The following is a 144,179-nucleotide window of genomic DNA, read 5'->3' on the forward strand; positions in this document are numbered from 1 at the left end:
TGGCATTTCTTTTTCTCGGTTTCAGATTTGTTACATGTAAACTTCTACCAAAGTACAACCAGTGAAATTTCTTCTCTTGTTGGTAACTTGTTATGTTTACTGCTGCGTACAATGCCTGTCTGTGCTCTATGTGCTACCATAGAGTTAGCGAGCTTTGGGCAAGGGTCTGGAGGTTGAAACACACAAAGACTCACACAGAGACAGAGAGGCAGGGATACGGACCTCTAGTCACTTGTAGGAAGCCCTTTATTAAATAGCACCATGGAGGCTTATATACGCAACACAGTCAGGTGGGCCAACAGGTGAAAACCTTATCCTCTGATCCTCAAGGCAAGGCAACACGTGCTCGCTCATGAAGCAGAGCTGGTAAACAACTTTGACACAGCTTTCAGTAACTCAAATCAGAAGGAAAGTAAAAATCTCTAACAGGGAAGAACAGTTGGAGGCCAGGGCTCCAAATGGTCCCAACAGTTTACTTTGTGCAAAATTTTTAACCTTATTTTTTCAAAAAAAAAATTCTACTCTTGGGAGTAATAGTCTTCCCCAGGGAAGAGAGTACCAATTGGTTAACCAGTGCCAAATGATTAGCCTTAAATCCATACACACAAGTAGCATACAGGCTGAGCAGGGTGTCTGTCTGTCTTGGTGAGTGGGTATGCAGATAACAACAATTAATGAGAATAGATGACATGAATTTGAAAGACAGCAAGGAGGGGCATATGGGAAGTTTTGGAGAAAGAAAGAGGAAGGGGCAAATGACATAATTGCATTGCATTCTCAACACTAAAATAAAATAAAATAAAATAAATGTAGTAAAAATAATCCCACTCTGTGTTGACTCATCTGAGTAACTGCATTGTATAACAATGTAAAACCTTAATAATGCTAACGATATCAATGTGATCAATCAGAAACACAGCCTTCCAAATGACCCTATGCTTTCCTCCCACGTTAAAATAAAATCCTAATCCTAGAAGATCTGTTTTAAAAGAGTTATTGTGGCAGGCACAGGATTAGTTTATGTTTCTTGCTTTTTCCAGGAGAAAATATGTCACAAGCATGAATACGGACCAACAGAAAGACTACATTATTAAAAACACAACGATGCATGTGTCAAGGGCACATTACACATGGAAGACAAGAGAATTGATTTATAAGTTCTCTTCTCTGAGCATCACAAGGGAGAGATGTGTAAACACATGGGGCCGACTGTAGATCCCACACATACTTCATGGTGTGAAAATAAGTCCCAGCATTTACAGAAGAACAGATCTGTTTTACATGGGAACGTGAGCCAAGAGTTGTCTCTTAAGTCTTGACTCACAGCACTCCCACCACTAAGCCCATAGTCTGCACACAGAGAGGGCGAGGAGAGGCTGCAAAGACAATCACCAAGCTCGTGGTATCTGTGCTCCTGCATTGTCTCTGAATGCTCTTCCCTTCTGTTCTCATGTCGTGTTGCTGTGTTGTGTGAAGAGAGAGGATCACTTTCCTGAAAAGAGAAGCAATGGGGAGGGGTGTGGTGATCCTGAAAGTTACTGTGTGGCCCAGTGGGAGGATGCTCAGTTTGCTTCCTACTCCAGAAGCTCATTCTGAGGGAGATTGTTGCATGGAGCAGACACAGAAGGTTTAGGACCAACCGGAGGGTCCCTAGCCTCATTTCTGCTCTCTTTCTCTCCAGATTTCTGCAAAGTGAATAAAAGGTGATATGAAGCCAGGAAGACTAGAAGATGATTGGAAAATAGGTGGTCAGAGGGTGACTGGATAAGGGGCTTACAAACTCTTACAGCAGGGCTATAACTCCGAAGTTACTGTAGCAGACATTTAAAATCCATGCTCCCATTGTGTCCAGATAGCAAATTCTCCAAAAGTGTGAATGATCTAGATGTTCCAGAACTTAGAACATGATCTTATTCAGAAATGGATTTTGCAGACGTCATAAAGTTGAGAATAAGTCTTTATGGAAACTCCACTGAGTAGTGACTACAACCATACAGTCACACATGAAGACAAAACCAGAGACCAGAATGTTACAAGCCACCAGCAGTGTGAAGGCAAATGAGGCTCTTGTCCTGATTCCCGCTGAGGAAGTTCAACTTGATTGATGCCTTATCTGGACTTCTACATTGCAGAAATAGAAGAAAATAGATTTCTGCATTTTGAAATCCCCATGTTTGTGTGATGGTGTTACAAGGACGTGCATGCTCACATGGTATCAGGTGATTGGGAACAGCAAGTTTGTGCAGATTCAAATGTAAGGATAGGTGGGGATAGGAGTCTCCCAGGGTAGCTGTGTCCCAGGCTTGGTGGTGCACAGCCATGATCCCAGCAACTGGAGGCTGAGACATAAGCAACTCAAATTAGAGAACAGCCTCAGCCACTCAGCAAGACCCTCTCCCAAAATGAAAAAAGAAAAAGCAGGACAATCACAGAGGTCCCCTGGTACACTCTCCTTTCAGTCATACTCCTTAAAGTCCTTGGTGCAAGCTAGTAAGGAATACTGAAGGAGAGTGGAATAGACTTCTCCACGGATGAAGCCCCAGACTGACAAATGGCTGACTTGCACCTGAAACCATCATCTGCAAGTAACCTTATATGGACAAAGCAGGCTGTATTTATATATTTAGATAAGTATGTAAATATATATATACATACACATATATGTATATATAATTATAATTATATATGAAATTAAAAAAAATAATGGCCATGGATTTGAAAGAGAGCCAGGGGACACATGGAAAGAATTGAAGTAAGGAAAGAGAAAGAGAAACTGATGTGATTGTATTTTAATTGCAAAAAAAAAAAAAGAGGGAAATAAAAAAAGAAGGAAAAAGCCCATAGCGTGGTCAGAGCTCTCTGAAAGCTCTATAAGAAGAATAACTTTAGAGGGAACGGGACCACTAATTATAAAATGGGAAGGCTTGACTAATTCAGGTTTTTTAATTAATTGATAAAAACATTGAACAAATCAGTCTGTTTCCTTGAAACCTGCCTGGGCCTTGGACTTTCTCAGATAGGACTCCTCCACACCTTTGATTTCCTCAGCCAGGCTCAAATCTCGTATACGTCTTCCGTACGCCTATCTGCATGCCCACCAACACCATGGACTAAAAGTATGCAAAAAGCATTCCTACAGGATAAGTCATTTTCTCAAATGTTTGGCTTTGTCTGATGTAGAATAACTCGCAGACAAATCAGTTGCTTGCACCTGGCAATGTGGACAGTTTCCACAGACTGCAGTATGGCAGCCCCAGGAACACTGCGAGTCTTTGAACACACCACCTCGGTCCCTATTGAAACTCCCCTAGTAAATGCTCCCTGGGAACCCGCTTCCCGTTTCCTTGGCTACGTTGTCATCTGTGCTCTCAGCCTTGAGACTCTTTGGGGACCTGAGCAGACATTGTGGTTGAGAGGATAGCTGGCTGTTCTCACATTGTTCTCTACGCTGGGATGCAGAGCCCTTTCCCAAGCAGAGCGCAATGTAATGCCAAGTATTTTCAACCCCTGCAGCTCCCAACAATGGGGACCGGTCCGGGGCTCGCTCGCAGAAGTGGAGGGGCTCTTCCCGGTTACCTCCTGACAGTACATCCAAGAGGACGGCTTTCGGATAATAAATGAACGCTTAGCACTCTCAGTGAAATTGAGGGAAACAGGCCTGGCACTGAATGACTTTGGCCCATCCCACTGGCACCCCATTGGGCAAGACGTGAATGTCTGGATGCCCAGAAGACAGCTGTAGGGACGGAGCAATGCCAGCCACTCTCCCTCCTGGGAACCCCAAGCGGGATGTCAAACAGGAGGCCCTGTGTCTTGTAGAACTCTTGTCTCAGTACACAGAAAGAAAGACTTTCAAATTACAGAATAAGAGAATCAGATTCTCATTCTCCCTCTCCCTGTCAGGATGCAACATTGAACTCATGAACCCAAATGTGTTAAGACAATACACTTGACTTGGCGCTGAGGCAAAACACTCTCGCATAGACCGAAAGAACTGTTTTCAGATGAGGGATATTCTAAGCCAGAGCCATCAGACGCAGTGCTGCCAAGTTCTTACCTGGTGGAGTTCATCTTCGAGTCCAGGGTGCAGCCAGGGTGTGAGTGAGCTGCTTCCCATTGGTATTCAGAGGAGGGCAGGCTTCTGTGCTGTGACAGACTGTTATCCTCAAACACAGAGTACCTGGGAAGCACCTATGCAATGAACTGTCACACAGAGATGGGCTGCAGGAAAACTTAGGATGGCTATAGACCTGTCGGCAGTTGCAGCAGGATCTACCCTCCATCAGACCACAGGAGGAGATGCAGAGGAGGAGAGATATGAGGATATCACCTGCACCACAAATACTCTGTTGCAATGAAGCTACTCACTTAATATTCCTGACACTGGTCAGGTTTATTCACATGCAAAGTTCCCACTTGATAACACTGGTGGGATAATATTTTCTTTCTAAAACATTCAGATTCCTTAGGAATTCTCCCAAGCCTTCAGTGCATGTGTGAATGCATGCTCTTGTGTCCTTTTTTGTCTCTGTGTGATTGCATGAGTGCATGTCTCTCTCAGCGGCTTGTGCCTGTGTGTGCCCGTGTCTGTGCCTGTGTTCTTATGTTCTGTATGTCTCTGTGAGTGTGTCTATGTGTGTGCATGTCTGTGTGTCGCTGCACTGTATGTGTCTGTTTCTCTTCCTCAGTGGAATGTGAAGTGAGACCTTAGGCAAGGCACTCTGCAGTCTGTGGACTTAGCAGCACCAATTTGGGGTGACATTATCAAGATTCCCCCTAGAAGAGCCAAGTGTCACATGGCATATTCCTGCAGGAAGGGGAACTGGTGTTTCTTGTTCAGCTGATTTTGTAGAAAGCATGAGAATCTAACCTGGTTGGAGATCCATGCTAAGAAGCCTCCATTTGCTGTCCTGCTCTTCCAAGAGGCAGAAACTCAGCACAGTGAACCTCGAAGAATTAAGAGCAGGAAAACCCTCACAACGTCAATAATGATTGTCTCAGGGAGTGTCTTCTCTTTCTTAACAGTTACTAAATTCTTTTACATGTATTAGTATTTGTTCTGCATACATACGGCCAGAAGAGTGTCTTTAAGGTACAGACATCTGTTAGATGTCATATGTTAGATGGTACTGGGAGCCAAAGCCATGTCCTTTGCAAGTTAAAAGAGTGTTCTTAACCGCTAAGCCATCTCTGCAGTAATATGTTTTGATTCCATTCTCTAGAGTGAAGATGGAATCTGAGACTCAAGGAAAAGGCCCTGGATTGGATTTGTTTCAGCAGAGTTCCTTCCTGAGAGCCCAGCTGTCACTTTATTCTCTGCACGGGACATGAGACAGGTTTTATGTTCCTTCATTCCCGAGTGGAGCCACATCCCACAACTTCAGTGGGGAAGCCTCCTAGCCACTGTTGCCTAGAGACAGGAATGACCACCTGGACACCAACAGGTGTCATATAAACCCACCTGCCAGGTGTGCACTTCCTATTGACCTCTACATCTTCTCCAGGAAGCCCCCCATGGTAGACTTGGATGTGTACTCTTGCTAAATGGAAACGTAAAACTGCCTCTTTAACTTCTAAGCAACACTTCAGGACTACTGTGGTGATAAGAACAGAATAAAACGGTAGTGATATTCAGAGCTGATTTGAGATAAAATCACCTCTTGATCATATAGCAATAAGATGTTTTAAAACACAATTCTACGGTGTTCACTGAACAACTTACAACAACAACAAAAACATCTGAATAGAGAGTGTGGCAATCCTAAGTGCACTGACTGGGAGTACACACCAGTTAATTATTGTAAATTTACTTGTGTGTAATAACTATCCATAACCTGTTTCCAAGCCTGATACCACATATAAAATTGCTACCAGCTACTGTCTTAATCAATATGACCTGTCACTTTTTAATGTGCTCCCTGAATACCCAAAGGAGTATTCTTTATGTTAAGTACCAACATTGTTCAAATGAAAACTTATTTTCATCTGGTTTGAAGACTATCTAAGACATTAAATTTGAGAAGGGAAAGAAAATGATTATAATACAAATTAAACAGAATTTTCTTAACTTTTTAAAAAAATGGCTTAATGGCATTATGTACAATTCATGTCACCAGAAAGCAAATAATTTTCTGTTTTATCCAGTCGTTTCATGCATTTATAGTTTACATATTATATAACTCTAATAATTTCCAAGTTCCTTCTAATTATAATACATAATGGGAACAATCTGCTACTTCAGTTACTTATTGTTGGCATTCTAAGGATTCTATCTCAGTAAATTGAAAAAGAAGGTTGAATACCATACTCTATATCAGTTTCACACCCACTTCCTTTGAAATACTAAAACACAACATTTATTTTAAGATGCGCAAGTATTTCTTTATCTCCTCCGCCCTCCTAATTATGTGTGTGTGTGTTGTCTGCATGTGTGTCTGGGCACCATGTGTGTGCAGTGTCCACTGACACCAGAAGAGGGAGTCTGATCCCCTGCATGGGAGTCACAGAAGGTTGGGAGCTGTTGTCATCACGTCTCTTATCTATTTATTCATTGAATACGTTCATACCTGTAGACAGGCATATAGATGAGCACACATATTTATACCCCTTACTTACTTATGAGAGTTCAAGAATTAAAAACACATTCTCCCAATAGTTGACTCATTGGCAAACCATCCCATGTTTGAGGAGGAATCACTGGCCCCTTTCAGTGATGGCTCTTGCTTACTCTGTCTTTGCAGACTCTGGTTACTTTTCTATATTTTAAGTGTCGAGTACTACCTGAGGTTGTGTGAGTCTTTGAGGACGTTCACTGAGAAGATACATGTGTATCTATACTGACACCAGCAAATTGTGCATGTGTGTGTAGTGTGTGTGTATGTATCATTGCGTGTATCTGGCCTAGAGGACATGGGAGAATAAAGGCTGGGATTTTGGCACACTCAGGAAGCTCAGCTAAGCTATCATCCATGGGTTGAGATAACACTGAAAAGTTTTTTATTTTCATTTATCCATTTGTTTTCAGGAACATACCACCAGAATAGACTCAGCAGGTCCCAGGACAATTGCAGAGTCCTTACAATAGCAATTTATGCTAATAATGAGTGAAAAAAATCTGATCTAATTCTAACGTTCAGAATCTTTTTTTTTTTTTTTCAAGACACGGAAGCAATCTAAAGATCTAGTACAATGTCAAGAGCTTTGTGGCTTTAATAAATGACAAAGATAACTCTAGACTTCAGTGTCTGTAGTGCCCCAATTTTAGATCACTTGTCTCATCAGGTAAAACACTAAACCACAGAACAAAACATTTTCATGTAGTGACAGAAAGAAACTAATAATGGTAATATTATTATAATATAACAATAATAATGGTAATAACCATAGCTGATGTTTCTTGACCATGGGCTCTGTTTCAATCATATTGTAGAGGACATGCAAGGTGTCTCAGCCCTGACATCTAATTCACCAACTCTTGTTGGGACCAATTGAGTCCTGGCCTTCAGCTGCTCTTCCCTGCTAGAGCCTTCTAATTGAAGTTACTAGAAGCTGTGCCTAGCCTAGAGGATCAGAGGATGGGGTTCTCACCTGTTGGCCATTGACTGCAGGGTATTTAAGCCTCCATGGTGCTATTAAAGAAGGGCTGTTGTACCAGCGATTAGAGATCCGTGTGTTGGTCTGTTTCTGCGTGTGTTTCCTCAACCTCCGGCCCTGAAGCTCGTGAACTGGATTCTAGCGCATAGAGCACAGCCGGGGGGGGGGGGGGGGGGGGGGCGGCGACGACTCAGTGTGCGGCAAACTCTTACTAGGAACCAGTAGCAACACTGCAAAAACTGTCAGAAGTTTAACTGGTGAGACATGATGCTGAACTATGAGGCTGGATTGGCACTGGGACAGAAGGCCAACTTGGCTGTATTCTTGCCCTCTCTGTGTCAAAGCCAGGTAACTCCCACAGGAGATTCTCACTTGGGTTCTTCCAAGATGAGTGTCTGTGGGGATACAAATAATTGCTGTTGGACTCTCATTATTTAAACTAATAAGCATTAAAGTCTGTGGGTCCAATGTGTTTGTGGGGATCCTGCAGGCCCCCAAGAATACTGCTGGCATGTTTCCTTAAGCTTTCCTTATGCTCTTCCATGAGCCAGGACTGGATGATGTTCAGCACACTCCTTAGGTCTCTCATACACACACTAAAGTTTGATGGCCACTGACTTAAATAAAGCCAAGGAAATTGCAAGGAACATACAGTTTGAAACGCAAAGTAAAGCCTTTATATGAAACCATAACACGTTTTATGGACTATGTCACTACCCAGTTAAAAAAAAATCAAATAAGCTTAATGTTGCTTATACTCTGAAACATAAATATCCAAACTATTCAACATCCATAAATGTGGGTTCAGGGAGAATGCTCAAACATGGCTGGGAGAGAATAATTTCCTAACACTTAAGATGTTATGAACTTTTAAATGCCATGCTCAGAAGGAGAATGCGGTGTGTGGGCAGAATCACATGTATGATGATGATAAGATACAAGGAGACTTTCCCATGGTGTTAGCCATGCTGCTTAGCACGCTGATGGACTAATTTATACCGAGGCCCCCTTGCCTCTCTGTCATGCCTACCGAATAAAGCCTCACATAGGTCCACATTCATACATGGATGTGGATTGTTGGACATTTCTTCTTTCCCCAAGCCCAAAACTCACAGTGATTTGTTGTTTGACATATACGGCACAGACAGCCTGCCACAGCTTCTTGCTGGACTCCTAGCTTATATGGTCACTATGGTGGTTAGTTTGTACTGCTCGCCTTGCAGAATTTATGAATACTCAGGTGGGGGTTGGGCATACTTCTGGACACATCTGTGAGGGTGTTTCCGGAGAGAGCCAAAGGTTGAGGGGAGATTCTCCTTGAAGTTGGTGGTGATGTCACCTGTTCTGTGGTCCTAGACTGAATAAAAGGGAAAAACAGGATAAAAAATAAAAATGAGCAACTGCACTCTTCTCTTCTCTTCTCTTCTCTTCTCTTCTCTTCTCTTCTCTTCTCTTCTCTTCTCTTCTCTTCTCTTCCCTTCCCTTCCCTTCCCTTCCCTTCCCTTCCCTTCCCTTCTCTCCTCTTCTCTTTTCTCTTCTCCCCTTCCTGTCCTCTCCTCCCTCCTCTCCCCTCTTTTCTCCTCTCCTCCCCTCTCCTCTTCTTGACTGCAGAGGCAACATGGCTGGCTGCCTCAATGTATTGCTGACGATGCCTTCAACAAAATAAACCCTTCCTTCTTTAACTTTTTTCAATTAAGTATTCTATCACAGAAGTAAGAAGATCAATGAACACAATTCCCTTCTTGTGTGTGGGTTACTAGTTCCTAACACATTTGCACAGATGCTGCTGCAATCCAAGCGTGGACCTACAACTAACAACAGCTCTATGTGTGTCAGTGCTAAGGTCCAGCTGCTCCACACATCACCCTCCTGTGTAACAGCAACTGATGCTTCCCTCCCCTCCCCCAGGCAGGTGGGCCTGATCCTGACCCTCCAGACCTTACTGGGACTCAGGTAAAAATCAGAGTTGTCTCCACCTTGGTCAACGCCACCAGGATCCTGTTCTAGAAGGATTCCCCCGGTTTGCACTGACCCAGATGGTTATGCGATGCAATCTATTGAAGGAGAGCGGCAGATACACTTGGAGGAGTCCCCTGGCTGTGTAATTCTGTGATATACAAATGAAGTGGATATAATTAGGTAACAGATATAATCCAACAGTATCATCACGCATGTGATATGAAACTCCTGTGAGTCCTACTCATCGCTCTCTGGGTGATCTCGATTCCACCTCTCTTTTTATTCTGTTTTGCTTCTCTGACTTATTTCCCCAAACTCAACTTCTCAGAGGATGCCTTTCATTAACATCTTTAATGTCAGTGTCCATCTGTTCCTAACTTTACTTCCCAGCCAAATCAGGACTGGAAAAAAGACAGAACCCACCAACCCGTGAGCCCTGTAGGTTCTGGAATTGATTGCTATAAATCTCTGTCACTTGACAGCTGTAAAAGTCAGGAGAGGGAAATGCTTCTCAAATAAGAATAAGCAGCCTTTGACCCCTCTTCTCTAAGCCACTTAGTAATGAGATTTTCCTCTCTCCAAAGTTACACTGAGCCCCATGAGGCTCTTCAGCAAGTTGAGGACCCTTTGCTCAACAGTATCGTCATTTACTTAACTGTCTTCAGTTTCTGAGCATTCAGCTTCCACACTGTACTGGCTGATGCTGATTCCAGTTAAAGTCTCTTGTGCTCTCTACCTGTGCCTTAAGATTTGTTTTATCCACAATCTGAGTTGCTCCTTCGTCTACAGACTTGAGACCCATGAATTGCTTCCCAACAGCTGAGAGCTCTTGGTTCCTGGAATCTTCATTCTTCAAGGCAGGCGTTCTGTAGCCACTGTCATCTGGTGCTGGCTTAGCTGGGGCTGCAGACCAGACATCTGGGCTCCGGATCAGGGTTTGAAGTGTATCCAAAGCCTTCCCGTTTCATCAGATAAAGCTCTACCTGTACAACCTCAGCTCTTGCCGTCTTTGCAGGGATGGGACAGAGTGCTGTGTTTCTTTATGGTGGTTTCTGCTTATTAAATATTAAAACAAAACATTACCACTATAAAAAGACACTTAAAGACATGGGCATTTTCTCTGGAAAGTTGACTTCCTTCTGCAGGACACATGTGTGAGCTCACAGGAACTACCGATCTGGAAATATAAGCAATATGGAGCCGCCAGGAAGCGCCCTAACTGTGCAATATTGGAAAAGAAGAGAGTGTTTGAGAAACTTAACTTGAACGTGCATATTTTACAGTAAATGTCTGCATTCACACGTGAGGGCAATGCCACTGTTCTGTGGCAAACACCACTGTGAGTGTGCCAGATTGGGTTAGATACAATTTTATTTAAATCTTCTCATTGTAAACATGACTGTAGGAATTCCTCAGCCCTACCTCTGGTCATTAAACTTTGTGGCTCAGGATAGCCACCATCCATTTCCACAGGGACCTCTTAGGAATGGGGTCCTCCCTCCCTTAAGTAACATGTCTTCATTGTAACAAATTACCGAACAATAAGGTTTATGGACCTCTGTCATGATTAAAAGTAATTGACAGAATGAACCCTTCACATCCATGAACTGGATGCATGAGCCACTCGATTCTCCACAGAATCCAAGAACTTCAGTGGGCACTGGGTCACTGCAAGAATTTCATGGTCCCATAAAAGTCTCTGAAGAACATGTTGAATTTTAATGGGATCAATTATTAAAGGGCAGCCAGCCACCAGTGTAATCTAACTCTGACCTGGACTCAGTCAAGGGCGAGGTACACATCTGTGGCGGCCGTGGGAAAGCTCAGTCATGCTAAACACTCTTCCTTATGAATATGAACAGGATGGGGGTGAAGGGAGGACAGCCTGGAGCAGGCCGGTGGAGGGAGTGAGAAGCATGGGGGAACACACACAGATTGTCCTTACAGCAAGCTTCTACCTGGCTGGGTTCTGAGGAACAGCCCTGGCCCTAAGTCAACAAACAGGTGGGAAGAAGAGATGCCAGCGTGCAGGAGGCTGGGAGCAGCAATGAATGACCTCATCAGTGCCCTGAGGAGACCCAGAACATACCACACTTAGAGTTTCCATGTTAGGGGGTTTAGGGAGCGCTTGCTGTTAACCCCTGACTGCTGCTATGACAAATCTGCTTCAGAATTCAGACCATGAAGCCATACCCATAATGCAAAGCCAACCACTTTCTCAGAAGTCGTGCTTGGATCTATAGAATATGGATGTGGGGGGCTATTTGTCCAAAACTACCCTGATTGGGTTTTTTCAAACGATTTTTTTAATGTTTTGAGATAATTAAATCATTTCCCCTCTTCCCTTACCTTCCTTCAACCCCTCCTATGCACCCCTCCTTACTCTCTATCAAATTTATGACTTATTTTTCCTTAATTGTAGTTGTGGTTGTGGTGGTGGTGGCAGCGCTGTGTGTGTATTTGTGTGTGTGTGTGTGTGTGTATGTGTATATTCCTAAATACATAAATACTAGCTTCTCAGTCTATATAATGGAAGTCATATGTATGTTTTCAGGGTTGACCATATGGTATTGGGTAGCCAGTTGGTGTGCTCTTCCCTGAGGAAGGTTATTTCTCCTGCTGGCTGCACTCCTTGAGTTGCCTGTATCCTTTGTCTATGGTTGAGAGCTTCGAAGTTTTCCCCACCTCCATCGCACCTCTGTTAGTATGAGCACTGGTGTCTGTTTACTCCTTAAAGGACATTGGGACCTGGGAGACTGGAACTGATTATGCAACAGCCGACTGTATCCAGAACCTCAGACAGTTTATACTTTGAAGGTTAAGAGAGTCACCTGAGTAAAATGCACTATCACAAGGACAAGCTGAACATGATAGGCAAGCCGCACACGGCCGACAAACTGAGCAAGGCAGACACATGTTTTCCCACATAGGCATATAAACAAACAGCAGAGAGCCGTAATGAGCAACCGAAGTAAACTCACGCCTATCTGCTACCCCTGGGGAGGGGGCACTAAAGCATGATCCAGGAACAATCCTGTGGTTTTTGTTTGTTTTTTAAGAGGTCACAAGGCTTATGTCTTGTTTTCTTGGCGTTTTCACCCAAGTGCTCAGAATCCTCCATTCTGGCCCCTATTCTCACAGGCATCGTCTCTGTTCGCCTTGTGTCTGGACAGTGATGTTGGTGAGACTTTATGGGTGTAGCTTCCGACATCGCAAAGAGCAAGTGCCCGGTCCTCTGGCTCTTGAACACTTCCTGCCCCGCCCTTTTACATTTTTTGAGATTATAGTATAATTGCAACATTTCTCTCTTGCCTTTCCTCCTTCCAGGCCTCCCTATATGCCCTTCCTTTCCGGAATAGTAACCCCCAGAGTTGTTTTTTGTTCCGAATTGTTTTAGCTCTACAAGGTTTCTTGTGGTTCCTTATACATTTCACAATATCAATTCTACCAACCCATAAGTATAGGATTTCTTCTATCTTTTCTGCTTTCTGTCCTTCTTCAAGGTTTTCAAATTTTCATTGTAGTTATCCTTCCTCTCCTTAGTTAGATTTATTTCTCTTTTATTTTCTTTGGGGTTATTGTGATTGGGAGTGTGTGTGTTTGTTTGGGACTTGTGTATATAACAATTTTACAAATTGGTTTTGTATCCTGACACATTCTAAATGTGTTTATCATCTCTACAAGTTTTCCGGCAGAGTTTTTGGATCTCCTGTGTAAAGGCATGTTATCTACAAATATGGGCAGTTTGACTCCTTCTTTGACTATTTATATTTCTATAATTTCACTTTATAGCTTTGTTGTTCTAGCTAGGGCTTCAAACACAATATTGAAAAGGAGTAGGGGCCGTGGACAGCTGTGTTCATTCCTGACTTCAGAGGTATTGCTTCAAGTTGGTCTCCATTTAGGATGGCACTTGCTGTCAGTTTCTCACATATAGTTTTTCTTGTGTTGAGATACATTCCCTCTAGTCCTGCTCTGTGGGATTTTTTATTATCAAGGTAAGTTTCCAAATTACCACACAGATGCTTATAGTAACTGAAAATGTTTGGCCAATAGCTCAGGCTTGCTACTAGCTAATTCTTACATTTAAATTAACCCATTTCTAACAATTTATGTATTGCTGCAAGGCTCATGACTTTACCTGCCCTCTAGCTTCTCTTACTTCCTTGGCCAAATGGCTACTGTTTCCCCAGACTTTGCTCTTCTTCCCTGTTGTTAGTCTGTCTTTTTTTAAAGCCTAACTTAACCTGTCCAGCTATTGGCCAATCAGTTTCTTTATTAGACCAATCACAGCAACATATATTCACACAGGGTAAAGGAATATTCCACAGCAGAGGCTTTGGCTTGGCTTTGTGAGGCTAACGCACCTACAACTTGCTCAGTTGAAACATGGGCAGTTCTGTGTGGTCTCACAGTTCCTGTCAGAAATTTTAGTTCTTGATTTACCTTTAATGTACTCCATTCTTGAAATCAGTCACTCCCAAATGTAGGAGCTAGCAGAAGATAGTACAGATGAAGCCTGATTATGAAGAGGGTGTGTCAGGACCTGAATAACATGACAAAGAAATGTGAGTTAAATCGTTATCAACTGATGTAAAATCACAGTTCTACGTATCCTGATTGAGAACTAGCAGGTGACACATTTATGCTGACTGAAAATGAAGTCCTCAATACACAGCAGAGTCGATTATTTTTCCTCAAATCTTGAACTAGTTTTCACATTCCTCTATCAAATGCAAAGCAAGGCTTCCACTCTGCCTTTTTCTGGGCTGTTCTTAGCCAGTGTGTGAACACTGCTTTTTTCTGACTTTGCCATGGCTTCAGTTCTGTTTGGAATGCTGTTCTTATTGTAGGCAATCACACCGAGAAAACGAGTTTCACTTTGAAGATTCAAATTTAACTCATTTAAATGAGTGGCTCGAAATGCTAAATCTGTAAGCCAGTTTTCATTATGTTCTGGCACAAAGATTGGTTCTGACACCATATACGGACTGACAATATCGCAGATCAAAACCTTTTCAACATTTGGTCTAGACTTAGCCATCTTACTTCCAAAAAGCAAATGATGTCATCACAATGAACACCAGTGCTGTTGAAATCCGGGGACCCTTGGCCCTTATAAAATTCAATCTAGACAGCAATTTTCATAATGCTATCAATTTTCAACACTTTCATGCCTAAATTTCCTGGATATACTACCCAATGATGCTTTATTAAGCATGAGTATTGCAAAGCAATTGTACCGTTTATTAATGTTAGGAAACCCCAAGTGTTAACTATTTGGACTTGGATGACCTATCAGGGAGCATGCTCCTGAGAAGACACGGGATTCTCTCTCTCTCAGCAGCCATCAATATTTGCAGCTCTTCATCTAGGGCTAAGCCCTTGTGAACTTCCTCATCCTCGTAGGTATGTCCGTTGATGTTGACATTTTGCAGGTCTTGTTTAGGCACCCATATTTTTTGAGATATCATGGATACAGTTTTCATGTCATGTATGGAGGAAACTGTCTCCCATCAGAATCCCCGGGGCTTCTGTCTCTCACCGTCTTTCTTTCCCCTCTTCTTCCATGTTTCCTGAACCTTAGGTGGAAGGACTGTGTTGTAGGTGTATCAATTGTAGCTAGTCACCTGTGGCTTTCTGTAAGGGTCTTTCTGCAGTAAAAAGAAGTCTCCTCTATGAGTTTGTGAGAACTACTTTTATGTGTGGGTAGAAGGGTAGGTATTTATAAAGCAGTTAGAAATTACACTTGCTTAGGAAAAGGTTGGTGTTGTCAGGTTTGTGATATTAGATATGGATTCCCTCCTATTGAATGGGCCATAGGTCCATTTAGGCAAGTTTTGGTTGCCCTCAAGCTGCGCCTCAATTGTACCCTTGTGGATATCTTGTCGTGTTGGTCATTGATGTTCTCAGGCATCGCATCTGGGCAGGACTAACGACCGCGTTTCTCCTTCATTGTCAGATTGCCACCTTTCAGTATTGTGAGAGTCATCCTCAGGGAGGAGATTTTCAGGCCAGGTCTGGTTTGAACCCTCCAAGTCCTGTGTCTGAAGTATGTGCCATGTTTTTTTTTTCACCAATAGAATATTTCATTTCTGTTCTGTCTGAAGTTGATGGCAAACACAGATGTTGCAGAACTTAAAACGGAGCTGCTAATCCATAGTGTCATAATGAATTGAGAATAATGTAAACCAAAATTGCATTAAACACCCTCATAAATTCAGTTCTATAGCCCGCCAAGTAGTGGCTCACACCGCTGTCCACTCTGGAATGTGTCTGCTTCCCTGACACTTGAGGAATAACTCAAGGTTGTGGCTGTCTCCGCTACAGCCCAGCGTTGTGAGTCATGTCAGGGAAACGCTCAAATTCCAGAATTTTAACTTTGGTTCCGCTGAATATTCATATCCATTCTGCACCATCACTGTAAACTGGAACCATTGCAGACATCATCAGAATCTCACTTCTGCCTGGTGAGGTGGTCAACCACTGGAGGCTTGTCTTCTTGCGTGTAGATTCCTTCTTGCTGTGGCTTGTGGCCTAAGAAACCCCAAGCATCACCTTGCCTTGGACAGACATGGCCTTTGACTACTGATGTGGTCACCTCCTGCTAAACAAAGTCTGTCACACTCTCCATACAATAATTTGGAATAAATGGCCACACACATTAGTGGTCATTCTTGAAGAGCATGCCTTGACCTGTCAAAGCAGGTGTATGCAGAAAAGAGCAAACAGATAGGGAGTGTTTCCTGGATTTGATTGACGCCACATAACAGTGTGGTAACTCAGGTGCTCCTTTGGGGGACACACAGTAGGCTCTGATGTCATTGAGGTCAGCATGGATCACAGCTTCCATCACCACCAGCAGTCAGAGGATGTCTATAGCCTACAAATGGCCTCTTGTAAACACTTCAGTCTGTAGCAATTTCTAGAAATATATGCTTCACAGACCAGGAGCACAGCCTTGCTGTGCACCTCCATGGAAGAGCACCCCTGGTCTGCAGCCAAAGGTACAGTCTTAGCTGTTCCATCCCTCTCTTTCCATCTTTGTGACTTCTCAAGATTAGACTCGGCTGGAGAACAAAGAGTTGCTTAGTGTACAGATGCCTGCCAGCGGTTCTTAACAACTGCACTTGAGAAAAGGCAAACCTCTTCATTAACCTCCGAGGAATAGCAAATACTGTAAACTACTGAAAGATCATGATAGCTTTTCTGTGAGGGCTCGTTCCTTCTTAATCCTACCCAGCTGCTCCCACGCTATGCATCATCCACACATCCCTCTGTAATTGCCTTGATGGTGCATTCTAATTTTGAAATATTGTCTGAACTAAATGACTTGAATGCTGTGTGATTCAGGTGCCTCTGTCACTTCCCTGGCATGTGTGATTTTGACTGATATTTCTGCATTTCAAAAAATATGTCTGGAAATGTTTGGGATGCTAATTAGCCTAAAACTCGAGCCTAAAGAGCTCCATTTCAGAATGAGGCAAAAGGAAGTTAGAGCGTCTCTGCATTTTCAGTCCTGGGCCCAGCAATGAGCTTCCTACCATATGCTCCGAGCATTTCATAATTATAATGCATTATGCGATGCTGCACTTTTTTCATTAACTCACCTCCTAGTAGTAATACTGATTTATATCTTGCTTAGTAGTGGATAAAGTACATGAAAGTAATAAAACCGCATTTAAGTACATATTTCATAATTCTGGATTATCACGCCATTACTCCTGATTAGGATGTGTTCCGCACAGGCCCTCGGGAAGATGGATGCCGCTTTGCCTGCTGCAGCACAGAGGGAGGACCTGGATGCTCACCCAATATATGTGGGATGGAATTTCAAGACTAGCAGGTATCACTGTCAACGAGAGACTGAAGTCTTATTGGGAAGGTAGAGCGTTATTTCCAATGGGTTTCTGGGCCCTGTGTTTACTTGGTTTGAAGGCCTGGTCTGCTGGTGACTCTGTTTGGGCAGCTGGGAGGTGGAGCCTGGCTGGGGTGAAGCATAAGGCTGTGTCCAGGCCACACTCTGCCCCCTGCCTGCACATGCCAGGTGAGCAGCAGCTCCTGCCCCTTCTACCGTGTCTTCCTTCACTGACACCATGTCTCTCCTGCCATAATCACTGACTTTTTTTACCTTGTGGGCCAAGTGACTTTGGCTTGCACAGATTTCGTGAATGTCGTTGCCGTTGCTTTTAGTTTATATGTACAAGTGTTGTGACTGGAAAACATATTTCCTTGAAGTCATGCATCAACTCTGGCTCCTCTTAAAATCTTTCTGCCTCTTGTAGGATGACCGCTGGACCCTAAGGGCAATAGTGTGTTGCAGAGTTTTCTTTAGTGCTGAACGTCCCAAAGACTCTGACTCTCTGCTCATTGACCACGTAAGGGTCTTGGTTAATCTCCTTCTGTGGTACAAATTGCTTCTGTGATGAGGTTTGACAGATGCACTAATTTGTGAGCATATGATAAGCCATTGAAATTTGGTTTATTCCTAGGTCCATTTAGCAGATGAGCTGTCAAGTCCTAGTGACTTTGACAGATCTGGGTACAGGTTTCTAAGCTGGATAGTGGTTTCAGGTACAAGGCCTTACACTCAAATAGAAAATGTTTGGTTAGGGGGCTGGAGAGATGGCCCAGCGGTTAAGAGCATTGCCTGCTCTTCCAAAGGTCCTGAGTTCAATTCCCAGTAACCACATGGTGGCTTACAACCATCTGTAATGAGGTCTGGTGCCCTCTTCTGGCCTGCAGGCATACATGTAGACAGAATATTGTATACATAATAAATAAATATTTAAGAGAAAAAAAAGGAAAATGTTTGGTTACTCCCATGACTTTTACACCACTATGACTCCTGTGGGCACACCCTGCAAAGATGGTTTGTTATCACAGCTCACGGGTTTGTTGCTAGGAAAGACTAGTGAATGTTCTTCCCCTCTGGTGGCATGCACAGATAACATCTTCTGGTACTATGGAAGACAGCCAGTAGGAAGGAAGCTATCAAGTCAGTATAAGCTTGGTTTCTCAGCATTCTGTGATTTAAGTGTGTGATGTTTTTAGCCATATGAGCTTGCTGTCAAGTTCTGGAGGGAAACCCGAACAATAGCCAGTCCTGTTCGTGGGTCTATCATATCCCAGCGAATAAATCCTAAATTGGTGAAAGTAAATATGCAGTGAAATCCTAATTAGTCTTATTAATAAAAACTGGGAGTCGGGTATCGAGGGTGAAAGATCAGAGAAGCAGAGCAACAGCCACAAAAGACTTCTTACCTCCACCATCTTTAAACCGAATGGCACAAAATCCTGTCTCTGCAAATCCTCAGACTGAACGCACCAAGATCCTGGCTCCACCTACCTTATATTCCCTTCTCCACCTCCCTAGTACTGAGATTAAAAGGGTGAATCTCAACCACCCGGTTCTATTTCTCTTTTACACTGATTCAAGCCCAGGTTGGCCTTGAACTCCTGATCTTTCTGCTTGGTCCTCCCAAGTGCTGGGATTAAGTTGTGTGCCACCCCTGCCTGACCTCAATGGTTGACTAGTGGCTAGCTCCACCCTCTGATCTCCAGGCAAGCTTCACTTGTAAGAAACAAACAAACATCACCACACAAATGGGGTCAAGTATGTGATTATGTGTGGAGGTATTTATGTTCAAAGCTAGTTTGCAATCATCGCCACGCTTTTTGTACATTTATGTCTGTGAAAACCTCTCTTGACTAGTCACACTATATGCAAATAAGTGTTACTGGAAAGGGACCCTTGGTCACCGGAGAAGACAAACAGAAAGCTATTCAAATATCAGGTCCACAGGGGCCCTGTCCTGATAAGAAACACAGAGAGGCTGATTGACTCAGCCAGGGCTCTACTTACTCCTTTAAATTATTTTCTTTTGTGTGTGTTTAAATGTTTATACTGCCCCCCTTAGTATTTTCCCACTCTCTCCATCACCCTTAAGTTTCATTGCTTACTCCTTAGTGGTGTCTCTGATGCTAGAATTAGTTAGCACTGTCTAAATTTCTGCCAGGTGGAAACAGTTATTTATCCCTCAGGATTGTGGGTAATACTGTATGCATGTACCATTACTTTGAAAGTCTATCTAGATGTTAAACACGCAGTCCTCCAAACATCTTCGTGAGCATTTGTAATATACATTTAACCAAAATGAAACAACTCAGGTGATAAATGGGGACCCAAGTAATCAAGGAAGATACTCAGTGCGTGTGATCTCTTGCCTGCATAAAGACCAAGTGCTGACTTTTGCTGCAGCGTGGAGGGACCTGGGGCCATCATACTAAGTGAAAGAGGACAGCCATAGAAGAACTCTGCTACAGATATCCATAAAAGCATATATATATATATATATAGAGAGAGAGAGAGAAAGAGAGAGAGAGAGAGACAGAGAGAGAGACAGAGAGACAGAGAGAGACAAAGAGAGAGACAGAGACAGAGAGAGACAGAGAGACAGAGACAGCGAGAGACACAGAGAGACACAGAGAGAGACAGAGAGACAGACAGAGAGACAGACAGAAAGAAAGAGGAAAGGAAGAAGGGAGGGAGGGAGGGAGGGAGGGAGGGAGGGAGGGAGGGAGGAGGCTGGAGACTGGGGATGTGACCGTGAAAAGACCATGGTGAGGCAGTGAGAGGTGGCAGAGCTTCTCTGTGGTGTGGCAGAGTTCTCCGCTCAGAAGACCAGCACTGTCAGCACTCAGAAGCCACTGTGTCATCCCCTTCGACCTGCAAAACAGTGATGTTTGTGGTTGCTATTCAAACCTCAGTTAATTGTTACCCCAACAATAGGAGAAACCTCTCCATGGGAGTGGCAGCTCCGAGCTTGGGGAGCAGTGATACTGTTCTCCCCAGTCTAAGATTGTTGCTCTGCAAGCTTACTTTCTTGCTCTTGCAGATTCTGGGGAGTCAGTAGGTTATTTGTTGTTTTGTAGAGTCTCCAGTGCTTGGAGACACACATGAAGGCATGGTGACTATGTAGGCAGAGTGGTTAAGATTGCATGCCAAGGATGAGTAGGAGCTTTGCAGGATACTAGCTGAGAGGACAGGAGAGAGCTAAGGATGGGCTCTGGGGTGCACCTTCAGGACAGCTAAGGTAGAGTTGAGGAAGCATTTGGTTGGAATCCCCAGGTTCCTTCTCCCAAGAGATCCTTCTATCTGGTTATAGCTGCAACCCAGCAGGTTTCCAGAGCCCAAAGAAGAAAGTAAGGCAGCTGGTAAATGTTGGGAGACTATCTGAAGGACTGTGAAATCCTATTCTGATCATTTTCAGAGGGGATATTTTGTCATCAGAAATAATTGTATAGCTGTCCCAATTCTGCCATGAGAGGCTCAGCAAAGGAAGACACCCTTCCTACAAAGTATATCACCCACCTTGGGAAAGCCATGCTCAGGCGTTGCCTGGTTCTCTAGCCCCTGTCTCGTGGTACATATTCCAGAGAGGTGCTGGAACACACACGTGTGGTAGGTTTTTGTTTGTTTGTTTGTTTGTTTTGTTTTTTAAAATTCTGACTTGTAGCACTAGAGAATGGAACTCTCATGCTGATTGGTGCAAATTCTTAGTGAGAACCATCAAACCAGATGAAAAGGCCCAAGATGGAAGCCCCACTAGTGAGGTAACTGGCCTCCCCTCTTGGCGAGATGGAGCCCACTCCTCCTAGCCCACAGCATAGACATACTGAACAATAACCGGAGTTTTACCTTTGATTGTAACTGCTACACTGAGAACAGGAACAACAAGGAAGGAAGGAAGGAAGGAAGGAAGGAAGGAAGGAAGGAAGGAAGGAAGGAAGGAAGGAAGGAAGGAAGGAAGGAAGGGAGGAAGGAAGGACAAAAGAAAGAAAAGGAGGAAGGTAAGGAGGGACAGAGGGAGAGAAGGGGGAAAAGAGAAGCCTAAGCAGTATAGCCTCCTTATTTCTGCCCACACAGTCCTTATAAAGACACTCAAATGCTTGACTCTGGATCCAGCTTCTGTGTAATTCCAGGAATGTTGAAGACAGCAGTGGGCACGCTCCTGACAGAGGTCAAGGTCCCAGGAACCGCAGCGGCAAGCAGGAGGTAGAGCCTTCTGCCGTTGTTCTGTATGACGAGTCACATTTAAATTTAAGAAGCCATTATAAATAAAAAGATGGGGACGGAGATAGAAGGGCAGGCAGAGATGAGAGGGCTTAGCGAGGGATGCCACTCTGTCATCTTCCCAAGAGTCAACCAACAGCCACCTCCTGGTATGCCAAGCGGGAGGCCTGGCCACGTCGCTCCGTTTCCCCCTTGCTTTTGGCAGAATCTCGGTCGGCTGTAGATTGAAGAAAATAGAAATAAGCATCTTGCGACCACAAACAGATGTGCTTGATAAAGAAAATGTCAGCAAAAATACTAAAGCCATGTGTCACAGCGGCTTCCTGACAGATAGCGGGAAAAGGTAAGGGATGTTCTATCATGTCCGACAAGGTGTTCTTTTTGAGATTTAAAGATCACTGTGCAACTTGAAACGTGTTTGTCACTTTGCCTCTGACTGCAGCTATCTGGGGCTTCGCACGAACTTTATCAGTGAGGCATAGGGGGAAAGAAAGCAGCCGGCTCCCATTTATCTCAGCTCGGTTCCCTTCAAAGCCAACAAATAAATTACAGTGTACATTTGATACAAATTGATTTCTTAACTCAAATAACAATGTTGTCCTCGCGGCCGGGCCATGTGTCACTCACTCGTGAGGCTGAGTGAAAGGCCCAATCCGTCTGGGTGACAGAAATAGGCCCAGCGCTCCTCACCAAGGAATGCTAATCACCGGGGCTGGCCCGGCCTTTGTGGGCCAGCAGCGATAAGGGGAATCAGGCTGCCCTGTCACCATGCGACCGGCCGTCATTGCGACCCAGCAGCTGTACTGGCCTGCAGCTGCCATCCTGTTTCATGTGGGAAAATAAGATCCAGCCACTGCGGCTAAGATGCCGGTGCCTGGGACAGGATGTGAGCTGCAGAGAAAGGAGACTGTTGAATGTCCTCAGCTGATGTTATCTGTCGCGCGAGAAATGAGATATTGGCAGGGGCTTTTCGGTGGCTCGCGGCTGAGCACGTTAATAAGGTGTGGAGCAGGGCCACAGGCTAATTGGATTTGCCCAGCCTTCATAAACAGTGCAAGCCCACTGCCAGGAAAGCACACCGGGGCTGGCTCTTTGTTTAGACGGGACCCAGGAGAGGTAAGAGGCACTGCTCTTGGGGAGTACAGGGGTCCTCCGCAGGTACCATGGCCCATCTCCTGGCTCCCTCAGAGAAGCTGGCTGCTCTGATTTTAGTTGGAGTGGAACACACAGCTCCATAGTGTCTGGTGCATAACTCAGCACTGGGCCTCAGAGCACTAAGTCTTGGTGGAGAAGGAGCATAGGGACGCCGGAAAGGGGGCGTTCACCCTGGTGGAGAAGGACTCATAGGGATGTCGGATCGGGGCGTCCACAGCAGCTCCTGACTGATTTGCGCATGCTGGGTCTTCATGACAAAGCTGGCAGCTTCCTTTCTCCTCTCAACCACAGTGTGCCCCACGGCTCCAGATGGCAGGAGATACAGAGAACACTCATGAGGTTGTAGGCGTTCATGGTGTCTCCTATCTCTGGAGCTGTGGAGAAGTGAGGCACTTGGATGTTTGTTGTGAAGGAACTATATGACCTTGTGCTTGAAAAGAGGAGGTTGTAGGATGTAACCACAATGTGTCTTACAGACAGGAGAAATTCTATTCAGGGTATATTGTTTTATTTGTTTTAATATACTGGAATTGAGAGGTGAATTTTAGTTGTGGATATAGTAGATAGTGATATGTCTATTGGTATTTATATATGGAAGTTGATACACTATATTTAAGTTCCATAACCTTTACAAAGTTTAAAAGAAAACATTTTCACTATTTCTAGAATCAGCAATATTATCCATTAAAAGTTAGGGCAGATGTGATCTGGTCCCTGATTCCTAACACAGCTACTTTCAAAGGGCCATGTGGCAAATGTTTCCTGTGACAATTAGCTTTGTTAGTCAACATTTCTCAATGTACGGAATCATCTGAAATGAGTAAACAAAGTATAGAGGGTTGTATTCTAACCCAAGGCTTCAGAGGTTTAAATGTTGAAATAACTGGCTTCATTGCTAGTGGGCATATTGTGAAGGAAAACATCAGAGTGGCTGAGAGAGAGAGAAAGAGAATGGGAGAGAGAGAGAGAGAGAGAGAGAGAGAGAGAGAGAGAGAGAGAACAATATGCCAAGGATAATAGATATTCTTCTTTGCTGGCATACTTTACTGATCCACTTCCTCAAAACAGCCCCCTCTTCACTTTCTAGTATTTATTAATGAAGACATAGAATGACCACACCCATGGTTAACTTATTAATAAGGTCAGAAACTTCACCATTGAACCCCACGTCTGAACATTTTACTGTGGCATGCCTTGAACACAGGGGCCTTTGGAAAGACTTGCTATCTAAACCAAAATATTGTTTTAATAACCAGATGATGCTTCGGAACCTCACTGTGCCTTCATGCCAGAAGAAGGAGCCAATCAACATTCGCTATAACTTAACAGTGGATAACACTGTAGGTTGAGGGATCACTGGAACAGAACAAGAAAAGTTGAGGTTCTGGAAGGAACATCGCCTTAGAGGGGGGTGTGATCCAGAGTTCTTACTGAAAGCCTGTCATTCACTCAAGGAGCCTGTGTAGGCATCTAGGACACCAACAGCCCAGACAACTGAGAGCAGGGGGTTGTGAATAGAGGACACAGTCATCGTGGCTAAGAACATAGACTTGAGAAGGCAAGAAAGAAAGGCCTGCCAGGGTTCATTCCTCAGGTGCACTGCCTCCGGAGGGCCAGGCAGTACCACGGCTAGGTAAACAGGACTTTTCTTCAATAACATAGTAACTAGCTGACAGGAGCTCTTCAGAAGGTCGAAGTCATCTTCCCCTTCTTCAATGTTCTTGAGTTGTTCAGTTGAAGATTGACTCATGAATATGAAGGCAGAGACTATTAGAGGCTATTAGAGGTTCCTTAGTAAGCCACCTGTAAGGACCACAAGAATGTCCCTCCTCAGCAGAGGAAGGCAGACAAGTAGCTTCCCTGAAGAACAGGGTATGGGCCCAGGGATCAGCAAATCAGCAGCCCGAAGATCAGGAAAGCGTGGTAGAGTTCTTGCAGATTGAGAGGGGGTGGAGGGAAAGCAGGTTTAGTCGGAGCCCAGTGACCTCAGAACTCCTGCTCCAGAGGGGATGGAGGGAAAACAGGTTTAGTCGGAGCCCAGTGTCCTCAGAACTCCAGCTCCAGGTGTGTGAGGTGGGTGCTCTGCCATTACCTAGTGGTTCTGCCAATTAAATGCAGGCTAATTAGACTCACATAGCTGGCAATGACAGCACCTGAACAGAGAAGGTGGTCATCAACGCTGATGAAGTCACTAGGGGAGAGTGCATATGGAAGAGGAAGCCAGGAGAAGGGTAGCTCTAATGTGAAGGAAGAGAGACCCACTGAAGCAGTCTGAGCCAGGAGTCGTCCAATGAGGGAGCGAGGCAGGAGTCATAAGGAGGGATACTTCTTGTGGGCCAAAGAAGAGGAGGATGAAGAAGTAGCTGATGAGCCTGATTCAGTGGCGATTTCCTGGAGCCTGGTCTCCAGAGGACAGAGGACAGAGACTATACTTCATACGTGAGCTTCTACTGAGGATAAGGAGAGATGCACACACAGCTGCCTGGCAAAGGGCCAGGAGAAGAGACTCTTGTTTCTTTGTTTTCAGGTAGACAGGATGCCAGGCAGTGCTGTAAAAAGTAAACCAACAAAAGCTGGAATTTATTGAGCACGGGGGTACCCCTGAGACTCAGCCATTTGTTCTGCTTGCCAAATCAAGTCACTCAGGTGAGTTCAATTGTTTCAGCCTTCGGAGGAGAGGCTAGAGCTCAGCGGCTTGCCCCCATGGCCCCATATTCCTTAAGCAGCAATTGCTGGTGTATGACTAGGGTCCCCTCAGCAGATGTGGAGACAGATGTTGATAGTTAGAGCCTGGGGCTCATTCGGGTGTCTTTGCTACATTCTGACCAGGAAACAGATGCCAGGCTGCTCCCTGACATTTCGGGAAGACGGGAAAGACAGGCACCCGAGTGTCTTAGGTGTGTAACAGAAGAGAATGCAGTGTGCAAAGTCTCTCCCTGATGGAAATCGAAGATGGGAAACTGAGTTCTACCCACATGCATTTCTTTCTCTATAATGAAGCTTGTTGTTTATGTTTAAAACTCATCTATTTGTGACTTTTAAGGATTTTGGCAGTCTCATTGTTTTTGCATGAATAACATTCTGGGAGGTGGCTGGGACTCATGTGCATCTTGGCTAAGATCATGGAATGGCAGGTGTGGGAGCTGAGGATATGGCCAGTGTAGACCCTCTCACACTACCCTTGCTGAACCCTGCACTCTCCCAGAACTGAACAACTCTGTTCTAGACTATCCAAGCTCAGGTTGCAAGATTTTTACTTATAATGACCAGGAGGAACTTTCCTGAACTACCATGAGTATCATATAAATGTATGTACCAGTTTAAATACCAGAGTAAAGTGGTGTGGGAATTATATGCCATCAGTCCAGCTGGATAACAGGCAGGCCTATTGTGAAAACATCTCATCATAGCTCAGCGCATTCACACCACCTGGTCTTTAAATATGAACTGAACCTGCTGAAAAGTCAAGATGTGAGAGGAACCAGGTCAGAAAGGTTCAGACAATCATCAAGAACCCACCCCTCACTCTAACTCCTATGTGTACAATCAGGATACCAAACTAAGACAGAACTGAGGTAATTACTAAGACTATAGTAGGATACCCATGATGCTCTACTCAGAGCAGGTTCCACCTGTAAATTCATTTGAGCCTCTTGATACCCTAAAAGCAGGGTCTGGACCTAATTTTTTACACGTAGAGAAAGAATCTCAGAGTTAACGACTCAAGGTCATACAGGGAGGCATGTAGAAACATTCTCAAGATGGCAAGAGCCACACTACCACGCCTGAGGTCTCTCCTGAAGAAACAGGCAGACAGTGTCTCCCAAGGTCCTGTGTGCTTCTGCTTTGTGTGTGTACGTGTGGAAGGGGGCTCTTGTCTGCGTTACTCTGCTGTGTTTGTGCCCTGGGATGGAGCTAATGCCAGGACATGGCTTTGAGGTGAGCTGGTTTTTATATATCTGAGCTAATGAAAACAAATCTTGTGTAGAACCTTTCTTTAAGGACATTTGCCTAATTACCTACTAGGGACATTTTGTCCCCAAAGCAATCACAGTACCAAATGTTCTTCCTATTCCGGATGTCTGCAGCAAAAATGGAAAATATTAAATCAAGCTTTGCTCTCTTGAAAGAAGGCGGTCTAGCGAATAAAACGCAATATTACAGCAAAGAACTCTACTATGGCAGAAAGGACCACAGTCGGTCGGTTTAGATAAAGAAAAGAAAACAATTTAAACCAAACTTTGCTTCAAATTAAAATGCACGTTTATTTTTGAAGGAAGAAAAATCAGACCTCACCATAAATGTGTGTCTGGAACAAAACTGTCTGATACAAAATTGGCTCTGCTTTAAAATGCGTTATGTATAGTGATTTCTTCCTTTAACGGTTGAGGGTTTTATTGTGTTTAGATACACATCAGTGCATTGTATATACAAAAGGTGCAACCCAGGGCTATGGGGAGGGGGGAGAACATTTCAGTTACCTAACAACGGCATCCAAATGAATCATCAGCTCTTCTGGAATTACCTTCAATGCACACAGGGACTTTTTAAGAACTAAGTAAGATCCATCTTAGTCAGCTGAGGCTGCCATAATGAAAATGCCGAAGACGGTGGGTTAAATAGCACACAATGCTGTTCTCTTCACAGTTCTGAAGGGGAAAATGTCCAAGGTCAAGATATGGTAAGGGCAGGGATATTGCAGAGGGCATCTTCCTGGATCTAGATGGCCACTTTCTAGTTGTATGCTCAGACGGTTAGGAGGAAAGCTCTGTGCTCTCTGATTATAATGAAGGATGCAGGTACCATTGAATTAGGGCCCCACCCCATGACCTCATTTAATCTTGATTATTTCAGAAACCTACTGATAGCATATTGCAGATAGGGGTTGAGAGTTTGATATTTGATAGACACAATACAGTCCTTTATGGTATCCTTTTAATTGCACGCAGCATTGGACACTTTTTTGTTAGCCTGTTGCTTCTGTTGAAATTACCTGAAAAGCATAATGCTCCCACATTCCACACTGATACCCAGGCTTTGGAGCAGCACTAGAGGTGCTGTTGGAGACTGGAACATTTCTGCTAAAGGAGACTTATGAAGGCAGAACCCCTGGACACCAAAGAGGAAGGCTGAGAAGCCTAAAGACCAGAGAGGCACTGCAGTCAGCCCACAGCAGGAGGCATGGGGAAGGCTGGCTGCAAGCAGAGTTGTATGGCAGACACTTTATGGGTTGCTTTGTTTTTGAGATAGAGTGCCAGGTATCCCAGAGAGGCCTTGGACTTGAAGTATAGCCATGGTAGACCTTCAATATATCCTTCTTCATTTCCTGCCTCCTACGACTGAGGAGACCAATGTGGGCCACTATACCCATTTTGTGCAGCGTTGGAGATTAACAAGGGCTTTGTGCATTAGATAAGCCATCTACTGGCAGATCACACCTCCAGTTCTTGTCTGAGACTTGACTCAAAGACCATTTCCCAATGTCCCAATATGATGCCTTGTGCTTTTTTATACATCGTGTGTTGTGCACTGTGTTGAGATCCACGGGGTGGGAAAGAGTGGTGTTTTAAATTAACTAGCACACTACAGATGCTCTTCCCAAATCTATGGTGTGTGTGTGTGTGTGTGTGTGTTGTGTGCTCATATTGGTAGAATCATAGAAAAGATAGCTAATCTGCCTTTTTTTCCATACTTGTTATTATTCTAGCAGTTAACAGTTGGCCCATAGTAGAAAGAGTGTAATGAATTACATTTGTCAGTATGTGGGCATGCTGATACATAATGCTTTATCTATAAACTCCAAAATAACAAATTTGCAAAAACATTTCTAGCCAGGCATGGAGGCACACACCTTTAATTCCAGCACAGGAGGCAGAGTCAGGTAGATCTCGTTGAATTCTGGGCCAGTCTGGTCTCCATAGTGAGTTCCAGGACAGCCAGGGCTACACAGTGAGAGAGATAGATAAAATCTAATTCTCTCCCATTGCTCACATGATAGTTGTTGTTAATTCTGTTCACCATCCAGCCTTCTGTAGTTACCGTGGGATTGTGGAAGCCTCATATACATCCTGATTGCCTCTGAGCTACCATCTCTCCAAATGTGAAACTCCAAGATAATCTCAGGGATGAATTATTGCATTCAGTTGAGGCTTTCTTTTCCAAATTTTTCAAGTAATAGAAAAAAAAAACTTGGCAAAGGAGTATGCTGATCCCATTTGCTTTGGTGAAACAGGATACATTTTCAATGGGTTACCTCGTCCACAATGAGGAACTGGCACTTGCTTAGTGCAACACCCTTAGCCAAGAGCAGCCTAGCAGATTCTTGCAAGAAATGAAATTAATTATCTCAATTTGCCACATACACAATATTCTAGGCATTAAATATACCATTAATATATACAAACACTCCATGTTGTTCAATGTTTTATTAAATTCACTTATCTTGCCCTCTAACTTCGTTATTAAATTACAGAATAACAAGCACTTCTAACATAGTTTATGTCAAATAATTGTACTTACTTTTTCTTCCCTTCTCAGAAATATGGTCCTCTCACATCATATCAAGAAAAGGTTCAGATTCAAATCCAACTAGAATTAATTGAATACCTTCCATGTACTAGATAACACATTTCTTCAAAAATGAGGGGATTTTTTTTATCCCACCCCAGTTCTATGCAAGAGCAGCAAGAAGGGACACCGTGTTCCTTAGACATTTCAAATATGAACTGTCACAATTCCAGATCTTAGAGGAGAGTTGTAGGTTTGGAAACGAACAGGAAAGTTATCATTTATGTCTCAACAGCTTAAAAACATAGATCCAATTTTAAAATAGCAAAGAACATAACAGTATCCAAAGAAGAAGAAGATACACGGGTGAGGCAGGACATGTAAAGAAATCCAGCATCTTTGGTCCTTACTGAGTTCCTGTCATACCATTAGATGCTCACTGCCAAATACATGTGACCAATGTTGGCAAGACATAGAGAGGTTGGAACTCCTGTGGGTTGCTGGTGGGGAATGTCAAACACTGCAGGCTGTCACTGGGGAAAATAGTATGGCAGCTCACTGGAGGTGAGATTTTGATGCTGGCACTTAAGCAGCCATTTGCATAGCCTCTGTTTATTGTGAAATTGTTCTTAATATCTATACAAGGGAAACAGACTGTGGTCTAAACTGTGAAGAAACATGCACATTAGAAACATACTGTATCAATCTTTATTGGTAGAGGCAGATGGAGATAGTTTATATGTAGCCCAGGCTAGCAAGGGTCAACCTCCTAAAGGTTGGAATTTTAAATGTCCACCACCTTATCTGCCTTATGTGATGCTAGGGAATGTTTCGTGTATTCTAGGCAACACTGTACCACTGAGTCAGACCTCACCTCCTTCCAGTCTTAATACAGGAAAAAAGCTGAGTCATGCCACAGGATGGATGTGTAACACTCTGAAGACGCCATGAGAAGTTAATCAAGCCCGACACAAAAGGAGACGTTCTAGATAGCTCCATGGCTATGGGGCAGGTAGGATGGTCCAATTCAGAGGGAAAACATAGTAGGATGTTATGGAATAGGAAGAGCTGGGATGAAGCGCCAGTTCTTCCGTGGGTACAGGGCCTCAGATGTGGAGGATGAAGCAGACACTGAGATAGATAGATGGTGATGGTGTGGGCAGCTGTCTCCAGGCCATTGCCCTAGACTCTCAAAATAGTTAAAATGAGGTGTCCATGTCATAGATCATTACCAGTGTTATTTATAAAAAAACCGTATTAGGTTCAGGGTTTAGGGAAAAACTAGATTAGAAAGATGATAATGTGAAATCATGGGGAGCATATTTCAAATTTACACAGCTCCTCGAAGCTAGCCTAGGAGAGTGTGACTCTGAATCATTTAGTTGTCTATTTAAATGACAGCTCAAGCGGCATGCGTAAGTACCAATGATGCGCTATATAAAGATTTTGACTGTGCCAACTGCTAACTGGCCCTCTGGGAGGGAATTAGTGCCACCGCAGTCATAACCATGTAATGGGCTCATGCTCCCTTGGGTCTCCTTCCGGTGTCTTCTCTTTCTGAGAGGTAAAGCTGTTTTATGACAGAATTCACTTCACCCCCACTTCTTCCTCCTTTGCAGCACCGAGCTGCTGGCCAGCCCCTCCTCTGTACTATGAGCCATACAGACTGAGGTGTCTGAGAATGTATGATGGCCAGGATGGTACAGCGCTATCTGCTGACCCTGGACCCCAGATCTGGGTCCCAGAGTTCGTGAGAGTGAACATGCTTGTCACCCTATGTTAGTCCTGGAGTAAAGGGTCTACACAAAGAACCCCAACAAGCACAGCATAAACCAAAATGTCCAGGTGTGTTACCCATACAACAATTCTTCCAAATAAAATTTTACTGAGGATAAATACATATGTAACTCAGGTTTACTTCTCTTTCAAAATGCCTAGTTGGTGGTGTGTCAACACAAAGATTGATGTTGATGTAGAAATAATGATTCACTTGCCATCAGCTTCAAGAGAGAGAGAGAGAGAAAAATAACTGTTAATGACATGAAGTAGAAAAGACATAGTCCAGAAGGTATATTTGAAATCTTAAGGAAAATTTCTGGCTAATGACAATAACATATAAGATTTATATGTGTGTGTATATATACATATATATATATATTATGAAAATAATATTAAGACAAGAGAAAAGCATCGGAATTAAAGAAAACAGGGCAAGGGGCCCTACGCTCTTTACTTTTCTCATTACTGTCTTCAAATACCTAACAAGAGACAACATAGGGAAAGATGAACACCAGGCTCATGGTGAAAGTGTATAGTCATGGGAGTCTTGTGTCTTCCAGGACCAGGAAAGAACTGGGGCTTGACTACTACCTATAGATGCTGCCTCTTCAGTGCTAAGGTCCTCTCTGTCAGCAGGTCTCAGTTGAAAAGTTCCACAACATCCCCCAAAATCTCTAACTGAGGATCAAATGTTGAAGAGGGAAGCCTTTGGGAGGATATTTTATATGTCAAACTGCAACAGGTGGCCAGATAAGAACCTCAGCAGGTCTTCCCCAGGGCTGGATTCCCACAAATGCCAAGTGTATGGAAATGTTGACAGCAGAAGAGCAAATGTGGGAGACTTGAATTTTCTACTTAATTTTGCCATCAATCTAAGACTATTGAAAAATTAGTAGAACAACCGAACTGATAACTTGCAAAAAAGTTACAACAATACCCACTAAGGCCATGACAAGATGGCCCAAAGTCTAGCAACTGACAGAGGCAGGTAGACTATATGGAGCTATAGGCACAAAGTGACAAGCACAGCATTTGAAACTGAGACAGAAACAACAATGTTGAGAGTCAGTGATGCCTGGGTCAGCCTTACTGACTCTAAGGGCTCATCCAAAAGGGTTTGGTGGGTTCCTGACCATAAAACAACAATGTGACCCAGTCATGTAGCCCTTGTGTATCCACCCAGGAACTGTAAAACATATGTTGACGCAAATACAAATGATACAGCATGATTCATAGCAGACAGCATCTGACATCTACCCAAGGGCTCATCAAAAGGTGACTGGGTAAGGATACTTGGGCACCCAGGACTCACACAACATGTGACCCTCACCAAGACTCCAGTCATCCACACTGACACACAACATGGGTGATCCCAAAGGCACAGTGTCAAATGAACTACAGCAGAGAGAGCAACCCTCAATAGAGTCTTGGAATAGCAAGCGTGTAATTTCACTGAGGACTTGTCAGGGACTTGACATTGGCACAGAGGGTGCAAGAATCACAACAGTGGTTGTCAGAAGCCGGCATGGAGGGCAGAGATGACAGAAGAGGCACGGGGGACCATTTCTATTGATGGAGGCAGTCTGTCTTGAATGTGGTGGTGAGAACTTCATTGCAAACACTCGTCAAAATTCAGAACAGCAAGATGGGAGGAATTGGCTTCATGTTGATTGTGCCTTAAGAGAAATGACCAAAGATGGAGTTCCACCAAAGGCAGAGGATGCTTCTTTTGGTAGAACAGATTTTATTTTTTTTTAACCTTCATTTCTTGGACTGTAGTACCAAGGTGCAGAGGAGAAAGGCTGAGTTTGGCAGGGGGTGGTGGCAGAAGACTCCGTCTAAAGACAGCCAGCTGGGGAGTTGGTGACATTTCACAGCTGCTATGGGATGGGGGATATGTGGAAAAGCAGCCTTGTTTTCCTGTCTTTCCACAGTTATTTCAGATGTCTTCCCTTAAAAATTTGTTTATTCCTGAAAATGTGTATTCCCTGATTCCGGAGTATTCAGAGTTTCATAGACCCAAAAGAATTAATGGATGCTCAGCTTTTTTTTTTTTAAATAGCTATTTTCGGAATAGTTGTTTTTTTCTTTTTGACTTAAAAATATTGCACTAGAAGGAAATATAGTAGCACGTATAATCTAATAATGAACCTCAGAAGTTGCATACATTATGTGGTTTGTCTTTAAAGATTTTAAACTTTGATAAATTTCAGAATTTTTTTTACCTGTGTGAGATGAACCATTCTGCTCTAGGGTGAAATAACAATCGAAAGTCATTCAATATGTCATTTCTTCTCTTTCCTTCTCATCTCAAGCCCATATCCCCACAACACTTGTGCTTGCACATAATCACATACACACACACACACACACACACAGAGGCACCACACACACACTCCATTGTTCTTGAACAGATACTGTTTTACAGATTGTATTTCTAGACCTGTATGGCTGTGGATCTGTGGATCACTCCGTAACAAATGAAGCCTATTTGGGAAAAAGTTACACTTTGATAATTTCATCAATTAATTCATGGATTTTGTCTTTCAGATAATTTCATAGCCCCATGACAGCAGAAGGGAGCCCCGCTTATGCAGTTCTGTGATGCCTAGAGCACAGATGGCCTCCCGCCACTATGCACGAAGCAGAAAGAGCATTTATGAGCCCAATGGCGTGAAGCTTGAGTAGGCAGATTCATGAAATTCGCTGAGATTTGGATTAAATTTAAACCACTCTATGCATCTCTCCCTTTGATTAAGGCTGTGTGCGCAGTGAAAACCTCACATTTGAATAGAACTTGGGTCTTTAAGAACTTTCAATGTGCACAAATCTAAATTGAGCCCCTCACTTGATCCTCAAGTGCACAGGAGGTCAATTTACATCCAGCATTAAGAGGGGACAAAAGAGACGGCATTCCTCTCCATCTTCTCAGAATTTTAGCTTTGGATCAAAGTTTATTAATATCAGGATCAACACAGAGGCAGCTCACTCCAGTGGCACTTATTAAATTATAAGATGTAGGGGTCTTTAGATAGAAGACAATTGGCACCAACACAGAAGGGGAAGCCCTCGTGTGTCTGCACCCTCATGTCCCCCCTCAATAAAAAAAAGAAGTGCTTACCAGGTGACATGGAGTGGCCTTTCAGAGGCTTAGGAAGAAATGTGTATCTTTTTATCCATAGTCTTCAGGGACACAGTTTATCACAGTACTTAAAGAAAAGCTATTTTTCACCGGACTATGCCAATGTGGTTCTTCGCTTTCTACACAGTTCATTTCCATCTGTCTCCAGTTTCCCCCTTTTTGTTGGATCCCCAGAAGATGTGTTGGGACCATCCTGAGGCTCAGAGCTTATTTTAATAACTGTAAAAGATTCTGATCTTACTATCTAAAAGTTAAGGGATGAAAGACGAGGGTAAAGGTCCACAGAGGAGCAGAGATGTTGCTGGACCAGCTGCTCTAAGCACGGATTTCACTGCTCTGACTTTAAGGAAAGTTGCATTTGCTTACTTATTGTGTATGTCTGTGCCTGTTTGAATGTATGTGTGTTTGCGTGCCTGTGTGCATTTGTGTGTATGTGTGTTTGTGTTTGTATGTGTGTATATGTGTTTGTGTGTATATGTATGGTTGTGTTTGTGTATGTATGTTTGTGTGTGTGTATGTGGAGGCGGGGTGGAGGTCAAAGAGCAACTTCCGTGAATCGATGAATTGGTTCTCTTCCTCCACCTTGCAAATCCTGGGCCTCACATCCAGGTAGTCAGGTTTGGCAGTAATCACCTTTACCTACCACGTTATCTCACCCCCAGCAGTTTTTATTTTTATTTACTTTTTAATTTTTATTTATGCATATGTGTATTTGTTTGTCTGTGGGTATTTGCATGTGAGTACAGGCACCTGCAGGGCCCATAAGTAGGTGTCAGGTCCTCTGAACTATGAAAAACCTGACCTAGTGCTAGGAACTCAGGTCCTCTGCAAGAGTGGCATGCCCTTCACAACCGAAACATGGTTACAGACCACTGTGCTGATTTCTGTGTTGATGCAAGAACTCCAGCACTCTGGTCACAGGTACATCTGTTCCAGAAGTTAAGACCAGACTGATTGATAGTTAAATGGCTTCTGAGGGTAGACAGGATATTTTGCTATCAGAAGTTGACAACATATTGAAAATGCTGACTGCTTCCTACCGCCACGTTTAACTCTTCTTGAGTAAGACTCTACCTAAGTGGCTCAGGCCTAGGACAGTCACGAGCACACCTGCTCCTTTTCAGTCTCCAAAAGCAAGGCCTTACTTCTCTGACCAACTCCCTGCTGGGGAGAAGGAAGGCAGTGAATACCCATGCAGTCGCAGTCAGTAGACACCCAGGTGAGGTCACAGAAATGGAGGAACTGAGAAAACAGGGGATAAGAGATGGCTTAGGGAGCTAAGGGGATGTGTCGTCAAGGCACACAAAATTCAACATCTGTAGAAGGAGCTATTCTGTAGCGGGCACAGCGGGCAGGCCTGCTTTTTGTCCCACCCGGCTCCCATATGGATAGCTTATGCCCTGAAATAACAACACACAAATTGTATTCATTTAAATACTGCCTGGCCCATTAGTTTCTAGCCTCTTCTTGGCTAACTCTCATATCTTGACTAACCCATTTCTAATAATCTGTGTAGCACCACAAAGTGATGGCTTACCGGGAAAGATTCAGCATGTCTGACCTGGCGGCTGGATCCATGGCGTCTGACCAACTATGCTTTCTTTCTCCCAGCATTCTGTTCTGTCTACTCCACCTATCTAAATCCTGCCCTATCAGAAAGCCAAGGCAGTTTCTTTATTAACCAATGAGAGTAACACATAGACAGATGACCCTCCCACATCAAACATCCATACCCCGAGTCATCAAAAGATGGCTTTGAAAGAATTATTCAAAAAAAGACTGATATTTCATCATTGTGAACAACTGGAGAATGACCCTGGCCTTTGTTTGTAAATAACTGTCAGATTCATTACCCACAACAAAACTCAGTATTAAAACAGAGACCCTGTGCCATAAAACAGACTCACAGTGCCTGGAAAGAAGAAATCTGTCTGTAGAGTTTATGATTAGGCTGCAACCATGGACCTGTTTGTCAGGGATGCAGTCATGACGAGGAATGATGTCTGGCCATCTCCTTTCCAGTCGTGGCCCACAGTTCTGAGGGACACCAAAATGCAATACCACCTGTTGTCTGCCTGTACACAAAGACTGGTAGTGGTTTGTTAACCACAGCAGCTGTTGCCCCTTCTCCAGCTGTGTTGCTGAAAATGCATGCCTAGGTGGTGAGTGCTCACCACGTTTCAGTTTTGCCTGCAGGTTAGATAGAAATGCTGACTGCGACCCACCGATTCATCCACTACTGGGATTCAGGTTCAGTTTGGGCTTTGGAATTCTGCAAACTCTCTGCTGCAGCATGGGTAAATTACTTAAATCTCCCCAGGGGAAACAACAATCCAGGAGTTAAAGGCATTTGTGAAAAATCACAAAAGCAGACAGGTTTGAAAGGTGATGCACTGGACAGGGCTTGCTGCCTGGGACTTGAATTCCAAACGATTCTTCAGGCACTTGTGTGAATTTGACTGCTACTTGGACTTGTCCGGTGTCATAATTGCTCAGACTACTCACACAAATTACACAGGTGGGGCGATTTGCAGAAACCAGGCATTCAGTTCTCATGAGATGGGAAGACCAAGCCATAGCATTATCAGTGTCTAATCAGGGTCTATCTTACAGAGTGTGTCTCCAAATGTCTCCCCACATACACACACATGACCTTCTAGAGATCCCACCTCTTCACATTGGCAATAACAAGCTTATCGTGAACAAACCATGGGATGCTGTAAGCCAAGTTCAGTGGGCCCTTCTGGTGACAGTGTAGGAGACCAGAATTTCAATTCAAATGCGATTGTAATTGTACTCATTTCCTGCCTATCTTTTGTTACTATTCCTCATCTCTTTCTTTCCTTTACCTTTATTTGTTTATGTTTGAATATCTATGGTAGCAAATAAAGCAAAGACAATATGGGAATGAAGCATTTCATGCTTCCTATAACATTTGATCTGAGGGTCCTTTTAGATTCTTTAAAGACACCATGCACATTAGAGATAAAACTGACACTCAGGAAACATACCAGCCCCTCACAAAAGAGCAGTTGGTCCTGGGCCTGGCTCCCTGAGCATATCTCTCTCTCTCTCTCTCTCTCTCTCTCTCTCTCTCTCTCTCTCTCTCTCTCTCTCTCTCTCTCTCTCTCTCTCTCTCTCTCTCTCTCTCTCTCTCTCTCTCTCTCTCTCTCTCTCTCTGTTGTGTGTGTATGTCTTTCTCTCCCCCTCCCTTCTCCTCTCCCTCTTCCTTGCCTCATACACTGAGGGCTACTCGTCTCTTTGGTTCCCTCCATATTTTCCTCTGTTCTTCCCCTGAGACCTGGTTCCCCTTGCTTCTTTCTTGTTTTTGCTGCCTCCATCCCTGTGGTTTCACAAGGCTTTAGTTGAGAGCCTTGCTAAGTGCTCTACAGTACACCCAGCTGAGTACTCTGGGTATGCAAGCTTCTCCAAACTTTAATTTCATATTTATTTAGCTCCTGTCTTTACACTTCTAATGCATGACCCACATGACCTATCATTACCCTGTCACTGACAAGATAGAAGATGACCCTGAGTCCTAGATAAAATGACCACCAGTTGACAGACCATCATTCAGACGCCTGCAGTCAGAGCACATGTCTGTTTGGGCCAAGTCCAGAGTGGAACAGCTTGCTAAATACAGGGAGAGTGCTGTCCTGTGAAGTGTCTTTCACCAGGCCCAGCACCTCCTCTGTTCCAGTCTGGGGTGCTCCTGGACAGGCAGAAGAATATAGATTCCATGGAAGGATGGCAAGTTTCTAGAAACATCTGGAACATAGTTCTTCCTACCAAGGGGAAGGTCTATGCTTTCCTGATCTCTGCCAATGTCTCTAGGTCTTCTGAAGATAGAACGAGTTGCATGGAAGACTAAGAAAATGGGTACAAAGCAATTCTTTTCTTCACACAGAGAGCAACGAAGTCAATGCTCAGCTGTCAACAGCTCAAAGCAGATGTGGGAAGAGCTCAAGAGATAACTCCTGGTTACAGAGAGTCAGGGAGTCTCTTTCCTCAGTGATGTAGTCGTTCGCAAGCTGCCCTTGCTCACACAGGTAATTGCCCATGTATGTGCATGCAGGCACAGGCAGCACTAATTAAATGCAGGGGTCACAGAATATGGACAGTAAATCTTGTTAGGAAAAATGAATTCAGAAGGTATGGAATAGAGAAAGCATACGAGAAGCTAATGCAAATATATATGTGTATATATATATGTGTATATATATACATATATATATAGTTTCAAAAGAATACACACAAATAATAGCATTTTGATTCAATACAAAACAAAAAATAAGAAATGACACAACTATATATGTTTACAAAGGGAAATGGGGAGGAAGCAATATCCCAACCTTCAGTGTTTCTGTGGGTCAGGGATGGCTGGTTCATGCTGTAATTATCTAGTGGTTGACAGAGTACACTATCAAAGGAAATGGACAAACGGGGAAAGGTTTGTGTCTATCCCTCAGGGTTCTCCATGATTGCTAGTGGTGACTGGTGTGTGGTAGCCTCTCCACACATCTGTTCCTTAGTTAGATCAACCTCTACAGTAGCTATGTACTGTACGTGCTCTAGATTTCTTACTAGAGTTCTTAATTTGGGTCAGAGCATTGCTTTGAAATTTCACCCCATGGAAAAGCATCGCCATGCCCCGTAGAACCTTGCTGTACAAACAGGAACTATTAGACAGCACTGTCCACGGATTGGAGAGAGCCAGGATCAGACATCTGGAAGGGACCATTGCATCACTGGATACTAACATCTGTTGCTCATGTGTGAACACATAGCAGCTGGAAATGTAATTAGATTGATAGATCTGCTTTAAGTAGATTAACTTTTGCAATATTTGCTCTTAACCCACTGCATTTAATATTATTATCTAGATGTGGGAATTGCCATATAAAATAACTCATGGTACTCAGTCCCGTGTGTTGTGTTGGCTGGCTTTCCCTGAGGGGACAATTGTGATTCCAATGTTAAGCATCCCCCATAGACTCGTGTGTTTGAATGCTTGGTCTCCAGCTGGTGGTGTTCTGTGGGAAGATTATGTGACTGCAGCCTCATAAGGAGTGGATCGCTAGGAACTGGCTTCGAAGATTTGTAGTCTGTCCTCGCTTCCTATTTCTGCTCGGATCTTTTTCTTGGCTGTGATGCAATTGGCAAGCTGACTTCTTCTCAGACTGACAAGCATTCCCCTCCCTCCATGATGGACTGACTGTGTGCCTCTAAACTGAGCCAGGAAGAACTGCTCTTACCTTAGGTTCCCTGTAGTCAGGCATTTGATAGAAGGTAACTAAGACAGCACCCAAGACTTGGTGACATTAAAATGTTTCCCAGAACAGACAGGTTGAGCTTAGAGTTCTTGCCTCCAACACTGACTGGTCTTGGGAATAAAGATCCTAGCAAGGCATCCTCAGCTGGCAAGCATCTACCACAGCAGAGTGTTGAATCCAGGGTTCTATTAAAGTATCTTTAAATTAAAACATAGGGAGATGGAACTTATACTGGAACTCCAGGGAAGGTGAAAGTCCCACGTACTGGCAATGCGCTCCTTAATATTCCCATGAGAAAATACTACAGACCAACTGGCTTAGCCAGTATAACACCATCCTCTCATTGCTTGGGCTTTGCAAGTGTGAGATCAAGGTGTAACAGCCTGGTTTTTCCAGATGTCTTTGATATTCAGAAGTTGTGTTTTCCCGGATTCTTCAAGGAGCCTTCCCTCATGACATGCCTGCCTCCAAATTTCTTCTCATATTAGATTAGTATCTACTGTACAAACTCAGTTTAAATTACTTATGTCTTTAAAGAATCTGCTACCAAACACAGCCACACTTAGATGGGGCTCAGGATATTGGTATATAAATCGTGGGCAGTGCCCTGGAGAGTGTCTTTCTAGGCCATTAAACAGAGGTACATGGGTAATTCCAACACTGCAGTCATAATTCTTTTCAAAATCCATTGCCAGACAGAATAATGAATCAAGTCACCATGTCAACTTGATATTCTAACATAAACTTGTGTAACAGTACTGGTCTCAGGATCCAACAGAATATAGTGTCAAAGTGAAACGTTCCGTCTCCTTTTCCAGTGCCTTCCACAGAAGATGTTATTTGCTCTAAGCACACTGTTATACTTGTGGTAGCAAAAATCTAGAACTTACAGTGTTTCCTTGTCAGTCAGGTACTATTTCTAGTGGAACTTGAGTTGCAGAGAACACTGGGAAGGGAAAGGGTTCATATAAACAAAGGACTCTACAGAAAGAAATCCATGTAACAGTGTGTTTTCTCAGATTTGGTAATTCATCAGGTAGATCTTTCTCTAAATAAAATCACCCAATCTGAAGACTGGAACAGCAGCTATGCTGTAAATCACAAGCTCAGAAGGTCTCCTTTCAGTGTGACTTCTCTGCTGAAGTCACAGTCTTGTCCTAAATTAAGTAGGGCTTCTCTTCGTATAACACGATTTTAACCCAGGCACTTAGTTTGCTGAGGCAGGAAGGCTGAGAGCAGCCTCATCCACACAGAAAGATCTTGTTTACAAACAAGCAGAATAGAATGAGTTCCAGAGACAGGTTCCACACTAATGAATACCACTTTAAATTTGAATGTGTGGATTCTCTGGCTTTTTGATCTGTAGAGGGCTCAGTCACAAATCATGGCATCTAGTCAAAACTGGTAGTTTTATGATAAAACAAGATCGAATCATTTGTCTTTACAGGTAGGTGAATGAGAGAGTCTGCTGTCATCTAGCCTGGCCATGGCTCTTCCAGCGATCTGCCATCTTGGTCCCTCCATGTTTGATCCCTCCTAACCCTAGGTAATATACCAGATTCCAGTGACCGTTCCCTGTGCCAAGCATAGAAACCATTGCCTGTTTTACTGAGACTTGACAAGTGCCTCTCCTTGTGTGCTCTGCCCGAGAACGGCAGACTTCCCTTCTTTGACTCTCCACCATCTTCTTGCTCAGGCAGAGGCTGCAGAGGAAAAGTAATGGCAGGTAGCAAAATGTTTGTGTGTGTGTGTGTGTGTGTGTATACATATATATATATGTATATATATATATATATATGAGCATATATATTCTCTTAAGAATGTTGTGCAAATAGAAGAACATAAAGGAGCAAACAGTCTGAAAATGCCTGCCAGTCTGGGGTCCTTATAGCTGGAGAGAAAGAGCTCCACGGCTCGTGAATGTGTGTGAATAACTTGATCAGCCAGGAAGAATGCAGGGATTGCGGTTAGTAATCAGCTGTAGGCACTTCTGAGGGGGAATCACATTTGAAGCTGCAAAGGTCCCCTAAATAGCTCTTGGGAAATGACCCTGCATCCCATTAAACACAAAAATTCATCGCAAAGAACCCGATGCCAGAGGTGAACCTCTTCGGTCTCAGCCCACTTCAAAATGCCAGGAGCCTGCATGTCTGCACTCCATTAACCTGGAAAGAGCAAACCAGACATTCTCCAGAGCAGGGGCATGTGTGCGTGCGTGTGTGTGTGTATTTGTGTGTGTGTGTGTGTGCACGTTACTTGAAGAAACTTTTCCTTTACACTTAAAAACACAAACCCCTTTTCTTTCCCTCTTTCTTTTCCTCATTATTTTCTGTCTTTAAAAAGAGTTTTTTTTTAATCTCTCTTTTATCTCTTTCTCATGCCTGTGGCAAATGCACATGGTTTCCCATTTTACGCATCTGCACCTTGCAGCTTTATCTGCACACAGCTTACTGCTTTCCTATTTAAATGGCTGATGTCGAATCAAAGTCAAATACGAAGGTCAGGGAGGTGGAGTTTGGTGCTCCGTGGAGCTGAAAGCAAACACTACAACAGAGGTGCCCAGTTAAGCCCAAGAGTTGCACGAAGCCCAGCTGGAAAGCAATTCACACCTGCCATTTGACAGCATAGGAGCAGAGGCATGCAGAGCCTCGATCCTGCTGTCTTTAATTAATAAAAACACCATTGCTGAGGAAATGGCTCAGTGGTAAAAATGGATACTGTATAGGCAGGAAGACCTGAGTTCCATCCCCAGGCAGAGTCTATAAACCCAGCTCTGGGTAGATGGAGAAGGGAGGAACCCTGTAGCTTGCTGACCAGCCAGAATAGCCCAGTTGGTAAACCCAAGGACAGTGAGTGACCTGTTCAAACACACGGACATAAACACAAAATAAATAATAAAGGGTGGAAAATGGGTCAGCAGGTAAAAGTATGTATTGGTCTTCCAGATGACCAGGATTCAGTTCCCAGCATGCACCTCTGGTGGCTGGGTGATGCTGGGTATGGGTATGCCTCCAGCTCCAGGACAACAGATGCCTCTGGTCTCTGCTTCATGTGACAGTCTCTCTCTCTCTCTCTCTCTCTCTCTCTCTCTCTCTCTCTCTCTCTCACACACACACACACACATGATTTTAAAAATAAAACATAAAAACTAACCACTTTAAATATTTTAAGACAGTATTAAAAATTTAAAAAGATAACCACTATAAATATTAAGATATATTTATATATTCATTAGAAATTTTTGTTGGTAATAATATTAGCAATGCAATTTTGTACCTCTTAAAATTAATACAAGGTAATCCTTCAGGTCATGTGGGTTTGAAACTTAGCTAGAGCTGATGAATATATCTTGTTTAGAAGTAATTAAGAAGTCTTTATAACTTGCATCTTGTAACAGCTGCTACATGCCATACTGCAGCCACAGAGGACGGATTCATGCCCGGTGATTAAATGCTTTGCCATGAAGATTGTTTTGCTCAGTTGTCTAGATTCTTCAGCCCAATGGAAACGTGCCATATGCAAAAACGGGAACCGTACCTTAGTTTGTTTTCTGAGGCTGTGAGAAATGTCATGACCAAGCGCAACTTAGTTGAAGAAAGAGTGTAATTCACCCCATGCTTCTAGACCTTTGTCCATTACTGAAGGAAGTTGGGACAAGAACTGAAGTAGAAACCACCTTTTCTAAGCTCACTCCCTGGCTTACTCAGCTTACATTCTGAGACAGCCTAGTCCCACAGCCTAAGGGATGTTGCCACGCACAATAGGTTGGAACCTTCCATATCAATCCTCAGTTAGGATAATCTCTCACAGACACGGCTACTGGCCAATCTGCTTCTTGAGCTTTGCTATTCTCAGATGACTCCAGGTTATTCCAAGTAGAAAATAAAAACTAAGCAGGACAAAATTTTATTTCTCATCAGTAGGAGAGTTCATTTCAGACCTGAGAAGGGTCAGACATATCTTTTATACTGGCATATTCTTGGTGCATCTGAATGAAGTCCTGGGGTCCTGTACAGCTTCTCACCGAGGAGCCCTTGTAGCCTCCATCAGGGTCAGATGAAGAAGGTCCTGTGGGGCTTCCAGCCACTTCCAGCTTCTGGGAACTGCACACAGGAGAGCTCTCCGGCAAGTCACTCAGATCTCCGTGTAGACAGCAAGCTCCCAGCTTTAGCCAGGTAAAGTTGCTCACCAGATCCAGGAGCTTGCTTCTCAGTTCCACTGAGGACTTCAGGTAGGGTGGGTAACTCTGCTAAGGACAGTGACGTGGTGACTGCATCCTGTGCTTCTCCTCAAGGACATTTGTTTTGCCAGACGCTCTCTGCCTACTAACAGCTCTTACCATTCTCTGACCAAGTTCCCTTCACTCACCTGAATGGGCATATTTATGTTCAGACAGAGGGAATGCACAGCTCCTAGGGGTGTGCAGCCATTGATGCCAGCTCTGCCAGTATACCAGAGCCAGCTGCTAGTAGGGTTCACTCTCATGCAGTCCCTGACATCAGGGACAGGGTGGAAGAGCTCACATGGTGATGAACTTTTGATTCCATGATTCTCTCTATTTGCCATCCAAGAGAACCCTATGCATTCAAGATGGAAAGAAGGTATTTGTTCTCTTGTTGCCCTGTGAGGATATCTCTGGAAACCCTCCACATATCTTCCCTGTCCCACTGTCCTTGAAAATCTCATGAGTGAGGCCTAAATTGCGACAGGGAAATGTGTACCCTGACTGGACTTTCTAGAGCTGATGGCTCTGTGGTCCAGCACCCAGTCATCCTGTGGACCCAGCCATGTTGGCCTCTGAACCCTCCTCTTCCTTTGTCTCCTCGCTCTGCATCTGTACAAGGGCTACACATCGTAAAATTATTTCTCTTCCATGCCTGTGAGTTAGACACAACAATGAAAACTGGCTTTTAAATACACCTGTCAGACTGCGTGCCTGTAATGGGGACCAGTTTGCATGTGGTGCCTATGGGTTTCAGTTAACATGAAAAGACAGACATGTTTGAGTGTGATTTATGTAGAAGTGTCTGCGCTACTCCTTTCTTTAGAGATTACATAGCTTATGAATCCATTACAGGGGCACTTAGGTTAACAACACACCATTCCACAGCTGATTAGCAGCAGAATTAATCGAGACAGCGAACTTTCCCTTGACATGAGGCTTTTCTGCCCCAGTGGGTACTTAAAAGGTACAATCTGCCTCTGTGAAACACCAGCATCAGTGCAGGGAGGCAGTGCATTCTCCATAGCCTCTCAATAATGGGACCACAATGTCACTTCTATCACGAGTAAAGAGCCACCTTCTCTCCCGAGAGTCCCCAGACCAGAGGGAAGCCATAGACTGATGACCAGGGATGAAGGCAGAGTTTCTGTTACTGTGATTGAGAACCTCTGGTCAAGGTCACTAGCAATTTTTATCTGCTCTTGTGATGGAAAAACTGTCAGTCAAGGTGACTAGCAACCCTAGTGGAAGCAAGATGTGCTTCCTGACCCTGAAGCTGGTTTTTCTGGAGCAGTGTCTCTGAGCTACAACTGTGTGTTCCATGTTTGCCATGTTGCCTTCCTGAAGGAGACAACACATTGCCCAGAACACCAGAGCTCTGCAAGTAGGATGCACTTCCCATGCTGGCACACGTGAAAACCCACATATGACTGCAGAGCTCTGTTTACATTCTCAGCTGCAGCCAGTCTAGAGCAGCAAGGCAAGAGCAGGAAACCCAGCCACAGCTCGGAATCAGCTGCAGAACGGAGCAAACACAGCCTACCTAATCTCACAAGGCACAGGTGCACGTTCTGTCTGCCCTGAGCACACAGCTTTCCCCGGAGTCACCTGGGCCTTTTCTTTCCTACATGGAGATTTCTAGTCTTCACCTGTCTCTAGGCCTCTGCCAAATGCAAAAGAGTGGCCTTGGGACCAATGGAGAATCCCCAAGGATCTATCTGCTTCTGTACCCCCAGTTGCTTGGATGACTGGTATGTAGCATCATCACTGACTTTTTCATAGGTGCTCAGGTCTTCAAGCTTGAAAGCTTTTTGACTAAGCTGTCTCCTCAGCCACTGGAAACCTGTCTGTTTTCATCACACTGAATATTCTTTACATATGATGTGAGAAAGTCAGGTATGGCAGCACACACAGAAATTCCACATATAAGGAGCCAGAGGCTCAGAATTTGAGGCCAGACTGGGACACAGAATGAGACCTTACCTTAAGTCCAACTTCACTCTAGTAAATTATAAAGATAAAGTGATAAAATTAAATGATACAGAAATTAAAACCAGAAACAGAAAGAGATGCAACTTTAACAGTAGTTGAAAGAAGCTGAAGCAACTGTGTTAATTTTATGCAGAAACTTCAGAGCATGGGAATTTAGAGAGGAGCAGGGATGTGTTCCTCAATGATGAGGTGGTTACTTCTCCAAGAAAGAACAGTGTCTATAATCTTCACACCCAAAGTCAGATTATTAAAGTATAGGAAGCAACGATTCCTAGACTGGAATGACAAACACAGACGTTGTGATAGAGACACCTAAAACCTCCACAGCTCTCTCTCAGAAAGCTATTAATGGGGGGGGGGAGCAGAATCTAAACTACCCTACTAATTCACTCACTCTAATTGACTTGTGAAGATTGCCCTGTCCATCAAGTCCACGGAACACTCTCTTCTCATGCTAAGAGGGACCACAGGAAACTACCTGCTATGCCATAAAGCTCAATCTATGTGACTTAAAGGAGACAAACCCTACAGAGATCATTATCACAACACAATGGAATCATTCGGAATGAAATGGCAGTAAAATGGATAGGTATTTCTATTTTTTCAGAAATTTAGAAACACATGCCAAGGAGTAGTCAGCCAGTGAAGTGAGTTACATGGTTTTTGTTGTTGTTGTTTTGTTTCCATGCACTTTTATTCTTTGTTTCTTTTCCTTTATTTATTTTTTAAGTTTTTTTAATTTTATTTTTTTTTCATTTATTTTACGTCCCAACCACAATTATCCTCCCTCCTCTCCTCACATTTTCTTCCCCAAGTCTCCTTTCCTCTGCTGTTTTTGTTCAGAAAGGAGAAGACCTCCCATGGGTGTCAACAAAGGATGCATATCAAGGTAAGGTAGAATTAATCTACTCTCTTTTTATTAAGACTGGGCGAGGCAACCCAATACGGGGAATAGGTTACTAAAAGCCATTTTAAGTGTTAGGGTAGGTCCTGACCTGACTTCTGGATTGGGTTGAGCAGGTTGGAGACAGGATGAACAGGGAGAGTAATGAAAGATATGCCTTGATGGGGGAGCATAGATAGATAGATAGATAGATAGATAGATAGATAAATAGATAGATGATGAATAGATAAATGATAAACAGATAGACAGACAGACAGGTAGATAGTAAAGTTTGGTAGGTAGCAATGTGGAAAGAACCTGGGAGTAGTTGATAAACAGAAAAGCTTGATCAAAATACATCGTTTGAAATACTTAATAAAAAATCAAAACATTAAGTAATTTCTGATTCATATAAAGTCTTAGGAAAATTTTATTTTAACTAAATCAATATAAAAATAAAAATAGCTAATATGTCACAGGAGAAGAACCGGTTTTAGAAGTTGGTGACCCAAATGGAGAAATATCCAAAGAAGCAACGCTTTATTTCACCTAAGCAACCAGATAAACAGAGATGTAAATCAAGAATGAAGAATGGTGGAAATCAAGCAGAAACCAATCAAACTGAAAACAAGAAAGACTGTCAAGAAAGCTAAGACTTTCCTGAGAAAATCAGTAACATGAATAATCGCAGCAGTTGGAGCCATGAGAAATAGAGAAGTATAAACCTACGACTACAGATATGTAAGTGAGGTCGGTCACCATAGGTCGTGACTCCTGAAGCAACAGGAGTAAAGAGCACAGATGAAGATGCTGGACCCAGTGGCACAGATTTGAACCCAGCTCCTCAGGAGCCTAAAGTGCAAGATACCAAATGTAAGATCTGCTTCGTGTACAGAGTGAGCTTAATACCAGGACGCGCAACTTAGAAAGAACTGCTTCAAAATAAAAAGCAAAACAGAACTGAAGATGAGCTCAGCAGCAGAGTCTTTGCGGACAATTCTCAACACCTTTTATTCCATCTTCAGCACTGTAGAAAATTAGTAAATAAATAAAACAATTGAGGAACAGGAACTCAGAAATTTGATAATGCGGACGAGGAGGCATAATTCCTGGAGAGCTGCAGGACCTGAATAACTGCTCCGTGCCCTATTAACAGAAATCGCAGATACAGTAGATACCTATTAATATCTAGTCAAATTGTTAATTAAAATATTTGAGAAAGGGAAAACACACTAGTGGAATGCTTGCTAAAAGATTCCACTAAACACAAACAAAAAATTTCCCCACTGTTTTCTATGACATCGAGACTGGAAGTGCTTTTCCTTTTAGTCTATGAGAGAAACTTCACCCAACTTCATAAAAAAGGCAAATTATGGACTCGTGTCTCTCATGAACAAAGCTGTGGGTGGAATTGCCAGTGAAGGTTAACAAACAAAACCCTTAACTGTATAATGAAGACAGTGTTGCTTAAATACGTAAGATTTATTCCAGGTTTGCTGGATTGACATAAGTAAAAATGATTACTATAATCTCTAAAACCAATAGTTTAAAAAACAAGTACATTGATGTGTGTGTGGGAAGACATGCGGTAAATCCATTACCCATTTAAAATATAACCTCTCAGCATACTACAATTAGAAGAAAGCCTTTGCTATTTGACCATACGCATGAACTTAAGTGCCTAGCTTCCTAGATATGCTGAGTAGATGATACTCTCCAGTGTAAGGATTAAGGGAAAGAGTTGCTGTGCACTGGTCAGTTTCCTCACACTGTAATAAAAGGCTTTACATGGGAGACCTGAAAAGTAAAGAAGGTTGATTTGAGCCATGATTTTGGAGATTCAAAGGCACAACTGGGAAACTTCTGGTAGTCACTGCAGTATGGTGGGGATATATGCCACTGCCAATAGTCAAGTCTGAGGAGGGAGGGGGAGAGAGACAGAGACAGAGAGAGACAGAGAGACATGGAGAGAGACAGAGAGAGACACACATAGAGACAGAGAGAGACAGAGAAAGAGAGAGAGACAGAGAGACACACACAGAGAAACAGAGAGAGACACACAGAGAGAGACAGAGAGACACACAGAGACAGAAAGACAGAGAAACAGAGAGACAGAAAAGAAGGCATGAGGTGTCCCAAACCTTTTCAAATCATAGCTCCAATAGCCCAAGGACTTCTCATCAGGCACTACCTCTGAAAGTCCCTTGTATCTATCTCACCCAAAATAATGTCAAGATCATGATTTACAACATTATAGTTCATTTTACCAAAGGCATGACCAGTGCATTTTTATATAATGTGCAGTTAGTGGGTCCACAGATGACAAAGGAAGAGGAAACTGTTGTGATTTGCAGTTTACATGGCTGTCGTCTATATGCTTCAAAAATCACACACACACACACATGCACACACACACCACACACACCAAACCTCATGTAATTAGAGCAAATTTGCAAAGTACATAAATTCAGTTGTTTTCTGTATGCCATCATTGAAAAACTAGAATTTAAATTGAAATTAAAAGCAAGGTATTGTGTAAATAAATACATATGCAAGTATAAAACTATAAGAATGGGTGTGTGAAAACCTGCAATACATAATGAGAGAAAACAAAGAATTCCTATGTTAATAGAGAGCAAACCTGTGGCTATACACAGGAACACTCAGTATTGCTAGGGTATCAATTCTGCCCAACTCAATTGATTCGCAGATTCATTTTCAATGCAATACCAATAAAGTCATGGTTAGCTGTTTTGAAAATATTGACAAACTCTACCCAAAGTTTGCATGTAATGCAATAAATCAAAAGAGCCAGTACGATACTGAAGGAACATGGAAAAGCTGGGTGGCTCAATCACCCCAACGTCTGATATCTAGTCTTATTTCAAAGCCTTGGTGTGAGACAGGCTTGCTTTGGGGGTAGGATAGAGACATAGACCAATGGGGCCCTGGAAGAGTTAAAAAGAACACCAAGACAGACATGGTAACATGATATTGAGAGGGCAGTACACTAGAGAAAGGAATGCATTTTCCACAATATGTTGGAGGGGTTGGATATTTTTATGCAAAGCATGAACTCAGACGGATTTCAGTGTCCAAGAAAACCCAAAATAGACCGCAGACTTACACATCTGTGTTACACAACACTTCCAGAGGGGAAAATGAGAACATCTAAGACTTTGGCCATAAATTCTTAGACACAAATGAGAAAAACTACCCATGAAAGAAAAAAAGTAAGTTAGATTCCATTAAAATTAGAAACTTCTACTCTGGTTAGCACTGGTAGCACAAGTCTTTAATCCCAGCTACCAGAAAGGCAGACCAGGGAGAATGCCAAGTTCAAAGCCAGCTTGGCATGTTGGACTCTCAGAACAAAAGGCAAAAATGAATGGCTATCTAGATCAGCGGCAGGATGCTTGCCAAACTTCTGAGAGACCATATGCAATCCCCAAGTACTACAATGAATTCATTAATTTAATTTTAACTTCTGCTCTGTGAAAGCATTTCTATAAATAGACTGGGCGGAAATGACTATAAGACACTGTTTGCTGAAGTATTTCTATCTATCAAGCAGATAGAATTTTTGAAGTTCTTGAAATTGAGCATTGTATAGGAACAAAATCTCCCCAGGGAAGGTATATAGATGAAAAGCAGAATATAAGCTTTAGCTGGTGAATTTCAATTTAAAGTGTAGAGTCAGGGCCATGAAATGACTCAGGTGGTAAAGCATTTGCTGTATAATTGTGAGGGCCTGAGTTTGACCCACCCTAAGAATGTAGGGACCGGACTTGAACCCCAGTGCTGCAGGAATGAAGACAGCGGGATCCTTGGAGTGTGTTAGCCAGCCACTCAGGACAGTGGGTGAGCTCCACGTTTATTGAGAGAGCCTGTCTCAAACAGAAGAAGTGGGAAGAACTACGAAAGAAATCCACAGTGACTTCCACACACACAGAGGAACCTGCATACAAATATACACATACTTAATCACACACCTACCAGAAAGAAGTTCCCCATGCAAATAAAGCACGGAAGCCTTGACAGCTTTCATTTGTGGCTTCTAGGGAGTTTGGTAGTATTAGTTACAGAAGGGCAAACATTGGAATTCCAATCCCAATGGCAAGGTCACCTGCACAGTCATGCATCTGATTTGGAGACTTGCGTTCACACAGATACTCACTCGAGGATGTATGCACACTAGACAATTTAAAAACTAACTATCCAAATCTGGAAGAAACAAAATTCGTGTCCTTCAGCACTTCATGAATGACCAATGGGCTTCTGGTCAATAAGAGCAATGGAATAACATGCATCAGTAAAAAGGTAAGCTTATGAGCCATGCCAAGGCCTGGGTGATCTTTCAATTAACATGGTCTAGTAAAAGAAAGAAATAGAACACATAATTAGTTATCCCAGTTTACAGGTATGCTTCGGGGGAGGAAAATTTGAATGCCATTCATATTCAGCATAGTGACTCAGTGGACAAATGTCACACCTGTCTCCTTATAGCTGGGAAGGTAAAGCCTGGCACAGGCAAATGACCACCTTGGAAGTGAAGAATCCCTAAGTGAGGGTACAAACTGGGTAGCAGAACTATTTCAGATATATGGAGTAGCTCCACTGAAATCATGCTGATGTGAGACTCTAAATGTCTGGACATCGTCAGATTATGGGCAGCAAAGCCTGGCATAAGCAATGGCTTCTGATTGGCCAGTGTCACCTGGGTGAAGGTGATACCCATAGTGGATGACCAACCACAAGGCCGAAGTGGCAGAAAAGGGTTAGACAGCCTGTGTGTTATTGAATTAGGGATGGAGAAGTCAGCGTGAATTCATGCTTAACTTGATACATATGGATCACATATGGAGAGAGCTTCAGCAGCATGTGTTCAAGGATTTGTACATGCTGTTCCGAATGAACTCATTCCTCTAGCTCTGGGAGCTGGGAAGCCATATATGTCCAGAAGCAATGACCACCCCTCACACTGGTTCCTGTTTTCTGGGTCCATGCAATGAAAGGGGTCAAGGCTTCTTGGAGAAATGGCCAACTTATTTTAGCATCATGGTAGGCAATATTCCAAATGAGCCCTGAGTTCTTTGTAGTGCAAGAAAATACAGAAGTGTGCAATGGACACACATGCTCCCCACCCAGACACACACAAGACAGGGGTAGGCACATCAAAGGGACTCAGAGCTAAGGGGAAAGCATCACAACAGCTGGAGTGGATTCACTTGAGCAACACACAAAAGAGTTTTGGATTGTATCTCAAAATATGAGAAGAATGTGTATGGTCTCGCAATGATGAACATAATTTATTGTATATATAAATCAATAGATCTAAGAAAACAGAGTTATCTCCTGTGTAGAAGGATCCCAAACAGTTCGTGCAGGCTTCACCACACAGAACAAGAGCTAAGTCTCATTTCTGAGGTCCTAGGTGTCCGTAACAACGTTATTAAAGTGACGCAGCATGAAAAGTAGGGGATATTGAGAGCAGCCTCACTGTGAGGAAACTAACCAAAGTCACTGAGGAGTGATACCAATGGCAGCCTGGGTGGGGCTTGTGGATAGGTGAGACTGGACAAAGGGAACAACACTGACTCTGTAACCACATCACAAGAGCTACCTCAGCTGAGTCAGGTAAAATACACGAGGAGCAATGGAAGTAAATGACCAGTGCTCCTCAGAGCCGAGAGAGCATCAAAGACAAGGGATTCTGAGAAACTCACAGTTAAGAGAACACTCACGAAGTGTCTCCACTAATTGTGTTGTGATGTTACAGGATGTGAAAAGAAGTCAGGGCACCCTTGGAAGGTGTCACACACTAGGATAAAATGTTAACTATAAATGACTTGTAGTGTGGGCATATGGGGACCATCTGTTTTATCATTTCACTTTTTCTGTATGCCTAAGTATAATGTAAATTAAAATATAAATTTGTTCATTTTTAATTGATTTTTATTGAGCTCTACATTTTTCTCTGCTACCCCTTTCTCTCCCCCTCTTCAACCCTCCCCCAAGGTCCCCATGCTCCCAATTTACTCAGGAGATCTTCTCTTTTTCTACCTCTCATGTAGATTAACTCTATGTACATCGCTCTTAGGGTCCTCATTGTTGTCTAAGTTCTCTGGGATTGTGGTTTGTAGGCTGGTTTTCTTTGCTTTATGTTTAAGAACCACTTATGAATGAATACATAAGATAATTGTCTTTCTGTGTCTGGGTTACCTCACTCAAAATAATGTTTTCTAATTCCACCCATTTTCCTGCAAAATTCAAGATGACATTGTTTTTTCTGCTGTGTAGTATTCCACTGTATAAATGAATCACATTTTTCTTATCCATTCTTTGGTCAAGGGGCATTTAGGTTGTTTTCATGTTCTGGCTATGACAAACAAAGCTGCTATGAACATAGTTGAGCACATGGTCCTTGTGGCACGATTGAGCATCCTTTGGATATATACCCAAAAGTGGTATTACTGGGTCTTGAGGAAAGTTGTTTCCTAATTTTCTGAGATATCACATTTTGGAGATCAGACCTCAGTATGATAAGGGGTTGGTGAAGATCAAATTTGTTCAATTTTATATAAAGCATAAGAATATCTTCTTACAAATGTACAGCAATGATGACCACAGCTAAGGATGGATGGTGCAGTGATGACCACAGCTAGGGATGGATACAGCAGTGATGACTCACAGCTAGGGATGGATGGAGTAGTGATGACCACAGCTAGGGGTGGATAGAACAGTGATGATCACAGCTAGGGTTGGATGGGAGCAGTGATGGCCACAGCTAGGGTTGGATTGGTGCAGTGATGACTCGGAGCTAGGGTTGGATTAAAAGACTCAGGTTGTTGTTATTGTCTGAGGTTGCATAGGGAAAACTCCCCAAAGACCCATGTTTTGAAAGAGCAATATTTAAGACTGTGCTCAGAATATTGGAATCTGGGAAATGACTGACTCCTATGGCTGTGACCTAGTTAATGAATCAGTCTATGAATGGGTTCATAATTTGATATTGAGGTGATACAAACTAAGGGGTTGTGCCTCCTTTGCAGATCATAGGTGTGTAGGTATTGTAAAGGTACCTTTTCTACGTGGACCTCAACCCTGCTCTCTGTCCCTGTCTCTGTCTCTATGTGTGTGTGTGTGTCTATTTCTCTTATTCTCTTTCTCTCTACCCTCCTCCCACTTTCTCTCTATCTAGTTGCAATGAGTCCAGTTGGGCATGAATCTGTGAGTCAGAATAAAATTCTCTCCACCTTTAAGTTACTGTAATCATGTGGTTTTCCTTTTTTCAGTGACATTAAAAGTTGTCTGCTGTAGAGAGTCTGTATCTGGACTGTGCCCTAAAGGTCCATTGTTGAAGCCTTTCTGACCAAGATGTTTTTCTCATTGGTTAACAATGTCCTTCAGGACAGTAACTTAAAAAAGGAATGGCTCAGCCTGACTCACACTTTGACAGCACCTACCATCATGATAGGATCGGTGGCATCAGGGGCTTGAAGCACCTGGTCACATGGCATCCACCGTTAGGAAGCAGAGCGGGAGGAAGGCTGCTTCTCAGCCCACTTGCTCTTTTTCATTCATTCCGAGCCCCCAGAGCAAGGATGATGCCATCCACATTCAGGGTTAAATCTTTCAATTAAATCTTCTTGTAAATACCTTCATAGACACATCCAGAAGGGTGTTGCCATGGTGGGTCTAAATCCTTTATTCAGCACAGCCTAGTTCCAGCCTATGGAAGATCAGAAACCCACGGATCCTCTAGAAAGAGGAAGTTGGTGCAAAGAAGACAGTATGGAGGGGGGCATGACTTTGATAGGATGGAAAAGAATTCTGTCACCCTGTCCCTTTCTTTGCATTCTGGTTGTCACAAGATGAAGAGGCCTCCTCTCCTACATCTCCCTTCCATAAAGCACTGTGCTAACAAAGGTTCTGAGTCAAAGGACAGGTGGATACAGATGGGAGCCTCAACAACCATGAGCCAGCACAAACCTTGACTCTGCTAGTTTTCCGGGTAACAGTGTGTGCTTACCCATCTTTCCGCATCTTGAACATGACCAGCATTCTTATTTGGCTCAGTGTAGGAGTTTTACCTGGCAGAAGTCAATTCCGCTACATTCTGATGTAATCCATCATTGTTGTAAGGTGAGTTATTGCTTCTTACAGCAATGTCTCTATACGGTTGCATCAAATACATATGTCAGGGCCTGGCCCTCAGATACCAGCCCCCAAGCGCCGCTCAGAGTAGAATTGCAGCAGAAATGATGACAGAGCAAGCTGCTGTGAGTCTGGAGGCTGCGGGAGTGTTTGCAGAGGTGTGCCCTCCCCAATTACAGGGATGACCTGTGGGAAAGAGCATCTGGCCAGCTGAACTTCTCACCTCCAAGTCACCAGCTTATTTAAACTTAATTATTTATAAGATCAGGGCCAGAGATTTCTGAAAGGCAGCCCCTCACCCACCTTGCTAAGACCTCTGCCAAAACGCAGTATGAGTTTTGTTTCCTTTCAAAACTCCTATTTCTGTATAATTGGATTAGCCTGCTTTGAGTATGGCCAGATGTAGGAGTTTTCTGTAGTGGGCAGATCCCTCTTATGACCTCGGGCTTCCCCCGTGTGCTTCTGGGGATGAAATGTAGCTGCTGGCTGGAAACACCTGCAGAGCACTTCCAACTTTATGACTGGCAGCGACGGTAGGGAGAGAGCAATTGCTCAATTAAAGCAGCAAATGTTCAAATGCCCGTGGTTAAAGATCAATAAATGACTACTCATTGCCAGCAGCAATGTGGTGTTTAATTTTGGAAAATATGTACAGAAGGAAGAAGTGTGATGTCAAGTAATTAGGAGCAGAGAAGTCCGCTCAGCTGAGTTCCTCTCCTTTCTGAAATGTTTTCTTGTTATGAATCCAGTCTGCTTATTTTTTTTTCTAGTAACTTCCATCTTTCTCTTCAAAGGATACAGACTCACAGGTTAGCAGGCACTTAGCACAGCCTAGTGGCTACTGCAAACAGGAGAACTGTGGAAACACAGCCAGCTTGGGACTCATCCTGAAACCTAACATGACATGGCTCACACAACAAGAAAAACAGCTAACAGTGGGAAGATATCACAGATGCTGCGGGGGTGGGGTTGTTCATCTGACAGAGCATTAATATCTGGGATCTATAAAGAAGTCCAAATTCTAAACATAAATAACGATTAAGCATCCAGTCAGTAAATAGGTTAATGAGCAAACTGTTCTCAAAAGACAAACTCAGTAGCTAGCAAATACTTGAGCAAAGTGTTCAGCATCCTCAGCCACCACAAAAATGCAAATAAAATGCCACTGAGAACCTGCCTCTCTCTGTCAAAACAGCCATCATGGGAGAGAACTGGTAAATGTTTGCTAGGATGGTAGAAGGAGAGCCTTATATGCTGCTGGTGAGAATATCAACTTGTGCAGCCATGGTAAATCAGCAAGAAGGTTCCTCAAAACTTAAAAAAAAATTAGATATACCACGCATTCTAGCTATATTGCTTCTGGGTACCTGGCTTAGGAATCCCAGTCAGTGAACTGCAGAGTTACTGACTTATTATCCCTGTTTGTTGCTGCACTATTCACTAATGCGAGCTCACGGAATCAGTCTGAAGGCCCATCAACAAGTGGGTGCATAAAGAATGTATACACAACGGAGCTTTATTCAGCCATAAAGTGGAATAAAATTATGTTATTTTTAAGAAAAATGAAATAGAATGGAACGGGAGATTGTCATAGTAAATGAAATATGTCAGACCCAGAAAGATAGATAGATAGATAGATAGATAGATAGATAGATAGAGATGATTGGTAGATAGATAAATAGGCAATAGATGATAAATGATAGGTATAGATAGGCGATATGAATAAGTGATAGATAGATGGCAGATAGCTAATAGATAAATCAGATAGATGATAGATGACAGAAGATAGATGATAGATGATGGTGATAGCTACCCGGATGACAGATGTGCATACACATATGAAAAAAGAAAAATAGACTGCCATCTGGCATGAGGACGGGGATAAGCAGGACTTGAGAAGGACAGAAAGAGATAATGGAGGGTGAAGATTGCCAAAGAAGAGATAGACTTAAAAACTGTCATTATGAAAACTCTTCGTACAATGAACAAAATGAAAAAGAAAGAAAAGCAAGAGTCTGGGCCAGACAATGTGCAGAGAGCAGGAACAGAGCTTTAGGGAAACTGAAAGAAATTATATGTAAAGCTGAAAAATGGGACTGGGAAATACCCATGGAAGGGACATCCACACTATCTAGACTTCCAAGCCTATACAAATTCTGCACATCTTGTAAGAACTTTTGGCCATGTGAAAACTACAAGTTAATATCAAAATAAATTATTTCAAAATCATTTGAGATGTAGAAAACTGAATCTGGAATGGTTGGCTACTTGAGACTGTCAAGTCTTTTGCAGGGCACAGGTATTTAAAACAGCCCTAGGTAGATGAGTCCACGCGTAGAGTTCAGGAGGGCGTCCTTTTAAGTAACTTTTACAACCACTGGTTTGTCCTCCCAAAGGAACTGCCAACCTTGGGGAGCCCAATAGACCAGTAGAGATGTAGAAGACACCATAGAGTACCTATCAATCATCTTAGGGACCATCCCCCTAACTTCCCAGGACCTGTCACATGACGCTACTCTTTATCAAACTGAAAGAGGAGGGTGCCTCCACTGTTCCTGTGTTGCTGTTGCTTGACTGGAGTTAGTCTGATGTGGGGACAGAAGCTGGAATCAAAAAGTCCAGACACAGTTCATCACTGCCATTCACAAATATTCCCTGAAAGACACACACCGCCTTTCCATGTGGACTGTCTCAGTCGCCTTACCTTCCTTGGGTTCCTGAGCCATCACGTGTCTTTTCCACCAATACTTTTGACATGTACCTACTATTTCTGTTCTCACAGGTTGGCTGCCCCAGCCATGTACAGAGGCACAGGCAGAAGACTATATGTTACCACATTGTATGTCATTTCATGCAGAACCAGGAGACACCAATGTTTATGACTCAGTGCAGTCCACAAGCTCATTTCTTCTTCTGCCCCTCAAGTGACCTGTGAAATTCTTTAACCCCTTGATAATGCAGCTAAGTCCCTCCCCCAAACAAGTTTGAGTCCTTGGTGTTATCTGTGGACATTGAAAAGCTTGTGATGTTAAACGGTTCATCTCTTTATTTATTATTAACATAGTTTTATGCTCTAGGTCACAGTCAAGGTCACATGCCTGCCAGGAAACTGCTCTGCCCCTGACCCCCACCGAGACTGATACACCTTAGGTGGTACCTGCGATGGTTAATCTCAGATGTCAACTTGACCGAACATGCAATCAACTAAACTGCAAGTTCCTGGAAACAAACCAAGGCCTTCTTGACAAGTTTATTTGAAGTGGAAGTACCCACCTGAAATGTGGACAGCATCTTGTTGTGACAGCCAGCTATGAGGAAGTCTGAGGAAAAGGCTTTCTATTTGCCTGCCTGTCTTCATGACCTGCTGGCAAGTCAATCTACTCTGTTACAGCAGCTACCCAGTTTGCAGATATTATTGCTGTTGTCTTGGATGACATTAGATCCCAGATTCCTCAGCCTTCCAACACAGGCTGAAGAAAAGTATCTCCCATGAGTCCCTCCAGACCTTCAGTAGCACACTAGGCCTACTGAGACACCCAGCCTTTTGGACTGAGCAGCTGACAGTTCTCAGCTTCTTCGGTATGAGACAGCCTAGATTCTCATGTAAGTGGATCTAACACATATATATTCACACCTGATATTTCTATTCCTCTAGAGAGCGCCAACTAATACAATAATAAAGTTGCAGGAAAAGAGGTGGTTATCTAGGAGATATCATTTAAAATATTTGCTTTATTTTCCAGGGGGAATGGGGATATCTTTAACAAAAACAAAGCTATGTCTGTAGAACCCTTTAATCTGAAATCTACTCAATAGGCTAAACATTGTGTGATTTCTTGAGGCAATTTAAAATAAGTTCCAATTTCTCCCAAAACAAAAAAAAATTCAAAAAGCTAGGAAACTTCTCAATTAGGAGAGGATTTGCCCAGCATCCTTGAGAGACCCAATCCCTAGCACAGCATAAGGCAAGCATGGTGGCTCCTTCCACTCCGGAAATCCTGTTGTGGGAGGCTGCTTGTTCATTTCCCGGCTGCCCAGACTCCAGAAATAACTGCACAGAAACCATATTATTTGCAACACTGTTTAGCCTACTAGCTCTAACTTCTTATTGGCTAGCTCTTACGTATTAATTTAACCCATCTCCATTGATCTGTGCATCGCCACAAAAAAAAAAAAAAGAAGAAGAAGAAGAAGAAGAAGAAAGAAAGAAAGAAAACCAGCCACTCAGGTTTAAACAGGAACAACTAGCAGACATCAGTGAGGCCAGAAGGAATAAGAGCATGGCTTAAGTAAAGGTTTCACAGGAAAAAAATCAGGGAAAGGAGGACACCGAGGAAGAGCTACAGGGACATTCACAAGTGGCAGGAAGACAAAGAGAGGAATTCAGCTGGCTAATGGGGATAGGAGAAGACCCTATAACCTGTTCCTAGGGCATCAGGAGCTGAGTTTACTTGGCTACCTGGCGTGAAGACAGGACAGAGACATTAGGTTACTTTCCCTTGCTGTGCTGGACATCACAAACAACTCTGGCATGAAGGGTTTCTTTCAGTTCACAGAGAAGCAAAAGTAGTAACTGAAGCAGGGACCATGGAGGAGGGCTGCTTCCTGACTTGCTCAGCTGCTTTGCTCATCCAGCCCCTCTGCCTAGAGATAACATCTCCACAGTGCACTGGACCCTCCCACATCAAATGTCAGCTGAGAAAATGCTCCAGAGACATACGCACAGACCAGTCTGGAGGAAGTAGTCCCCCAGGTGAGGTTTGAGTCAAGTTCTAGTGGGGCATGCAGGAGATAGCAGAGATCTCTACCTCAAGTCCCAGGAGGCTGGGTGATATCTCTATGGAAAGCCTGGAAGGCCACTAGTCATTCATCTGCTGAGTGTCTGGACATAGAGTGGTACACATACCTTGCGAGAGGTTAGGAGGAGGCCAGGAAATGTCACATTGAAGCTGGCACTGGAACAAATTTTACTCTACCTCTGTGGTACAACCCATTCAGCCCAAATGTGTCCACTCTAAAAACAGACCTGCACTTTTCTTCTGGGCCTAGAGTGCACTCAACTTCTACAGTCAGTGTCTCTCTTCAGTCCTTGTCTGAGATTTCTGCCTAAAACATAATTTCTCAACCAGGTCCTTTAAGAAAGAAATGACTCCTCAAGTTTGAGTTCTTCAGATTTAACCCTTCTCTCTCTGGGGTCTGCTCTGCTCTCCTTATAGTCAACCATTCTCTCTCTGGGGTCTACCCTGCTGTCCATGGGGTCTCCCTTGCTCTTGCTGAGGTCTATTCTGCTCTTCCTAGGATCTACTCTGCTCTCCCTTGGGTCAACCATTCTCTCTCTGGGTTCTACCCTGATCTCTTTGGGTTTACACTTCTCTCTCTGGGGTCTACCTTGCTCTCACTGAGATCTGTCCTGATATCTCTGGGGTCTACCCTTCTCTCCCTAAGGTACATTTTCTTGCTTAGAAAATTATTGAGTGCAGAGCAGATTTAAAGAAAAGTTTGAAAATCATAGGAGCTGGTAAAGAGTTTAAGGAAAAATGAAACTGCTGACAGACTTTTCCACCAGCTAGGATGACTGTTTTTTCTGTTTCTTAATTTGCAAAAAAAAAAGTTTTGAACATTCCATGACTGCATAACCTCAACATGTACATCAGTTTGTGGCTTTATTAATTTGACATTAAAATCTAAAATTTATGCCAACCCATAATTTTACAAAGCATAATGTTATTGAATCTAAGAGATCATAAAACTATTCAATAACATTCCTATCAATCAGAAAGCAACATTGCTGATCCTGCTTTTCCTCTTGCTGTAGACAAGACCACCACCATGTGGTTTATTACTGGGAATTGTCTTGGTGGGATTATTAACAAACATAAAATCAAGAAGTGAAAACCCTGATATTTCTCTCTTATAGATAGAATAGTTCTGCATTTGCAAGTGTGAAATGTTTCATTTTTACAGATAACGTAGCTTCCCCTAAATGCCAAGGAACTAAGTTTCCAGCTGTGACCAGGTAGCTGTCACATCCATCACGTGTGATTTTTAATATCCAGATTATTTCTGGTGTTGTGATCCACACACAATTCCGTCTACTTCATATCTAAAGTGGAGTACACGTAGGGCCAGGGGCTGGTGATGGGCTTGTCTTCCCTGCTGGGATTTTAGCCTTAGGGGGCAACGACTGTGGTTAAGGTGAAGGATGCTATGGAAGAGGCTGTGTAAACCAGAGGCTCACTGGAGACTTCTCCCATGGCTTCAGAGGATGAGCAGGGCTGGGCATGGACAGTTTGAAGAAAAATTCCACCTTGATTTAGAACAGCAGTTAGAAAGAAAGAACAGACTAGGAAATGTGAGGAGTCTTCTGCATCAATGCGACTGCTCTCTAATCTTTTAATGTCTTAATGTTTCAGCATGAAGTGGTGCAGTTGCATGTGTGTGTGCATGCATGTGTATATCTGCACAGATATGTATATATGTGTATTTCTGTATACACACATTTATGTGTATGCATAGATGACATAAAGATAGATACATAGATCATTAACAGATATATAGATAAATGATAGGTAAGGAATAGACAGGTGATAGATAGGTAGATGATGGACATAGAAATAAATTATATATAGATATAGGATATATTGTAGAAATATGATGGATGATACATATAGGTAGATGATTATAGATAGTGACAGTTATAGATAGGTGATATATAGAAGGTAGATGATGGGTGGATGTTGAATGATAGATAGATGATAGATAGATAGATAGATAGATAGATAGATAGATAGATAGATAGATGATAGAAGATAAAGAGATACGTGGTAGTGGTGGGCAAATAATACAAGTTATTGGTGCTAAATGATGTTTATACAGGAAGATAGATGTTGGATAAATAATGTATACATGGATGGACAGATGATGGACCAATAGATAGACAACATATTAACAGGTTAACAGATGGTGGACAAGTAGATATACCGATGTATACAGAGGGAGTTAGACGAAGGGCAGATCATTGATGGCAGATATAGCTTGCCTTTAAGTTTGCACCCTGTATTGTGGGACCTAACATTCTCATCTGTGGTGAGAAGATTGACTTGCGCTATGCAATTCATTCCTAAACTTAGCATTTCTGGGAGCCTGCAGTAAGAAATAAGAAGTTGGCCTGAAACAGTCCTGTAACTGCAAACACCTGTGGCATTACTGCATCCAGCCCAGGGCAAGGACGGGGGAGGGGATAGAGAGGAAATGACAAGGAGGCAGTAGGGAAGGAGAGAGAAATCACACCATTTCTGGGGAGGTTTTGCACGTTTATCCAGTCTCTATATTGTTTAAGCACTACCACGCCTGTGAGCCCATGGTGCTGAACACTGCCTGTTGGCACTCTGCTTGCCTGTTTGCTTGAAGTTCCTTCCTGTGCAGTGTCTGGTCCTCTCCAAGGGGCCCCAGCTGCAGGCAGTAGGGTGGGGTCCAGCTTCTCGGAGGTGCTGTGTGCCTGAAGCTGCCCTTGTTACAGCCAGATGAATCCTGCATGCTGTTCACGGGAGGACAGAGGAGTGTCTGTTCTCAAGCACAGTTTATAAATATTCTTTCAAAATTTTGCAACATGTTCAAAGGCATTTTTAATATTGCTTTAATTTAATTCTGGCAAGGACAAACGTGTCTGCAAAAATTTCCCCTAAATTCGCATTCGTAGCTTCTTACAAACAAGGGGTGGAGATGAAGAAGAATGCCAACAATGCCTTTCATATTCTAAGAAGAGACCAGATACAGATTTAGAAAGTCATACTGAGGACACATAAATGCACGGGTTCTACACAATGAGGTCAAAGGACTGTGACTGGATGAGCAACTCGATCGTCTGCCAAAAGACGTCAGTTTCTTTACTCTGTCCCTCCATCCCGGTCTCTACCTGTCCGCTGATGAAAACCAGAGTTGGCTTAGTGTTTCCAGGCTGTCCTGAGGTGAGGCTGTGGCTTCTATACACAAGGTCTCTTTCCACTTCTCAGGCCATTGGGAGCCTGACAAGCCCAAGAGACAATCTTGTAATGTTGGGTGGATTCTATACCAAGGACACAGAGGAGACTGGGGCCCTGGGACTATGCCCTGCCCTCTGTCCTTGTCACACCCTTGTTCACCAGTGCCTGCCCCCTCCTGCCCACACTGACACATCTCCTGTAGAATCTTGTGACCAGAGGTCCTCTAGCACAAAGGATGGCTGACATACCTTTCTCAAATCCCTGTGATGAATCCCCTAGGCTATGATGCTCCCACCGGGCCTCTTTTGTACAGCTTCTTCCCCAAACTTGAACTCTTCTAAAGAGCACACACCCTTCACAGACTGGGAATGAAAGCCTCAGTCTGTCCCCAGGTGGAGCTTATGGAGACAGAGCCAGAGTGTAAGCAAGGCCTAGGTTCTGACCTGAGCAGTGAGAACACAGAAGAGCATGTGTGAGATTTACTCATATGCAGCTATGTATGTACAAGTATGTGCATGTCGTATGTGTGTGTGTGAATGTCACTTGTGCATGAAGGGACATTTTCTGGCTGTAGTTGGGATTCAGAATCTCCCCAATCAGAGTGACTTATTTCTGTTTATGATGAACCAACAGTTCCCGAGAAATCATTTGCTACCCTCAGCTCTACCATGCTTCGTTAATGCCACAGAGTGCGGTCGAGGGGAAGCCTAAAACAACCTGAAGTTGTGTGAAGTGCCTGGTCATGCAGGGATCCAGAACCTTCTATAGCTTCCAGTGGCAAAGACGATGATGACAAAGGAGGTTGTGGTTAAACAGCTCCCAAGCAAACGACTTCACTGTCAGAGGCCCGGCTTTGGCGCTCTCATTCGTAATTAAGCAATAATCCCCCCAAACGTACTTATTACCAGCAGTTAATGACGACTTTGTTGGTTAACAGCTCGGCCTGGAGCTGAGGATTGTTAACACTCTATCAAGCTCCCTGTTATGAGGGCTAAGGTTTTATTCAAACACACTTGCACCGCAGCTGGAGAGCTGCATGGGCACGGGGCATCCCCAGTGGCCAATGACCAACCTTTTTCCACTGCTTGGAGCAGCGAGTGCATTCCATCGTGTTTATATAACAGCTGTTAACTGCTGCTGACTGGTGCCACTCAGATGGGGACATGGTTTGACACGGGTTCAACTGCTTCCTCCCTTGTATCAAAGACGTTATTTGTTGCTGTTTGCTTGTTAGTTGCATTTGAGCCCTGCCATATCTGACCTTTACTGAGAGGTGAAAGATGGAGGAACAGAGTCTGCTTACCCGTGTGCATCACCTTCTGCCTGCCCATCCGCAGCCAGAACACCCTACTGACTGCAATAGAAGCCCCAGGCATGTCCATATTTAGTTCCTGTCACATTTTGCTCAAAAAACATCAAAAAATTTTAAACAGCAAAGTCCTTGCACACAAGACCCCCCCATTTTTACTTCCTTGTTTCATGCTGAGTCTGCTCAGAGTTTTCACACAGTCTTACAAGGGGGACAGCCTTCCTAATCCAGGTCCTAGACATGCAAATTCCTACTGCAGAGCTGGTCCTTGTTGTGGAGGGGGCTGTCAGGACATGAAGCTCCATTTTCAATCCAATGCTGGGGCAGCTCCTCCACCTAGGACTCTTGACTTCCTTAGCTTTGAGAGTGGCAAGGAGCAGACACCAAGGGCCTGAGTCACTCAGAGAACTCTAGGTGGTCTGTACCCTTGTGCCACAAGGCCTGGGAGGCCACTGAGGGAAGGATTCTGCCCACCTCTTGCAGGTAAATACGGTTGCCCATTGTACACTCTGTCACTGTGTGCAAGGAACTCGAGGGCCACTGTTCTGGATACTGAGAGCAAGTCCTAGAAGCCTTGGGAAAACCTAACATTAGTCCTGGGCACTCCACCCTCAGCCCGCATAACCTTTTGCACCAATAAGGGTCCTTTGCAAAGTAATTAAAGAGCATGGTCTATCTACAGAACCACCTGCCCGGTTAGCCCCTCTCTCTGGAACATTACAACATGGCTGCTTTGACACACTCTTCTACAGTGAAGTCATTATCCCACTCTTGTCCATTGGAGGCAGGTAAGTAACTCACTGAAAAGGAGATTGAGAGGGCATGGGGCCAAACTGTAGGAGTTGTTTCTACAGAGCGACTGCCCCCACCCAAGATGAAGGGTTTTACTCAGCCACCCTTGCTGATATTTGCCGGACTTTGCACCAAGGACTCTGTTGCACCAGAACAGCAAAAATGCTTTCTGGTAGGGCCTGGTGCACTGCAGGACTGGAGCCAGGGACCTTGTTGGATGTCAGGAATTTGTGTCTTTCTTTGGAGAAAGGATGATAAATTGCTCTTCAGTGTTCTCCCACCCAAGCCCCTCACCCTGCTTCCCTCGTCCATCTGTATGTTTGTCATTCTTCTGAACCACATCCCAGAAACCTTCCATGCTAACATTCCTCTGCCCCCGACAAGGGTCACCTTCCAGAAAAGACTCTTAACGAAGAGCCTGTCTTCTCATTGAGGGAGCTTCCAGTTGCATAAACCTTGTACCTCAGTGACCAGTGTATACCCATGTACCAAGGATTTTTTTTCCTGTCTGGAATATGTGGTAGAGCAATGCTGTGCAGCTACAGCGTCCCAGAAGCAGAGAGAGACAGGAAAAGCCCATGGTCGCCCACTAGGCCCCACCTTTAAAGGATATCCTACATTATTATATCACCACAGGTTGATGGCCAACTTTTGGGGAGAGGACATGTAAGATCCAATCCATAGATTTCTCTAAAGTCTTTAGACATGAGGACTCTTCTCATAGTGTCCTGGCAATTTCCCACCCATACTCTGTGATGAAAAGACACCATGCATTTTCTGTATCCATTGCTTTTCTCATTGTCTGACAAAACACCCAACCAAAGCAATTTGGTAAAGGAAAGCTTTGTTTTGGCTCGCAGTATGTGGGTACAATCTATCATGGCTGCGAAGGCTTGGTGACAGGAGCTGGAGGTAAGTGTTCATGTGACATCAGTAGTCCTGAAACAGGAGTGAATGCTGGGGCTCACATCACTGTGTCTGGTCCCACGGAATAAACCCACCTGTACTGCAGATGGCTCCTTCTCCTCAGGTAAATACTTCTAGAAAAAAAAATATATGTATATATATATATTCCTGGATGTATATGTTTCCATGATGATTCAAAATCCTCCTCCCCCTGAGAAGACAATAAAGATAAAACATTACAATAGAGATAACTTTCACTTTTCAGAGAGCATTCAGTGGCTGTTGACAAGAAAATGGAATCCTGGAATGTCTACGAGTTCAAACTTATCTAAGATTTCACCGTTTACTCCCAAAGTCTGCTACAGCACATTGCTACTACTAGACTACAGCATTCAGTGCCCTGAGTCCATGGGGCAAACAGAGGCCGCATCACATATGCTCCCTTGGTGGAGTTTAAATCTACTATCCTAAAGAACTGCGCTTTGATTTTTTCAAGAGGTCAGATGCCTACAATATGAATGAACTTGCCTGGGATTGTGATTATCCAATACATGTGTGTTCATGTATGATTGAAATCCTGTAAAGAAAAGCAGCATTTGTACAGAGTGGATATCACACAAAGACCTGTGATATCAGCCATGTCAAAATTGCCCCTAAAGATAATACATTGTCTTATGTTGCTGAAACATTTAAATAGGGGTTCAAAGACATTTTAGATATTTTGACAAGTTTGAGGCACATAACTACGTAAAATTCCTTATCTTGTTGATACCAGGACAGATCAGATTCTCTATAAGATAGCTCTGGAAGCTAAATCAGAAAACACATAGAATTTTATGATCCAAATCTGTGACTTCATTTTCCCTACAGTCAAGTGGTCTGTGGCTTACCTAATCTATTGAACTCTTCCATCTCATTAAACTCTGCTCTGGAGAGGGAATTTAACCAGGTACAGAGTCTCTTATTAAGTCAAGAGGCTTGGGAACTGTTAGAGTGATTAAGAGCATCTGTGCTCTTCTCAGAGGGCCAGGATTCTAGTCCCAGCACCCACAAGGTAGCTCACAAACCTCTGAAATTCCAATTCCAGGTGACCAGACACCCTCTTCTGACATAAAATGACTTTTCTTATTGTGTGTGTGTTTGTGTGTTTGTGTGTATGTGTGTTTTAAAATCTAGTCCATTGCTATTGTTTAACAGCTCTTTGGCTTGTTCCATTTGTTTCCAGTGTGAAAAAACACAATAGAGACATGGACCCTGAAATCCTGGAGATAGTGAATGGCTTCTGAGCTGCTAGTAATTTCTCCATGATCCAGAAACAACAGTTAGATCAAACCCTGTGCATAGATGACATCTGACAACTCCTATCCCGAGACGCACAAGCTTGGTTATCTCTATCCTGTTTATCACTTTATCAATCATGCTTCTTAATATGGCATGGAGGTTTAATCATCCAACTGAGGGGACACTGACCTCCCCCAACACAGATGTGGAGCCAAAAATAAATGGAGAATGAGAAACTGGCTCCTTTTGGAAAGACAGTTGTAATGTCATAAAATCAGTATGTAAATCACAGTATTCCCAGGACTTCAGCAGGTCAGTTGAACTGCTGCTTGCCCTGCTCAGAAACATCTACAGACCCCATGTCATGAAAAATTTTATAGACAAGAAGCCATAGGTTTCCCACTTGTTACTGGAAATTAACTCTAAATCAGCATTGGGGAGGGCAATGGGGAGAACCAGTAATTTGAAATACAGATATCTGAAGCCAACCTTGATAATCTATGAATTGCACATTGATACCAAGTACATGTATGTGTATTATGCTCATACATGTATTTACACAGGATTTAATCATGTCTGTGACATTATTAAAACTGCATTATTCTCCTTTGTCTTCAACGTGAAGTTGATCATTTTTCCATCAGTTCAAATTTTCAAATCAAAGGTGAGCCCATGAGTGTGTCCTCTGCTTTATCACATTTCCAAGCCATTCCTCCCCTTGATTTTGTGCTCATTTATCCGGCCCCAATAGATTCATCCTGTGCATAATCAAACCATCGCATCAAACACAGAGGGAGTCTGCAGTGGGCAGAATATATCAATTAAAAAGTGTGAGGCAGGAGATACAAAGGCTTTCATGTGCCTGCATGTCCCTGAGCTAGATTAGAGTAGCTGGAAACAGGCTCGGTAGTCATCAGATAGCCTGGGGAAAGTTTGTAGGCAACATTCGTTTGCTCAGCCAGCATGCTCGAAAGACCAGCCCAGTCCTGTGTTCCCGGTCATAACAAACACCTGCTTAAAGCTGAGACAAATTGCCAAGCTGGAGAGTGTTGAAAAGAACCAGGCAAAATATCACAGCATGCAAACAACAGCACCAGCAGCCCGGTAACCAAGGTCTTTGGTCTATGGTTGCTTAGTAGAGATCAGACCCAGCTGCGCCCTGTTCTTAGAAATTCTAAGAGTGTTTGACCTTTGTTGTCAATCACACCGAGATGTGTCAGGTCCAATTCAGACCCAGGAATCAGATCCAGAATTGCCTTGGGACTATCCCATTGGCTTGCTCCATGAAGTTCTCCTTTGCTTTGGGCCCAAGCCTAGAAGTGTCTAGACAGTTGTTACAGCATTAGGGTCAATGAAAGTGCAGAATCCCTCCAGGGACCCGCCCAGGGTAAGTCTTGGCATCTTGATGGAGAAGTGGTTACTCTGCAAAAATGCTTCTTTCAGGACTAGACTCTGCACCTCCATACAACCACATCCAGTGCAGCTCAGACATCTGGACCAGCTGTGAGGAAGATGTAGTGAAGCTCAGAAAAGGCTTAAACACATTGCAAGGAAAACAGGAGGATAAGCAAGCTCAGGGCACAGGAGATAGCTCGGTCAACACAGCATTGCTTTGCAAGCCTGAGGACTTCACTTCCACTCCCAGGGCTTGTGCAGGGTGTGATGTCTGGTGCGCTTGTAAGACCAGCATTGGAGAGATGTTGACTGGTGGGTGACAGGCTCACTGGCCAACCAGCATATAGTTTAATTGGCAAGTTCCAGGCCAGGGAATAACACCTGAGTGATATAGGATTCCCATCTGTATGCTGTGAATACAATTGGTTAATAAAGAAAGCTGACTTGAGCCTATAGCAGGGTGGAGCAGAGGTAGGCAGGGAAGATGGAACTGAATGCTGGTAGAAAGAAGGGCTGAAGTAGAAAGAAGCCATGTAGCCTACCAGAGACCTTTAGCTGGTAAGCCACAGCTACATGGCAATAAACAGATTAATAGAAATGAGTTAAATTAATATGTCAGAGTTAGCCAATCAGAAGCAAGAGCTAATGGGCCAAGCAGTGATTTAATTACTACAGTCTCTGTGTGATTATTTGGGGGGCAAAGCAGCCAGGAACAGACAAGTGGCCCCTCCTCACTACAAATAGACACCCATGTGGCCAGGTAAAATCCACTTAAAACCTCAGGGCTTGGAAAGGAGTTCTAGACACTAAAGAACAAAGTTTAGCCACAATTTTTCCCCCGGCTGGGCTTTGCTTGCTGGCGGCGTGCTGCGGCTCCTTTAAGAGAGTTTTTCCTAATTCAGCAATAGCAGGGAAGAAAACAAACAAACAAAAAAAAAAAACTGTGAACATCCTTCCTGAAGCAGATGCAGACCAATAGGCTCACCTGCAGAGCACAGCTAACCATGTGATGAGGCCCATCGGATGCATTTCAACACAAGGCTCAGGAAGAAGGGTCAGAAAGATAAAAGGCCAGAGAAATCTTAACAATATGCCCAAAATGCCCAGTGCTGGGGTTCAAACCCAGAACTCTATGCATGGTAGGCAGACATTCCATCAGCTAAACTCCATTTCTGTCTCCATCCAGTTTAGTATATAATCATAGTGAATGCTAGTTATCATGGTATTGGTGACGGGTATCAGCCTCTCATGGTGGAACAAATATCTCCAGACTTCAGAGCTTTGATCATAGTTCAGCAGCCTGCAAACCCCTTGGTCTGACTTACACTGCTGTGGTCAAAAATGAAAGCCATTCAACAGAATGCACACCAGCTCAGCTACTTCCTTAGAAAACTGTATCGTCACCCATCTTGCTTTCTGAGGTGACTGTTCGACAAGGAGTGTGGGACTGAAGCCTTGGCCATGCCCTAGTCATGAGCAACTTCTCCCTTGGGATGGTTACATGCAATGCATTTTTACTCAGTGTTCTGATACTTCCAGTTCAACAGAAGATCAAATACTTTAGGGGTAAAAGAAAGCCCACAGGTGCTTTCTCCTGCATGCCCAGTATAGATATGGACCTCAGGATGATGCAAAAATCAATCGTGGGATGAGGTGGCTGTCACTGGAATCACAGTGTCTGTCCTCCTGTTCTCCTCGCCTGAGCACCCCACTTGCGCTTTTGTCTCTCTCCCAGTTTTGAGCATGGTTTTGTCTCTGTGGCCATGTTCCTAATGTTTAAATTAGTCTCTGTTTTGTTCTGCCGGCCCTAAAAAGACAGTGACCAAATCTTGAAGCTGCAGACAATGACATGTCAGATTTCTTTAGTAAGAATCTCAGAAGCAGCACTGACTGACAGATCTAATAAACGCTGCTTTGAAAGCAGCCTTTCCTCTCACCCACTTTGGCTCTCCTCTGCAGAGTGGATCATCCATTGTCAAACGCATAAAAAAAACCCCACCAGGAATGCAACCTAGCTGCAGCCCATGGTAATGTGTTATTTCAAACTTATGAACCCAAATGAGGGCTTATTTCCTCCAAATTGAAATTTATAGTTTCATTTTAGAGCACTAACTTGAATATTGACGGAGCTTAGGCGTGCAGTTATAAAATGGCAATGGGAATCGCAGCGGGCGGGGACAGGCAGGGAGGAGCGATTATGGAAATGTGTGGCCTGTGCAAAAATTGGATCTCAAAGACTGTACCAATCTCTAAAAGCTCAGGGCTGCCACGGGGCTTGAGGCAACAGTGTTGGGGTTGCAAGTGTTTTATTTGCTTTTTATACCAGGTGACTTCAACTGAAAGGAGAGAAAGAAAAAGGAAAAGAAATAAAGCCATTGGCCACCGTCTCTCACATTTTCTAAGAGAGAGCCTTGAGATCCTGTTGGCCTCTGTAGGATCAGAGTGTGGGTGAAGGCTTTGCTGGCCACCCTGGCACAATTGTTACTTGATTTGCTGATGGCTCGAACTCAAGTCGATTCCACTAACAAATATTAGGCCTTGCTAATGGTTCCAAAGAAGAGGTGGAATCTGTGTTCAAGGGGCCTGCACCAGGCAAGATGGAGAACAAGGGGAAGCAGAGGCCCCTCTCAATGTGGGAAGAAGATACAATGAAAAAGATAGACAAATAAATTTGCAAACGAGTCAGGAAGTCCTAAGTGTTTAAAAAGTCCTAACATATTACTTACAGACATGGAGAATGACTGTCCAGTCCTCCCTGCTTGCAGAGGGTGCCTTGTGCAGTTCATCTGCTTCGAAGATCTCACTGGAAGGTATAGTAGCATCAAAGTCTCCCCTGTCAACTACCAGGACACTTCACTGAGCCAAGTGGAATAGCACTGCTTGGGAAAGTCCCGGCCTGGCTGTGCTTTGAGAGTTGGCACACTCTGGGTCATGCTCTGGTCAAGGATGTACCAGAAGGTCTTATTCTCCCATCCAACAACCATGTGGAATATCACAGAAAGCCATGAAGTTCTTTATTGTTAGGAGCCTCCTGCAAGACAGGCATGGAGGGAGGGAGAAGCAATAGCAACGCAGGCTGTGACTCGGGGACACATGCTCCTCACAGGAGCAAGCACATGATGCAGAAAGAGTACTGGGGCCAAGCAGCACAGGGCACCTAACCTCAGGCTACCGTGTGGAGATGGACAGATCTCCAGCTTCCAAGCATGGCTGCTCTGGGGACAAGAGTCATTGAACAACTTCCTGGCCAGCTTCTGAGTCCACCCCAACTGACCAGGATCAAGAGTCTCTCCAGAATGTGTGAAGGATGGATATACTGATATACCATCATATCACTCAGGTTAGCATGACAATGGTCCTTCTTGAACCCTGTAGCCCACAATCCACCTAATGGGGCAATGGATTCTCACCTCCTCAAGAATATTTGTCGATGTAGCAAGAACAACTTTTGGTTAAGACCCTGGAACAATTTAACAAAAAGTAAACCAGCAAATGCTCACCATCCTAAGATGCTTTCTTGCCTTGGTTGGATAACATGGGGATCCTGTGGGTACACCAGCCAGTCTGAGAGGATCCCACACACTCTGCCCTTCCTCCAGTCGCTTACTCTGTGGCATCTCACTTCCTCACACCAGCTCAGACTCTTTCTGATTCTCTGCACCAAGTCTTGAGGACACGTCAGTGCAGAAGACCAGGTTTCCTTGGGCTTTTCCTGCTCACAGCTCCTTCCAATTGATAATCTTTCATATGACCTGAATAGGTAGGTGTATAAAAATAAGCACACAAATCAAACATTTATTGAAAATAAATCACAAAGGAATTTATTTTGAAACAGCTCTTAATAATCTTGAAATTTATTAAAAATGAAAGCTAATAGACACACCAATAGGAATCACGTATCTGTTTATTTTTACATGAAGAATTAAATCTTAGCTAAATATTTGATGCAGTTGGACACAGAACACCATCAGTGTTTTCCAGCGTTGGTTGTTATTTTGATTATTTCATCTTCAATACTGAGAAGATCTCTTGGTGCAAATAGGTCGTTCAAAGTGGCAGAAGTATGTTTAGGGTTATTTAAGAATTTATTAGGGATTCTAAGCCAAGCTCCATTTAATATTTTTCTTGTTTTCCTTTTCATGAAACTCAAGACAGCAACTCAAATAGCAAACGTAATAAAATTTAAAACCACCACCAAAAAAAAAAAAAAAAAAAAAAAAAAAAAAAAAAAAAAAAAAAAAAAAAAAAAGCTATGTGCTGCTCAGATGCTGAAAAGCGATGTTCAGAAGGCCTCAGTCTGTGTCTCCGCGAGAGCAGGAAAGTGTGTGTGCTGTCGAGACCCCGTCATGCAGAGCATGCAGCCATCTGGAATCTGAGCCAAGGGGTTCCCAGTAGAGTCAGTGGTGCTGTGTGGGGTGACACCACTCCCAATGACAAAGGTACATGTCATACGTTCAAACCAAGGCTGCAAGGCAGCCATTTGAGACAGGACGGGTGAGCCCTGTCAGCAACACCTTACATTCATTAAGCATTTGATTTTGAATTAATGTTTGGTTATTGGAGATTTAAAGAAGGCAAAAGTAAGCTTTCATTCTTCCAAGCTTCTGTCACCCTCATGCTCAATGACATAGGGCTGTATGACCCAGTTTGTGCTCTGCAGTATTCGGCAGTCCCCATGGTGTGAGAGGGATTCGCTCTAGTTGTGACTGTATCCCCAACCAGTAAGTGTGACCAGGTGTGACTCCTGGAACTTGCAGCAAGGTGAAGCTTTTCTATGGGTAATCATACACCCTGATGTGTAGATTGAAACAGACCCCAAGCATGCACCTCTCATTTGTTCTCACACCTCTTTCTTATAACAGTGTTGGTTACAGACTGAATGTTTGTCCACCCCAAAACTCATATGTTGAAGTCCTAAGTGCCAACTTGGGTTGATGGTGGGGGATAAGACATCGGGGAGGTGGTCAAGACAAGAGGTTAGAGCACTCTGGGGTAAGATTGATGAGCCGATGAAAGTAGTCCCAGAGAGATCTCCAGCCTCTTTACCACAAAGGAGAGAGTGAGAGGTGCAAACCATGAACCACTCCCATATAGTCACTGAGTCAGATGTGCCTTGGCTTTGGCCTCCCCAGTTCTGGAGCTGTGGGAATACACTTCTGTGAGTGTAAGCTGTCCAGGATGGAGCTCGGCTACCACACCCTTCAGGGATGAACTAGGACCGTAGCAAGAATACTGGTGAATCCCTTCTTTCTTCACCTACTTTGAGTTCTTTTATTCTTTTAGGTTACTTAAACTTTCCATGTCATAGGATAGCCTTGGAGATTTATAAGTGTGGCAGAAAGAAAAACTCCCTATAAAAGTTGTAGTAAAATAACCATTGCTTTGAATGATTTAAAGATAATCATATGCTATATAAAATTATGAGCTTATATAATAAATCATACTGAATTATAATATAAATTTATAGCATATGAATAGATATTTTAAATTTAGTGTACTAATTTATATAATATATTTATATTATGAGTGTAATGCACATATATTTCTATATTGTAATTGTAAGCTTGCTGCATCACAGAACTTGGCATTGGCTAGTGGTGGCTTGTATCTGCTTTGCCTTTGACCAGCCATGAAATTGGGGGTGGTGACAAGATTAATGTTGCTATGCTGAAGCCACCCAGTGAATGAGTGGTTATGAGACTGCAAGGCCTGCATCCTGTTTGGTGCTCATAAATCTGTATATGTAAATATACATAATGATAATAATTAGTAGAAGCATGGATATCTGCATTACTGTTTCTGCACAGTTTCCCAGACTTTGGAAAGACTTCATGCAGATGAGTGATTTTTAATTCAATAGCTCATGTCCATTGGAATTTCATTATAGTTTGATGATGGAAGTCATTCAGCCCATGTATTTAAAATTTTTGAGAATGAACATACAATGCTTCCCTCTGGGCCACTATATTCTTGTTGAAAAGAATAATTTCAATATCCCATGTATGAAATCTCATTAATTTCGATGTAACTGAAACAAGTATCAAGTACTGATATTTGCTTCATTAAAACTCTAAGGTCTATCACAGAATCTTCTGATTATTTAAAAGTGAATCCCTGTTATGCGAGGACATGTTGTTTAGATTAAATCATGGGTGGTTGCTTTCCAAAAATGCCAAAAGTTTTTAACCAGCAATTACATGTGGTTTACCTCCATATGTATTTTTTGAGGGCAGGGCCGTCTCTTTCAAACTTGATAACTAATTATAGGAAGTGGATATTTTACTGACTTCTTCTTAAACTAACCATGTTCTCAACGCACTGTGAACTGCTCTGCGCCTCACATACACAAGCAGGTCCTCGTGACTACTCAAGTAGCCACCTTTTTAAAGAGTGAATGAAATATTTATGGTGGATCAAATAAAGGAGCCAGGTAATGGCAGGTTCCTACATCTGGGCACATGGCTGTCAGCACAGGAACTGGTGAAGGAACTCTGACCTAATTTCATCTGACTTTGGATGAGTGAAAATCACTGGGAAATGGAAGTTGACCACAGGCAGAGGAAATCAGCAAAGACAGAAAATCATTGCAAATCAGAAACTTATCAATATTTCACTAGGCAAAGCTGGGGCTTCTCACTGCTTTGGAAGCAGAGAGTCTCATCCTGAAGTCTTCATTCAGAGAGAGGAGTCCCTTCAGCCAACAACCAAAGTTTAAATCAAAGCCTGGAACCCACAGTTTGTGTGGGTCAACTTCACAGGGATCACACGCAGGATCATGGAAATGTTCATGCTTTATCAGGACACATTAACCAAGCATCCCATGCTCAACTGCTCTTCCAAGCCTGGCCTTGATGTTCACTCCCTGCTAAATTCACCATCCTCTCTGATGTCCAAACGAGACATGTTCTCTCCGACCCTGCTTAGTTTCCTCCTGCCTTCAGAGTAGAGGCTTAGAAATTCAGAGACTTTAAAATATTTCATGTGTATAAAAACATAATAAAACATAGAGGTAAAGTTGCACTAGAACCTGGGCCCTAAGCATGGGAGGCACCACCTTATCAGCCTCCGTTTCCTCTAGGAAATATCATCAAGTGAGTAAAACTTTTAAGGTGTAATTACTTGTTCAGTGATGAATTCCCCTGGATGGAGGTAAATAAGCCAAGAAAAATAAATAGGACACCCTAATTAAGGCTTGACTTAATAGTACTTGTAATGGAAGGGACATTGATGGATTTAGCTGTTTTCTGGGTTTGGAAAGCTTATCTTTTGTTTTGTCATTTGAATTTTTGCCTAAGTAAAAAAAGAAAAAGAAAATTCTGTCAATGTTTATTCAAGTGGAAAGGACTTTTTCAATAGAAAATAAGTCTTCTGGATGTCAGGAATTTGTTAAAGTGAAATGAGCAAACCAGAAAGGAGCAGTCAATCTGAAGATCAAGGTGTAAAGCATCATAGTTTCCTATGGAGCTTTGCACGCAGGTTCACAGGTACATGTAAACACAAGTGCACGTACACACACATGCACAGCTTCTTTTTCTTGCAGCCATAAACTCACTAAAATGAACTCACTTCTTTCCACCTTTTTATGGGTCGCAGGCATCAAACTCAGCTTGTCAATCTTGCAGGGCAAGTATCTTTACTGTCTGAGCCATCCCACCAGCCACATAACCTCTTTTTGAATGCAGCTCAGAATCTATTGTTAACACACATTCGTGCTGAATGATTTGTGATCCTTAAGGCAAACTATCATTCTAGATATTCACCCCCTTTACACCCCAAATTACCAAACTAGCTAAGGCTGAACCAACTGGTTTTGTCTGGAGAACTCCCTGGCCTCGAAGGTGCTACAGGGTCTTGGGAATACATTCCTCCAGGATCCAGAATAGGTTTTGCCCCATGCCCTCCCAGGCCCAGTCTTCTGTATAATTATTGAGGCAGAGCTTTGCTCAGCTGTCCTGGTTGGCTTGGCGCTTACTCTGTAGCCAAGTCTAGTCTTGAATTTGTGATCCTCCTGTCTCATTTTTCCAAACAGCAGAGATTGCAGCCCTGGTGGCTATTATTAAATGATAGACCTCAAGCAATATTTTTGACCCAGAAGTGATGTGTTCACTATGATGTGCAGACCAAAGGATCTGGTTACATGCTTCTGCTACCTCTTGGTGGTGGGGAGAGCCAAAGGTACCATCACAGGGAAGAGAGTCCTGGTGACCACAAAAATGCAGACAGCCTGACCTGCACTGGTTCCATTGAGAATTTTATTTTTAGATTTACAATGGTACAAAAGCCTATTCATTCCGTAGGAGCCATGCTCCACATTTGGTGTTGGATTTTTTTTTCTACGCTAGTGAGACTTTTGCAGTTGGTGGATAGGGCATAGAGATACAGCTCTCATCTGGCTGCAGGATCAGGAAGGGGAACTTTCTGTGCTGTTGTGTGTGTGTAAACACCACATAAACCATCTTGTACAACACTGCCTGTGTTTCCTAATAAAGACAAGGTAAGTGAGTGCTCTGAATAGGACTGACAGTGATCCAGCCAATGGCAGGATAGGCCGACCATGTCTTGCTGCACAGTGTCTGAGGGAGTCGTATACCAGATTTTGGAGGGCCACTTTCAGGAAGGCAGTTTCTGGGCAGGTCTCATGAAACTTCCCTTTTATGAAGTACATAAGGCTGGAAGTGGCATCATTGCTTGAGGAAGGAGCAAAGCCCAGCAAAGCCCTCTCTGTGGTCACTATGGGGCGGGGCGAGGGCTGATGTCATAATCTATCTCTGAGCACCATCACCTCAGTTCTGATGGCTGAATTTCTTGTGTTCCATCACAGCATCAGAGGCTGGGGCCAGGACGAGGTGCTCAGTAGAAGGTTCAGAGTGAAGACAAGAGATCTGTGACTGGGTAATACTGCCTGTGGATTTGTGAGGCTGGGTGCAACCGGAGCAGACTAGGTTCCAGGACAAGCTCCAGCTAGCCGTGTCCTTCATTCCAGCATGCTCCACTCTCTTTCCAAGTGTGATCACGTGTTCCAGCACTATTGGACTGACTCACTCCTACCTTTTTCTTATTAACTCACCGTACAGCAAGCAAAAAAATGCTTGGGCAACTACATGGTTGGAAAAATGGGTTTGGGCTTCCTCAGTAGAAGACCTTCAGAGAATACTTAAAATGGAAAGACATGGGGAAAGATAACTCCCACATTTCTGCCCCTTGAAGACACAGTCATCCCATAGAGAGTTCCTCTGGGCAGACAGAAGTGAAGCCTTCTCAACACTGGCCTTGTGCCCAGGAGTTTGAAGCATTGTTACTGAGGCACGGAGTCCATGACTTCCTCAGCAGCTGCCTTCTGAGGACATGCTGATGGTGTGAACAGAGGTGATTTATCGTGCTTGTAGACATGGCGAATGCTTTCCCAAAGCCTGCATCTCAGGGTGAGAAGCCTCAGTGTGAAATGAGTGCCTAAACGGCTCCAGTATCATAAAAACTGGGGAGTCAGAAATTGAGACAAAGACCTGATAGATCCAAGGATGGTTGAGAGCCAAATGGCTGACCAGAGCTCTCTCCATGCTTTTCCCCAAACCACCTGCCCTGGAAATGCTTCGGAAATCCTCTCTTCTCTCTTCCTGTCCTCTCTAGCAGCCCTCCTCAGTACTCCAAGGACTCTATGGTTGATGCCGGTCAGCCAGTCATTCCACATCCTTTGATTCAAGGTGGCTCTATTGGCACAATGGAATGGATGCATGAATGATTCCCTGCAGCATTTCTTCCTTCCTCTCTAAATAAAAAGGAAATGTTTGAACAGGAATTACAGAGCAAGCAATTCCAAAACCAATAAAGGACAGAGACATTTGTCTGCCTAGACAGTCACCCCAAGGTTCCTCTGCAACACTGGGGTATCCATCTTTAGACTATGGGCTTAAAATATCTGACAGAGTTTTCTGTGAAGCAGAGATTTTGAAGGAATGTCCTGCCTTGTACTGACAAAGTTCAACAGTTGCCTTTTCTGTGTTCTGCTTGTCCAATTTGGATATCATACTGTCTGCAATTGAGGCAAAGGCAGCTTCTTTGCCCAGTATCTAATACTGCCACAAATGAAAGCAAAATTTGTATGGAGGTTTTTTCGATGGCCACCATTTTTTTTTTTTTTTTTTTTTTTTGGAATAAATTGGATCTACCAGGAACAGACATGTCTCACGGTCATGAAAAGCCCTATGTTTTTAAAACATTAAAATGCCATACTCTGTAGGTCTCAGAAGTGTTTGAAGACAATCTATTTAAAATATGCCTCTGATTGACCTTGAAAATTTACCTAATATGACTATATTTGCATGTAATAGAAGACTAACTACTAACATTTAATTCTTTATTATTCTAGTTTTCAAGGACTATAACTTTATATTACATTTTTAAATGAGTTACATAGGTATAATACTTTAAATAATAAATAGAAACATAAAATACAATATAACAAAAATAAGCTTAAATTTGTATCATTATACAAAAATCCATACCAATATAAAATATTTGAGATTAGTAATTGCCTCTTTAGTTTGAAAGTAGATTTAATAATCTACCCTTTTATCCTATAATTTTTATAGTGAATAGCAAAATTGTTCTGTATAATAACAACTCAGGAGTCAGAGACTGGGATAAAGACCTGATAAATCAAAGGAGAGCAGACAGTCAGTTGGCTGATAATCTTTTTTTTCCTGAACCAATTTTTCCTGAACCAATCCCTCCCTGGAAATATGCCAAAAATCTCTCTTCTCTCACCCCGCCCTCTCCAACAGGCCTCCTCCGATGTCTGATGTCTGAGAACTCTTTGATAATCCCAGTTGGTCAATCACTGGCTCCATCCTTTGATTCCAGGTGGCCTTATTGGCACAGTGGAATGGCTGTATGAACAATTGTTTTTCAGCATCAGTGTGATGACAGCAATTCTGGCACAGAAAGGCCAGAGAATCTACCTTTAAAGAGTTGTTGGAAAGCTCTGGGATCTGAAGGTGGGTGCTGGGCCTCTGCTCTGGCCTTCAGGGCCCTCCATGTTTACAGAAGATGTATATAACGCTTTCTAATGCAATGTCTTTTGCCCACAAGCTATCATTCCAACCTCCTATGTTTGGAGAAATGATACCTGTGTGAGAATAGGGAACGCAAATTCCTGTGACATCAAGGCTTTTAAAATAGACAATAAGGTTGAGCCAGGTTGCTTTCAAAATGCTAATCGAAGGGGAGTAAGAGAACTGCTGGAGAGTCATTGGAAAGCCCTACGATAATCCACTCTACCCTGGGTGGAATAAGAGCTGAGCTGTAGGAAGACAAACGCAGAAATTACCAGGCAGAGGAATTCTGGAAGATGCCACTTTGTGGAGCCCTTCTCTTTTATTACCTTGGCATACAACCAAAACAAAATAAAAACTTGTCAGATTTTGAGCCCGAGGAAAAGTCATTAGAGCTAGCAAAAGGAGAAAGAAATCAACAGTGTGGGTAAATGACACCATGCGTGCCAGGTTCTCTGTTACATATTAACTGCAAGCATGGAAGATAAAATTTAGACCAAGGATATAAACCCAAATATAAATCTGGACAGTAAAACATTTTAAAAAGAACATTTAGAGTTCTTATTGCAGTTATTACCTACTACAGATTGGGCTTCTTGTTTATGCTTTAAGAAGCCAGTAATTCTGCCAGGCAGTGATGGTGCATGCCTTTAATCCCAGAATTTGGGAGGCAGAGGCAGGTGGATCTCTGTGAGTTCCAGGCCAGCCTGGTCTCCAAGAGCTAGTTCAAGGGCAGGCTCCAAAGCTACAGAGAAACCCTTTCTCTAAAAACCAAAAACCAAACCAAAACAAATCAAACGAAAAACAACAACAGAACAATGATTCTGATAGATGCAATAAAGTCCACACCATCATTCAAGGCACCTGGTGAACATGTTGTGCTCAAGCTATCCTAATGTATGCCACATCTAGATAAGACACTGCCGCTATGTGTCAAAGGACTGCTCCAAATGACCCACAGTACTGAATACAACACCCATGAATACAGGCAAACATGCTAATCTTATGTGTGGTGATGCCTAGAAGGATGAGAATGCTTTGGAGCTGGGAGATGCTCAGCCAGTAACCTACTTCCATGCAAGCGCATGCACATAAAGAGCTAGGTGAACACCTAAGATAACTCAGTGGTTAAATGTACTTACTGTACAATGGTAGGAATCTGAGTTCAAATATGGGCACCTCCTTCACAAGACAGCACTAGCTGGGAAAGGGACAGGATGGTCACTGTCGCTTGGTTGGTACACACCTACCCACAGACCCACAAGCTCTAGGTTCTAGGCAAGATTCTGCTTCCAATGAATAAGGTGGAGAATGACACAGAATGATGCTCAGTGCTCTTCTGTGCTTGAAGGATAAGAGAAACTCCAGATGAAAATAGATCCTCCAGACATTCTGTATGAGGCTGATGGCAAAACCTTCCCATAAGTGGCACTCAGTGCAATGTTAACCCACAGCTCTATTGTACAAGTAAGTTGGTTTGTATGGTTGACTCTGAAAATCCATTAGCTCAGTGTCCCCAAAAGAAATTGATGCAGTCTCCTATTCCCATGGACCAGAAACAAATGGGAACATGCAATAGCTTAGACTCAACTGTCAATCTTACTTGGATGGGAGGTACCAAAGTATGCTGTACTCAAGAAGTCAGCTCTTGCTTCCATGATTTGTCTTCTTAGACTCTGTTGTGTATGTAAATGGAAACATTCCTAAAGGAGAGCACGCTGTGATGTCAACAAACAGAATGGATTTGGGGTCCTTTCTCTCCCAAGAGTGACAGAAGAGGAAGGCTCCCATCTCCTGGGCAGACTAATCGTATCTGTTGACAGTTCATTGATCCGTGTTGCCTGTGCCTTCCCTGGTTGCTGGTGGATGTAGGTGAGGTGGCTCACTGAGGTCAGCTAGCCCCAGGTGCCTCATGGATATGCTTCTAGCTTTAGTGACATCATAGAAACCACGTTTCTTCCATACTGTGTTCTTTATTGAGTTGCTGTGGTTTCAAGTCCCAAGTCCGAGAATGGCATCAGGGATAAGCAACAACTATTTCCTGGCCAGTGACTAAAAAAGGAAACCAGTATGGAATGTTGGGTAATCCACACACCGGGGAACCAAATGTGTGTTCTGCGAGACTGACCCTGTCTCTCATAGGTCCATTATTGACCTTCAAAATCAACCCTTCCTTCATCTCCCCTCCTTGCCAGATAATGGTCTACTGGACAGACCTAAGGTGAGGCTGGGGAGCAGGCAGGTGCAAGCCCAGGGTCTGGAGTCTCCAGCACCACTCTAGAAAGGCTAAAAGCATTTTTAAGGGTCAGGCTCTCCTCACAACCCAAATTGTGTAATACATCTATTTAAGCCCAAAGCACTTTTTGAACTAAGAAATGAGTAGCTAAGCGGGCAAGGGTACAATGAGGGTATAATGAAAGAATTTGCTTTGAAAGCCTTTCCTAGGGGGCCAAGTCTAAAGCCTCTGCTAAAATGCTGAACGTGATCCCGGCTTGGATGAAATGCGAACCTGTTATGTATTACTTGTTCAATAAAAGAAGAAATGGGGAAACTGTAATCCAGAACATTTACAAAAGCGACTGTTTTAATTTGTCAGAGATCCTCAGGAAACTCACATAGTCATCTCTGAGCGTGAAAACCAGAACCAGTACTCTGGACACAATTTACTCCTTCACACGACCTTGTGCATGGAGCAGTAGTGGTTTTCATTTGAGCAATTTGGTATCCTCATTTTCAAATAATAGCTTTCTGAAAAACAATGTTTTGAAGGCTGGGACTGACCAGAAGCCCTGTGCATCTGCTAATGAATACAATAAAGGCCTATCCTGTTGCTTTTGTGCTGACAGGATTTCAATGCTCTGCAAGTCCCTGCTTGTAATTTCCCTTTTAAACTAAGCTTTTAATTGATTATAAAATGACTTAATTTGAAAAAAAAACATAAGAATTTGAATTGTAGGAGTTTTAGCTCACAATATTGATATTTTAATCCGCTTTCATTCAATGTTGAAATAATTGAGTACTTAATGGGTGGTTAGAATATCTGTGTATTAAATTATTTGCACATAATGTCACATTTATTAAAAACAGTGACCCTCTGAGGTAAGTTTACTAAATAACAGAAATGTATGCATATACAAACTGAATGAAATCTTTTATGTAAATGTACTTTTATGCCCTTTCAAGCTATGTATGAGTTTGTACTTTAAATTTCTTTTAGAATTTCATGACATTTATTTATAATTTTTTAAATATTTCCTCAACTAATCCCCTCTTCAAGCATTTATGTTTCTAGTAGTTTTACCAGGTGCATAGGTCTCCTGTTTAAACTTTGGCATTCTCCCTTTATTGTCGTAATCTTGTGGAGTAATTTTCTGGATCTAAGGTACATGGTTCATCTCCCCGACTTTCTCTCCACACTAACCAAACCCAGCACTTAGTACCACAAAGTGTATTGCTCTGTGGCCATGACAAACCAACTACCGTCATAACCTGTTGGTGGAGACCGCTTGATATTTTCCAGCTGCCCAGTCCACAAAATAACCACTCAGAAACCGTATTAATTAAATCACTGCTTGGCCTGTTTACCTCTGGCTTCTTATTGGCTAGATCTTATATCCTAAACTAACACATCTCCATTAATCTGTGTATTGCCATGTGACCGTGGCTTACCAGCAAGTTTCTGTCACATTTGTCTCTGGTGGTGACTACATGGCTTTTCCCTGACTCTGCCTACTCCCTCTATATAGCTTGTCCAGCCTGACTACATTCTGTTAAGCCATTGGCTGAAAGCAGCTTCTTTATTAACCAATGGTATACAGAGGGGAATCCCACATCACCCTCTCTTTTCTGTCTAATTAAAAAAGGAAGGTTTTAACTTTAACATAGTAAAGTTATATACAATAAGACAAGTATCAAGCATGAATTACAGTTATAACATTTATATCTACTTTCTTTTATCATAAGTAGGGAAAACTATAATAATAACTATTCTTCAACTCCAGTAAAAATCCAATAATGATATAATATTACCTAAGAAAACAAGAAGTACATTATAAGCAACTTCCAAAACTCTAAAATTGACAGAGACATCTTGTTGTCTGGACAGTCACCCAAACTTCTTCTGTACCGTTGGGGCATCCATCTTCAGCCTACAGGCCCATAGCATCTGGCACACTTTTCCATGAAGTGGGAAATTTCAAAGACACCAATAACCTGTATTTTTAAATATGTGTACGTGTGTGGGAATGTGTATGTGAGTGCAGACGCCTGCCGAGGACAGAGAAGGTGCCATAATCTTCCTGAGCTTTAGTTTCTGGTGGTTGTGATCTGTCCAATATGGATGCTGAGAACTGAACTCTTAACCTGTTCCCAACCTCTAAGCCATCTCCCACAGCCCTGCTATCAAACTTAAAAACTTCGAAGGTTAGCAAAGCTGTAAACAAAACTAACTTTGGTGCTCATTTAATCCTTGAAGTTCTTATTTGAGGATGCATCTAGATTTGTGCGCAGCTGTGAATCATGTAGGACCTGGTGAGCTGTAGTGTCACACTCTAGCTAGGAGGTTGACATTGACACAACCAAGACCACCAGCACCTCCACTCCGTAGGGTCCTCTCATGTTACTCTCTAGTCAGTCCCACCTCCTCCCACCCCTGCCCCACGACAAATCTGTTACCCATTTCTACAGCTTTGTTCTAGCCTTAGCTTTCTGTTAATAGAGTCTGGTCTTTCCACAGATACAGATGGCATATACAGAACTTCTCTCGTTGTTAATCAAGTACACTCTAGTGTGCTGGGGCTACAGGTGATTATATGATGGAAGGCATTGTGTCTACAGTGAGCAGCACTGGATATGAGTTCTGAATAAAACCTTAGATTTTATTTCTAGTCTAAGTTTCAAGGTTAAAAATGATATTTACATGGTAACTCTATGTTTAGTTTGCCAAGAAGATGCCGAATCATTTTCCAAAGTGACTGTCACTTTTACTGCTCAAAATGTAGCCATGACTCAATATGTAGACTTAGTCCAATTTCTATTTTTATTAAAACATCTAGCTCTTGCCTATTTACTTTTAAATTATTTCAATGGAACAAGGGGAAAATCCAATTGCTCTTCACCCAGAAACTGTAAAATCTCTGTAGTCACCTCCCAAAGAACAATGCCAAACTCATGAGATGGCAAAAATTTGCCAGTGATGTGTTTGTCTCTGAGAAATACCTTATGCTAACTAGAAAGCCTAAAGCATGTGCCATGCCAATGGATGCCCACGGTACACAGCATGGGCACCCCAGAGAAGTGAGGGTGTACATCAGGGGAACTAACCCAAGAGACGCTTGAACTGGGATACAAGCATCGTAGAGAAGATCACACTGGAACATTTACAAAGAAATAAGACTTTAGTGACCTTTGATGAACTGTGCTGATCAGAGTACTGCCTGGCACATGGGAAAGCCTGGATGCAATCTCCAACACCACTAAATACATACATACATACAAGCTTACATACATACATACATACATACATACATACATACATACATACATACATAAATCTAAGAGAGGGGAAAATAAAATCTAGTATGGACATTTTAGAACTCCAAACAAAGACTGGAGTTTCCAGCTCAGCATTCATGCGAAGAGCATGGACTTAGTTCTCACGTATAACAAGTAACATTATGCAGATTGAGCAGGTTATATTTAGTAATATATCATACATATTCCTAATATATATGTGTGTATCTATACATACAAAAACAACTAATGAAAGAAAGAGGCCATGAATTTGAAAGACAGAAAGGAGGGGTATATGAGAGGCTTTGGAAAGCATAAAGAGAAGCATAATTACATTATAACCTCAAAATAAAATAAGAATTAAATAGAAAATTTAATCCCCAGTGAATATCTACAAGTTCATCAGAGTGCTGAGACTGAATGTTTAAAGACCTTCTCACATCCAAAAGTAAGATGCCCCAGAGAGATTGTAGAGCCCTACAGACCCTCAGCAGAACAATGGAGGGGAAACATGGGCAGAATAGACAATTTCTACCATGATGACACGCCAGACAACATCCAAATGGTAAGTCCAGAAGACTCTGTCTGAGGATGCCCATGCTCTTATGTACTTTATCCTCAGAAAACGTATCAGGTATTTATAATGGACAGTTGAGAAATATCTACAGACCAAAGTAAGTGTTTGAAATAAGTCTGTCTTCATCTTCTCAGTTTGGAAGTTCTGGCCTCCCAAGGAGAACATACAGCCACTTATCCTAAGGAGAGGCATGTGTTACTTCTTCTGTTGTCTCGCCAGGGTTCAAAAAATGGTTACAGGTATTAGTGACCCCAGCGAACAGGTTTGAGCGTAGGGAAAGATGAGGAGAACTCTCAAGAGGAAAGTACAGTACATATTAAAATTAACTTTATGAACAGAACACTCTTAGACCCTGCATTACAGCATAAGAGTGCCAGTTCCTGACACCACTGGACCTGAAGGAGCTGTAGGAAAGATATTCACATGAAATGGACACCCCAAAGCCAAGAGGGAGCCAAAGTAAGTACACACAAACACGCACACACAGACACACACTCACCTAAGATAAACTACTGCAAACACAGACGTCCCTGTGCCAAAGTGTGAAGGAGAAGATCCACCCTACATGTACAGAGAAGGGGAAGAACTGCAGGGTAGTCTTCACAGACATACATTGTGTAAGCAAGAAAGGTGTTAAAGATTCCACAAACATTCAACTCTATGTCTACACAAGCCTGGAATGCTATTGGCTAAAGCATTTTTAATCAAAATTGCCAGAGCTGGAAACACCTATGCACAATGTTTGGTTCAATCTGTTAGCGAAATGTTTTAGGACAAAACTCATCAACAGCAACGACAATAAAACCAACCAAACAAATACATACTGCCATGGGTATGTCTTCATGATCTACTGCTAGGTGAACACGGAAAACCAGATAAGGCTGGGGTTTGTACATGTTGTCTGGAATGGTTGAATTGACCCCCGGACTCCTTGCTGAGATAGACTTCGTTGGTTTCCTCAATTAGGACTGTTTCATTTTTCTTCATATTGTACTTTCTTAGAGTGGGACCCAGTGGGTAGATTGTGCTGCACAGAGAGCTGTTGACACAGAAACTCTAGAGCAAATGACTGTCGACGTGAAAATAGAATGTCGCTGTTAGCAGAAACATAAAGCAAACCTTTAAGGTGCCAAAACACCATAATGCAAAACCCAATGTCTATGTCTAGCCAAGGTACTGTCCCTAGGGAGGGAAGATGGAGGTGGTTTGTACTTGTGTAGTCTGCACCCCTGAACTATGAAGACGGCTGGAGGAGTTCTTCAGCGGGAGACATGGGAACAGATGATGACTCAGAATTTCATGGAGGATGCAGAGCACAGTACGTGGTGATGTGTGGGTCTCACACGTGTGGGAGGAAACACTACCACTGAGCTATGTTACAGCCCACTAAAAGACCATTCCATAAAAAGCTAAACTGAACATTAAAACAATAATGCTACATCTTTTAGCAATGCACACAGAAAATAAATGCCATAAATAAAAGAGGAAGAAATGTTGAATCATCCCTGCAGCGTTCCCACATAGTTATTGAGTTTGAGGTAAGCAATTCAAATGCATGCAGGTTTTGGGCTTTCTTTAAGGGTTTATGTATTTGCAGAAGGATTGTTTGCCATCATGTCTGAGGTTCAGTTCTATTCAGACCTGGGTCTACCTCTTGCTAGTGTGTAAGATCCTGCATCCTCACTGCTGTCCATGGTGACCAGGACACATGAGAAAGAGACCTACACAAAAATGAAAATGCAACAAGAAATGAGATTTCTATCACTGTGTGAGAGGAGAAAGCTGAGATTCTGTTTTAAAGCCAGGAATAACCAATTTCACGGAATGCGTGCTATTGAACAGATGTCTATTGGAGAACATCTGTTCTTTTCATTTGTGCTTCCTGCTTCTATGCTTCTAGTGGCTGGAGAGTGGCTTCCCTTTGCACATGGAGACGCTGGTGTGTCCAGTTGACGCTAGATTACTGATAGCACCCAGAGTCACACTGCACCACGACTAAGGGACAAACCTGTTCTAGGCGGCGTTACACGGAACATGCACCTACCGATGCTTCTGCAGACACATGCACGTTCTCATACTACTTGAAGACGGATGTGTATTAAAATGTATCTAACTATCATGAAAAGTTTCAATTCCTATGATCTTTTCTCATGCATGCAGGCTTGTGGGAGGCGTTTTGCACCAGAACCCCGGGAGGTTTGTCTGCTGAGCCTGTGGTCGTTCTCTTCCTTCCCACTCTCCTGGCAGGATGGACGGGAATGAAGAGCAGGTTCTCATTTTTTCTCCAGCGAAAAAACTGCATGTTAATTTCACGTTTGCAGGCAGAGATAATCTGCTAATGTATCCTTGCCTGTGAATAAAATAAATCTCTAAGTATATATCATTAATAAAGACATATGAAACCTTCATATTATGTCAAATTATTAGAATTAAGGAGCTGGCGAGAGGGCGGGCAAGCCAATAATGTTGAATATGCGAGGCGATCATTAGCACTTGGTGTGATAATTGAAATTTGCTTTGCGGTAATCTTATTAAAAATTCATAACGGGTCTAGTCTCTCTCCTCTTCCCAGTGCTGGGGAGGTGCTGAGCAGTGTGGGTAGGGTACTCGGGACACAGACTTGCTGTATGGCAGGGCTGCAAGGAGGAGACAGAGGACAGCACTTGAAAAGGCTTATTGTGTGATCTCTGGAAAAATGCTTTTGGATCCCAAGCTTCGGCTATTTCCTTCAAAGCATCCCTGCCTCTCACATTAAGCAGTACTGTCTCTTGACAGAGCTCTGTGTTATTGCTAATCATAGTCTCTGGTCATTGAATTGGACAATGGTTAACCATTAATAATTATCCTGGACAGATCAATGTTTTAAATCATTTTATGTCTAAGGAATATGTTCTAAATTATATTACATTATCTCAAAAAGTTACATATGGAATGAGAGCAAGTGCCTTGTGGCTCCCCCACTGCCAAGCAGGAGTCTGTGGGAAATTAAGGTAAAAAATAATAAAAGATTCTGTCTGTGGATCCTTTCGCCTTTCTTGTCCACTACATTAACAAAAGTTAATGATATCAACCATTTATAGTCATAAACTATGTCAATTTTATCATTTTAAACAATTGAATCTCTGTACACACACAAGAAAAAATACATCTGTGAGAACTCTAAGGCACACACAAGCCAACGTGGGTGCCCTGGCGTGGGAGGCTCTGAGGTAAGATCCTTTAGGAGAGATGTTTCATTTTGTCTCACAACCATCATCAATTCATGAGTTTGTTTTCTGAAGCTTTGGGTGTTGAGTCTGCAAACCCAGTTGCGGTTCCAATATTTCAAAAATCCCAGGACTGTTCCAGTGTCAGGAGGGCTCTGTCTAATTTAAAATGCATTCTTGCTGAATATATTATCCTTTAAAAATAAGTCCTTTGTGTTTTAGGGACAACTTGAGCATGTGTTTTTAATCCATTTAAAGTGAGCTGGCGACAGTGTTTATTTACAGGAGTTCTAGAAGGAAACCCTGGGCATTTGATTTTCCAGCCATCTGAAGCTTTTATCTGCAGAGAAGACATCTCCATTTGTAAAAGGCTAACCAGCTTGTCTCACTCAGGCAAGGCTGAATTTTTAATAAATCTCGATTTCAAAATATTGTGGTATATTCTAAAAAAAATTTAAATCTTCATGGTGGTCATCCTCATAATAAAGCTATAAAATGCAAATATTGGTTTCTGTAGTGTGTACGCTGATCAGTGCGAATCTGCGAAGGTTTTCAGATTGATGACACAGCCTTGGAAGGTCTCCGTGATCATTGTCACAGAGATGGTGCTTACCCCACTTATAAACTTCTAAATGGGATTCAAAACGGCCTCGTCAGTAGTGACAGTGGTGCTATCTGTGGACAGAACAATTTATGTTCAAGACTATCCTGGTTAGCAAAGAAGGATTAGTAATTGATTTGGCTTCAAATTAAAGCCCACTAACATGCTTTTGGGTATACTATGGATAGGCAAAACTTTTTCATGGAATAATTGATACTTCAGGTATGTTGAATAAAAGGATCAGAATTTAAATATTACATTGGAAATGGATCTGCACAGAACTTTAAACATAGAAAGCATGTCTCTTTGACAAATGAAAACCTGCAGTACTAATTCAGCAACGATTGTATAGAAATTCCTTGCCTTTTAAAATGAGTTATTTTAAATTTTAGTCTGTAAGATCTTGGGAATGTGTAGAGTCCTATTGGGAAACACCTGTTTAGGGGGTACCTCCTTCAAAGACACCATGAGCTGGAAAAACCAAAATACACTCTAACACAGCCACAAATTGGATTTCATAAGGCAATTAAAAACTGGTTAACTACGCAGCTTGATCTGTGTGGATTCCTGGTATCCACCCTTGTTTGTTTATGCCTTGCATGAAGCTAAGATTTGGGCCTAGGCTGCACTTTCTTCACCTGCTGCGAGTACATAGCTCTCAGCATCCATGACTTCTTCTAAGAAGGATCTGTGTAGCTCCTTTCTGAGCAGCCAAACACAGGTGCTCCTGAGCACTGACTTCCTCTTGCCCACTCAGTTTTCCTGGGATTGCAGGACACAGCCCTTCAGCCAAGGGTGCTGAGGGATCTCACCCTGGCTGTGGGGGGCTCCAGGCACTGGGCTCTCTGTATTCTTCTGGGCCCTAAAGCATCCCATGCCATCTGCCCAGCTCTGTGTTGTTATACTACACAATATTGTCTGTTAATGCCACTCTCTGCTCGTGTGTGTGTGTGTGTGTGTGTGTGTGTGTGTGATTGGATGTAACCTCTTGGTTGATTTTTCTGTAGTTTCCCCAAACACACACTTCCATTTCTTCCCTGGCTTTCTGTCTGCCTGGATGGCGAGAACCAGTGTAATTCTCAATCTGCCCACAGCAAATTCTGTGACACTTGCTATAAAGTCAGACTGTGCTCCCTGGCTCCCCATTGTAGAGCAAAACAAGCCAATGAAGACATCTTACTATGTTCCTTAGCTTCCACCAAATGGTTCTCAGTTCCCTAGTCCTGCCTCTTAGAATACACATCTCCACTCCAGGCCTGTAACCTTTCATTCGTGTTAGTACACGACCCCTTCAGCACACTTTCTGTGTGTGACCCCTAAGAACTGCCAGTTCTGTGTGTGTGTGTGTGTATATGTGTGTGTGTGTGTGTGTGTGTGTGTGCGCGCGTGCGCGCACGCAAAAGCCAGAGGTCAATGCCGGGTATCATCCTCAGTCACTTTTTACTTTATTTTGGGAGACAAGTTCTCTTGCCAAACCGCTGGCAATAGCCATTCTCTTGCCTCCACTTTCCCAGTGCTGAGATTACAAATGTGTGCCGCCACGCCAGGCATTTCTGGAAGCACCGAGGGATTGAATTCCGGTCCTCAGGGTTGTGTGCTAAGTGCTTTAAGAGCCCAGTCCCACCAGCTGCTTTTCTTCCTCGGTTTTCTTGCTGCCATGGGTGACAACTCACCTCTGCCTAATTTTCATTCCATTCCAAACACAGACCACATCCTCTGTAGTCTCTGATGGCTAGCCTGGCCTCAGCACACAAAACACACGTTCCCAGTCCTGGCTTCTGTCTAGCCTTTCCTTTTAAACTCAGCTGATGTCAGCCCAGGTGACCTTCCCACCTTGTGGGAACTATCCGTTGTTAAACCCAGCCATGCTTTTGATCTCTATAAATAAGTACTTGCTTACAAAATGCAAAAGAACTTTGTAATGTTTTTGCCGAAGTTGTTTATATTAGTGAATTTATTTTTCAAAATTAAATGGCTGGTTTAATCTATTGGCAATGAATTATAAGTAAAAGTATATGTTCCTGGCATTTAATGTCACTTTGCTATTTTTTTCTTTTTATTTATTTTTTAAAGATTTCTGCCTTCTCCCTGCCATCACCTCCCATTTCCCTCCCCCTCCCCCACCAAGTCCCCCTCCCTCATCATCCCTAAGAGTAATCCGGGTTCCCTGCCCTGTGGGAAGTCCAAGGACCACCCTCCTCCATCCAGGTCTAGTAAGGTGAGCATCCAAACTGCCTAGACTCCCACAAAGCCAGTACGTGCAGTAGGATCAAAAACCCATTGCCATTGTTCTTGAGTTCTCAGTAGTCCTCATTGTCCATTATGTTCAGCAAGTCCGGTTTTATCCCATGCTTTTTCAGACCCAGGCCTGCTGGCCTTGGTGAGTTCCTGATAGAACATCCCCATTGTCTCAGTGTGTGGGTGCACCCCTCGCGGTCCGGAGTTCCTTGCTCATGCTCTGTCTCCTGCTCTTGATTTGGACCTTGAGATTTCAGTCTGGTGCTTCAATGTGGGTCTTTGTCTCTGTCTCCTTTCATTGCCTAAATGTTTTTCTTTGGGTTCACCTTCTTAACTAGCTTCTCTAGGATCACGCATAATAGGCTCAACGTCCCCTATTCATGGCTAGAAATCAAATATGAGTGAGTACATCCCATGTTCCTCTTTTTGGGTCTGGCTCACCTCACTCAGGATAGTGTTTTCTATTTCCGTCCATTTGCCTGCAAAATTCAGGAAGTCATTGTTTTCTACTGCTGAGTAGTACTCTAATATGTATATATTCCATACTTTCTTCATCCATTCTTCCATTGAGGGGCATCTAGGTTGTTTCCAGGTTCTGGCTATTACAAACAATGCTGCTATGAACATAGGTGAGCATATACTTTTGTTGTATGATAGGGCATTTCTTGGGTATATTCCCAAGAGTGGTATTGCTGGGTCCAGGGGTAGGTGGATCCCGAAATTCTTGAGAAACCGCCACACTGTTTTCCAAAGTGGTTGCACAAGTTTGCATTCCCAACAGCAATGGATGAGTGTACCCCTTTCTCCACAACCTCTCCAGCAAAGGCTATCATTGGTGTTTTTTATTTTAGCCATTCTGACAGGTGTAAGATGGTATCTTAAAGTTGTCTTGATTTGCATTTCCCTGATCGCTAAGGAAGTTGAGCATGACCTTAAATGTCTTTTGGCCATTCGAACTTCTTCTGTTGAGAATTCTCTGTTCAGCTCAGTGCCCCATTTTTTAATTGGCCCTTTACAGTCTAAACAGTTCCAAAAAGAATCCCTGTGTTCCAAGAGCATTCTAATTTTTTCTCCATTATCACAACATTTTTTTCTCAGTTCAGCAACTGGTTGCTTATTTGATTTCCTGAGGTCACAGGGAAGTGGGGCTCAGGTTCTTCCACATTGCCAGTGGCTGGTTTAGCCATGCTCTGAAGTTCTTAGATACTAAGTGACTTCTACAGAAGCATTGTGTTGTCTGAGGTTTCTGTCCTGCCTGGTTCCCGCAGTTGTTAAGTCCCAAAGAAATCACACAGAGGTCTACATTAGTTATAAACGGATTGGCCTAGTAGCTCAGACTTCTTATTAACTCTTATAACCTATATTAACCCATTATTCTTGTCTATGTTAGCCACGTAGCTTGGTACCTTATTTGGTGAGGCAGTCACATCTTGCTTCCTCTGTGGCTGGGTCAGGACTGCAGACTGAGCTTCTCTCTTCCCAGCATTCTCGTTGCCCACCTCTACTTCCTGCCTGGTCGCCCCACCTATACTTCCTGCCTGGATACTGGCCAATCAGCATTTTATTAAAAATAATACAAGTGGCAGAATAAAAGACTATTGTTTGTCCCAGAGCAGCATCGATTTGTGGGAAGGATTAAAATAATATGGAACATGGTAAGCACACACACACACACACACACACGCAGCTGGGTAATATTGCCAGTACCAAAGTGATCTTAGGTCACAAGGGCAGTAGGTACTAGGAGTCCAGATGGTTGCACACACAGGGTGTAGAGCTATGCAGATCTGAGAGACAGGGGATGGGGAGAGCACAGGTTTTCAGGTGTGTACAGTTGTGGTCATGCAGGTGGAGATCAGGACCTACCTCAGATCCTTAGAGGTCTTCCTCTGATCCCTCAGGTGCCACCAATGATTAGGTAAAGTAGACGGGCCAGAAAGCCTCAGAGGTCCTCCTGTATCTCCCTCCCTAAGAAGTAGGATTTAAGTATAAACTATCACCCACCACTGTGTCCAGCTTTTAAAATTAGGTCCTGGGAACAAATCTCTTGTTCGTGAGCCAGGTGGGCTGTGAGACCCCTCTAGCCACTTTAGTGAGCTTCTTGACATCTCTGGGTAAGATTCCAGATGGGGAAGGACTAATACTTGCTCTGAGATAGACTTGTGTAAACCAAAATTAGTAATAAGGTGGTCAGAAACCAAACCAACTCACAAGCCTCACTCTGCAAATGGTAAGAAAACAAATCCAGGAGGTTGAGAATGGAATTTCATACTCCTATGCCTGATGGCAGGAGCTACCACAAAACGACCTCATCAAAACGACAGACAAGAGGCCATACCACCCTACAGAGAAAACACAGAAGGGTTTCCTCTGCTGAGTGATCACCCTCGTACAGACCCTGTGGATGGTGAGCAACAGACTATGGCTGAAAAGCTTCCCCGTGCCTCAGCCTTGGGCATGCTCAGAGCTGACCACTGCATCTGTGTTCCCATGGTAGTGCTGGACCTGAATATACTCACATCCTCTATTGTCCTGATCAATATGAATCCTTCTGATTTCGATGGACTCCATGGATGGAAGGGTGTCATAGGGTGTTCTGTCATGTCCCCTTTGCAAAATATCACAAATTTAAATTGCTATTCAGGTGGACATTCGAAGTCGAAATCTTTGATTTTTATGTTATTTTAAGAAAAAAAGCATGACTAGAGTTTGTGAGCTGTACAAGCTATAAAAATCATTTCTAAATTATTCATCTTCTTGTTGTTATTTTTCATTGTGGTGCTTGGTATCCAACAAAGCATCACACATACTAGGGCAACTCTGCCACCAAACTGTATCTCCAGCTCCTCTTCATTTCTACAAATCTCTATGACAGTCAAATACACATTCTGTAAATAGTTGACTTGGTAAAACTTCGTCAACCTCCCAAAAGTCCAGTAATTCTTCCTACAACAGTCAGGGGAGAGTGTGTTATGTAAGGGCAGTTGAAAATGATTATTTAGTTTATAAATCAGAGTTTAAAACTTTGCTAAAACCCCATTCTTCTCTGGGTAGTACCTGGTTGATTGGATGGTGAAGTTGCTCTTGAGAGTCTTATGCCTTTAAAGAGGGACTGAACCCGAAGCTCTTCCCTGAGAGCTAAACCCCTCAGCAGCCATGAATAATTTTCTGAGTTATTTGCACAGTCTACACAGTGAGTTCCTTCTGTAGGTGTCAATTCCCTCATCCTGTAACTGGCTTCGTCGGTTAGCTGGTCACTAATAGGGTTGTGGTCTACAGATAGGAGATAGAATGGCATCAAGGAAAGGTTGTTGTTCCAGGGAGGTTTCCACATGTGAGCAGGGTTGCACACGATCTTTCTTCTTAAACCCATAACAGCTGTTAGGCTGAAAAACTCTCCTCACAGAGATGTGTTTGCAGAGACTGCAGCAGAAAGCCCCAGCCCTGGAAGGCAAAACGCAAGCCCTATTTTAATTTCTAGTTCTACCTAGGACACAGAATGCAGGCTGAACCAAAGCTAAGAGGCCAGGCACACTACTATTTAAAGTGTGAATGAGGGCAATAATTGCTCTCAACACATTGCATAAGTAGAGTGTATTTATTTTCACATTAGGGTAGGATTAATAGCTATAGTTTATGGTGTGAATAAACATACCAAAGCTGTCAGTTCTTCATCAGAAATTCACCATTTAAATGCAAATGGCTGTAGCTCTTTGCAAGCAGTTTGGGAGTGAAATACGGCTGTCATAAGAAAGTATATCTCTCTCCTATACACTTTTAAATGTGCAGCCGCCGTGGCGTGTATAGAATCTATGCTCTCCTTGAATAATACTTCTCTCATGGTTTCTGTTTCTAAAAACTTGTTCTTCTTTGGAATGGATGCTAACTAATTTTGGACCACTTGAGTTCCAAAGGTGCTAGAGGGAAACTGGGTAAAACTGGGTGCACCAAAAATTGTGAAGTGGGGAGAAGAGCAATACATGCTTCCTGTTGGCATCTCATAGATCATGAACTGCTCAATAGTAAAGGCAATTCATTGTGTTTTAGTTCCAGGGCAGAATAGTCATGCCTAGAATGTAGCTGCTCTCTCTTCATGATGGCAAGGAAAGAATATAGCAGAATAAAAGACAACATCCACCCATTAATCCACCGATCCACCCTTCCATCCACCCACCCCCAGCTACACATTCATCCACATCCACCCAGCCATCCATCCATCCATCCATCCATCCATCCATCCATCTATCCATCCACCCATCCACCCATCCATCCATCCATCCATCCACCCATCCATCCATCCACCCACCCATCCATCCACCCACGCATCCATCCATCCATCCACCCATCCATCCATCCATCCATCCATCCACCCACCCATCCATCCACCCATCCATCCATCCATCCATCCATCCACCCACCCACCCATCCATCCATCCACCCACCCATCCATCCACCCATCCATCCATCCATCCACCCACCCACTCAACAACTCATTCATCATCCACCTATCCACCCATCCACCCACGTCTACTCATTCATCTACTCACCTACCTATCTAACCATCATTCATCTATCTATCCATCTACCATTCATCCATCCATCATCCATCCACCCACCCATCCATCCATCCACCCATCCATCCATCCACCCACCCACCCATCCATCCACCCACCCACCAATCCATTCACCACCCACCCATTCATCCATCCATCCACCATCCATCTACCCACTCATCCTTCCATCATCCATCCATCCATATATTCATGTATCCACCAATCCCTGTCTATTCATCCACCCACTCAACAACTCATCCATCATCCACCTATCTACCCATCCACCCACATCCACTCATTCATCTAACCACCTACCTACCTAACCACCATTCATCTATCTATCCATCCGTCTTCCATCCATCTATTAATACATAAATATGAAGAAATCTTGCCATTAATTTACTTAACACAATTCAGCAAGGTTATTATCTTACCCACAGCACAGACAAGCACATAACCCAGAAGAAATGACTGAATTGACAGTTGACAAGGGTTAGGAGGAATCTGCTACAAAGAACAGAACTAGATCTTTATAATCAAAGATTGTCTTGCCTGCCCTCCACTAGATAAAGCTCTACTTTATGTGTCTTCACAGATGGCCGAGCTATCTGAGTAGAAGTTGGCCTGGATGCAAAGGTCTGAGCGGTTGCTTCTGCATTACTTCCTTGCAGCACCCAAGAGAATGGGTCAAAGATAATCACCATGGTTTTGGGTGAGCCAACTGAGTCTGGGGTTAGGAACTTGGTCACTGAGGAATCCAGCATCTGTTAGAAGTACACCATCACTGATTCAAAGGGGCATTTGACATCATTATTGAATTCAGTAAATGCATCGTTGCATTAAGGAATCAGGAAAACACACTCCATGAGTGGTGTTGATTGAATTAAGATGCAATGATGGACAAATACATACAAACAAGTCCGTAAAACAGCTAATTAGGCAGCACCTGCCTTTCTTTCGCTTGGTATCTGCTCCAATTTCTTTTACCTCAAACTGACATGAATGGAGTATCATTTGCCCCATAACATTTAAAAATATAATTTTCACTTCTACATCTTTTAAGCTTTAAAAGAGTGAGTCTTTAAGTTATGTAGCCTGATCTGTTTGGGGGAGCCTGGCAGTGTTTCCAGAGCCTATCCCAGGTTCATGAACTGGCTTTCTGGAGTCCATTCACTATGGCGGGATACCTTGGTCGGCCTTGATACAGGGAGGGAGAGATGTGGCCCTGCCTCCAGTTGGTATGCCAGACCTTGTTAACTTTCCAAGGAAGGCCTTAACCTCTCTGAGGAGTGGATAAGAGATGGGAATGGGGAGTAAGATGGGGAGCCCAAGAGAAGGGGAGTGAGGGGAACTTGGGTTGGTATATAAAATGAAAAGTAATTTTTTAAAGAAAAGGTGAAGAGTGAGTCTTTAATGCTGGTAATCAAGTTCAATGCTGTGAATGAGGAAGTATTTGAATGCTAACTTTCACCTGCCAATTACCAATAAGGAGAACACAGGAGAAAGATTTTCAGAATGAGTCCACACCTCTAAGCTGATGTTCAGGAAAGGGAAAGCATGAAAATATTGCTCCCCCCCCCAAAAAAATCCTAAAGTTCATGAAAATGGTGGCCTTCAAGTATCTGTGTACTAGGATTCCACTAGGTGCTAACGGGACGACAGGACCCAGAGAAGTACAGATGGCCAGTGTGTCCTAAGGTAAAGGTCTCTGAAATAAAACGAACCACTTAGGACAAGTATTCACGGTGAATAAGTGTCCCCCAGTGATGCTTTATGGTCTCTTTAACTAAAGATTATGATCCTGCAGCCAGGGTTCCTGAAATTGTCAACAGTGATATTGTCAACCCCCAGATCACGGTGAGATCAAGAAGGACTTGGGGAAAGCCTTAGTATTTTAACACCATTATTCAGAGACCTCAGCTGGCATTGAACTATTCTCTATGTGGTGTTTTATAAGCTCCAGTCCAGTTTTTCTCACCAGTGAGAATCCGTTGGTGTTTTCTGGTGATCATCAAAAGCTGAGAGAAAGAGGAACATTCTTCAAGCTATAGCAAACCTATCGCTCCTTCCACAAAAACTGTGGAAATTTAAGATAAAACCATTCTTGCTCCTTGAATCAACTTTCAAGAGAGAAAGAAGGAAGGCTCCATGTATATCTCACATCTTAACAGAAACTCAGAACATTATTTTTTAAACTCAGACATCAAGATACTTCATTCACAAAAGTCATTAGAAACTTTCTGAAGAACTATTTCCTGGAGATTCCTTGCTCTACAGGAAGAGGCAGAGACTTAGTGGTGTAAGTTGTCTGAGAGCAAATAGGAACCTGATTCCAGGATCTGAGCAACAGGAAACTAATGACCTATAGCCCTGGGCTCTTAGCTGTGTACGCAGCTTTCTTTAGAAAGCCCTTAGCCCATCTACAGAGCCTCTCCCGGGAATCTCATGAACTCAGGTGCATGCTAGAACCAGCTGTCCCTGGTCACTAGAGTCCACTAACAGTCCTTGCACCCTTGAGACTCCAGCAATAATGCCTAGTCCTGGCCTGAGATGAAGAACACACAGAAGTCCACAGTGCATTTGGCTTGAGAATTAATCACCTGTTGTGTTGAATGTGTCTCCAATAAGACATTGAAGACCCAGCAAAGGCAGCCAGAGACCTCTTTAGGGCATGGAGCCCGGGATGGGGACTCAGGTCTGTCACTGTTTTCTCCATCTGAACAAGGTCAACAGAGACCTTGCAACATCAGATTCAGTTTAGGTCACTATGGAGCTGGGTTGGCCAGGTACACCGTCTCACACATGTGAGCAGGGTGTGCAGGAACATGCCCTTCGTCATTCTCCCTCCCAAATGGAACCATCTCTGGTGCCTTCTCGGATGATTTCCCACGTGATAAGATCGTCTCAAAGTTCATGCACAGAACTGCCATCCTGGTTTTCTGGCTAAGTTCTTACTCCCAACAGCTGCTGCTGGTGGAAGTCGTCTCATCACCAAGACAGAAGTGCAGGGTCCTTGGGAACCTGTGTCCCAGTGTCCCTTTCTGGGAGCAAAATTACTTCCCCAGGATGGAGGCTGCAGGATCCGCCATGCTGGTGTCATCCTGATGACACCCCAGAGACGGAACTCAGAGCAGGGTATGGATAAAATTTAAAAACAAAAATCAGCCAAGATTATCCAAAATTACAGCCATCAGACACTGGTGAGAAAGAAGACTCGGGTACGCTAAAGAGAAATCACGTTAACGCCACGCGACTCCACCAGGAAAAGCTGCCCAACTGCTTCTGTTTAACGCTAGTCAAGGTAAACACAGGGCACCAGTCCCTTCCTATCAAATTCATTACTTTGAGGGACAAAAATGACAAAATGATTAGCAGTTAATAAGGCCTTGGCTTAGAAGATTGACTGACATCGCATTCCTCATTTAATTTCCGTTTCTCTGAGCTTTTCCCCCTCTTCCTTCCCTCACGGAGGGAATTAACATTATCACATCAAAGGCTTGCCTTTAAATGGGGGAGAAAAATCGTTTAAAAGGACACAGGCTGTGATTATTCAAACTAGGATATTTGCACCTCACATGTATAAACCATATCATGGTACAACTTCATTTCACTCCAATTGCTGTCAGTCACTAATAGAAGAAATTTGCTCACATTTTATCAGCGCCATTGTGAGGCGTCGGGTGGGGGAGGGGAGCTAAATGTGAGATCTGATAAGAAGTCTATGAACACAGAGCCTGGTCACGTGGTGCAATGCAGGATGCAAGCTGCTTCCCAAAGGAAGGCGTAATATGCAAATCTCCCTCCTCTCTCCCTTTTCTTTGACTTCTATCTGTTCTTTGTTTTTCCTTCAGTTCTCATCATCTCCTGAAACCCTAGCCACCTAGAGAGATGAGTTGCTGCCACTGCTGGGTCAGGGTGAAGCTGTAAGACGTTGGCAGAGTCCTGGGTTTCCTTCCTGCAGCTAGGGAACCTTCTGGGGGAGCTATAGGGAGCTGTAGGATGGGGGCATTCCCTTGAATTCCCAATAAAAGTTTATTCTTTCCCATAAAGGATGCTTGGCTTGTTCTGGCTCAAGGAGAGACGTCATGGCTTAAGCTTGTCTAGGTTTTATTTGAACCAAAGTCTATCCAGTCCCAGGAAGGGAAGGAAGAACAGAACCATGCTGCTGTGGCCAGGGTAATTCCCATTTTCATAGGTTATTTATCAACCCTGTTCTTCAAAACAATCCATTTCACAGAGAGGTAAAGCAAGGCTTAGAGAAGATTTAAAAATGCAGTGTTAGTTGCCGTAGGCAAATGGTTCCGAGGCTGACCTAACACTTGAAAAAGTTTGTCTTTTGTCGTGGAGTGCTTGAATCTGTGGGTGAAATTGTCAGGGTCCTAGAGCTCCACCCAAGCACAGCCAAGACAGAACTGAGTTTAGCCTTGACAGTTGGTGCCCAGGCCCCCCTAACCACCGTTAAATTTCAGCTTCCAGGACAAACAGTTGGCCTGTCAGAGATTTATTCTAACTATTTTTTCAAAATGGGCGGCCTGTGAGTCTACCACAGGCAGAGAAGGTGCTCCTTGAGGAAGAAACTGCTCCCCTGTGGGAAGGAAGCATCACTGAGGAAGGTCAGCAGAGCGGAGCCTGGTTACCAAGGATCCAGGTGGATTGAATCAAGGGAGTCCCCAGGGAGAAGAGAGGTGAACAATAAAATAATATCAGAACAGAGTGGCCTGTGTCAACAGGTTTGAAGGCAAGCCTTGTTAATTCAGGAAACTGCAGAGTTAAATTAGCCCAGGCCCTGGTGAAAGGCGGAGGTACATACTGTCCCAGTGAGATAAATTTCCCCTGCCTGCCCTGATACACTGGGCAGTGACAGCTTACCGCTGAGAGTAGTTCATTAAAACGTCCAACTCATAGGGAATTTTAAAAATTTATAAGGTTTCCTCTCGATGGTGGGTCAAGTTCAGTGGGCAAGGGAAAACGGTGAGGAAGCTCAAGGGATTATTCGTGGATTAGGAACTCAACAAGTTAGTATTTTAAAGTTAAAGCAGTGATATCTCCGCAGCTAAAATCTTAAGTCTGCAGACTAGATCAGCATCTCCCCTCCCCTCTCCTGTCAGCTCTCTCTGTGGGACAAGCAGTGTCCCCTGTAAAAGTGACAGCAGCTCTTGCAGTCTGTGGTGCAACCACCCTCTCAGAGCACCAAGCATGCAGTGAAGTGCACCCTACCCAGGAGCAGTCCAGCTGTTGAGGCGGTCCCGGAGACTCGAGTAGGCAGACTTGTGGCTTGGTGACAATCTCATGTGATGATAGCATTTTCCTGGTTTCTTACAATTAGCTAATGTCTGGATGCCAACAAATATGACCTCTTTATGATGCACATGCTTGCCGGAGGAGGAAGATCTCTCCCTGTGAACACCCACAGGGTACATAGACACTGAGTAGCCTTGCTGCCCCAGCAACACAACCTCTGCTCAAGGTTTAGTTTCACAGGATTAGTCCTGAACCTGCAAATGGAACACATCTACCTGGGAGCCCTCCCTTGCTCTGGGGTCTTGTCATCGTGGTACAGTGCCACACAGAACCTCAGTGATCTTCTTATAGAGTCACCGAGGTAGTGAAGGCAGGAAGGGCCAGGCCATCAACCCATCCTCATGGAGAAAGTGATAGCTGAATCTGTTCTATTGTATCCTTATCTTCCTTTAGTAAGAAGATGTCCAGTCCTCACTAGCTTCTCACTGCTCGGAGGTTTCTGCTTTCCCTTACTACTGTTTAGGGTCAACTCCCCCACTTACCAGCTTCTCACTGCTCGGAGGTTTCTGCTTTCCTTACCACTGTTTGGGGTCAACTTCTGCCCACTTTCTCTGCTGCCAATTTACCCTTCAGCTCATGCCAGCCTGAGGTTCAACGGCACAGCTTTTGTCTTGCATCACAGGGCCACACCCATCATGCCTCCATCATAGGAGAGGGGAAAGGAAGGGAGGGGAGAAAAGCAAAGAAAAATATATAGCTCAATATAAACAATTTATTAAAAAAAAAAAAGAAAGAAGAAAAGTTAGCAAGAGTAAGCATGCTAACGTGAACGAGGAAAGTCAAGGTATCCGCAAACCCACATAAGGAATTATAGGCCTCCACCTAGAAACAACCTTCTGGGATTCCATTTCATTCAACTTGATGAACTGGTTTTCCCAGTGCGTTAGATCTTCTGCATCTTCTTCCAAATGCTAAATATTCAATTATTTCACTCATCTATCCTGGATTCAAGCTCCCTAGACTGACGTGGTTTCTAATTTCATAGGATCCACCAAAAACAGGCGGTAATAAGGATTCTCTCTTCTTAGGGGCTCCTATGAGCCACACCTCAAACATCAGCAGCTTTCCTAGGTGGTCTCCAACAGGCGTCACATGCTTGAAAATCAGACTCCATGAAAGGAGGTCGATCCTGATTCAGGATCTGAGACACTGAACAGATCAGAGGACATAGCCTAGTGACAGAGCTCCTGTCCCAGATGTTGGGACCATTTGGAGTCCTGGCCTCCAGCTGCTCTTCCCTGCTAGAGACCTTTACTTTCCTTCTGATTTGAGTTACTAAAGTCTGTGTCAAAGCTGTTTACCTGCTCTGCTTCACAAGCACGTGTTGCCTTGGCCTTGAGGATCAGAGGATAAGGTAGGGCTTTTTGCTAGCGGGGTCAGTTATGATTATATTTCCTTCCTGCAGCACTATTTCTAAGTACTTTAGTTCAGCTGAAGTGGAGGCAGAATGTAAACACACAAGTACATACATGTACATACACGCATGATTATTTTACCATGCAAGTGCACACGCATGGGCACATTCGGATGAACACCAGCCTGTACATATCCACAACAATACTGTGTGAGGAAAACGACTGGAATGACCTCATGGTCACTGGTCACTGTGTGAGGAAAATGACTGGAATGACCTCATGGTCGCTGGTCACTCGGATTCTTTTTTTTTTTCTTTTTTCTTTCTTTTTTTGTGTAAAAACAAGAAATGGCTTTATTATTTTTTAAATTTATTTATTTATTAAAAATTTCCACCTCCTCCCCTCCTCCCGTTTCCCTCCCACTCCCCTCACTCTCCCTCCCCCTCCCTCTCCAGTCCTAAGAGAAGTCAGGATGCCTGCCTGTGGGAAGTCCAAGGCCCTTCCTGCTCCAGGTCTAGGAAGGTGAGCATCCAAAGAGATGAGGCTCCCAAAAAGCCAGTACATGCAGTAGAATCAAAACCCTGTGCCATTATCATTGGCTTCTCAGCCCTCATTGTCAGACACATCAGAGAGTCAGTCCCAGTCCAGCTGGTTTTTTTTTTGTTTGTTTGTTTTGTTTTGTTTTGTTTTTTCAAGACAGGGTTTCTCTGTGGCTTTGGAGCCTGTCCTGGAACTAGCTCTGTAGACCAGGCTAGTCTCAAACTCACAGAGATCCGCCTGCCTTTGCCTCCCGAGTGCTGGGATTAAAGGCATGCGCCACCATCGCCCGGCTTTTTTTTTTATTAAAGATTTCTGCCTCCTCCCCGCCACCGCCTCCCATTTCCCTCCCCTCCCCCAATAAACTCCCCCTCCCTCAGCAGCCCAAAGAGCAGTCAGGGTTCCCTGCCTCGTGGGAAGTCCAAGGATCTCCCACTTCCTTCCAGGTCTAGTAAGGTGAGCATCCAAACAGCCTAGGCTCCCACAAAGCCAGTATGTGCAGTAGGATCAAAACCCAGGACACATTCTTAAGTAGAGATTCAGAATACCTTCTCCACCAGGTATCCAAGAGAAAGGCTGTCCAAAGAAGAGAGAAAGAAGAAGGGGTGTGTGTATTGCATCTGCCCATCGCTGGGACTGAGGAGAATGGCCAATCTCTCCCTGTCAGCTGACTCCTGGCCTTCTGGACTTGTGTTTTGGGGTGAGTTCTCATTTTGTCACTGATTTACCAACCCAGGAAACATCAGGGCTCTGCTTTGGAAGAACCACAATCATCTTTTTGCAGGTTTTGTCCATGTAGAATCACCACCCAGCTTAAAACAGTTAGAGCCTATAAGCCCTAACGTAATTTTTTTTGCAAAAGTAATAAACTCCTGTAAGTGTGGAGAAAAAGTACCGTTCAAACTCCCTCCTAGAGTAGCTTGTGCAAAGCTTCGCTCCCATAATTGTACCTTGTTTTAAATTCATATGTATTCATTTCATAAATATAGTCTATATTTTATACTGATAAATTTATCAATAGGAAAAAAGATACTGCAGGAAGATATAAAAAAATTACCTGCCAAAATAATGATTTATGCTAGTTTTGAAGCTTCCTTTCTATTATTCATGTGCATAAGACATTTTTCCCCATTTTGACATTTACTTCACATTATAAAAATGTGCTCCCATATGCCAATGTCTTCATTTGAATAGCAGGTAGGAGGGATGTGTGCTGGTTGGCGTCCCTGGCTGACAGTTTCTGGCAGGTGAGGCCCTGTCATCCTTGCTCACCAGCAGGGTGGACCAGGGGTGAGGGTGGTGGTGCCATCCATGCGGTGAGAAGTCCACACACATGCTCTCTGGCTGTGGGGACCAGAGAAAAAGTATATGCTACCAGCAAGGGTTAATGGGAAGCAAGGTTAGCATTTTCACTGATGGAGTAGCATGTATTTGGAAGATCAGAGGCAATATGTGGCCATCAATATTAATAAACTGGGTTGAGCATTGACAAACTGGGAAAAGAGAAGTCGGCAAATCCCTGAAGAAGCCAGGAATGCTCCCTCGGCTGCTTTCCACCAAGAAACCCCCAGCAGGGGAACTGAATTAAATGAAGAGAATTCATACAGGGTGCTGAGAATGCTCCCTGGTGTCTGGGTGGGGAAGGAATAGCCAATCACTGACCAGTGGGAGTCATGATCCATGTTGGAATAGGAGAAATGGAAATCAAAAGCGAAATGGAACACTCTGAATTCTGAAGCCAAAGAAGTGTCCTCTAGCCTAAAAGAAACAGACTCTTGATGGGAGACCTGCCTGGAGTTTGGATGGGGCCTCCACACACCCAGATCACCAAACCAGAAGCTCCACTTTGGGCATGGATTACCAGTGGACTACTTTACCCTCATGGCTATAAGTTAACATGTGTGGCGAGGCGGATCACGGTCTAAGACAGTTCCACAAAGGATCCCATGCTGTCACCCATTGGGACTCTTTCTTGAGTCTTCTTTCACTGGGGTTTGCCAAAGCTTCTACTTCTGTGGAGAGCATGCCTCCACGGTATCTGTTTGGGGTTGACACAGTCAAAAGGCTTGGCTCAGACACTCTTGGTTTTATTGGTGACTCAACAGAATGGCATCACAGGAGAGGGACCTCAGTGCCTGGAAGTTATCAGTCATTTCTTCCAGTTTGCTCCTCTCCAGGGATCCTTCTGTGGCATGATTCCAGATTAGACTATATCTATTTGTCTATCTATCTATCTATCTATCTATCTATCTATCTATCTATCTATCTATGTATCTATCATCTATCTATCTATCTATCTATCTATCTATCTATCTATCTATCTATCTATCTATCTATCGTGCCCAGGTTTGCAAGAATCCCAGTTCCCATCATGATTCTAGCCACTGAAACTTACTTTCTATGAAGAGTATCATTATGACTATTGGCACTCTAAGTATATTTAGACATTTGTCCAAAGTTCATCTGCCGTGAATAAACACTGTCAACCTGTGTCTACTGCCAGGGTGACATTTTTATCAGCAGAGCTATGCTATATGGCCTCTTTTATGTTCTTACCTTCTTGCTCTCCCTCCCCTTGGCCATCTCCTAATCCTGACTCATTTTCACATCTTGACTCGTGTTTGATCTGTGAAGTTGTCCACAGACAGATCGGGTCTATTGATAACGCACGAACATCATACATAATCTTCTGCCTGTGTTACACCTGTATCATACCTGGGATGCAGCCTACTCTATGGCCTCAATCCCAGTGAAAGCACATGTTTTAAACACCAGATATTGATTAGTCAATATTTTTCAACATGAAACACTTCTAGTCTAGTAATTCTATACAGAAAGTTTATTGTTAGTATTGTTAATCCATCACTAACTTGAATTTCTAGAGCTGTATGGAAGAAAACTTAGAATGGGTTCATAAAGACACCCAAACTCAAGCTGTGGGTCTGAAGAGAGTGGTGCTCCTAGTCCGTGCTGAAGTTCCCACCTCTCCACAGTAGTGGAGCTCTACTGGGAAGACTTACATGTGCTCGCTCACCTGGGAAAGGTGTAGATCAGATCTTTCCAGGTTGACAGAGGTGAGGGTCAAAGGGCACCATTAATGACTGGCCTACTTGTCTGGATCTATAGCTTCAGGAAGACCCACTATGACTGCGGAGTGACAGACAGGATAGAATTTTCTGAGGTTTAGAGATTTGGGTTAAAATACATGGAAAATTAAAGCTGCATTTAGACCTTAACACTCACTGCTTAAGGCCTCCAGTCTCACTTTGACCTCTCCCACTCTGACACAGTCTGGTCCTTGGTTTCAAGTGACTGCCAGTCTCCCCTAGTGATGCCTTCTGGCTGCTATGCACAAAAAGAGTCTGGACATTTCCTTCATCCCTGACAGTTGATGAGCTAATGGGCATACGACTTGAAGTTAAACTGATGTTATATTTGATGTCTCCTCAGCTGGGTGGGATACAGTGGAGCCTTATTTAGTCAGCACTGGTCTGGTGAGTCATCAGGTCTGGATATGGCCGTGAGGATATCATGCAGATAGGATATCATCTCAGAACAATGGCTGATATTTTTGTGGTTAGGCCTCATCCAATAAGATGAAGAACTATAAAAATCAAACCATCTAGATCCTGTCTTTAAAATGAAAGGAGATTACAGGCTCATGAACTCACCCAGGATCCAGCCCTGCCAGACACATAGCCTCCCAAAGTTCATATGGGTGTAAAAATGGAAGTACAAAATAATACCCTATAGTATAAAATAGTGTATGTGAGGCATACATTTGTGAAAATATCATGTAGGATAATAGAAACTAATTTAGCACCTAATACAAATAGGTAATATGACACAAAACAGCAAAGCCAGAGACATCCACTCTCCACCCAGAGTCTATGAAGGAGACAAAGTTTTAACACTCTGGAAAATATTGGAATTATTAGGTCAAACCTTTAATAGCTTCAAGTTAAAGACTCTTTCTATAGATTTCTTCCATTTTCAGCTCCTTAATACATTATATGAATCAAACGGCATAGAAGACAATGTCACTCAACAACTGCTCTCCATCGTTTTACCCTTCATCAGTGGGCAAATGAACTTTCTATTTTTTAATGATGATGGCCATCTAACTCTAGCTTTTTTCTCATTCAACTTCAGCTGGGTATGTCTTCCAGGAAGTGTGTGTTCTCTGTTCATGTGTGGGGAAAACAAGAACTACTCTGTGTTCATCGGGTAAGTAATGCATTAGTTAGATCACAGATCGGTAGAAAGATGTGTTGATGACAGATGATGGGGGGTCAAAGGTAAAGCTACAGAGAGATGGAATTCAAGGCTATTGAAGCTAAAATAATGAGATCAGTAGATAGATAGATAAAGAATAGGTGAATAAACAAATGATAGATGCATAAATAGATCGTGAAAAAATAGTTGATGTATAGATCGGTGATTGATAGGTGATAATGAATAGGTAGGAAGACAGACAGATGACACACTCATAAAGACTGTAACCCCATCTGAATGCCATAGAGTTTTGTGAAGTATGGAGACTTAAACCCATGTCTAGTGTCACTTTTATTTTACCTTTCTTTAATGACAAGAAGAATATAAAAGAACAATTTGATATCATGAAACATATCTGCCTTGGGTTCAAATCTTCTTAGCACCTCAAAATACAGCCACCCAAGGCTGCACAGCCCCTTTTTCTTCTTGCTCTAGCTTGAAGAAGATGAAGACATTGTTAAGTCTTTAAACAAAGACACATAAATATGCAATGCTATGATATTCATGTACTTTCTCAGTACCGGAGATCTGGTTTTGGTGTGATCTGATATAAACTTCTTGAGAGAGCTATAGAAGGGATGGTTTGATGAGGTATGGATATCTGTCTTCTGTCCTAACACATGCAAAGCAGCAGTTTGTAAAGTAATTAAAGGCCAGACTCAAAATTGAAATATAAAGAAATGTTACCTTTCAGAAGGTGTCAGAATAGCAGGTGGTCCGAGAACACCCAACTGTGGGATGACAGGAAGTGGTCTACGGTTTGCTAGTGACCACCAGGCATGGCTATGAATTGCTAGGGACCACTAGAAGCAGGCTGCCGGCACAGGCAGGGCAACAGAAAGAAGTTGGAAGCCGAGTGGCACCTTCATAGGGGGCAGTACAGCTTTCATTGTGGTTTGATTGGAAAAAAAATAATTCCTTTAATTTTTTTTTTTTTTTTTTTTTTTTTTTTTTTTTTTTTTTTTTTTTGGTTTTTCGAGACAGGGTTTCTCTGTGGTTTTGGAGCCTGTCCTGGAACTACTTCTTGTAGACTAGGCTGGTCTTGAACTAATTCCTTTTAATTCTATAATGATATCTGTGTTTAAGGATGACTCCCATTTCCCACCATTACCCGTGTGAGTGCCAAAGTTCCTGCTAGCTTCATCCTTTTGACCTCAGGTATTAGGGAGCCGAGGCAAGCAGGAAGGGAGGACAGGACATAGAGCTGCCCTGGCTATGAACGTATTAGTCCTTCAGTTAGCTGTGCCCCCACAGGGACAGCTCCAGTCACTTATAGTCATTCCTGGCCTGGGCTCATCAACCTCATTCCTGACAAGACAGAGCCAATTTCTTGGATATTTTAGTGAAGAGATTTATATTCTTTTCTTTCTTCCTTTTTTGTTTTTTTCATGTCTGCCCACTATCCTGACCTTTCTTTTAATATAGCGATAGATTATGGGTGGGATTTTCTAGAGAACTCCACTCCTGTTTATTTAATATTAGATGAATGTCACCTTTTTACTGTATCACGGTCTGTTTTCCTGCCAAGTGTTACCCGTGGTTTAAGTGACCTTGTCTGGCTTTTTTCCCTTTTACGGAGACATGTGAAGCACCTGGAGGAGACTGGGGCACTGCTGATAGCCTAGATTCTCCTCTCAGCAGCCGAGAAACACCTGGTTCTCCCGATGCTTGTGGGGGAAAGAGGCTGGAGTTGGTGGGACTTCTGCCCAGGTTCTGGTCTCGGTCACCCCAGGCGAATGAGGACGTAGAGTCTGCTCTAATCAATGGCTCTACCAGGCTCATAGCTGCTGGAGTCTCCAGACACTTGGGACAGAGAAGTGGTGTCTTCCTCCATTGTGTGGCCCAAACCACATCCCAAAGCCTCTCATTGAACAGAATCCTTGGTCCCAGATCTGGCTCTGGGGAGATAACTCTGTTCTCCAGCCCAGGCATAAGCCTTCACAGAGGATTCCCATGCTCACAGTAGGCACAACTTCACACAGTTCTGTGAGTTTCACCAGGGGTATTTCAGCTGATTCAAAGAGTGGCTATGAAGAGAGAATCCTCTTGGTTCATCTGGGAGAGTTCATGAAACGCCAGTATTTCTGTCCGGATTTGATCCCAGTGCGGCAATGCATGAAACAGCAATATATAGACATCTAGAATGAAGACTCTCAAGGCCTGTAGGTGAATTTAGATTCAATTTCATATCCAAGCAACCATCCTTTCCCATAAACATCATGCACACCTACTGGGTTCCAGGCAGGCACCCATCCACCTTCAGCAAGTAGAGCTGTTTATTCAGCGGTAAAATCGGGCACTTATTTTGAAAAGAACTTTATCAGAATACTCAGAAGTAAAAAGAGAAGAAGAGTCAATGCCTACTCAAGATCCCCTGTAACTAACCTGAGGGAAAGCCTTTTCCAGCCTTGCCCAGGAGAGGAGAAATTTCTGCTCGGCTCAGCTGGCTGTTCCAGAAAACCTCTCGAACACTCATTCGCGACTTCTGACTTCTGTTCTGGAAGAAGAAACAAGGGGTGGGGGCTCTTAAAGCCAATCCAAGTTCTAGTCGCTGTGACTTATCCTCCTGTCTGTGCGGAGCACGTTTAAATTAAGAGGGGACTAGAACCTAACAATCCCGCACACCGCCTGCTCCTCGGCCTTGAGAGCTCACCCGGCGACAGGGACCTTGTGCAAAGTCCTTCATCCTCTCCTTCCCCTAAGGGTCCTGGCCTGCTCCCCAGCAGGCGCTTCCATTAGTCCGTCCCTTATGGCCCATGCTATCATTTCCCCTGCCGACAACAGGGTCACCTCTCTGCCTGACTCTCCAAGCCCTCCTGTTCAGGTGAAGAAGAAACTCACAGCTCTTGAATGATGATAGGGGTGGCAAATAAAAAAAAAAAAAATTAAGTGCCAGCAACAACAACAAAATAAAAGGTGGGGGCGGGTATGGGAGCGAAGGCTTCTGGAGAATGTGAGGAAGATAAATAGGGCCGAGGCTCCGTTTCTTTGTCAGCAGCACTCTGGGGTTATTTGAAGCTCTTATTTATGCCATATAAGCAGAACAATGCTGGAGAAGAAATGATTAAATACTGCCTCTGTGAGCAGCAGACATCTCATTGTGGCGGTGGGCTCACCGCTGGGTGGTTTTGATAAAGGCAATATGAGTTGATAACTGATAGAGTTTGCCAGGGAGTCATCTGGGGCTGCTGACAGCTCCTGAGCTTTAATAAAATCATTAGAATGTAAATGTTTTTATTGCAGAATAAAGAGCCTCCAGCGAAGTTGACACTACTCTCCCTGGCTGAATGGGAGTGCCCATTAGCATTCAAATGATATCATGATGGGCTGGTTATCTTTATTAAAATTTTTCAAATCGAGTCTTCATTTTGCATGATTGAGTTTTAAACAAATGCAGTATGCAGTAGGCTGGCGAGCTGGCCTCAACACTTCGGAAATAATTAAAGTGTTCCGTGTATTTTTTTTAAACATGTGTTTCATAAGAAATGAATTGGATTTGCTATTTTAATATGACAATATCTAGTTAGCTTTGCATAAAAACTGGGCTGTTATAGCATAATTATTGAAAGTGTACAGCTTTTAAACATATGTTTCATAAAGCTGAATTCAATTTTCTGAAATCTGACAATGCCAGTCACTTGGCGAGCTGTAAAATCAAGAGATAGCTTGATTACTTAGAGCAATCCTGCAGAGGTCTTGGTAATTGATGGCAGCCTGGGTACTCATGTGTAGAATTTCTCAAGGAAAGAAGTCTCGTTTCCCTCCCCGAGGAAGCCTAACTGCTGTTCTTAGGCTCAGGACCTTGGCCACAAAGCCATCTAAGAGCTAAAGAATTTTGAGAGGATCTGAGCACGGCTGGTCTTCCTCCAACTGGAGTGGATGATCGACAGAGGCCAGCAAGGTCCATTGGGTTTTTAATTTCCATCTCTCTTCTCCTGGTCGGATGCACTGTGTGCATACCAAGTGTCCTTAAAAGTCATCTTGTGTTATAGGCTCAGCAAACCATTGTTAGCAAGATTGCCATGGATGCTCCTTAGTTATGAGGAGTTGGAGAAATCAATAAAAGAAATGTCCCTTAAAAACATTGTCTCTGAAGTAACTGGGGTATTGATTCCCTAGGCACAGAACATCAGGAGGCAATGCTGTTTAATGGAGTATTTGATGAACTGGTCAGCCCTGTGTGTCAAGGGCCAAGACTCCTTTACCTCTCATTTGAATTTTTTCCCTATTTTATTACTTACTGTGCTGAGATAGACACAAAATAATTATTTCAGAAATATGATGCTGCAACCTATATAAGCATGTCAGCACATCCCCAACCCTGTGATAGTATTGCCTTAACCACTACGTCAATCACGAAGCAGATGCTTTGACGAATAGATAAACTTCTATTGGCTAGCAGTATTCATATATACAACATCTATGAGTATTCAAACAATTAGAGGTTTTGAAAAATAAGAAGTTTGCAACTGACATATAAGTGATATTTTAATGCTGGTAACTTCCAGGATTAAATCAAAATTCTGATTCATTTCAATCATCCCTATATAAAAGTAGAATACTAAACCTTTGCAGTACATCAAATCATACATTTTTGTATCCATCCATTACAATCATCAGGAGGAGAGTTGGTAAACAACATACAAAAAAAAAAAAAAAGGAAGCCTTCTCTAAGGCTCTTTGAAAGATGGGTGTTTGGGAGCCAGGTATTATAAAGGTCTTTGATGTCACTGAAGAGGACAGCTCTAGGGGCTTCTGGGGGCATTCTGTAATGCTGGAAGAACCACTGACATAGAACCTTTGAGAGTTCTCAGACAGATAAAACAAGGGCCACCAGCTGATGAGGATTGAGAAAAAAGCCTGAATTTAGAAGGATGTTATGGCAGCCTGCTTGTGGGGGGTGGGGAGCTCTCTCACATATCAGCAGTTCAAACACAAAGAGAGACAACCCAAAATCTGACGTGTAAACTGAAAAATTGCCTGCTCCTTCCTCAAAGCTGACTGTGAGAGTGGAATGGGGTGTGAGAGAAGAAACCACACTTCTGAGGAGTTGGAAAACACATCTCAACAGCCTGCTACTGACCGAAGCTCCAGTCTGCAGCAACAGCGAACTGAACCCAGTCCTGTGAGCAGAGACCACAGACATCGTCTACAGTAAGTGCACAGAAGTTTGCTTTCTGAGGGAAGATGGCTAAGGTTTCAGCACTCCCCTGGCTCAGCCTCTGACTCTCCCGGGGCCACACAGCCCCTCAAGCTCTCAGTGACATTCTCTGACTCTTCCTGCTGAGCCCCCAATTTCCCTGTGGACTTGGACAAAAGTAACTGGTCGTCTTTGGCTCATGGCCACTGGTACGAATTCTATTTCAACACTTTTAATTCTTTTTACTTCCAGGGAGGGGGAATATTTACAAATGAACTCAATGTTTTAAAAAAAAAGCTTTGACTCATGAGAGAGTAAAAGACATGGCACACCACTATAGCCAAAAGTGCCCTGGCTGTGACACCAAAGAGCTGGAACGTTCGTGGTAGAGGGAAGAGTGGCGGTCTGCTACTCTTGCTGACGCCATGCATCATTTCTCTATAGCTGGTTCTGAAGGGCTCCTCTGAGAGCTGGAGAGAGCTATCTGGTCAGATGATGCTGGAGCTAAGTGAAAAGCTGGTCCTGCCTACAAGGAACTCTGGGGGAAATGAGCAGAGAGCAGCAATTGGTCACCAATAACTGCCACTTATAGCAGGAGCTATGCTTTTAGATTCTAGCTTTTCGTTCACTTTTCTGATAGCTTATTTGTAGTGATACTTTAATATTTGCTCAGCTTTCTGAAATCACAATGGCTTTAATAGTCTGCACTCAAGACTGTCACTAAGTCTGAGTGAGTGAATATGCTATGTGGCCAAACTGAAATGGAGTAGATCAGGCTGCTCATAGTGACCTGTCGACCATGGACTTAACCTGGGGGACATAGTCATGGTCTATCCATGCACCTTGTATGGGAAAGTACAAGGAATGAGAAAAGGGTCTCCCAGTCCTAAGATACTGTCTTATAGCACAGGTAGCCCTTGCCTTCCACATGTCCCACACATGGAGAGGCAGGGCACTGTAGGAGTGTTCAATGACATCATAGGTTGAATTATAGTTATAAGATGATGCCATGGGGTAACTATAGATTTGTTATTGATTTCATTGGATATTTAACTCTCAGTATGGGGAAGGGCTCCCACTGATCTGCCTCTTAGCTAGAAGGAGATGGGCAGAGTAGGTCCACAGATTATTAAGTCCCTGAGCTTCCCCAGTGATTTCACAGGCTGGTTCCAGATGCGGTCAGTGCTGCTTTGCACTGGTGCTAAAACTATTGAATCCATGTGGCCATCTTACATTGTAAGTGGAGGAGGCTAGATGCCATAGGAACACACAGGGGTCTGTGCAGGTGGAGCACCTCTGGCGGATCCCAGTCTTAGAGAAGGGTAATACACAACTCAGCGTGATATTTCGTTTTATTTATTTATGGCTTTCTTTCCGTTAACACATACACTAACCATGTATTTGAGTCTAACGTCAGGAATCATTCCCTACTCAATTTCCCTGTCTTTAATTCAAAGCATCAAACACAGGCTGTCTCAGAAGTGACAGTACCGAACAAATGGCCAGGGGAAAGAGAAGGGTTTGTTTCCCTGCCAGCAGCTGGGCTGGGAGAAGACAGGCGTGGAATCTGTGGGTAGATCTATTTCCACAATGGCTGGAATACCAATTGTGTAATCCAATTTCAACAAGGATTTCTCTTTATCTTAATGACTAGTGAAATGGGTGGACCTCAAATTTCATCTCAGTTTGGAAACATTCCCAACATTTTGGAGATGTTTACTCCAAATTCAGCCAATTCTATAAACCTCTTCAGGGTCTAAAATCTTTCTGGGAATTACACCAGCAGATTTTTGTGTGTATGTGTGTGTGAGAGATGTCTAATCCTTCTGGCTTCTGGGACGTTCTTTCCCTCCCAGCTTCATACTGAAATAGTCAGAATCTCATCCAGATCTGGAGACTGAATGGACAACCTGTGAGAGAGAAAAGGAACGAGGCTCTACAACCTTATGTCTGTATGCTTACTGAGAGAGAAAAGGAACGAGGCTCTATGACCTCTTGTCTGTACACCTACTGAGAGAGAAAAGGAACGAGGCTCTAAGACCTCATGTCTGTATGCATCCTGAGAGAGAAAAGGAACGAGGCTCTAAGATCTCATGTCTGTATGCTTCCTGAGAGAGAAAAGGAACGAGGCTCTATGACCTCATGTCTGTACGCTTACTGAAAGGACTGAGGCTCTAATACCTCATGTCTGTACACCTACTGAGAGAGAAAAGGACTGAGGCTCTACGATCTCATGTCTGTATGCTTCCTGAAGGTTGATAGAGCCTCTACTTATCTGTCTCACTCAATCCTCTCCAGAACCCCAGGACTTCGGTCATTGTGTCTCTGTTTTATTTTCAAAGCAAGGCAAATGTAGACAAGAGTACAGCTGGATTCTGAGAATGAGGAGGCTTGGGGCTAAGTAAGGTTTTGAACCTTTAACTTGCCACATCTCTGAAGATGTTTTGTATAATGTTTGCAGTCTTTTCTAATACCAATCATTCTGTTATCTTTCTATGCCCGGAGCACTCACTGTTGGGTAGAAGTCTGTCAATCATACCTGATCTTCACAATCCTCCTTAGTCTATGTTGGTTTGGATGCTTGAACTTAATTTGTTTTTATATGTGATGGCTTCGTTGAGTCCAAAGAAAACACAGAGCTGTAGAGTGAAGCTTGCATTCATGTGTTGGGAAAGGAGTGAGGGGACCCCTCACTCCACGTTGCACAAGGCTGGGGTCATGGGAGACCAATTACAGCTCTGGACAACAGTGGGATCCAGATTTGTCTTCCCTGCAGCTCCTTGGAGGAGGAGGAGTAGAGCCATCTGAGGAGCCATGAGAGCAGAAACCGTGGATTTGGAACAGACAATGGAGAATCTCAGTGAGCAATCTCATAGCACCATAGTGTGACAGAGTCCCACCTGCAGAAACTCAAGCTGAAAACCTTTGGGAAGCTTTTTCCCACCAGCAGAGCGTCTAGTGGCTGGAGAATCATTCCATTGTGCCAAAAACCCACACAGTGAAACCAACAGCTCAGAGCTCCTCGAAGCAATTCAGAGCCTACAAGATGTACAGGGCATCTTCCGGGAAAACACATTCAAAGGAACATGAAGGCCCCAGGAGAAGAGGTCCCACTCCGTATTTCTCAGGTCCGATAACAGATAACAGTACATCCTGAAAGCAGTCTTGACACTTCCCTTCTTGTTCTGGACTTGGAAAAAAAAAAACTAAGCAAAACAAACTCAAAACACACACAGACTTCATAAAAACCTATGATTCATTTCTTTTCAGAAGGGGCTCCTGCCAATCTTTAGAGACTGGAATGTTAGTTTGGATAGTCTATTTATTTGTTTATTAAGTCAGCCAACAAATATTTTTTGACAGCCCCTCCTGTGTGCTGTTGCTTTCCATGCTTTGGAAATAAAGAAAATTAAAGATGGAGTAAGAAATTATTTATGTGGAGCAAAGACAGGGTCAAGTAGATGAATAGATTCAGGTGTCCAGGATGCCCTGTGGTCATGGGCATGACCTGGGGAGATCCCAGAGAAGAAGGAGGTGGCATGGGCCGCAAGAACAGGTGCTTTGCTCTGCACTCTGATCTCCATTGAATTCTGTTTGACCCCTCTAATAAATGATGAATCAGGGAAATTAATATGTTATTATAACCCCACCCCGAGATCATGCATCTTAGTAATTTGCCATATTTATGTTACGTGTCTTATTTTTGTCATGATAAAACAGACACATAATTTTTCATCATGACCATTTTAAGTGTATATTTTCTTAGTGCCACACATATTCATATGATTGCTCAACATCTCTATAAATTTTATCTCTTAAAATTATTTTTTAATTTTTTGAGACAATAAATATATCATTCCTCCTTCCCTTTCCCATCTTCAAACCCTCCCACAAATCTCTCCTTGCTCTCTTTCAAAGTCATATTTTTAAAATTAATTGTTGTTTTATGTTACTAAATATATAAATACAACTCAATCCATAAAGTGTTACATATGTGTATGTTTCTGACCACCTCGTGTTGGATAACCAAATGATGTGTGCTTCCTTGGAGAGGCACCTGCTTGGCTTTCCCCTGTCTGCTTCCTATATCTATTGCTGTTGTCCTCATTCAAGTCATGTTTAGGTAGCCATATCAGTGAGGTTTTATGGCTATAGCCTCTGACATTACTAGGACACAATCTCACAGCAAACTCCTTGATCTGTTGGCTCTTATTCAAACCCTTCTTCCCCAATGTTGATCATGCAGAACTCAGCCTGTGCTCATTCATATCTCAGCCCTGGAATCCATGAATTCACAGAGGCTCCATGAGTCTGAGTATGCAGAGACGTCATGTCAGTGTGACTGTCAGCCTTTCTTCTTCTGTGACTGGCACAATGTTGGGTATAGTGACCTTGAGACTCACCGTACTGTGTTAGAATCCTCTTCAAGGCTGTATGCACACACTGCATTTTGTTATCAGACCCTGCCTTGCTCATATTTTTACATCACTGTAAAAGAAATAGTCCTGTTACTCACATGGGCATAACTTGTTCAGATATAAAAGTTAAACCAAACCCTTAAAGCTTGCTCCTGCCTCCTGCCTGGGTCCCTAGGAACCACCATCTTGAGATCTCTACTTACGTTCTCAATTACATCATGAAATAGTTAACCTATATATGTTTCTGTAACTGTGTAATATTAAAATTTTAAGGATTAGCATAAAATCTGTATTTTTGGTTTTGTCAAAATTTGTACAAACATATTGCATCTTTAAAAAATAAGAGCAAGGGCTGGAGAGATAGCTCAGTGGTTAAGAGCACTGACTGCTCTTCCAGAGGACCCGGGTTCAATTCCCAGCACCCACATGGCAGCTCACAACTGTCTGAAGATCCAGTTGCAGGGGATCTAACAGCTTCACACCAATGCACACAAAATAAAAAAAAAAAAGTAAAAAAAAAAAGAGCAAAAGAAAACTGGGATTTTAGAAAACTTTAGTTAAAGAATAAACTGATTTTTGTTAATTCTACCAGTGTTTACTATTGTTGACTTTGCTTCCCTCCAATCACCTTGCTTTCAATGGAAGACACAGTAAATTTAAAATGAATTGTTAAAAGTCAGATGTGGTAGTGCATGCCTGTAATCCCTGCATCTTGGTGGCAGAGGACTGAGGACTGTCACAAGTTCAGGGCCAACCAGGGCTATCTAGCAAGGTCCTATCTCAAATAACCTAGATTAAAAACAAATATAAACAAATAAATGAGAATTCCCAGAGGAAGTGTTCAGAACAGTTTTCTTCCATGAGTGAGAGTGCCCACTGGGGTGAGGCTCTGAAGAGGGAAAGATAGCAGGCAGTGGGGTGGAGGGCTTCGGGTGGAAGGTGGGAAACCCTGCTTTACTAGCTGCAAGGCCAGTTTCTGTGAGAATTTTGAGGGTTAAATTCCGTGGCTGTGTTTTTACACCCAGAAGTCCCTTCTGGTGGTTTATGTGTTGGGGTTAGGTGTCCATACTTTCACTGGTACAACTCCACATATCTGCCATGGCCAGATGTGGCTTTCAGGGTCATCTCTGTCCACAGCTGGATGACTAAGCTAGTAGATGCTTAGAGTAAAGTCAAAGGAGAGAGGGAGGAGGCAGTTCAACCCCAGAAAGAGGAATATTTCAGACCATTCTGGTGCTTTGGGGACTCTCTCATTCTCTACAACGTCCACAGATATACAGTCATCTGGGGAAGGCCTCCTTCTTCAGAAGGTCCCTTCAGAGAACCTCTGTGTTTTTCTTCACGTCCTGATCCCTGCCCAACATTCACTAACTTCCACCATCCTGCATTTGTTTCTTTCTGCTTTTCCCCCCTCTCTTTCCATTTTCTTCTCCTCCTTCATTGGAAGGGCCCATTGGTAAGATACAGAGCTCACCTGTGTTATGTCAACAGTATAAAGAATGTCCCAACTATAGCAGATGCTCCTCTCTCCCTTCACCCCACTCACAGTAGACACCATGAGAGTCCCCGTGCTTCAGTGACAATGACAAAGCGTCAGGAGTCAGTCAGAGGCTGGGAGCTCCCCCCACACCCCTAGTAAGAGCCTTTTGCATCCCAGACATTCAACTTCTCAGCTATTGAATCTGCTGCTCAGCTGGCCTGGCTACCAGAGGAAAACAGGATCACGTGAGCACAAAGAAAAGTTCTCTGTTTCATGTTAAAAAGTACAAATATTACATTATTGATTCAGAAAGGAAATGTGCTGAGAGAAAACTCAAAGTGCAGCTGAAGCAAACCCCAAGGAGAGCTTACGGGATGGAATGGGGATAGCTTTAGAATGAAAACAGATGTTGCTCTTCACAAAGCTGGGGGCGGGGAAGTTTGCATTTTTGCTCAAAGTAGCAGCAAGGAAGTACCTGGACAAAGAGTTGCATGAAGGAAAAGTCCAAATTGCGCCTGTTCTTGAGAATAAAGCAGGAGGGAAAGGCAGCTCCAATCTTGCTGAGTAACCGGAACTTTGGAGGAAGGGGCTCACAGGGCTAGCAGGAGAAGGCTGCCCATGAGGCTCTCATTTCATCTGATGATTGGAAGACAAATGGCAAAGGAAGCCGCACTGGAGGGCCAGCTGAGATGTTGGCTCATTCTTATGCAGAAGTTCTGGAGGCTGAGACACACATCCTGCCTCTTTCTTGCATAAACTCTCCCAGGCTTATGTCAAGTCGAGGAGGCATTTTCCCCCTCAAGTTTGAAAGACTCTTTGCCTTCGCTCGTCTGTCGCTGCTGTCATCAGTACTCACGGTATTTCACCTGCAGAGTGCGATGCGCTTAAACTAAGGTATTTTATCCTACTCATGTCAAAATCGTTTGATACCAAGTGTAGTTTTCAAACAAAAGATTCCCAAGGGAGAGTTTTAAGAGCGGCCTGTTTTTAACCCTGCTTCCAGAAAGAGTTAGACACAAACACTCCCACGTAGTTCATTTGCTTCTAAAGCAAAAGCTGGCTTCTGATCTGGGCAACTGATCCTAGAGAGGATTTCTGAGGAGAGTTTGAAAACCTGTGCTCGGTTGACAGAGGCTCAGAACTTGGCCAGGTGGTAACCAGATTGCAGTATCCTCCAGGCTGCAGTCAATGATGGATTCCAAGTGCGTCTTTGCTGTCTCTTAGAATTTGATTCACATTAGGTCAGGCACTTGACACCCAAGAGTCAAATCAGTTTGTTAAGGTTTCATTTAAACCCTCACAAAAGAGGTCAGTTTATGTCAAAAATAGGATCTGGGTCATTGTCTCTGCATCTGCCCTGGTGGTGTGGGAGAAGAGGTGAATGAATGAGAGAAAGCAGGTCTGCTCAGCTCCACCCTCATAAAGAGAGATATACATAGGACCTGCCTTTCAGACAGGAGATAAAAGACCTGTATTTTTATTCTACCCTAATATGACTTCAAACTATTACACCCACCAAACTCGTGTCTACCTCTGTGGGAAGTAACCTTCTACACTCTGTAGAACAGTGATCTGCACCTTGAACCTGACCTGCAGCCTTGAGCAGGAGTTTCACTATGGAGGGCAATGAAAAGAAACTGTCTTATGAATTCTGTAGAGGTCAGCAACTCAATTACAACCTAACTGTAATAGTTCCATTTGAACAGAACAATGAATGACTAGGGTCTTCTTATTCATTTATTTTAATTCTATATATTTCTTTCTGTCCTTGGGTATGTAGACATTGGTACAGGTGCCCGTGTATCAGAAGAGAAGATTGGTACCCTAGAGCTGGAGTTGCAGACTGTTGAAAGCCACCTGATATGGGTGCTATGAAATGAAAAAAAAAAAAGCAGCACCTGTTCTTAATGGCTGAGCCTTCTCAAGAGCCCCTGAATGATTCTCTCTCTCTCTCTCTCTCTTTCTCTCTCTCTCTCTTTCTCTCTCTCTCTCCCAGCATTGAATGACTGTTTTTAAAGCTCAGTAGCAAGGATGAAAATATCTGACTTCTGACTTCAAATCAAGTTTGCACATGTGCAGAACTTTTTAGAATTACATTTGGCATCTAGCCCATTAGTATTTATTCAATAGATAATCCAAAATATCTACGTTTTCCTGGTGGAAAGACCTGGTGCGCAGTGGAATGACTAGGTCCAAGGCCCAAGGAAAAAAATAATGAATACAGAGGAACACCCTGACTAAAGTTGCTTCTACAGATGAGGAACTTGAAACACAGGGTCTGTGCTGGTTAGTTTTATGTCTACTTGAAACAAACTGGAGTCATTTGAAAATATGTAGCTTCAGTGAAGAAGATACCCTATCAGATTGGACTGTGGGTATTGTCTTTGGGTCATTTTCTTGTTTGATGGTTGATACAGAAGGGTCTAGCCCATTATGGGTATCACCATCCTTGGGCAGGTGGAGGCATTCAAAGAGTAAGCTGACCAAGTCATGGGGAACAAGTCATTAAGCATTGCTCCCTGGTCTCTGCTTCAGTTCCTGGCTCTAGGTTCCTACCTTGGCTTCCCCTGAACCCATAAGCCAAATAAATAAACACTTTCATTTCCAAGTTGCTTTTGATTATGGTATTTTATCACAGCAATAGAAACCAAACTAAGGCGGGGTCAAAAGTTCAAACCTAGACTCATCCAGATCAGCAAGAAGATCCACACTCCTGGTTTTCCAGGTGACTTCTCATAATATCACGAGGAGACAAAATATTAGAGTTGAGTTTTCTTACATTGGTAGCTGTAAACCACCTGATTCTGTTCTAAAACTCAGACCTCCCACCGATAGATCAAACAGGTCATATGTGTGTAGCAAACCAATGAAATCAATGGATCATTTTTACTTTAAGGATGTGACATTCTAGAGGAAACATCCCCTAAGTGATGCCATCAGCCCTAGGAAGTCCTGGCCTCAGCCTCCCGGATATTAGGTGCCAGTGTGAGGTCTGAAAACTGCTACGATAGCACTCTGCTCCCAGGCCATTGTTCTTCTGCACTTTGGTGAGCCAGGATCCCTGAAACCCTCTCAAACACAGGAATAAAGCCCTGATGTTTCACTTACAGGCCTAGACAAGGACTGAGAATTTTTTAGCAAGAAAATAAGATACTTCAATGTCTTTACTTTTCTTTTTTATTTAGGTCTTGTAAATCCCAAATTGAAATATATCCTTGGCTTTCAGATAGAAGGATATTTGACTTAAATGACCTTCTGTTTGAAGGGGCTTCACTGATATAATACCCTATTAGTTTCTATACCCAACATCCTCTCCCTCTGTTCCTCATCAGAAAACACCACACACACACACACACACACACACACACACACACTTCAACAGGGCCAAGATGGTATGTCAATGTCTTCATGTTTTTCCAGTAGAAAAAAAGTAACAACAAGAATCACAGAGGCTGGAAGCCCACAAAGTAAGCTTCCTAAAGATTAATAAGTGACTCTCCTTTGCCACACCCCATGGACATAAGGGGCCTCTGTTTTTTTTGTGTGTGTGTGAGCACAACACACAAAGGCACAGGTTGCAGGCAGCCAGGCATGGCTGTGCTTGGCAGGGGGTGAACAATATGAGAAGGTGCACATGACCCAACTTGGCAAATGACCCCAATAACCCACACAAAGAGGGGCATAATTCGGCATGGAAACCCAGTGTAACAGGCCTGCTCACAAAGTGCTCAAGGGGACCCTTGGGACCTGCCAGGCCATGCAAGAAGAATAGTACAAGCTGGAAGAAGCTCAGCAAGATTAATCACCACTGCGATGCAGATTTAGTACGTTAGGTGAAAAGATAAATGTGGAAAACGCTGTGTCAGAACCCGTGGTGTGGCCCACATGGCAATCCAGGGTCAGTAATTGAACTTTACTCTAATTATCCTGGGGAGAGAATATTAACTTATCGTCGGAGTGAGAGGAGAGTCCATAACTCATCACGGATGGGACTGTTCGTCGCGTTGTGTTATTGAAATATGATGGCTCCATTTTTATCCTGTCATAACGACAACTGATGGGCTTATTTCCCTGCTCTGCGCCCCTAGGGGACGGTGGCATCATGAACAAACATTCTTTCCGGTGAAGGAGCAGCACTTTATCATGCCGGCTTCAGTTCACAAACTGTGCTTGCTAACTCAGAGACAATTTGGGGAGCAAATCTGTCCCCCACTTTGATGGCTAGGATAGAGACTCCCAGCAGGCAGTGGGGAACCCTGTCCTTATTCTTGCACCTTCTCATGAGTGCAAGATACCTACAGCTCACAGCTCTGGTTCTGTGACTTGAGTCTTGATATTCCCCAGCATGCAAATCTCTGGAATCTGCTCTTGCTGTGAAGTAGGATGATTGGGAAGGTGTCACAATTGTTTTAAAACTTAACTAATTTTTCTTCCTTGGTCCGGGAATTAAAACACAACCTCCATACTTCCTACAGAGGATGTATTGCAGGCTGTGACTACAGATTGGGCCTATAGAGCCTCTGAGAGTCACCATTTACCTTATTGCCTTGATCAGCGATGCCTTATTTCTTTTATTTATGTTGGGTTTTGTACTCTGAGATTCATTCTTCAGAGATGATGAACAAATCCAGGGGCAAAGCCACAATCCATGTACTGGAAGAGTACACCATAAACTTCAACATGTGAAAGTTCCCAGAGAGTTTGAAATGAGATTGGAGGACTGGAAGTCTGAGGGCTGGAAGGAGCAAAAGTGCATCCCAAGGAATAACATAACAAAATCAGGATGAGCATTGGATTCCCATATTCTGACCCAAAAAAGAGACAAGTGAACAAAAGATTATATTTGACTATGAATTGCAAAGCAGTGAACCAGGACAAAATGACTGCAGCCTGCAAAGAAACAAGGAGAGCCATCTCAGGATGAGCAAATTAAAGAAGATTTTAGTTATCAGGGAGATGGCAGTAAAAATGAGAACAGACAAAGGCTCTCAGAAATGCTCGATGCATGCCCTCCTCTAGGGACGCCTACACTTGACAGTTTTCCGGTTTAACTGAGAATAGAGAGCTGGTGCCTGGGTAAAGGGGAGTTACTCTGAAATCCTTTTCCTTCGGGACTTGAGTTCCCATTGCTCCTGTGCCTCCTTCTAGGGCAGAGGCACCACGACTATAGTGGACTAAGCAGAGGTCCAAGCACTTTTTGGAAACGTCTTCAAATCTGCTCACTTCAGGTCTTAAAGTTCCTGCAAATCTCAGGAGGTGAGATGGTGCTCAAGTTTCATTCCAGTTACACAGGGAGTCCCTACATCCCATGTCTACCTTCATAGCCCTGCTCACTGGCGTCAGTGGAGACAGAAGCTGAGACTGTATCTTAACGAGAATGTGGAGGGGCAGCCTTTGCCTGACAGTGCGCATGCACTGGAGTCCTGGGGAGACGATGCATGGGCATCTTCACCATGTTCATGAAATCTGTGTGGCACTTGAAAGCACCAAACTAACTTGTCTACTACTATATCCTGCTTCTGAGACTCCAGAATTAGTAGGGCGCCTCTCGCTTAATACCCCTTGGGTAGCTTTTCCAATGGAGGAAAGGGAGGACTCTTTATCTCTTTATCTCTCAGTTTTCTGATCAGTTGATCACATAAGGATGTGACTCCAGTCCCTGGAAACCCGTGGAGGAAAACGAGATGAAGTTCTGGATTCTCTGGCTGTAAGAGCGTTAAATTGCCTTTGACAAAGCAGAAGGCATCTGAGGTCGGCAGAGTTATGCAGTTACAAGAGATGCTGGCTCTCTAGAGATGATCTACTACAGTGCAGGGGTAGCAAGAGGCCCATCATCAGGTGTCCATCCCTTTGTCCTTGGGTGGCTGCTCTCTCTTGGTTAGATGAGAATCAACATTAATTTACACCAGCTGCCAATCCCAGACAGGAACGCCAAGGATCCTCCCTGAGTCTGTGGTCTGAAAGTCATCTTGACTGTTTCCTATACATAAAATGTTAGAAACTGACTTTTTTTAGAGGTGTCTTTGTCAGCTGGGAAGACAAAACAGCGCTTTAAAGACATTAGGCTCATATTTACGTGAAAGATCGTGACAACCTGGTAAAGCTAGTCTGCTTGTTCAGGGTTATATATTTTAAGGGAGCTCATAATTTATGCTTTAAATTTCTTCCCTACACGACTGCAGAGTGTAGTGGAAGCCTTGACATTTATAATGGAGCAGGAGAGATCTGCTGGCTAAATGGTATGCAACATTCCATAAATTACAGCCCGAAATTTGTCTTCGTGTTCCAGTATTCTTGTGGCAGGTTTTTCTCTGAGAAAAAAAAAAGGAAAAAAATGTGAAGGGGGATTCGAAAAACACTATCCATCTTAACTCTCCTCGAGGCCGACGGGAGCACTGCTCTGGGGTTCTCAGGATGACCGTGGGATGATACTCACCTGGAGGGTTATTTCGCTCAGGCTGTTTTTGTTTAGAGCAACCCTAGTCAGCTATCACAGGCACCTTGCCCGTCAATCAGACAGGAGCCTTCCACTTCTGTTCAAGGTAGCACCAGTCAGCTGCCTGGCATCTGCATCTGCATGGATTACCTCTTGCTTTGCTGCTCCCGAGCCTGGATCCACCTGGGTCAGGGAGTCAGGGACTTTCCCAGTTCCTTTACAGTTGAGTCAACTTGGAGTCCAGGCTGTGTGAGGAAGAGCCATGAAGGTGTTTGTGACAGCTCTGAAGAGGAGGCCAATGTGATCTGTGTCTCCTAATGCCTTGGGTTCGCCTGGACTCATGGGTTGAAAGCAGAAGGTGACAAGATCTCCTGGACCTGACGCTGAGGGACAGAGAAGAGGAGAGTTGCATGAATCCAGGCAGGCAAGATGGAGCCCTGAAAACCCTACTGGTAAAGGACCAGAGAGTGGAAGCAGATGCAGAGATCCACAGCTGAGTACTGGGCCAAGATCTTTGGGCCCATTCAAAACAGGGAGGAGCAATAATACAAGCCAAAGACAAATCTCATTTGAACAAAGGATTGGGGTGTATGAAGACTTAGGGTTTTATACATTGGTGACTGTGGTGGTTTACTTGAAATGTCCCCAAGAGTTTTACACATTTGAATATTTGGTCCCCAGTTGGTAATGCTCTTTGGGGCATTTAGGAGGGGTGACCTTTCTGGAGGAAGGGCATCACCAGAACTGGACCTTTGGAGTTTAAATCTTTGCAGTATTTCCAGTGTGCTCCCTTTGCTTCTTGCTTGCGGCTCAAGTCATGAAGTTCTAGCCCCCTGCTCCTGGTTCCATGCCTGCCTTCTGTTGCCATGCTGACCACAACATATGGACTCTAACCCTCTCTAACGATGAGCCAAAATAAACTCTTTCTTTAACATTTTGGCTTGGTCCTTAAGACAGTGACTATACAATTTTTAGAAATAAAAATTTAACTAAAGCCTTTTTCTACAAAATGACTCCAAGACAAAATACTGTGATAAGCATCTCTGAAAACAGAGGGACCTGGTTGGAGCCCCAAGTTGCACATGGCATTGGTCTCCTTTGTGACTTAATTCATGGGAATGCACAATTCCTTCCTTTCTTCCTGGAAGACCTCTGCTCAATGAACAAATAAGTAAATGGATTAAATAATTCAATCACCTTTCTGTTCTTATCATCAATTTCTTCTCAATGACTAATATTCCTAGAAAGTAACTATTCTAAAAACGTTATGAGAAGTATTTTTCAATCTCAGACAACCTTGACTACAATGTCCCAGAAAAAATATAGAGCTGAAAATCTGGCTTTATTTCTGTAAACAGTGTCCTGTTAAAATCAGTCTATTAACACTGAGCAGTGCAGTACATGGTCATTAGTCCCCATTAGTTCCGCAAGGGTATGAATCCCAGGTCCTATGAACACTTCAAAATTAGCTCAAAAAATAAAAGGGCAAACAAGGAGTAAAGTATATTCCAAGAATATAGCTGGTAGCCGTGGAATACTCTATCTTAACTGGCTCAAGATACCGTGGGAGGCACAGAGAGAGTGGAGGTGTGGTCTTTTATTCTGCAGACCCACAACAAGCAAGAGCGATGGAGGGTGAAGGTAAGTTTTAGAGAGAAATGCCAGTGCCAGAAGACTTACAGATGAAGTCTTATCAGGATCTTGATGAGCAGAAGTGCCAGTTGTGGGGACTCCTAGCTCTAAGGATCGGGTTGATTCAGACCTGGGAAGGAGAGGAGTCAGGTAAATGAACAGCTTGGAGGTTGGTTCCTCCACAGGTCAAGCCCAGGATAAGGTGTGAGATGTTTATTCCAGCAAGGAAGTAAACTGTGGAAAGAGGCACCTGATACTCTACAGGTGACCAGATGGGTCATAAAGGTTGAGTCCCTTGCTCATTGAAATTCCTCCCACAGCACTGCCAAGCTGCCTCTTCCACAAACCTATGCTCAGTGCACTGGCAAGTCCTCTGTGAGCCCTGTGAGTTCAGAAGGTTTGTGAGTCGGACACCGATGGGTCCAATAGCAGTGTCTGAACTCCTGAAGGGTCTCAAAGTCGTTGGAATGCGGAAAAGGCTTTTCAAAGCAAAGAACAGAGTTTAGTTTATGTTGTTATTTGAAAACACTTAAATGGGGACAGGGATGTTCAATTTTCAATCTTTTTAATTCACTAAACCTCAGATTCTGTAAGGACGGGACTATTGAAAGTAAGAAGTGAAAAAAGTTAACAAATATATGTCCTATTGACAGTCTGAATTCTACATTGCAGAGAATAGGTAAGACAAAAGGCCTGAGGTCGGAGCTGGCAAACACAAGTAAGACAGGGATGCTGATGTTGAGCATCAGTCATGTGAAGAGCAGCTATGAAGCATGACGGGAGGGAAATGGACAGAGTGGAAAAGCAGAGGTGGGGCCTCAGCCGAGAGGGGACAGTGTGCACTGCTGTATAGTGATGAAGACATGAGTGTCCAACAGGGTGAGTCTCAGTAGAGAGGGCACTGAGTACAGAACTGTCTGGTGATGGAGATGTCAGTGTCCAGCATCACAAGTCACCATTTCTTCATGAACTCTCCCAATGTCTGTCTTGTGTGGAATCACTGTGGGCCTTGGACTCATGGACCAACTGGGTTATTTACCCTCAGGAAGGAAGCTATTCAACACATAATTAAATAAGCATAAAGCAAAATATAAGATAGTTCTTCCAGATGCTACATGAAAAAGAAACAGGTCCAAGAAGGGAAGTTTGTCCTAACTTCATACACAGTGTCCTGGGCCTCATGGAGCCACAGAGGTTCTGGGCTTAAAAAAAATGGATTCCATGAAAATGAGCTCTCTCTCTCTCTCTCTTTCTCTCTCTCTTTCTCCAGTTTTTGCGAGAAAGTCTTGCAGTAGCCTAGACCTCCCCCTGTCTCAGTCTCCCTATAGCTCGGATTGCTGGCATGCCACCACACCTGGCTTGGCAGACTATTTTCAGTTAACTCACCTCCTCTACTCACCAATGTCCTTCAGCAACTGAATCTGAGTAGAAGGGGACAGAATTTGCCCAGAAGGCAAGTGGTTATTGCTAGGAACAGGGTTTCTCTCCTGTGTTCAGGTTGTTCCATGAGAAGTTAGACCTTTTGTACTTCACTTTCTAGCCACCATACACAACCCTTGTGACAGATAGGTCTACAGCCACTAAGATTCTACATGTAACTTAAGGAAATATTCAGCATAGAGACACATACTTCTGTCTTACCAATCTGCATGGTGACCTGGTAGTACAGGAATGCATTCTCCTAAGTTTGAGTTTTTATTCTGCAACATGTTGCACTCCAGGGTTTTTGAAAATGACACCAGGAGCTCCCAACAGGCTGATCACTTGCTGTGATGTCCCAGAAAGTCAAACCCACGAGGAGATGAATCAGTCTTCCTCCTGAAGCTCATCACTAGAAAGTGTTGAGTGTTTTGAGACTGAACACAACTTTCTCAAAGACATGTAGCTGTGACTTCAGGTAGATGAGGACATTCTAGATGTGTTCTTCAGGAATTTGTTTTCAAAGCTCTCCCAAAGAGATCACATCTCTGCAAAAGTCTCATGAGCTTCAAATCCCCCAGCACATCCGGGGAGCATGTAGCCTCTCTCATGCTTGCATTAAGGCAGATACGGTGGCCAAGGCACCAGGAAGGAAGGCACAGTAGATGTGTGGAAGTTGTGCTCTGTGGCTGTGAGTGAGACAGTCTTTTCACTGCTTCAGTCTCAGTACGAAATATCAAGTATCTAACTGAGATGCAGTACAGCTTGAGTCCAGAGCTCACTCTCACAAGGACCCGGAAGGGCTTTTCGCCATCTCAGACAGAGCCGTGTGCTACACTTATTCACCACTCGCAACATCTTCACACGAGAAAAACTTCTAGACTTGACTCTGGCACTGTTTTCCCTGGGTGTCTCAGTCAAGGACTCCTGACAGAAGCAGGTCTTCACCTCGTACCTCTGGGAGAGCCTACACTGTTAGCAAACTCTCCTAAGACGTCCTCTCTCTTGATACTGAAACTGTGAAAACAGCTGAACCCCCCTTCCCAGAGTGACCCAAGATTATATTGATCAAAGTAAAGACCTGTTTTTGGAGGACCCTACAGAAATATAATAAAAGTGAAATCTCATCCCAACAAAGATAAAAAGGAAATAACATGTTTATCTCTATAGAAGAACCAAGTCAAAGTTTGAAAGTTTCTCTCTACAATTAGAAAACGACTCTAATATTTTGTAGATATTTATAACTTCTAAAAATATATTATTTTACTCTAAATAATCCTTAATGTGTAGCTTCTGATTTCTCAGCAATGACACTTACTTCTTGTAATGTTGCACAATGCAGATGGGTTATTACAGCCTTTTTCAATGGCCATTTTCAGAGATATGAGCCATTTCTCACATCTCAACAGAACTGACAAAGAAAGCAGCAGAGCTTAGGAAAAGTCACCACACACCTTGTGGTTACTGGGAGCCTGAGGGGGATGTGGGCAGAGGACATGCACAGAAGACTGGGAGCACCATCGATCACATCTCTGTCATCTAATTAGCTTCGCCCCCTTATGTTATGAAATGTATTAATAAGGGTTTGAAGTAAAATAACCTGCTGTAAATGTTACCGTTTGGATGGATGGCTGACCCGACCCCCCTGTCGGCAATCACTGGCCGCAGCATCTCCCGCAGGAGTCACACACAGCCCCCCCCACCACCCTTGCTGTTTGTTATGATCGCGGTCATTACATATGCATAACAGACGCCAGCCAAGTTCAGTCAATTGAGAAGCATTTCTTTTCTCCCCTCACAGGAGCCGAATCAGTTTCATCTCTTTGGGGAAAAGTGGTTCCATTTACTTCACCGACTGGAATGTATAAAAGCCTAATGTCAAGAAATCCATTTGCTCTTTAATAAAAGTTATCATAACGTCTGGGACTCTTGATTTATGGAGAGGCCGCTGTCACCTCGACAGCCTGCCTCTTTTTCTTGCCACCGGCAGCCCAAGACAGGTCGTGGCATTGACACTAGGTCAGAATAATAAAGTCACTCAGATCACGTTCCCTGACAACAGCTCATTTGTCTCATTTAAATAATGAGCGTGATTGGTGGAGATCTCAGGCTGTAACCTAACACACACTGGAAATGACAAACACAACCAGGATGGATAGCTAGGCAGACACTGGCGTGTACAGCGGCCTGCACCTACAAATGCTTGTTCTTATATTTACTTAGTGAACCCTCCCAGAGAATATTTGATAAAAGGCCAGACAGTCATGAGACAGGAAACTGGGAATATTTGTCTAAGCTTGTTCTGATAAGGGACCTACTTCTGGGTGGCAACCTCAGGGGTGGCGAGGTGCTGTCCTTCTGACAAGGTGTTGTTCTACATGGCCTGCCATATGGGCACATGGTCGACGTGCAGAGGAAGGACACCCACTCCGATGCCATGCTCACTCTGCAGTCTGAAAAGCTCTAGGAGAAACTGAGTCACCTGACTGGAGCGGACAGCCTTCCACCTTCCCTGGTCCCCAGAAGTGGCTCCTTCTGAATTCAACGTGGAGCTGGGAAAGGCATCTAGGCCAGACTCCAGCCAACTGTTATAAAAGAGGCTCAAGCAATGATAGCTTGTGTGAGCGGTGCATGCATGGCGTGTTTCTGCTGGGAGAGAAGACTGCAGCATTCGTGAAGGAAGATTAAATGCTGGGTGACCACTTTCAACTGTCCCCAGAAATACTCCAAAAGCTCTCTTCACACTATTCCATGGTGGATACCTAAGACCTTAGTCACATATTCTGTCTTCCTGAAAACACATGCAGGCTAAGTCATCTCCCACAGTAGATGACACATTAAATACAAAAATGAGATCCAAATTTATAGGAGGACACTGGGGCCATGCCTGGTGTGGGAAGCAGCTGAGTTGGAAGATCTCCACTGAGTCATCTGATGTTGAAATGTTATGAGATCCCAGTAGTGTACAGAACCCTCCAGGAAGCCACAGACACACAGTGACATGCGGCAAGTCAGAGTATGCTGGTGGAGGAGGAGGCACTGAGTGCCGCTCTCTTGCCTGGCAAAGCAGTGAGGGTGGTGTGGAAACCCAAACGCTCTAAGTGGCTTGGGGAATACTCTAGATCGACGGCAGCTCCAGGATGGAAACACTGAGGGCAGACAGACCTTGCTTAACTAGCCAAGTGTCTTGTCATATGTGTTATGGGACGCCTAAGACCCCCTTAAAATTCAGAGACTCAGGAAGTGACAACGAAACCATTCACAAAGGCATACCGGGGCTAATTTGCGTGTCATTCCTTGGTGACCTCACTCTGACTCTCGAAGTTCCCACAGTGTGACATGTTTACCCCATGCTCCAGACACATCTCCCCCATGCTATCATCCCAGCACATGGCTGAAGCGAAGCATCAGTCCTCAGAGTTCATGGGAAGACATCTGACAAACTCTAAACTGGGTGTGATGGGGTGGGGCAGAACAGCTCTTCTGACTTTACAATGCTTTGCACGGTCAGTCAGGTGGGTGCTGAATGTCCTGGAATTTATTGATGATTAGTAGCCCTATTGTGAGGGGCCTAAAGGACACTGCTTTCAAATGTAATATCTCTGGCAGTTCAAACTTGCTGTAGGTCTTTTTTTCCTCATCTTAAAGAATGGAACACCCCGATATCTGTTGTTATGACAGATTCTATCAACTAGTTCTGCTGAACACTATAATCATATTATATTTATATAATAGTTAAGGCTTGTAAGGGGGTGGGTTTCACTGTGACCTCTACACTCAGGGCACGAGACTATGCCAAAGGCATCCCGTGGAGAGCCGCCTGGCAGGGCCCTGACCACGGTTTCCATCCAGGTCTGCTGTGATGACACGCTATGCTGTTAGCAACTCCGAGGCTCTTTATTTCCTGAAATCAACTTCAGCACTCTACATTCTGGCAGCCAGAAGTCTGTGCAGCTTTGTGGCACAAATGGCTGGTTTTGTGTGAAGCTGATCACCAAGAAACAGCTCCTCACCCTCTCGAGCTCGGGACACTGAAGAAATCAGAATACCTGGGAACCTATTCCCTGTAGACAGAGAAATCCAAGATTACGTCTGTGAACTAAGAGTTTAATTTCCACTGTAAGATAAACAATATTTTGGACTTGAGAAAGATGTTCTTATGCCCATCATCATTATTGCAATCATTTGATTCAGTTTCAGTAGTGGTATTTTCCTCTCTGAATATGACATCACATCAGTAAGTCAATATTTTGATGACTGCTTCATCAAAAAATAGAAGAGAGATGGGGGCTATATGGACATCATAATCGCTATAGGATCAGTTAACCACTGCATTTTTGTCATCATAATCGCTATGGGATCAGTTTACCACAGCGTTTTTGGAGCAATGCTGAGTCAAAAAAAAGGGGGGGGGGAATTTGGTTAAAGCCTTCATCATGGATGCAATCAGAGGGTGGCCCTTGTGTGGGGCTAAGGAGATGTCTCAGCAAGTAACATGTTTGCCATGCAAGCTTGAAGACCTCAGTTCAATGCCCAGTATTTATGAAAAATGACCACCGGGCTTGGTGGAACATTCTCTACACTGGGGAGGCAAAGACAGGTGGATATCTCGTGGGCTCCCCAGCTTGTCAACCTGGCCTAATTGGTAAGCTTTAGTGAAAGACCCTTACTCAAAAATAAAAGGGGGACTTTACCTAAGGAATAAATGTAGGTTGGTCTCTGACACCCCCCCCACACACACACACTCATGTACAAGCACTCACACGTTCATGTGAATGCACACACACACACACACACACACACACACAGAGAGAGAGAGAGAGAGAGAGAGAGAGAGAGAGAGAGAGAGAGAGAATGTGAGATAGTCAATGTAAAACAATGTTGTTCTGTATGTCTTAGCAAACTTTTGTGTGTCTGGTCAAAGTTGACTACAGAATTCCTGTCTCAAGAGATGTTGGGATGACCTGGGATGAAGCACATGCAGTTCTCTAGGCCTGATGTCAGGAGAATTTCCGCAACAACCCCTCAGCAAGAGCACAGGCTGAGGGGTGGGCTCCTCATGTCCTCAGGCAGTCAAGGTCCACCTAGCCTTAGGCCTTCTCCATTTCTGCCTCTTCCTTCACACTGGTCTCTTTGCAATATTTCGTTACAAACACAGCTCTTGCAGTAGAAGGGAATGAAGATTAAAAGTGAATCCATCTTCACTGCTCCTGTCTGATTTATTTGCATTTTGGATGTAATTGGTCCTGACGAGCCCACTTCTATGAAGAGTGCTAAACGCTGCCTAAAGATGAAGAGAATGGCTTCAGACACCAGGCTGGAGTGACACCGTCAGAGGAGCTTTATTGAAAACGCTCATCAGAAAGAGTGTCAAAGGCACTCAGCACTCTCGTCCCAGGGTACCAGGGCGGCTCCAATCACGGAACACTCTGGGGTGCTTTCTCTCAGGAAGAGGCTTAACCGGGGAAGCTGAGATGTGAATCCTTTAACACATAAATGCCTGGGACATCTTTGTATGTGAGTCACCCTTAAACACAACAGCTTGCTCCTAGGCTGTGAAATGCACTTTCTTATGGAAAGCTTCAAAGTCTTTGAAGAAAGAGCGACTTTCTGTCCTATGTCTCCATGCCTTCTGGGTGCTGCAGCTCAGTCACACACACCTCTCATGCGAAGCTGCCTGAGGTCGGTTCTCTGTAGGCGGAGACATTTAAACCATCCACTTGAACAAGTGCCACCACAGAAAATAAACAGTTACTTCATTTTGCATAAAGCTTTTTATCTGCAGGCTGAGGTGTGCAGCTTATTACCAGCCTGCCTCTTAAGACCTTGCAGCACCTTTCCCTGGAGAGAACAATTAGGCTAAAATTCTTACCGTACCACTTTAAAGAGTAAGTGCCCAAATGCAGGGGTGAGAGGAATATAAATAAATCCTACAGAGGCACATGACCCTGATGCATATTTGTCTGAGGATTGGTGGGTGCCTGCGGTGCTGACGTTGGCAAACAAGGGCACTCATAAATGTACCTGTTTGGGATGGCGGGAAGCACATCTCAAGATCAGTAGGTGCATTCAATGCCGAGCTAAGCCTAAACCTGCAATGTAGCACCAAGGCATCAAGGTGACTTCTGTATTTGGCAGCACCTTGCCAGTCACCCGCTGTATTCTGGACCATGGAGGGGAAATGGCCCTGCTTTATCGGTTTCCTGCTGCTCTGGATGCTCTCAGCCACGCACAAATCCAGGCAGAAACTTCAAAGGAAGGTCTACTTGGCACAGTTAAAATTTATCCCATCCAGAAAGTCTTCAAATGGCTAGGACTTCTGTATGAAAGAGATTTAGGCTTCCTTTTATTTATTTTTAGGCGTATTTGCTCTCGTGTGTGTGTGCGTGTGCATGTGTGTAATAGGAATAGGTCATGAATTTGGAAGGCAGTGAATTAATGGCATGGCAGACAAGAGAGAAGGGAGATGAGAAAGTGGAAATATACAGCACTTAAGTATGGAGTCCCCCAAAACCATATGCACACAAACAGCAGAACAAGACTCAGCAGGTTGTGATGTGTTTGTGCACACACACATAATTACATACATATGCATGCATGTATTTAACAATAATAATCAAAAGACAAAAGGCTGTGAATGGGAGTTGGGGGCCTTGTTGGGGGCGTCCAGAAAGGGCTGGGGCTGGAGGGAAAAAGAAGAGAGGAAAATAATGCAACCTTCATTTGATTCTCAGAGTAAAGTCGAACCTTAAGAAACTGGGCACTCCTGATAGTGGATGGCAGTTTTGGAAGTAGATGCACCTTGCTTTGAATGCGTTTCATTTACTTACTCTATGTTCTGAGATTATAATATTGTTACATCATTTTTTTCTTCCCCTAAACCCTTGCATTATTCCTTCTTGCTCTCTTTCAAATTCATAGCCTCTTTTTAATTAATTATTATTGTGCCATATATACAAATACATGTATATGTATATGTGTGTATATATATGTGTGTGTGTGTGTGTATGTGTGTGTGTGTATTCCTAAATACATCCTGTTCAATCTGTATAATGTTGCTTGTATTTATGTTTTCAGGACAGACCATTTGGTATGGGATAAACATTGATGTGTTCTTCAAAAACTGAAGGATTGCCAACTAAAACCGTTGTCTATGTGGAAAAGTTCAGTTAGCTATATGGGGTGGAGTAATGTTCCCCTGACTCATGTGCTGATGAACCTGGAGCTGTCTCATGCTTATCACAGGAAGACACAGTCAATGCTGTGCTCATCCTCCTCACCTTGTTTCGTTCATGACATTTGGGACTCCAGTATATGGAAAGCCCTGCATGACGCTTTCTTGTAAAGAGTAGTGGGACAGGATGGGTTAGGGACCCTTTCTGAGCCCTGGCCTGGAGAACACAGAGAGCTAGGTGTGGAATCTGATTGTCATCCAGTGCTAATGGAACACATGACTGTGGTTTCTGTCACCAACAAAAGCTGAGCCCTGAGATGGAGCGTCCCCCACATACCCAGTCAGGGGATCTGCGAAGAAGGTCCAACTTTCAGAGTTAAAGGCACACACAACAGCTCACCTTCATGCTAATGTAGACAGAATTCAAAGTCAGGCCAACTGTGGTTGGACCAATCCACCTGCTGCCATGTGCACTTTCAAGCTGGAGGCAAACAGTATGGCTCTGGAGAAGTCAGGTTCCATGTGGAACCCAATGGCTGAGCAGCAGCTGAAAGCAAACTCTAGGCGGGTCTCTGTAGGAATCTTCAGCCATGACTCTAGTGGCATTTTAACTGTATTTTAATAAATAAAGACTGCCTGACAATTTGAGAGTAAAATAGTTCCACTGGTCAGCCTTACAGACCAGGTTATGGTAACACACACCTTTAATCCCAGTAGCCACACTGGTTGCCATAGAAATTGGGTGGTGCATGCCTTTAATCCCAATGGTACACATCTTTAATCCCAGCCCTAGAGAGGGATATAAAACAGGGGGAGACAGCTCTCTGACACAATCTCATTCTGAGATTCTGGGAGGCGGGATCACCATTTCAGACTGAGGTCGAGGTGAGAGTCAGTGGTTGTCTGTTTTGCTTTTCAGATCTTCAGGTTGAACCCCAAATTCTGACCCTGAGTTTTTATTAAACATGCTTCACACCACCACAGCTGTGGTCTAGGGGCCTGAGTAGTCTCAGCAGAAGTGGGCTCATCTGCTCTAACGACCACCTCCCTGTCTCCACTACAGTGATAAAGGTGGTTTCTATAGATAGCCCCTGTGGTTTTTGTCCTGAAGGCTTCTCAGGGTTCATTACTTGAATTAGTACCATATGGCTATCTAGGAACTGTGATCAACCAGAATGAGCCTTCTTTCCCCACGTTTTTTGCAGCAACTGATTTTCTAGCTGGGTTTCAGATAGAGGCAGGATGTGAAAAACATGTTTGACATCATAAACATATATATTATTATTTCATGTTTGGCAATAATTTCGAGTTCAGGTCGGGTCCACAAGGTCACCATCCTTGTAAATTTTGAGAACACTCAAGAACTTGTGCTCAAAGCCCATGATCAGAGTACATGGTGATCACATGTTGGTCTTTAGAGGCTTTGATGCAGAGATATTGGTATCTCATGAGGGAAGCAGAGTTTGGCTTTATTCTAAGATGGCATAACTCAGAACCAGGACACAGAGAGTGCTCCAAAGAGGAAGCAATTATAATTTATGACCATTTGGGGGCCAGACCCATTGAGTTGAAGCTGCAGATGCCTTCCGTCTGATGTGCCTGAGTTCCTTGCTGTGCCTTTGAAGCTGGGCTTCCTGCGGAAGGTGGTACAGCCTGCCTCATTCAGTGTTACACACTCACACAGGAACAATACTGAGATGCTATCTCCATTTTAAGTCATGACTGCATTTGGAGTTCTAGGCAAGCACCGGGAGATGGGTTCTCACATCCCAGTCATTCAGATGTTCAACATGGATGCGTCCTTTCTCACTTCTCCTCAGTATACACGGAGCTGGCAGGGCTATGATGGGAGAAGGGGAGAGAGATTGCAATTCTTCTTTTCCCCTGGAGGATATGCTACCTACAGTTCTCTGAACTTCAAGAAGCAGACAGGAGTCTGTGATGTTGTGACACCATTTCTAAGCTTTTGCTAGATGTCCCAAGTCTATTTGTTGGTTTGGTAGACATCCCATGCAGGTTAATTCTTTACATGAACATGGAGTCACATCTATGTGCTGATGGATACAGCTAATGTACCTGAAAGGAGAAAAACTCTTTTCTAACCAGGAGGTAGGCCTGGACCCCTTGAGTGTCTGTGTGATTTTTTTTATAATGCTCTAACCTGCCATGAAATGCAGGAAGCCTTGAGCGCATCCTGCTGTCTCTGAAGGTGTTGTTCTCATCAGTTCCAAAGCTTTATATCTCACGTGGGATTTGAGAAAGCATCTGTGTTAATGGTGCATCAGTCTCCTGTAAGCAGAATGTATGGATGTGAAGTGAATGTATTGCCATTTCATGAGCTGTGGATGACCTAAGACAACAGACCCACTCGGCATGAGCTGAGAACATAGGGATCAAGCTGAGAGGAGGCCAACATCATGAAGGGTGTTGAAGAAGAATGGAAGTTGGAGTGTTTTGCACATTGAGATGATGCCCAGGGAAATGCATCAACTTGACTGTAAATATGAACAAGCCACTGTTACACAGAATGTAAACAGCTGTGTGTCCAGAGTACTGAGTTAGAAAAACCTGTTGCCAAAAGTCCATATCCTGTTGACTGCATTGTGATTGTAGGGACGGGATTTTTTGTAGGCTGTTGATTTACTTCTAGGTATTATGGTTCACCTTACAGAGACTTAGAAGCACTAGGAACATGGAGGCATGTTTCTGTTTAGAGCACAAACAAATCAAGTGTGGACAAAGACTTCAGTCAGTCTTTACTGCAGTGATTTCTGTGTGGATCTTTTGCTGAGTCAGCACAATTACTGATGAGAAAAGTGGTTCTGACAAGATGTCAGGTCTCCTCCACCACTCCCAGGCACTAGACATCAGAAAAGAGAGCCAGGCTCTGATACAACCCTCAGCAATGGAAAGCGGTTTCCATCTTGAGCCATAAATCTCTGTGAGAATGTGGGGAGGGATGCAGCCACCAGATTTCATCATCAGGGTCCCCTACCCCTCCTCTTTCCGCTTATCTCCTGGTAGCTGCATGGTTCACACACTTTTTTTCTGACACTGGAACCTGTCACAACACTGCTTTAGAACGAGTTTAACTCCCAAACCTTTGACCTGTGCCTGCTCATCAGTTATAGCAGTGTACAGACTCATCCTAACTCAATCGCTCATGACTCAAGCAGCCTTCCCAGGAAACACACACACACACACACACACACACAGAGAGAGAGAGAGAGAGAGAGAGAGAGAGAGAGAGAGAGAGAGAGAGAGAGAGATAAAGGGCTGCTGATGTCTGCTACTGAACTCTAGCCCATAAAATCAAGAACTTTGAGTAAATGGCACAGGGACTGGGAGAAGAAACTCCACACTCATAAATAAGGAGCAAAAGCTCTAAAACATTGAATGTGCTTACGAGGGCTTCATCATTAAGTCTGCTTTGCAGTGACTGCTGAGCAGCCCCAGAACACTGGCTGCCACGGGGAGGAACAAAGCAGCTCTGGATGCATGTAGAAGAGTCAGCAATATGCAGTGAGGAGTGTTTGGGTTTTTTTGTTTTGTTTTGTTTTGTTTTTTTTTTTTGGTTTTGGTTTTTTGTTGTTGTTTTTGCTGTTGCTGTTCTTGTTTGTCTGATTTCTTTTAAAATTACATGAAAGTTATAGTTGAATAGCTAGACAAATATGTACACCTAGATGTTTAATTTTAATATTACAGTGCCCAAACAAGGCAGACACATTTATTAATAGGTCACTATCACCGTAGTTCATTACATAAAATGCGTTTTTTAATTTGAGCCTGAAGGCTCATGCTCGTTGACTGATGACCAGACACAACTCAGCCTTACAATAACAGGAGAGATGAAAGTCTCCCTTTGATGGCTTGCAAACTGCCACTCCCATTTCTGCTAAACTTTCCCCCTTTCTGCTAATTTTGTCAGGACTTTTTATGTATATAAATCATCTTGTTTCATGAATGCATTGCTTCTGAGGGCATCTGGCTTCTTCCCACACATGGACCTAAGGAAGGGGTCAAAAAAGTGACTGTTGAGGAAATCTGTTCATAGTCTCAAAGTCCCTGAGGGAGGGGGAACACAAGCATCTAGAGGCTACAAAGTTATGAACACTATAAAATATATTTAAAAACTAGATCTAAGGCTGGCGGAATGCTCGGTGGATAAAGCCCAAGCTAAGTCTAACCACTGGAATCCACATAGCAGAAGGAGAGACCCGACTCCTTCAAGTTTTCCTTTGACTTGAATGTGCATGCTCCGCCACATAAACGTGCATGAACACACAATAAAGAAATTTAAGGACCCCTCTGATCTTGAGAGATCAATCCTAACCAGGGAGGTGACCTGAGAGATAAGCCAGCCTACAACCATCAGAGAAAAAGTTACAAGGAATAAAATAGTATCAAGAAATCACTAGGGGACAAAATAAGGGGGGCGCGGAATTAAGATCAACTGGAAAAAGATCTGCAGAGTTTCCACTCCAGGCTACCGCATCTCCCAGGATGTGTGATTTTCACTCTGAGTACTGAGACAATACTGATTAAATACCAACTCTAGATACAGTTTTCTTAAAAGCTGTTGTTTGTGATTGATGGCCTCATTTATATTTTTGAAAAGATTCATGGACTGCATTGCTAGGTAAAGGTAATTTTGATGCTACAAGATGTCCTGTGGGTGGGGGAAGAGCTACCTGTCAATGCTCCTGCACGGCTGCTGAACAAAGCCTCCTGATAAACAACTATGGCTGGGGGTGAGCGGGGCAGTCCCAGGAGTTGGCTCTCTGGGTACTGCCAGGTGCTCCTTCCTCACTCTGGGAGAAAACCCTCTCTATCCACACCTGTTGCTCAGCCCACCCATCTGTCCTTTACTTTCAAACAGTTAATGATCTCTGAGTGAACTGAGTGAAGCCGTGCATTCTACTGGCCACTGCATGGTGTTTACCTTGCTTTAAAGACACACCAAGATGTCAGCTATATCCGGACTATGGCCCAGATGACTTCAAAGGGCAGAAGAGATCCAAGAGCCATCGTGCTCCCAGGCTTCATTTGTAGGAGATTACGATGATCAGGGTGCTCATCTCAGGATCATGCTAACGTCAGAATGAATTCTGAAGGCAAGTGGACATTTACATTCTTCAGGGATTACATTTGAAGAGTCTTTTCATCTGTCTTCTGTAAAATAAAAGAATTACAGGAGTTGCACCCAGACACCATTCCCGTATAACAAGGGTCATAAGCCAGTTTCATGATTGCCTGATGTGAAGGCTTTATGCCAAAACCCATATAGTTTTGCCTGAAGACTTTTGACCCCTGTAGAAGCAGAACTGAGTGAGGTAGCTGATAGGAACTGGTGGACAACCCCATCTCCCCTAACATGTGGCTGTGGCCATTCGGAGACTTGTTAGTCCAATCTTTAACTCCTGGAATGAACAGTCTTGACTTTGCAGAACACAGGTGGCCAAGGCTCTGTGTCACCTGTGTCCCTTCCTTCCCTCACCTCGAGACCCTCTACTGTACTTTCTAGCTCCCTATGTTCACTTCCAGAGCAACCTGCATGCCCTCAGATTCCATACTCAGCCTCGAGCTAGTGTGAGCAGGATGCTTGGATTTCCAAGTTACTTAGAACTTTGGAGACTAGACCCATTATCTGATGTAGGGCCGTGCATAATTTCCCCTATGAAGCAGCAGACCCCTCTCTCTGCTGTTTTCTTTACAAAAAAAATCAATTTTGATGCCATTGTATTTGCCTATTTTTGCTTTTGCTGTTTATGCATTTAAGATGAAACTGAAAAATAAGTCATTGCCCTATAGCTTTTGCCATGTTTTATTTTCTGCAGGTTTTATATGTTCAGATCTTATCATGAATCCTCTAATCCATTTGAGTTATTTGTGTATTTAGCATGAGATAAGGTTCAATCTTTTTCTTTGGTGTGTGGCTGTCTGGATTGCTCAGCATGTTTATCAACTGAGGCTGTATGTTTTCCAATGTATTGTCTTGGTTCCTCTGTAAAAATCCAATGATTGCTCAATGTGGGGTCATTTGCATAACTTTACATCGCGTACATTTTGATGCTGTTCCCATGCCACAACCTTTTAATTGCTTCCAATTACAGGGTGTGATGCTCATTGCCTGTCTTCGAGGTCGCTGCTCTGTTTTCATTGTTTTTCTTTTGCTTCACTACTTCCCTCCCCCCTTCCCTTCTTTCTCCACCACACTTTCTTCTTCATTCTCTACCTCCTCCACCCTTCTTTCCTCCTCTCCTTCCTCCATTCTTTCTTCTTCCTCCTTACTCTCCTCTACCCTTCCTTCTGCCTCCTCTACCTCCTGCACCCTTTCTTCTTTCTCTTCTACATTCTCCACCTTTCTTCTTCCTCCTCTACCTCCTCCACCCTTTTTTCTTCATTCTCTACCTCCTCCACCATTTCTTCTTTCCTCTCTACCTCCTCCACCCATTTTCTTCCTCCTCCTCCCTTTCTTCTTCCTCCTTTACCTTCTCCATCCTTTCTTCTTCCTCTCCTTCTTCTTCATCCTCTCCTGCCACCTCCTCCTTTTTATCCTCTTCTTTCTCCTACTTTGTATAGATTTTTTAGATTTTAGGTTTTTCTTCTTTTTCTAAAGATGGACTTTGATAGACACATTCCTATGCAGCTGTCTTTAGGTAATGTTTGTTTTCTTAACCTATGAACACAGCCTGCAATTCTACTAAGTTGTATAAATTTCTGTTTATTTTAATATTATCTTCTGCTTATATGGCTTGTGTAGGACCCAGACATGACAAGCTCAAGGTAGGCCCAAGTCTCATTTTACCCTAAGGCATTATCTAGTTTTAAGAAACACTGTAAACTGAGATCACCCATACTCCAACAACAACCATCCAAAGGAAATTCTTTATGTTCCAACCATTGTAGACAGGATCACCTGCCAGCACACATCCATTGCTTTTCATTAGGACACTACTAGTCAAATGCCAGCCAATCAGGGGTCCTTAACCTTAGCAATTCCTCACCTCTTCCTTTGCTACTATAAAAACTCAACCTCAACTGAGATTGGGGCTCTCTGATCACTCTAATATGCTGGACACAGTCTGAGTTTGCAAACTTTTGTAAAACTTAAAGGCTCTTTGTTTTTACATACAAGACTCAGTCTCCTAGTTGGTTTTAGGGGTACTCCACAATTTGGCCATAACATTTGGGGGCTCTCTGGGATTCCTCAAGCCCACCAGGACCACTGCTCCATAGAGCCTTCAGTCAACCAGTAAATTTTCTGTGTTTAAGTTTTAGTTTGTGTTTTTCTGTTTTGGATATCCTCTGTAAGTGGGCCCAAAATCTGTGAGAGCCTGTCTATGCAGATGCGTGAGGAGGTCACAGTTGGGGTACCTGGGGAAACATCCCCTGGGCTCTTCTGTATTTGGATCCCAGTACTATTCTGCATGAGAGTGGATCTCTCTGGTTTCTATAGATAGAAGTGTGGTTTGCTCTGGGCATCTCAGTTCTGTAGATAGAGTGCAGGATGCCCCCAGTGTCTCTGTCTCACTTCTGCCTCTGGGCACCAGTAGGACTCTATACTGTTCTATGTGCTGTTTTGTTTTGGTCTTTTGTGCATCCTCTTTCTGACTTATGAGGCTGATGTGATGGGACAGACTCAAAGCATGACTTCTTTGACTTTGATATTGGATCACTTACAGGACTTTAGAGATAGGGCCATAAGCATAGGGGTACATTTTCCTAAAAGGGATGAGATAAACAACCTCTACCCACCTTAAATATTTAAACAATGAGGGTAAACTCTATGTTGTTCTCTGCCCTCCACATGCATTCTGGGGAAAGTGCACACACATACACACACACACATCATAATCAACATCATCCATAAATAATATAAGGAAACTTATTCAACTCTGAAAGACACAGAACTAGAAGAATCATGATGGACATTACCCTGAAGAGTAAATTAAATGTGAGGAACTTACATGCCAGGCCTCCAGACCTCCACCCAAGCATATAGGGAGCTTAGGGATGGGCTCCAACATCTTCAGCTTTGAGCCCAGCTTGTAATGTCTGCTCCTAACACAGAATACAGGATGATGACCTCAGGCCTCAGTCAAACCACATCATGTTTGATTCCAGAACATTCCAGGATGACTTTATTCCTTCAGAACACAGAGGTTCTAGTGGTAGCCAAAACCTGGATGATGCTCACCTCCTGGGACTTCCTTATCCCCTTTCTTCTGTTCCCCTCTGCTCTCTTCTTTCTCCCTCAACCCATAGCCTGGCCAGTGGTTTAACCTACTTGGAGCTGCCCTCTCCATATGCATTCACTTCTATGCCCTTCCACTAAATACCCTAAGGATTAGACCGACAACCTCTTTAAAAGTAAAATTCTGCCAGCTCTGCATGCACCTTCTTCCATGTTCTAGTTGACTCAATTTCTCTGATAAACATGAAATTATGATGAACATGAAAGTCTTTGTTGGGAGCAGTGAGACCCCAGATCCTGAATTTCTTGTAATCCCCTGATCTGAGTACCTACAGCTGCTCTGAGTACCAAACCTTCAGGAGTTCCTGATGGCAGGAGAGTGGTTTCTGGTGGGTTTGGCTGGGGTGTGGCTATCTCTATATAATCTGCCCCTGAACACAATAAAGAGGGCATTCTTGGGGATTTCAAGGATGACCCGCGTCGCTGTCTCTCTGTCTGTGTGTGTCTGTGTATTTTAACCTCCAGCCCCCTTGCCCTAAGCTCACAAACTGGGTTCCAGCGCACAGAGCATAGACACAGGGGTGCTGTGCATGGCAAGTCTTCACATTTATTATTTCAACTTCAGCTTTTCTACCTGTGACCCCTCCTAAGCACAGAATATTCTCAACATGTAGA

Source organism: Chionomys nivalis, chromosome 15 (assembly GCF_950005125.1).
Source record: "Chionomys nivalis chromosome 15, mChiNiv1.1, whole genome shotgun sequence".
Lineage (NCBI taxonomy): Eukaryota > Metazoa > Chordata > Mammalia > Rodentia > Cricetidae > Chionomys > Chionomys nivalis.